The sequence below is a fragment of the Poromitra crassiceps genome, assembly GCF_964638095.1.
Source record: "Poromitra crassiceps genome assembly, chromosome: 18".
NCBI classification, from domain to species: domain Eukaryota; kingdom Metazoa; phylum Chordata; class Actinopteri; order Beryciformes; family Melamphaidae; genus Poromitra; species Poromitra crassiceps.
In genome coordinates, this window is record NC_139636.1 from 18,617,117 (window position 1) to 18,761,295 (window position 144,179).

Consider the following 144,179-nt stretch of genomic DNA (forward strand, 5'->3'; position numbering starts at 1 on the left):
CAGAGAAAAATGTAATTTTGTAAATGAAAAGGCATCTTCACAGGTCCTGAACTGAATCACATGTCTCTGATGGCGGATAGTGGCCGGTGTTGCACCAAACTATGCAGCCCATATGATTTGGTTTCCCTTTGTGGCCAAACATGCCTCTGGTCACAACTTTTACCGTACCACCGTAGCGAGGGAGAGATTAATCATGCACTCAGGAGGTGGGGGTCGCGCTTTCGTCTTGCCCGGGGGGCTTTTTGGTTCTCGATGTCTGGAGATCAGGGGCTCATGTCTGACAGCTGAAATTTACACGGTGTGAGGGCTCACAAACCGGATTACTAATCTACCTGAGAGGAGAAGTGTGTACGTTTGCGGTATCTGGTGAAAAAAAAATCCTTCCGTTTTAAGTGACTGTCACGAGTCCGTGTCGCTTGCTCCAAGCTGCCGGTACCAGTGCTTTGAGCAGCAGGCTGGGGCTGTTGTATGGAGGTTTTTCTGATGGGAGATTGTTCCTTTTCTCTGCTTCCTGGTTTTTCTGGACAATCACGGTCGCTTCTGTGTTGGTAGTGCACTAGCATTTCATAAGGTGAGTAAGAGAACCATCTACCACATGATGGTGAAAACAGGGACTGACATGATATCATGTCAATGGTGGGGAACCTACATTCCACTAGGTCCGTGTTCGGTCCGTCTGCGCTGCGGTACGGCATCGGAGCCGATACGTTTCCACTCTAATCATTGTGTCAACTCCCACCTACTCCGCTGCGTTGCGTGTCTACTCCGTCCCAGCTCCGACGATCCGGAGCTCTCCGAAAAAGATACGCAAGGCTTCTATTTTTCACGGATGACGGAGCAAAGCCGCAGCAAGTTGGGCGGAGCCAGGCATGAAATCAACAGGGCAGAGGTGTTTACAGCATTCAATATCAAGCCAGAGGACAAACATGTATGAGGAAAAGTTAATAATTGAAGTGGAAAACCACAAAATAATATATGACACGACGCATCCTTTTTACAAGGACAACACCAAGCAAGTCCACCCCTCCTCTGCTTCTCCAGTTGGGAACAATGATCTTCTGCCTGTTTGTTGTATTTATCCAACATACAAATTGTCTCGCGCGATTTTACCGTGAGAACCTGTCGGTCTCGTCACTCTAGCTGTCTGGCGGAGCGGCGCCGTGACGGGCTCTGCACGCAGCCGGTTAGTGTTGGCGGAGCACAGAGCACGGAGCAAAACCGGAGAACAGCCGCAACGCAACGCAAATGCAACCAGTGCAATCCCGGCGATTGTCTCATAAATGACGTAAAACACATCAATGGCGGGGAAAGAGTTAACCTACATCTCTCAGCAACTTCTCAACACTGCCCATTGATTCTAAGCAAAGGAAGCTGTTTGATCGAGGGAAAGTTTTCATGCTGTCCCTCTGTTGTTTGCTAACAAGTTCCTGCTGTACAATGTCTACAACAACCTAAGGAGATCCCGGCCGCATCAACTCTAACATGGTCAGTAACCTATCTTGATCAAACAACACTATTTATTTGGACATGGGTATTTTGTCCTATATTCCACCTGCTCACAAAAGGGACTAATTACAAATGAGAAAACCAAAACGACCACACAACTGTCAACACAGCATGGCAAGTGGTGTGGGTCAAGAATTCTACTGGTCCTACTACTACTAGCTGGTGATATATCTCAATCCCGGACCACCAGTGATTGAACAAACAGGCAGCTCCACCCCAGCACAGGTGCCCAATATTCGACCAGTGGAGAATCTGATCCCCCTGGGCAGGCAGGGTGCTACAAAGGTTACAGCATAACTGTGCTGGGTGTGTTTGGAAAAGAGCCACAGCACCTGTTGGCAATGAGGCAATTTCCTGGGCCAGGACACGACGGCGTTGCCTGATGGCAGACGCCAGAGAACACATTGCTCCCATGCAGCTGAGTGCAGCCAGACAGCGCGCCCCGTGCACCGGACAGCTAAGAGGCACCCCCCAGGTCATGCCAGCAGAGGACCAAGGATCCAGAACCACCTGAAAAAATCTTGATTTTAGCCAGAGGGTTGCAGGTGCTACAAGGATTACAAGATCAGTCACAGATTTATTTATTTATGAGGAAAGGATAATTATGGTGTATAATTTCAGGTTCGTCAGATCAGATTGTGACTTGGCAGTGAGAAACTGAGAAAAAAACACCTCCCTGATTGTAACAATCTCGCATTCCCTAAGTGTGATCTGACAAACCTGGAAAGTGAATTAAGAAGGAAGAGTACAGTGGGACAATGTTTTGAATGACAACGATTCCAGTGCATGTTTTGAAATGAAATGAAAAGCATTTAATTTTGGTCGCACCAAACTCATGCCAGAGTTTTGGTCAAATTTTGCAATGGCGCGCCTTGCAACTCCAGACAGAATAGCTGATGAATTGCTTCATTACGTCATTACGGCCACTAGGGGCCGAGTGGCCAGGTCGCCGATGCTGTCATACTACAGTTCTATGTGCCCACAGGAAAGAAAGTGGCCAGGTTGCCGAAGCAATGACATCACTGTCATCTATGACATCAATGATGACATCGTCACCAATGACATCACAAGGTCTTCTTCTTCTTCTTCTTCTGTGGTGTTTTATGGCGGTGACATCCTTTATGTTGCATTACCGCCTCCTTCTGGACCCATCCAGCCATTGTTTCCCTACTCGGTGCCAGTGTTGGGCAAGTTACTTTCAAAATGTAATATACTACATATTACTAGTTACTTACATTTCAAAGTAATACGTTACTTTACAATATTACTGTCTGTGTAGAGTAACTTGTTACTTATTACACTACTTTTGCATTACTTTCACCAAAATAACAGCAGTAGCAGAATGACATCGCCGCCCCGGAACCATCCCAAAAAATAATTTCAACCAAATCCTATTGGTAATAAGTTATATTGCTGAGTTACTGCTAAAAGTAATATATTATGTAATATGTTAATGAGTTATCCCCAATACTCCTCACCGCCTGGCCGTCTCCTCCAGGACCGTGTTGTCATTCGTTGGTCTATAAGCAGCACACATCACAAGGTCGCCAAAGATGTCAAACTGATAACATTACTGATGACATCACAGATGACATCACAATTGCTTGAGTGACGTCAGTGATGACCTCACTGATGACATCATAACTGATTACATCACAATTGCTCGAGTGAGACTGTTCTGTCCCCAGACGTAGACAGTGTGACATCATCAGTGATGTCATGATGTCATAGACATTGTGACATCATCAGCGATGTCATAAATCCTTCCCTGCTGAGGTTATAAATTGGACGATTCTTGTTCATAGCCCAGCCATCAAGCCTGAACCAAAAGAAGGGGAATCATGTTACATTGCACTGATGTTACATGTGTTCTTGTTTGGGAATCTTCAGCGAGTCGCAGAAAAACCAACAGCATTCTTACTGTTACAACAGAAGACACTGCACAGCCTCTGGTGGAAAAGAAAACAACAGCAAACATGCTGGTTTGTGTTAACGGGAGCACCTTGAGAGCCCAGAATCCCCACGTGGGAACCACCGTTGACTCTGAGGCAGAGTCCTACCGGGATGGGCGAACCGCTGAAGTTGACCGGGACATCAAGGGCAGGGCGTTTGCGTGGTGCCGTGACTTCCTCTCTGGGTCATGGAAGAACCTCCAAGAGGCTGATTTCCAGATCAGCATCGTCAGTGGTGGACTGAGTAATCTACTGTACATGTGTAGTCTGCCTGGCCATGTGCCCTCCATGGGGGAGGAACCTCGCGTGGTGCTGCTCCGAATCTATGGCGCCATCCTACAGGGAGTGGACTCTCTGGTGTTGGAGAGTGTGATGTTTGCGATCCTGGCAGAACGAACTCTAGGGCCAAGGCTGTACGGCATCTTTCCAGAGGGACGCTTGGAACAGTACCTTCCAAATACTTGTATGCGTACAGATCAATTTTCAGACCCATCCATCTCAGCTGAGATTGCCACCAAGATGGTGCGTTTCCATGAGATGGTGATGCCCTTTAACAAAGAGCCCAAGTGGCTGTTTGGGACCATTGACAGATACATGGATCAAGTGATGAAGCTTAAGTTTGTGCGGGAAGCCCATGTGAAAAAGTACAATAAGCTGATGAAGTATGACCTGCCTGCAGAGTTAGAGAGCCTCCGTGTGTTGCTCGCAGCTACTCCATCTCCAGTGGTGTTCTGTCACAATGACATCCAGGAAGGCAACATTCTGATACTGGAAGACCGGGACCACACCTTGACAGAGAGACTCATGCTCATAGACTTTGAATACAGTAGCTACAACTACAGGGGCTTTGATTTCGGGAACCACTTCTGTGAGTGGATGTATGATTACAGGTACAACCAGTGGCCCTTCTACAAGGCCACACCAGAGAACTACCCCACCAGAGACCAGCAGCTTCACTTTATCCATAGTTATTTGGTGGAAGAGAGAAGACACTCTGAGAATCCCATTCATGAGGACCAGACACAGATCGAGGAGGAGATTATCATTGAGGCCAACAGGTATGCATTAGCATCACACTTCTTCTGGGGGCTGTGGTCCATCATTCAAGCCAAGATATCAAAGATTGAGTTTGGATACATGGACTATGCCCAGTGCCGTTTCGATGCCTACTTCAAGCAAAAGAAATCTCTTCTAAATTCCACCTCTTAGGAGTGTACTGTACTGTCCATCCTCATCATTCTTCGAATACATGCTATGGTTCTTTGTTGGTTTCAGTTTGTGATAGTAACAGAAAGAAAGAAAAAAGACATAGCTGCTCTGGATACCAGACACCAGATCAACATTTTGCTCCTATTAGGGATAATTAGGACGAGACATTATCTAGGTCCACAAGGTACACCAGCAGTGTAACGGCCCGAACAACGCTCCCTTCGCCTAGAAGCATGACCTTGGGTGGGTCATTGTCGGTGACACACACCTGCCTGAGTGGAGCTCACACCCCAAAGCAAGTGAATGCATTTTGTCCTTGTGATAACCTTGTCAAAAACAAGGAGACTGTGGTCACTGCCTACACCATCTGTGTGAGCACTCATATACCTCAGACTGGCCAGAGCATGGCTCAGTCACCTTTATACCCAGATGTGCCCATCCAGAGTCGGGCTCGCCTCTCTCATCCACTCTGCCTCCATGTCTCTGTGGCTATGACGAACTGCTTGAAGTTTGTGCACGGGACGCCATTCCTCCAAGGACCTGCTTCGGACCAATGGTTGGGCAGCATTATAGCAATGTGGATCTTTCTGTTGGCTGGAAAAAGACACCTCAAATATGGAAGATGTACCACAACAATGTGCTGGAGGTCAGCATCATGACAACAGATGATAATGAATGCAACTGGATGATGTTATTCTGCAAGGCAAGGGGGACCCGTGATGCGCAGCACCTGGTGGCAGGGTAGTTGCCAATGGTAAACTGTTCTTCTGCACTCCCAAAGAGATCCACCCAGACAAGGAGCTGCTCTTTTATCACAGCAGAGACTACAGCAGGCTGGTGGGTGTTCCTCAGGTGCCTGAGGGCAATATCAAAATATAGTAGCATGATATGTGTGTTAAAGAGTGCTCCTCCTTTGCTGAGCTCAACTCTCATCTTAGCAGCTATAACCAAACTCCACTCAGCCACAGTCCCAGGAGGACCACACTTAGCAGCAGCAGCAAGAGCAACAACCACAGCATCACGGAAGTAACCAGGAAGAGAAACTGACCAATGGGACCTCTAGATCATCATCTTCGCCGGCGAATGATTTCCTTGACTTCATCAAACGTCTGTCTTCAATTGTCTGTATTAGAGATTAAATTTGCGTTGTGCCAGCCTTGTTCAAATCAGCCGTAATTAAACCACTACAATTTTTTTGTGTGATTCTGATTCTTTTTATATATACAGTATACAAGTATGTTTATTCAGTTTGCAGAGGGACAAACAGTTATAGTGTTGATTGGGATAACAGAGTATATGCCCTCTGCTCCCCACAACACAATCTCCACAACAATAATATAAAAACAAAACAGAAAGGGGAAAATGCAAAAAAAACGTATGCATGGTTCTTGCCCAAGACGACATGCATAAATCTGGCATGTCTATACAGGGGAGTCTTGTGGGTACTCATATAATCCATTTTCATTCCAAATTTGAGCACGCCACAGTCTCCGAAAGACAGTCTCGCCAGCGTTCCTGCCAGCAATCCCGCGGGTCTCAGGGGTAATAAAATAATAATAAAAAAAAAACATTTTGGACAGGTTTTTTTCTTGGGATCATCAAAATCTTTATTTTAGAAGCCCTATGGATGCCAAGATTAGAGAAAAAAACAAGGGGGGTGTGCGTGGACCCCTCATTCGTGCCCTACTAATAAGGATCCCGAGAAGAAAAAGGACAGAACTAGTCAGAGTAATGTGATCTCTGCATGTACATGAAGCAATTCCTGGCCTGTGAGAGGCAGCAATGTGCCGCAAGGCATCGAGTCTGCCAGAAAGCCATTAGAAGAAGATATCACAATGGCTCTGTGCGTGTGACAGACACTGATGATGTCATAGACATTGTGACATCATCATACATCACTGATGATGTCACAATGGCTCTGCGTAAGTGTTCTGATGTTGTAATTAGCAAAAATAATGACTGAACAGCTCTCGTGGAGGAAGAATGAACATGGAGACAGCTGGGAAAGTGATCAAGTGCAAGGCAGCTGTAGCCTGGGAGGCTGGGAAGCCTCTCTCCATTGAGGAAGTGGAGGTCGCCCCACCTAAGGCCAATGAAGTCCGCATCAAGATCTTTGCCATAGGACTGTGCCACACTGATGCCTACACTCTGAGCGGGAGTAACCCTGAGGGACTTTTCCCTGTCATCTTGGGTCATGAGGGTGCCGGGACGGTCGAGAGTGTCGGCAAGGGTGTCACTAAATTCAACCCAGGTGACACTGTCATTCCATTGTACGTGCCACAGTGCGGCGAATGCAAATTCTGCAAAAGTCCCAAGACCAACCTTTGCCAGAAAATCAGAGTAACCCAAGGCCAGGGCCTGCTCCCCGACAAGACCTCACGCTTCACCTGCAAGGGAAAGCAGTTGTTCCACTTCATGGGGACCAGCACATTTTCCCAGTACACCGTGGTGGCTGACATCTCTCTGGCCAAGGTGAACGAGAAAGCTCCGCTGGACAAAGTGTGTCTTTTTGGATGTTGCATTTCCACAGGTTACGGTGCTGCCATCAACACGGCCAAGGTCGAGCCTGGCTCTTCATGTGCTGTATTTAGCCTTGGTGCCGTTGGCCTGGCTGTAATTATGGGCTGCAAGGCTTCCGGGGCAACCAGGATCATCGCTGTGGACATCGACCGTGACAAGTTTGAGAGAGCCAAGGAATTTGGAGCCACTGAGTTTGTGAACCCCAAGGACCACAGCAAGCCCATCCAGGAGGTTCTGAAGCAGATGACTAATGGAGGGGTGGACTATTCCTTTGAGTGCATTGGTAATGTGGGAATCATGAGAGCTGCTCTGGAGGCGTGCCACAAAGGCTGGGGTGAGAGCATCATCATTGGTGTAGCTGGAGCGGGAAAAGAAATCTCTACAAGACCCTACCAGTTGGTCACGGGCCGCTTGTGGAGAGGCACTGTCTTTGGAGGTTGGAAGAGTGTGGAAAGTCTTCCTAAACTGGTGGAAGACTACATGAACAAGAAGATAAAAGTGGATGAATTTGTGACCCACACCTTGCCCTTTGAGAAGATCAATGAGGGATTTGACCTCATGCACGCTGGAAAGAGTATCCGCACAGTGCTGACGTTCACTGTCTAAAATACAATCGTCTATCACATCCAGCCTTTACACAATCTCCGTTCTTGGCTGTAGCGCTGAATTTTCTGCACTTACTGTGATTACTGATTACCCACCTCTCAGTATTACAAATGTTACCCGTTTTGAAATACCTAATACCTTAAGATTTCAAATGAAAGCTGAGAATCAGTGGCCCCAATCAGGTATGCACTTACAGTAGGTAAGTCGACCCGGGGAACATAGGACCCTTTTTCGGGAGCGGGGAACATAGGACACGGGGAACATAGAACCCTTTTTAGCAGGAGCGGGGAACATAGGCATGACCCCGATAGATAGATAGAAAGATAGAGATAAATAGATAGAGAGATAGATACATGTAGATGTAGAAGCCATTATGTGGATTTTCATTATATAGGAATTTGAGTTCAGCTTGAGAAATCCAACCATTTTCTTTTGCCTCCCGTAGAATCTCGTAGTTCTATTTTGAGAGACAGTTGGATTATATGTCAGAGGTTGGTAAAATTCAGTATTATTTAGTTGACGATAAGCCTCTTTAACATACAGTACATATTTTTTGGGAAACCCACCTAATTTGAGAGGGAAAGCAGTAAGTTTCTCTCAGCATCAAACTGTGTGTGATTTCAAGTAACAAGTGCAGTCCCGGATATGGCCCGCAATCGTCGCTCTCTGACGAGAGGGGACCACCTTTCTCTTCTGAAAGTGACGAGAAGGGCTCTGGGCATAACGTCGGACGCTTGACGAGTTGGGAGTGAGAATGTGTTGGTCCCGGAGAGTGAACACATATTCAGAGAAACTCGAATTTTCTTCAGCCATTGCTACAAAAACAAGCCAACAGTAATGTTATATGCTGCAACTTGCTTCTGGAGGCAAAATGCCGCCCACCCAAATACACAAACATTGAAAGGGGTCTATATAGCCTCACCTTTATGACATCATTGATGACATCACAACCGCTCTGTGTGTAACCGAGTTGAATCAGCGCGGATTCCTCGTGAGTCCCGAGTGGTAGCGAGTGGATTGGTTAAACTCACTCCCCAGGTATAAAGGCATGTTAACCAGCTCCGCCAAGGGAGCTAGCTCTCTTGGTGTTGCGGTTAACATGCTGGACTCCCAAGTCGAGGGTCGGCAGTTCGAATCCACCCCTGGACAAGCCCTTAACATGGGTTGCTGCAAGTACCACCTACACAATGCCGTTACATGTGCATAAGTGATTTGTGACAGACACTGATGATTTCATACACATTGTGATATCATCCGTCATAAACTGATTATGCATAGACATTGCAGCATCAGTGGCTAAACAGTGACATCACTGATGATGTTACAGTGGCTCTGTGCGTCATTTGTGACAGACAGTGATGATAATATCATAGACATTGTGACATCATCACTGATGTCACAATGTCTATATTATGCATAACTGCATCAGTGAATAAACAGCTTTTGTGGAGGAAGAATGAACATGGAGACAGCTGGGAAAGTGATCAAGTGCAAGGCAGCTGTAGCCTGGGAGGCTGGGAAGCCTCTCTCCATTGAGGAAGTGGAGGTCGCCCCACCTAAGGCCAATGAAGTCCGCATCAAGATCTTTGCCATAGGACTCTGCCACACTGATGCCTACACTCTGAGTGGCAGTGACCCTAAAGGACTTTTCCCTGTCATCTTGGGTCATGAGGGTGCCGGGACGGTTGAGTGTGTCGGCAAGGGTGTCACTAAATTCAACCCAGGTGACACTGTCATTCCATTGTACGTGCCACAGTGCGGCGAATGCAAATTCTGCAAAAGTCCCAAGACCAACCTTTGCCAGAAAATCAGAGTAACCCAAGGCCAGGGCCTGCTCCCTGACAAGACCTCACGCTTCACCTGCAAGGGAAAGCAGTTGTTCCACTTCATGGGGACCAGCACGTTTTCCCAGTACACCGTGGTGGCTGACATCTCTCTGGCCAAGGTGAACGAGAAAGCTCCGCTGGACAAAGTGTGTCTTTTTGGATGTGGCATTTCCACAGGTTACGGTGCTGCCATCAACACGGCCAAGGTCGAGCCTGGCTCTTCATGTGCTGTATTTGGACTTGGTGCCGTTGGCCTGGCTGTCATTATGGGCTGCCAGGCTTCCGGGGCAACCAGGATCATCGGTGTGGACATCGACCCTGACAAGTTTGAGAAAGCCAGGGACTTTGGAGCCACTGAGTGTGTGAACCCCAAGGACTACAGCAAGCCCATCCAGGATGTTCTGGTGGAGATGACGGACGGAGGGGTGGACTATTCATTTGAGTGCATTGGAAATGTGAGACTCATGAGAGCTGCTCTGGAGGCGTGCCACAAAGGCTGGGGTTTGAGCATCATCATCGGGGTAGCCGGGGCGGGACAGGAGATCTCCACCAGACCCTTCCAGCTGGTCACAGGCCGCATGTGGAGAGGCACCGCCTTTGGAGGTTGGAAGAGTGTGGAAAGTGTTCCTAAACTGGTGCAAGACTACATGGACAAGAAGATAAAGGTGGATGAGTTTGTGACCCACACCTTGCCCTTTGAGAGGATCAATGAAGGATTTGACCTCATGTATGTTGGAAAGAGTATCCGCACAGTGCTGACATTCTGAAATGTCTAAAAGTTTAAAACACAGTCATCCATCACATCTGGCTTTTACACAATCTCCGTTCATGGCTCTAGCACTTAATTATTTACCCACATCAGTATTAGAACATAATTCTTTATTCACAGCATAATGCTTATTTTAAATGGTCTCATTGGTCATTAAAGTATTAAAAATGGGGAGGCGGATCAGTGACTAAACAGCTCTCGTGGAGGAAGAAGGAAAATGGAGGCAGTTGGGAAAGTGATCAAGTGCAAGGCAGCTGTAGCCTGGGAAGCCTCTGTTACGAACACTGTGAGACCCAAGAACAGACATTGAAGACTGAGCCCAAAGCAAGACATTGAATACATGTTTAACCTTTGAGCCATGCAAGGCTCTGAACTAGAAAGGTGGAGGCTGGGCTGTTGGAGGCAAGTTTTGCAGCAGCAGCAATGTTTGTGGCAGCATTAGAGTAGCAAACATCAGTGTGGAAGGGATCCGTATTTACATTGACCGCACTGTTGTGAGAATGGATGTGATTGGTCAATGATTAAACGCTGATCCAATCAGCGGGCTGTCAGCTAATTACAGCTGGGGTGTAGCGTATGACTTCCGTGTCCTGTATGAACTAACACGATGCTTCATTTTACAAAGTGATTTGAAAATCAACGCAGACAAAACCCAATCAACTCAGAGTAAATGTTAAGAATAATATGTACGGCCTTGGAAGTCTTTTTAAAGAAAAAAATCTGGATGTTTGGAAGAAAAAAATCTGGATGTTTTTTAACAAATTATAGAGGAATATCTCATTTTAAATTAACATTAGGATTATACTGTTGTGATGTCATTATTCAGTATTTTCTCCTTTTCTCGCACACTTTCATGTCACCACCTTCTCTCCCTTTAGGTCGTTTTACACTACAACAAACAGCAACACAGGCAGAAACACTGAACTTATATTTTATTATCTTATTATTATAAACCAAACATAAAAAATAACATCTCCACCCTCTTTGCTTTGCTCATAGTCTTCAACTAAACCCTAAATATCGCAGTATAAAACATATACTGTAAAACACATTTGAATCATTCCAATACAAAACAGCAGAGGGTGCACCCCCACTTCCCGCAGCCCTGGCCTTCAAAGTAAATGACACCGACAAAAGACTCGTCCAATTGATAACCTCAGCAGGGATAGATTCTTCTTCTGTGGTGTTCTGTGGCAGTTGGCATCCTTTATGTTGCATTACCGCCTCCTTCTGGATTTATCCATCCACTGCCCTAACTCCCTGCAGGGATAGATTTATGGCATCACTGATGATGTCATAGGTTTTTTGTCATCACTTATGATGTCACAATTCTTCTTTTTTTTTTTACCTTTATTTAACCAGATAAGACATTTGAGATACAAGATCTCTTTTGCGAATGTGATCTGGCCAAGAAGGCAGCAATTACAAGCCAGGTTACAATCAACATAAATTACAGTAGGCTACATATAAAGGAAACATAAAAACAGGGCTATAGAGCTATGATATGATATGATGTCACAATATCTATGACATCATCAGTCCTGTCACACCAAAGAAGAAGAATAAATCACTTACGTACAGAGCAATTCAGTGCGGCATCATCATGGCGGACCCCAGAGAGAAGGGACTCCAGGATTATAGGAAGAAATTGCTCGAACATAAAGTAAATGACGGGCGGTTAAAAGAGCTGAGAGAGCAGCTCCGAGAACAATCTAAGCAGTACGAGAAATCTGAAAATGATCTCAAGGCTCTGCAAAGTGTTGGTCAGATTGTCGGTGAGGTGCTCAAACAGCTGAATGAGGAGAAATTAATTGTCAAGACCACCAACGGCCCTCGCTATGTGGTTGGATGCCGCAGACAACTGGACAAATTACAACTCAAGGCTGGCACCAGAGTGGCTTTAGACATGACTACCCTCACCATAATGAGGTACCTACCCAGAGAGGTCGACCCGCTGGTGTACAACATGTCCCATGAGGATCCTGGCAGCGTCTCGTACTCTGAGATCGGGGGCTTGTCTGACCAGATTCGCGAGCTGAGAGAGGTGATTGAGCTTCCTCTCACAAACCCTGAGCTGTTCCAGAGAGTGGGGATCATCCCTCCAAAAGGGTGCCTGCTCTACGGGGCTCCAGGCACTGGGAAGACTCTTCTTGCCAGAGCCGTGGCCAGCCAGCTGGATTGTAACTTCCTCAAGGTGGTGTCCAGCTCCATTGTGGACAAGTACATCGGTGAGAGTGCCAGGTTGATCCGAGAGATGTTCAACTATGCCAGGGACCATCAGCCGTGCATCATCTTCATGGATGAGATTGATGCCATTGGTGGACGTCGTTTCTCTGAGGGAACCTCCGCTGACAGAGAGATTCAGAGGACTTTAATGGAGTTGCTGAACCAGATGGACGGCTTCAACACCCTGCACAGAGTCAAGATGATCATGGCCACCAACAGGCCTGACACTCTGGACCCGGCCCTGGTGCGTCCTGGCAGACTGGACCGCAAAATCCATATTGAGCTGCCCAACGAACAGGCTCGTCTGGACATCCTGAAGATCCACTCCAGTCCCGTCACCAAGCAAGGAGAAATAGATTACGAAGCTATCGTGAAGCTGTCGGATGGTTTCAATGGAGCCGATTTAAGAAACGTGTGCACAGAAGCAGGTTTGTTTGCCATCCGTTCGGACCGTGAATACGTCACTCAAGAGGACTTCATGAAAGCGGTGCGCAAGGTGGCCGATTCAAAGAAGCTAGAATCCAAGCTGGACTACAAGCCTGTATAATGCCCTTCTGTGTCAAAGTCATTTTCTGTATGTGAAAGATTTCTATGCATTTGCTGTGTTGTATATCGAATAAAGAAACAAGTGTGAATTCGCAATAGCTACGACCGGATATGCGATTTCAGAGTGTGACATCCACTCCATTGTGATCTCACTCATTGCCAGTAAATCAACAGTTTGATAGTCACAAGCAGTGTTGGGGGTAACTCATTACAAAAGTAACATGTAATATATTACTTTTAGCAGTAACTCAGTAATATAACTTATTACCAATGGGATTTCAGTAATATTATACCAGTTACTTTGTCAAGTAACAAGTTACAAATTGAGTTACTTTATTTATTTATTATCAAAGCACATTTAAATAAAGATACAATCATTTCCTAATCAAATTGTGTATTTTTAAGCAAATAACCATTATAGATTACAGTAACAAAGGAAAAGGATAGCATTTAGAATTTCGGGCCATTTACACTGACTTCAAGACAGTTTAATTTATTTTTCGGGATGGTTGAGTGGCGGCGATGTCATTCTGATACTGCTGTTATTTTGGTTAAAGTAATGCAAAAGTAGTGTAATAAGTAACGAGTTACTCTACACAGAAAGTAATATTGTAAAGTAGCATTACTTTTAAATGAAAGTAACTAGTAATATGTAGTATATTACATTTTGAAAGTAACTTGCCCAACACTGGTCACAAGTTACACAAAAAAACAACCAACCTACTGGATACATATGGCACACCACTGACAGTACACTGTACAGTCTCAGTGTACTGTGCTGGACAGCTTAAGTAGTTGCAAGGGCAGGTGCCTTTAACAGGTGGTTTGATAGCCTGCTTTTATCTGGCTATATGATTGATTTATATACTAGTATGGTATACTAGCATGAGAAAAATTATGGGTACATTTTGTAATCTCATCCAGTGGAAGTGGCACCATACATCACATAAAGATATTAAAAAGCTTAGTAGCCTACAGAAATTGATTCAAACTGTTTTCCCCATTCCCTGTGTGTGTGTGTGTGTGTGTGTGTGTGTGTGTGTGTGTGTGTGTGTGTGTGTGTGTGTGTGTGTGTGTGTGTGTGTGTGTGTGTGTGTGTGTCTGTGTGCATGTACTGTATGTATGACGGGCAGACCTGCACCTGGCGGCTGGCTAATCTGCACGGCTGGTGGCAATCTACTCATCACTCCACTCCTGTTCATATACCCCGGTTCTCCAACTACTCATCGCCATTTTGTTACGTCTACTACATGGTAACTATATCTCCAATCAAGTTCCTTTGCCTTTTCGTGTTTTTTAGTGTTTCCAGTGTTTGGACCTTGACTGCAACTTTTCCTGTGTTCCGGTCCTGTGCCTCAGATACCTCGCCGCCAGCTGTGTGGTTCAAGTCCATCTTACCTGCCGCCAAGATCTCCATCACCTGCCTGCCTCTGCTCACTCCAGCCGCCCACCAAACTCCATGCATTAAATCCTGTTAAACTTTTACTCTGCCTTCTCATCTGCTTTCTGGTTCCAGAACTCTTAAACTGTGACATAGATTGAATTAATAGGGGTTTACTGCAATATTACACTCCTTTTATTGTTACTGTAGCCTGTACAAATTGATTTAATTACAGAATAGTAATTGAGAGAAATTATGTGACCTTGTCCTATTGTATACAGAGAGTTCCAGGACGAATCCAAGGATCCAGCGGGAGTATAGAACGAGAATCTATCTCCCAGTCGAGTGGGATGGGGAGGCACCACTGAGCATGTAGAAGAGCAATCCACACATTCACTGCAGTATCAAGAAAGACTGTTTCCCTGCTGTACGGACTGGTCAACGGATTTGTCACACAATTGAATCGACGTTATCAGCGTCTTATCACTCCATTCATATCGGCCAGTAGGGCCCTACTTACCTGCTAGTAGGCGCAGAAGGTCGTTATCAGCGATTCGTTATCAGCAATAGGTTTACATTTCACATGTAAATCACATTTTAATGCATTTTGTTGCTTAATTCTAACCCTAACCCTGACCATAACCCTAACGCTAAACCTAATCCTAAATTGTTTTATTTGCCTAAATATAAAGTTGTTTGATAACAGTCATTCCGACCTACTAGCAGGTTTATCAACCTACTAGTAGGTTTATCAGCGATAGAAATGGGGCTGATAAGAGCCTACTGTGTCTATGCGTGACAACCATCTGATCGGGTGGACTGGTGCAGTAGTACACACACACTTCATCGGATTAACTTCATTGGAACACTTGGAACGCCTCATCATTGAAAAATTCAACATGGAGGATCCCGTAGCTGTAGAGTTCTCGGACAACGTGCCAGCAATGTTGAGCTCCAGAAATCATACGGGTCGGTCCTTCTGGCTCCCGAACCAGAGGATCTGGGAGAGCTTTATAGAAGATACAATGTGAAGCAGGCACTGGAGTTCCTCACTGCCAAGGAGGATATCATAAGTGATATCACAGTAAGTGATGTCATCAGTGATGTCACTCAAGCAATTGTGATGTCATCAGTTATGGTGTCATCAGCGATGTCAATTGGGCAATTGTGATGTCATCGGTGATGATGCCATCAGTGTTGTCATCAGTGAGAGATAAATCACTGATGTCACATGGCTTTTTTGTACGTGAGTGATTTGTGACACTGAGAGGAACATAGACATTGTGACATCATCAGTGATGTCATAAATCACTTCCCTGCTGAGGTTATAAATTTGACAACTCTTGCTCAGCCCAACGAATAAAACCTGAACCGGAAGCAACAACATAGATCATCGACCAAGCCCAAGCCAACAATGTTTAGCTCCAGACATCAGACGGGTCTGCCCTTCCTGGCTCCAGAACCAGAGGATCTGGAAGACCTTTACACCAGATACAAGAAGCTGCAGCAGGAGCTGGAGTTCCTGGAGGTGCAGGAGGAGTACATCAAAGATGACCAGAAGAACCTGAAGAAGGAGTTCCTCCATGCCCAGGAGGAGGTGAAGAGGATACAGAGCATCCCACTTGTTATTGGTCAGTTCCTTGAGGCTGTAGATCAGAACACAGCCATTGTCAGCTCCACCACAGGGTCCAACTACTATGTGCGCATTCTGAGTACCATCGACAGAGAGCTGCTGAAGCCCAATGCCTCAGTGGCCTTGCACAAGCACAGCAATGCCCTGGTGGATGTCCTCCCTCCAGAGGCTGACAGCAGCATTATGATGCTGACGTCAGACCAAAAGCCAGATGTGATGTATGCAGACATTGGCGGTATGGACATTCAGAAGCAAGAGGTCAGAGAAGCAGTGGAGCTGCCTCTCACACACTTTGAGCTCTATAAACAGATTGGCATCGACCCACCCCGTGGTGTCCTCATGTACGGACCTCCAGGTTGTGGCAAGACCATGTTGGCCAAGGCCGTGGCACACCACACTACAGCGGCGTTCATACGTGTGGTCGGCTCTGAGTTTGTACAGAAGTACCTGGGTGAAGGCCCTCGTATGGTACGTGACGTCTTCAGGCTGGCAAAGGAAAATGCCCCGGCCATCATCTTCATTGACGAGATCGACGCAATCGCCACTAGACGTTTTGACGCACAGACTGGAGCTGACAGGGAGGTGCAGAGAATCTTGCTTGAGCTGCTCAACCAAATGGACGGCTTCGACCAGAACGTCAGCGTCAAGGTAATCATGGCCACCAACAGGGCGGACACGCTGGACCCGGCCCTGCTGCGTCCCGGCCGTCTGGACAGGAAGATTGAGTTTCCTCTGCCTGACCGCAGGCAGAAACGCCTCATCTTCTCCACTGTCACAAGTAAAATGAATCTCTCTGAGGAGGTCGACCTGGAGGACTATGTGTCCAGACCGGACAAGATCTCTGGTGCTGATATTAACTCCATCTGCCAGGAGGCTGGCATGCTGGCAGTGCGTGAGAACAGGTACATTGTCCTGGCCAAAGACTTTGAGAAAGCATACAAGACTGTCATCAAGAACGACGAGCAGGAGCACGAGTTCTACAAGTAGACAATAACTTCATCCAGACCTCCCCCTCATCCCTCCCCTCTCTGGGATGAAAGGGGTGCCTTTCACCGCAGAGATAGATGTTTGGACAAACGTTTGTTTTTGATTCATGTATGTGTCTGTATCTACAATTTATATTGTGTGAATCCCAAGACACTGGTGTGTATTAACCTCAGACTAAATTACTCGACTTGAAATACTGACCGCATCACGAGAGGTAATGCCAAATTGAGCCCTGTGATTGCAGCCTTGAGAGTCACACTACTGTGTGATGCAATGTTTTTCAGGCACTCTGGAGGTTCCTCAGTATATTTGACCCTGATTGTAGCTAGAGTGACAATGGAGCATTTAGTACTCACTTGATGATTTAAAAAAAAAAAGGCCTCATCACTGTGTTTCATCAGTGATTTATGACATCAGTGATATATGACATCACTATAGTAGTGATCTGGCCACCAGGCCGAGCTGGGGGGGAGGGAAGGAAGGAAACAGTGGATGGGTGAGGCGGAAGGCCGGTCGAGTAGCGAGGGAGGTCCGCGTGCTGGCATGAGGGCTGAGAGGTCCAGGAACACGGTGGTCGAATAGAAGAGCGAGGTGGCCAGAGATTGAGGAGGGGGCGGACCCCCGAGTCTGGAATTTGTGTAATATTCTGTGAGAGGCATCAATGTGCCACAAGGCATCCAGTCTGCCGGAAAGGCATTAGAAGAAGAAGGCCGAGCCATCTAGAACTGTATGACATACATCATCAGAGATTTATGACATCATTGGTGATATAAATATGAGATCACTATAGAGTAATGACCTGGCCATCAGGCCGAACGATCTACAACTGAATGACATCATCGGTGACCTGACTTTCAGTGGGTGACCTAGGTATAGTTCAGGCATTTTACCCCAAAGAGGGTAAAATGCTTGGGTAAAATTAGGGTAGTGAGAGGGTCAACTCATTGCAACAAAACCAAACTCAATCAATGTGTCCTCAATATTATGTTCTAAATGAGAGGGGGGGGGGGGGGGTGGATAAAAGTCCAATGTAAAGACGTATTTTCGCCTTATACATTTTATTATGGTAGGCTATATTTTGCAAATTCATATAATTAGAGTTTGCATCTATCTATTTTCCTGATGTGATCAATATTTTACCTCCCTTAAATGGCTCATCCAAACAAATATTTCATATTTCAATATTTGCATGTAATAGTTTACATTGCCATATTAAATACTTAACATTTAGCTAGTAGCACAGTGTTTCATTCGCCCCACAGGTGTATCCCTATAAGCTAAGCTAACACAGAAGCTAAGCTAGCATGCTACATGAAACAATCACTGAGCTGTATTCTACAGATGGGTCTAACAGATGAATTATGTTTGCAGCATTAAATAGAGGAGATGTATTTGCATTAGACTCTCTGCATGGACTTCCACTCGCGAGTTGCACATTTTGAAATCCCCGAAGGAGTGCTGCTGCAGTCACACTCAGCTGCACAGCCACAGTGCTGCTGCAGTCACACTCAGCTGCACAGCCACAGATCACTGTCATCACTCAAACTCATTTTACTCCGCCTGGGGCAAGTGACGCAATTGATTTTTTTTTGTAGCTCGGATCCAACTGCAATGTGTAACTAGGAAGACTGATATTTTCAGACGTGGACTATACAAAGAGGAAATCCAATAGGAATCTGATGTGTTGTGAAATTGACATATGTTTACTTGGCAGCAGCAAATCAGCAACAGTGTCAGGAGCTAACACAGCTGTAGCTTTCCCTCTGGCCTTTTTTCTCCTTCTTTCCCTCATCCTCAACAACTGACTGTGCAAAAACACTGGAATTGAGCAGCCACAGTCTCATTATGTGTGGTGTCTTGCGGATGGATTGAGTGACCGACCCTTCAGATGATCAAACCTGGGGAAATAAGCGGCTGACAGGTGGTAAGACGACCCAGAGGATGATGACAAAGGAGGCATCTGTATCTGCTGTGTACTGTAAACACGTGTGTGGCGGGCGGCCATGTTGCCAATGCGAGTCTACCTCTAACCGTCAAACTGGTATTTCATGCGGCCCTCCTTCAGGCCTTTTCTTTGTGAATATGATCACTTTCTGCTTGTGGTGGTAAATAAGGAGCGGTTGCCATGCCAGCACGGATCTACTGACACAGCATCCACAATATTTCATGTAAATGTGCGTAGCCTCCCCAAACACTGATCAATTAACGCACTACAGTATTTGTCTTCTCTAAAACATGCTTTCTCTGTCATTGTTTTGTCAGAAACTTGGTTATTAGAAGGTTCTGAAAAATATAATATAATGCTGTACATCTTTGCAGAAAAACTAGAATAGGGGGGTGGAGTATGCATTTTCATTCACAAGGAATTTCATTTGATTGAGAGACCTGATCTTGCTCAGGTACTGAAATCACTATTTGTGGGAATATAATCTTGTGGCTTTTTTTGGTGGGAAAAAAGTGATTATTGGGTGCACTGGCAATGATGCGCTTGCATCAACCCTGGATGCTATAGGTAAGGAGGATATAATCTGCTTTCTTTCTAGGTGATTCGGTAGTAGATATATTAAAAAATTAAATTCACAGATCATTCACAGGTAGCTGATTTTCTAAATACATTATACGCCAGCTTTCTACATCCTCATCTACAAACCAAGAGTGATGGTGACGGAGATGTCTGCTACACTAATTGACAATATTTTTTTACTAATTCTTTAGGTAAAGTGGGAAAAACTTTTCTGACCATCTTCCAATTTTTCAACTAACATTGTCTACAGTGAAGTGTCAGACAGGGTTTCCGTTGTCCCGTAATTGAAGGACATTGGCCTTTAAAATGAATCAAAATCCTGCAAATTAAAATCCCCCGAGTTATAATTGGCATACGTTAAGAATATTGACCTGTCACTTTATAGTTTGGTAACACTGTCAAACAGCTCCACACGAGGTGTGACAAACTAACATGCTAGTACTGCTTGTCTTTAGCTGCTTCTGATTGGTCAGCCTAGACTCTAGAGGTACATCACGCTTCTCTAAAATGCTATTGGCTAATGGGGCGACTGGGCGGGACTGAGTGTTGGGGTTTTGACAGTGTGGTGAGGTTTGTGTGTGTCAGTGTGTGCGCTGCTGTGCACTGATATAGCGCGTGTGTTTTCCTCTTAACGTAGTGGCTAGCTACCCAAAGCAAGCCAAGTCTACTATTTTCTAGTACTCTACAATTAGCCTGACTCATTTGTAATAGGCTAAGTGTGTTTGTACGGCTAAAGTTTTGCATTACTATCCTATCATCTGAGAACTGTAGCCTGATGCTAATGTAGAGGCTAGTGTTTTCCGCCTGCTTGTTAACGTAGAGCAGGGGTGCCCAATACGTCGATCGCGATCGCGAAGGTAGTGTGGTAGATCGCATGGCATTGAGGGGAAAAAAAAAAAAAAAAAAAATTATAATAAAATAAAATATAATGGAAGTACATGCAGTTGTTTATTTTAATTATGGATCATAATACAATGCAATTGTATTGTAAAGTGAGAAAAAATAAATCATGTATTGGGGGAAAAAGTGATGCATCGATTTAAGATGCATCGATAATCGTAATGGAATCGAACCGTAGCCCTCTGAATCGTAATCGAATCGAATCATGTGGCCAGTGAAGATTCACAGCCCTAATGTCAAGTGGTTGTGGGACAACGAGAAAGTGTTGTGAGGTTAGTTACTGCAGGCTGGAAACGATGTGTGTGCGTTTGCGATGTTGAAACTGGACTGGTAGATCTCGGGAGGCTGGCTACTTGAAAAGTAGATCTTGGGTCAAAAAGTTTGGGCACCCCTGACGTAGAGGATAGTGTTTTCTGCCTGCTTGCTAACTGGACGCTACAGTAGGCTACATAGATCTATTATATTATCGGGACGCTAGTGTTTTCCGCCTGGACGAGATTACCAGCTGGACCATCGCCACACCAGATAGCGCACCATGTGATCGGAAAAGCACGGTTGCACCTCTGGAAATGATAGGCTAATTGAGTCTTATTGGCTGTTCATACTTTCAAATAAAAAATTTAAATCTACATGCCTAATTATGTCATTCTGTATATAGCCTAAGCTTATATCAATTGTTTTTAAGCTAAATAAACACAGATTTAATATGTGTCCTGAATTTATCCCACTTGTCCTGTATTTGAAATCTTAAAGAACACGTTGTCCTGCAGCTGTTTTGTCTACCAGCAAGCCTGGTGTCAGAAAGGGGTCGTCAAAAATTAAGAAATGCAATATATTCAACAAAAGAAATACTGAACACCTTAAAATGTTGATTGATGATATTTCATGGGATGCTGTTTATAAGAAACCTGGCCCAGATTTTGCTTATCAAACTTTCTTGTCTTTATTCAACTCTGCTTTTAACACTTGTATTCCACTTGTGAAACCATGCAAGAGTTTTTCTGGAAACACCTATAAACAAACCATGGATTACTTCTGGTCTATCAATCTTCTTTTTCTTCTTTTTATCAAATCCAACAGCTTTGAAACCTGCAATTTACTAAAAAGTACTGTATAAGAATACCCATCTGCTTCGTATATCCAAAAGGACATAGGCTATAGGCTACTGACAAATGTAAAGAATCATCTTCCAATATTAAGGCAACATGGAAAACCATCAATCAACTGTATAATAAGGGGAAATCCTATACTACTCACCCTTCAGAATTTAAAAGTGACAGTAGGTATTACTTAACCTTGCTTGCAAGATGGATAACCTCGCGAGATCAAAAGAGATTCTCTCGATGAAACGTAATGTGAAGCTAAACCATCCATCTGGCAGTGTCAGGTTAAGTATTACTGACCCCATTGAAATCTCTTGCTTATCAATTTCTTTGTAAATGTTGGTGCTTCCTTAGCTGAAAAGATAAAAAGTACTGATGGAGGTCCCTTGGACTAGATTAATAAGCACTACCCTGTTCTAACTTAGTTTAGAAATTACGGATATAATTGGTAACCTACAAAAATCAGCAGCCAGGAACTCAAAGATGACACTAATGATCATACACATCCACCAATCCCGAATGATCAGCGTCTGAGGGAGAGAAGGGATGGGGCAGAGGAGGAGAACATTGTTGTGAGAAAAATACTGTAAACAAGAGGAGTTCATTTAGGGGTCAGACTAGGTGGGCAGGGCTTCCAGCTAATTCAAACCTGGGAGGGTATCAATGTTCCCAGGGCTCAATGTCCCCAGGGTTCAATGTTCCCAGGGCTCAATGTTCCCAGGGCTTAAGTTCCCAGGGTTCAATGTTCCCAGGGTTCAATACGAGTGTTTCCTCTATATGCATTCAGCAGCGGCGCACCCAGGCGCCCAGGAACAGCGCCGACTGTGAAGCAAATTGAAATGGTGGCCAAGCTTGGTATTGCAAGTCGCGAGACGCCCTAGGGCTCAGAAAGACTCAAAGTCAAAAACGACTCTTTTAGTTATCAAATATTTTTTATGGGCCCTTTTTTTCAGAAGCCACTAATAAGGCAGTCTTTTCTGGGGCTACATCTGGCCCATATGATCTGGCCTCGGGACGCGGATCACTTCCTTGCATAGTCGGACTGGCCATAGGGAGCACTGGGACCGGTGGGCTGGTGGGTCGCTTGACCAGGATTTTTTTTTTGAGACAGTGACCCCGTTTGTGTAGAAACATGATTTTATGAGAAAATATTGATTTTGGCTGTTTTGAGGTTTCATCAGATTTCATTCGCTTTTATTCTATGTAAAGATTATTGTGAAATTCGAATGATAAATGTAGTTTTGAAGCTCATAAAGGTAGGGTGACAAGCAGAACTAGCTTACTTCGTCAAACTTTGGGGCCGTCTTTCTCCGAGTTGCATGTTTTTATATATTCATGCGAGGAAAATATGTGCTGTGTCAAATCCTATCCTTAGCAGCCCCCCTCCCGCTCCCAACAATATTGTCAATCCTAGACCAGTCCGCGGTGCCAAAAAGGTTGGGAACCCCAGCCGTAGTCGATGACATATCATTGTCTCTGTGCCACGGCTATTTGTTTTTCTTTATGAGCTCTTGCGCCCCAATTCCAAAGGGGTTCCTGCAAATGGTAAATAAACTTGACACTCTCTCTCTCTCGTTGCCTGGGTGCTCCGAGCCCCCCTCAGGTTTGATGGGTTATCCAGGATGGCTTTTCAGAGCAGTGTTGTTATTTTACAGCTTTACGGCGTGTCGGCGACGCGGAGCACAGCGTTGGCTAGAGGAATGCAGCTCGTTAAACAGAGCGGGGCAGCGGGGCATTCCTGCAGCGTGAGGTAGAATAGGGCCGGGGAAACATGAGACCAAGCTTAAAAAGCTCTCCTCCAAATGAATTCTCACTACTTCTACCTCTCCTTCCTGGAAAACACAATCTGTAATGGTGACCTCACACACTATAGGTGTAAATAAAAATAAAAAAATCAAACCAATAAAACCGTCGCTGATTTTTGAACAGACCGCCACTAATATTTAGTGCTCTACTAACCAAATAAAAGTGAAATAACAAACTCAACACACTCATAAAATAAATTAAAACAAGATGACAGGAGAAGGGAGGAAGGGTCTAACCTGATGCTGCCAGATGGTTTGTGTTCACATAACCAACTGGGAACGAGGCGCTCCCGAAACCGTTTCAAAGGGAAGGCGCATTCAAAAAATACCTGGCAGGTGATTGGTTGAGCCATCTGTCTATCACGTCTATCATGGGCTAGCTCTCGCTGGCGTCACTCCAATTTGGAGTCCAAAGCCCGCCTGTAGCTGCCTCCATGGATGCTGATTGGTGTGAACCACTGGTGGTTCAGATTCAAACCAATAGATTGGAGCGTGGCAAGATGGATTTGTCATGTTGTCGTGAGCTCATGATCTCACGTGAATCCAGTTGCCTCACACGGTTAGGAAGGGTCAGAACAGAGGGGGAAACAACAGAATAGTCAAATAAAAAAATAAAAGATAAACTGAATTCCCACAATTCAGTTGATTTTTTTCACCTATATGTATTTCTATTTATTCACTTCTCATCTGCAGTCATCATATTTGTAGACTTGAGTATTTGTTTGGGGTCTTTAGATTTGGGTGGGGGGAGTACTTTTTAGCATAATTCAACATTTTTGGCAAGGTGTCATTCACACACTGAATGTGCCTCTACAGAAACACGAGCCTGGTAAACTATCCTGATCATATGTCCTCACATTCTGTTTGGTTCTGCAGATCAGTTTGGCCTCCAGCCCGCCCACAGTGATTTCCAGAAATTACGAAGTGCACGGGCCAATCAGGGACCTGCCTCGTAGTTGACAATGTAACCGGCCAATCAGGGACACCGCCGGCAAAACACCCAAAGCAATGAGCAGTGACATTAATGTTAGTAGAGTAAACACAGCCATAAGTGCAGTTATTGCAGAAATACTGTAGACTCAATAACAACAATTAAACAAGAACAAGAGTATGCCCCAGGGAAGTTTTCGCCGACCTTCCGAGCAGATTTGGATTGGATTTGGCGACGCTGATTGGCTGAAGGAGTTGTCTATCAAGGCAAGTACTGTACATTCAAGAATTCAAATTAATTTCAATGTAAATGGCAAATAAACTTGAACATTCTGCTATTGAAATAGCATGGTGGCCAGTAAGAGCGGTAGTGTGGTCGGGATGAATGAAGGCGTAAACCAGAAGCTTTCCTGGGGCAGATGTTAGAGAACAGTCTGTGGATGGGAAGCGTGGGGGGGTATGAGTCCTGGTTGCTGCACTAGCGCCTGTTCAGGGGGAGGGGAACTAGGGGGGGGGGGGTAGTGTGATCCTCCCATGTGCTACGTCCTGCCGGTGAAACTCCTCACTGTCAGGTGAAAAGAAGCAGCTGGTGACTGCACATGTAGTGGAGGAAGAGGGGGTGGAGCAATAACCAGGGCCGCAGGGGGAATTGGCCAAGTACAATAGAGCAGAGGTTCTCAAATGTTTTTCAGCCAAAGACCCTACAAGATAGAAAATATACCGGGGACCCCCTCATTCTGATTTGTGATTTTGGGCTAAGCTTAATTGTTTCCACGGTAACGTGCTTGACTTTTAATTTGATAGGCTTGTTATTATAATGTAATCCATGAACCATTTTAGTTTTAAAGCATAAACTATTTTCGTTGAACTATGAAGATTTTGCAAAAAAAATATATATATATTTTTTTTTTATTACATTACATTTACATTACGTCATTTAGCAGACGCTTTTGTTTTGTCCAAAGCGACTTACAATATCACAATTTGTCAACAGTCCAGAAAACCACTATGCAACACAATCAATGACAGCCAAGATATTTTGATAGACTAGCACCATGTAGGAAGTAGTTTGAGAAGGAATAAGTAACATGTAGCATTTTCTTTTTAATAAAAAATAAAAAAAAAAAATTACTTGAAAACTTTTCGCGGACCCCCTGGCAAAGTGCCACGGACCCCTGGGGGTCCGCGGACCCCCATTTGAGAACCACTGCAATAGAGAGCTGAACATTCACGTGACATTTTCTTGCCCCTGAAGAGAGTTCCACATTCATTTCTCCATAGACATTTCGAAAAATCCTTTTTCGAAACGAGTTTTAAGGCTAGAACCACGCTAACCCGTGACCTACTGAATCGTGAGTGACCATAAAACATTCCAGTTTTTTTTTTACGTCTATGGAGAAATGAATGCGGAACTCTCTTCCAGGGCAAGACATGTTCAGCTCTATTGGGGAGAAAATGGTGGGAGAATCCAGAAAAAAAACACTTGATCTAAAAAAGAAAGAAAGAAAAGATATACATAATATAATAAATATGTAATAATATTGAACATCATATCATCATATCGTGGTTTGCAGAAACGTGATTGGGCTGGTCAAAGATAATACAATACAATAAAGATCTGAACTGAATTGAGATGGATGATGAGTATGAAGTTGGGCAGACGATCCATGAACTTGTTCTGGGGTTTCAAAGATCTGGGGAATGAGATTAATTTCAGATTATGAGACTCTCTGGGACAGAGCATCTGTCTGATGGAGGGACCAATTCAAAAAAAATCACCATTCGTCCAGACATGACAACAAGCACACGGGCCTCTGCCTCTCTGTCTGTGCAGAGAGTGAAACCATATTGGACGCCGACTTGGGGCGAATAGGAAAAGTGAATGAAATTTTGAGCAGGCAATGTAATGGCAATCCTTGAACTTTTACGATGACCTCGGCAGGCTGGACATAATAACCCTAAATGACTTTACAGCCTGGCTCAATTAGTGGGATCTGCTTGGGTTACAGTCAGGAAGTCATAAGGAGCCATATTTGATTCACCAGAGCAGGCAAATGGAAAATTGCTGGAGTGATTTTTTTTATATAACCAGGCAGAGCGGCTGCATAAAATGTAGAGACCTGGTTCAGAAGTCTATCTCCATCTTAACATTGAGTCTGTTACTGAGGAGTAATAATGAATTAACTGAGGAGTGAAGAGATCTGTCAGGTGGGTTTGATAATTCCACGTGTTTCCAATGCAAATCAACTAGTTTCAAGAATTTAATCGAATCAAGAGTCACTCTTGATACTGTAGCACTGGTTTCAACATACTGACAGTGACGACGTTTCAATCAGGAGAGACTAGTGAATGAATAAAATAATATTTATTACAATAAAGTGAATGATGACATAAAGTTTACCTTTATTTATACAGGGGGAGTCTCACTGAGAGCAATGCTCTCTTTTTCAGGAGTGCCCTGTTCACATTCATACCTGGAAGGTGACCAGTACAACCACAGTCTGATCTGCTGGCCACTGATCAGCTCCACTTGAGCGGTTGGGGATAAGGGCCTTGCTCAAGGGCACCTCAGTGGTGGTAATGAGGGAGGGGCAAGCGCTGCCTTTTCACTTTCCCCACCCAGATTTATCCTGCCGGTCCCAGGGATTGAACCGACGACCTTCCGGTCACAAGCTCGCTTCTCTAATCATTGGGCCACCACTGCCCGTATGATGAGAATAAGCTATTGTTAATAGTCTTTGGCGCTTAGACACCACAGGGAGATATTGAGATAGAACTGCATTAGCCCAGAGCAGCATCCAGATATCCCCCTGTAGAGTTTAGATACTGGTGGTGGTGATGGTGATGCCTCTGCATCTGAGACTGAAGAATCTGATGACTGATGGTTCTGCGAAGACTGGGTGGAGAGGGGGAGGTGGAGGGTGCGAGACTGACAGCAGCAATGTTGAGAGGCTGAATGGGATAGAAAAGGGCACATTTAAGAAGACCACAGGCATGTGATTGGCTTACAATGGGGGGTGAAAAGCAATGTGATAGGCTTACAATGGAGGTGTGTGGGGTGAGAGGTGATGTGACGCTATGCTATTGGTTAAAAGACACCAGCAGCAAACATTCAATGAAGCCCGGAAGTGTGGAGAAATAAGAAGTGAACTGAGGAAGCGTAAAGTGTAGATTATAGTCTTCCTGTCTGAACTTCCGTTAGAACTTCATTTACATGCAATATATTCCCATATTAACCCGACTAAGACAATACTCTGAATAAGACGCTGCCATGTAAACACCATGTTCTGATTACCTTAACCCGAATAAGGTCATAGCAGTCGAATTAAGACGTGGAGTATTCTGATCTTTGTTGTATTATTGAAGTGGATTGTAGACATATAAACACCTTAATCACACTGTGACGTCCTATCCGAGATTTCACAGCATTTAGCATCACATACGGCACTCACACTGCTTGACGACGCACTAGCTTCCAGCAGCAAGTGTTGCACAACTTGTTTACAGAAGAAAAGATGGCTGCCACCGGTAAAAAAAGAAGTCCCAACATGTTGTCCCTAACACGGTAGAAACATGACAGAAAGGCTTTCAGGTTCAATTTAGGAGGGAAACCTTGGAGGCAGGACATCATGTGGGCATGTCTTCAGTCATTAATTGGACTCTGCTCTGTAGCATGTAAATGGGAATATGAACAGAATATAAAGGTACAGGACCGGACAAACCCGGTCTTTATTTGTCACAATGCACCAATGCATGCACATTATGCATTACGTGAAATTCCTCCGCATTTTTCCTACTCCAGGCCAGGAGCGTTGGGCAGCTACAGTGAAGCGCCCAGGGATATTCTATAAGGAAATCATATTCACCTTAATCGAAATATTGTCTTATTTAGAACAAGGTCAATAGTTGGATATTGCAGTCCGTGTAAACATCGTCATTGATACTAACAAAAAAAGTGTGGAAGAAGAACACTAGTGGAGGGAAGAAAAGACACGAAGATAAACAGTCTATAACAGTCTATATAAAGAAACACACATTTTGTTCAACCCCCAAAAAAATTTTACCCCCCCCCCCTATGTATTCTAGCTGATATATTCTAGCAGCAGTTTATTTGCAGGTTTTGTCCAAACTGGACGTGACCTGACGTCACTCAGGATCTGGTTTCTTCAGCCAGCTGGATCACAGGTTTGGTTTCATGTTAGTGTCAAACAGCCAGTCAGTCAGAGTTAACACAGAGCAAACATGCCCCCTACTGACCACTCACTGAACTCCATCCATATGAGCTGTCATCTGACTCAGAGCAGGAGTTTTGTTTTTGTTTGTTTTTTCATTTTCAAATCCAACACAATAACAGACAACATACAACAAAAAAATGACAGTAGAAAGTCCACAATGCAGCAATTAAAAGGACAATATAAAAAGAAGAAGAAGAAGAAGAAGAAGAAGAAGAAGAAGAAGAAGAAGAAGAAGAAGAAGAAGAAGAAGAAGAAGAAGAAGAAGAAGAAGAAGAAGAAGAAGAAGAAGAAGAAGAAGAAGAAGAAGAAGAAGAAGAAGAAGAAGAAGAAGAAGAAGAAGAAGAAGAAGAAAAGGGGGACAAAGAGACAGGGACATCAAACTTCAACATTGAACACATCCTCAATAGAGGAAAGTTATTACTTGTTACAGAGCTGGTGCAATGGAGGTTTTTCCATATAATCCATAAAGGGTTGCCATACCTTGTAAAATTATTTACTCTTATTCCTCTACCAGTAGGCTAAGTTATTTTCTCTAGGGGTATACAGCTATTAATATCAGAGAGCCACATTGCAATTGGGAGGGGGGTGTCAGATTTCCATTTTAAAGCAAAATAGATTTCTTAGCAATGGCCAGTAAAATTTCTGTCAGTGTTATAGCATGGCTATTTTTAAGATTGGAGTTAGTAAAATTCCCCAGTAAACAGATCTCTGGATCCAATGGAAAGACATACCAGTCCCCTGCCAAAACCCCTGCAACTTAGGGCACTGCCAAGTGGAGTGCAGGAATGTTCCCTCATCTAAGCCACATCTGAAACAAAGGGACGATATATTGGAGTTATACTGTATTTATGCAGTTTGTGTTGGAGCCATTCTATTTATTTGTATTTTTGGCTGTAATTGAGTGGCTGAGAGTTAGTCACCAGCCGATGACGTGTTATACGTGCGACAGCGGTGAGAGACATTAATTGAGCCAGGTGTGCGACACAGCAAACAGACGCCAGAGAGAAACAGTTTCCAACCGCACCGCACCGCGCATTACACGCTCTTTAAGTTGATTATCGATATTTATTTTGATACTTGAATCCATATTGAGCCCTTTTGAACCTACGTTACGTTATTTTGATTTGAACTTAACGAGGCCGCTGCGCTGTACACGTACACACACTATATAGCCTACATCAAACAAACATTCATCTCTTCATCTGCACGAGAGCGAGAGCTGCAACTCAAGGTAAGAAGACAGCAACTGTGCGCGACTGCGCGTTGGAAGTCTATGGCGTCTGACGGCTTAAAAATTGAAAGAAAGCCAGGACAATAGTTGGAAACTTCTCAAGTTGAAGACTTCGTTTGTCACCGTTGGATTGGAAGGATTGTGCATCGTGTTAATTGTTGTTGAATGTGAATGAGCGTTGGAACGCATTATTGGAGAGTAACGTTAATTTGAAGAGGAACGGGATATTTCCGTGCATTGAATGTTGCAAACCGGCTTGCCACTCGCTCAATAAGCACTCACGTTGAAACATGTATGCACGAAGCCTGCTTGAAAGCCCCGCCCGCGGGTGAAGTGAACGGCGTGGAGCTGTATTGATCAATGCAAGTGTGCGAAAATATTGCTTTGAAGTAATTATGTCCAAAGACCGCGAGGCTGGAAAAAAGGAAGCAAACATGTCTGAAGAAAGAGAAAAAAGAGAGATCAAAATGACGGAAAAGGGTATTGAAGCAAAACTTTCTCATCAAAAGAATGCAAGAAAGAGTACATTTAAACAGATGAAAATCAAAAGAAATAATATTGAGTCAATGATGGTGGATTACAATAACGTGGACACTGTTGAAACGGCCTATGAGAAGCTCTGTGACTTAAATAAGGAATTTTCAGAGCTGCAGTGTTCTATTTATAATTTGCTCCCAGAAGAGCAAAGGGATTCTGATCACAATGAATGGTATTTACCTAAAGTTGCAATGATCAAGGAATTTCAAGAAATTGTGAAAAAATGGTTAAAAAAAGCGGTTATGCACGCCAATGATGCCGAAGAACCAGATTTGTCACCTAATGCAGATACAACAGTACATGAAAGTTTGCATGCCACTTCTGTTGGTAAAATAAGTAAATGTGACTCAAAGAAAAGTGCCACGAGCATCAAAAGTAAAGCCTCTGTTCATTCAGCTCTCATACGGGCAGAAGCCAAAAAAGCAGCCCTTATTGCTAAAGCTGCCGTGATGCAACAAAAGCATGATCTTGAAAAAGAAGAAGCTATAATGATGGCTGAGTTTCAAGCTAAAAAGGATGCTCTAAACATGGAAAGTGAAATTGCTGCAGCAAATGCAGAAGTTAATGCTCTTGAAGAAGCTACTAAGGAAGATGATTATCTACAGTATATACAAAGAGGTGATGATCAAAGGCTTGATGATGATGATGATGATGATGATGATGATGATGAAGACGAAGACGAAGACAACAGAGTTTTGTATACTAGGACTGTCCCCAGCATTCACAAAGTACATGTGCAACGTCATCCTAAGAAAAGTCCTGTGCAAGATGACAACCATACGGACCTGTTAAAAATCATGGAACGACAAAATGAAATTACTCAAATGTTAATTAAAGAACAAAGACTCTCACTTCTTCCGACAAGAGAAATTCCAGTTTTTCATGGAAATCCAATGCATTATTTGTCCTTCGTGCGTACATTTGAGCACTGTATTGAAAGTAAAACCGATAATGAATGTGACAGGCTATTTTTCTTGGATCAGTTCACAAGTGGTCGAGCACAAGTGCTTGTCAGAAGTTGCATGCATATGCCACCTAAAACAGGATATAAGGAAGCTAAGAAATTATTACAAAAGGCATTTGGAAATGATGTTTTGATCGCTTCAGCTTATCAAGAGAAAGCCCTGAATTGGAATGTGCTCAAAGCAGAGGATAGAAAGGGACTTCAAGATTATTCACTATTTTTAAGGAGCTGTTGTACTGCTATGACTGATATTGACATGCTGCAAGACATGAACTGCCCAACACATATGAAGACTGTCATAACAAAACTGCCTTACAAACTCAAAGAAAGATGGCGCTCTATTGCTTATGACTATTGTGAACGCACAGCCAAAAGAGCCAAGTTTAAACAACTTGTGGACTTTGTGGAAAGACAGGCAAACATCGCTTGTGACCCAATGTTTGGAGACATAAATGATGCTGCACAAAGGAAAGACAGAAATGTAAATATTCAAACAAGTGATGGATTTCGACCTCTAAAATCTCAAAAAAGCAGCTTTGTGACAATCACGCAGGAAACGCGTTCAAGGAGTCCAAGCCATGGAAACACTGAAACATCAGAGGAAAAAGTTTGTTTGTACTGCAAAAAGGATCACAACACGGATGCTTGTGAGCAGTTGGATAAAAGGAAACACGAAGACAAAGTGCACTTCTTCAAGGCAAATGGCATTTGTTTTGGATGTGTGAAGAAAGGTCACCTGAGCAAAGATTGTAGAAGACGCTTAACCTGTACCATCTGCAAGTTAAAACATCCGACAATATTGCACATTGTGAAGAGGCAAACAGAAGATGACAAAATGGATAACGTCAACACTGAGAAATTGTCAGTGAGCAGTGCAATGGTTTCTTTGGAGAAGCCAACTGGGGCCGGTGACAACCAAACCCTTTCCATCGTTCCTGTTCAAATAAAACTGACAAACAGTGACACCTGTGTACAAACGTATGCTTTCCTGGATCCAGGGAGCACTGCAAGCTTTTGTACTGAAGCACTTAGGAAACAGTTGCATATAAAGGGAAGAAAAACAAAAATACTGCTGAGAACTTTAGGGCAAGATAAAGTCACCAATATTGACATCATATCCGGTCTTGAAATCTCAGGTATTAACAAAAATGATTTCATGAAACTTCCATCTTTGTACATCCAAGAGGAAATTCCAGTAACCAAAGAGCAAATTCCTACACAGGCAGCAATAAGTAAATGGGACTACCTGAAAGAGGTGAAATTGGCCCATACCGATGCAGATGTCGGCCTGCTGATAGGGAATGATGCACCGAATTTGATGGAGCCCTGGAAGATAATCAACAGCAAAGGAAATGGGCCTTATGCAGTTGAAACTAAACTTGGATGGGTTGTAAATGGAATGTTGCACAAAGACAGCCCTGAAGGAAGTGCATTGAACCACATTTTCAGTAACCGTATATCAGTAGTAAATTTAAATGATCTCTTAATTCAACAATATAACCATGACTTCCCTGAAAAGACCTCAAATGAAAAGTCAGAAATGTCAGTAGAAGACAAAAGGTTCATGGATGTAGTCTCAAGCTCAGCTAAAATAAAAGATGGACATTACCAGCTCAAGCTCCCTTTTAAACAGCATGATCCATTAATGCCCAACAATCGGCAGATGGCTGAACAGCGAGCGCTTTCTGTAAAAAGAAAGTTTGAGAAAGACGACACCTTTCAAAAGGAATATACTGCTTTTCTGGAGAATGTGATTGCTAAAGGACATGCAGAAGTTGTTCCACATGATGAACAAAGCCAAGAAGAAGGTAAAGTATGGTACTTACCTCACCATGGTGTTCGACACCCAAGAAAAGGCAAGCTTCGTGTTGTTTTTGACTGCTCTGCATCCTACCAAGGCACCTCACTAAATGAACAGTTAATGCAAGGCCCAAACCTCACAAGTACATTACTTGGTGTTCTATTGAGATTCAGAGAAGAACAAGTGGCTATGATGGCGGATGTAGAGGGCATGTATCATCAGGTCAAAGTGACACCATCTGACTCCAACTACCTGCGATTCTTATGGTGGCCAAATGGTGACATCACAAAAAGCCTTGTCGAATACAGAATGACAGTTCACCTTTTTGGAGCAACCTCTTCTGCTAGTTGTGCCAGCTACGCACTTAGAAGAACGGCTGAAGACAATGTTCAAAGTTACTCACCAGAAGCCATTGCAACGATCAAGGACAACTTTTACGTTGATGATTGTTTAAAGTCTGCATCCACTGCATCTGAAGCCAAGGCAATATGCAAGGAGTTGATGAACTTGTGTGAAAGAGGTGGTTTCAGGCTAACCAAATGGATCAGCAATGACAAGTCTGTATTGAACTCAATTCCTGAGGAAGAAAGAGCAGCCGAAGTCAAAACCATAGATTTGGATAAAGATCACATACCTGTTGAAAGAGCCTTAGGTGTGGCATGGAAAGTTGAAGAAGATTCATTCGGGTTTCAAGTGACATTAAAGAATCAAGCACCCACTAAGAGGGGAATTCTATCTGTCATTAGCTCTGTGTATGATCCGTTAGGATTTCTCGCCCCATTTGTTGTCACTGGTAAACACCTGCTGCAAGAGCTGTGCAAAATGAAAATTGGATGGGACGATAAGATTCCAGTTGCCTACCATCAGCTCTGGCTGAAATGGTTAGATGGTTTAAAACAAATGGAAAATATCAATGTCCCAAGATGCATCAAACCAAAACCCTTTGGAAAAATCAAAGAAGCCCAACTTCATCATTTTTGTGATGCTAGTGACAAAGGCTATGGAATGGTAACCTACATCTTGATGACGAATGTAAAAAATCTGAAACACGTCACATTCCTTATGGGAAAAGCACGCGTTGCACCTTTAAAACAAATAACGATTCCCAGAATGGAACTGACTGCTGCAGTGTTAGCAGTACGTATTGACAAGATGTTGAGAACTGAATTGAGGATTGATCTTCAGAAATCCATGTACTGGACTGACAGCACAGCAGTGCTAAAATACATAAGAAATGACTCAAAAAGATTCCAAACCTTCGTGGCAAATAGAGTTGGTTTCATCAGAGAAGCGTCAGATGATGCGCAATGGAGATATGTCAACACCAGAGTGAACCCTGCAGATCATGCATCTCGTGGCCTGACAGCAGATGCATTCACTAAATGCAATGACTGGCTTAATGGTCCTCAGTTCCTTTTAGCCACAGAGGAGCAGTGGCCTGAATCTCCTGAACGTCTTGAACCTCTTTGCTTTGATGACCCAGAAGTTAGAAAACCAAAGGTGACAGCTAACATCATCCAGACAGGCCCAGATGCTATTACAGCTCTATTACATCGCTATTCCAACTGGACCAAGTTAAGAAGAGCAGTAGCCTGGATGCTTGCCACCAAAGACCTGTTGCTAAAATTGAGCAGGAAGCGGAAGGATGTGTGTCAAAACATGCAAGCACAAGAGAACGACCTCACTAAGCAGAAATTGAGGATTGAATGTGAAATGAAAAAGTTCAAAGAATCTCTTGAACCAACAAAGTTGAGTATTGATGAGCTAAAGAAAGCTGAGACTGAAATAATCTGCTTATGTCAAGCTCAAGGCTTTGTTGATGAGATTGCCACCTTGAAGAAAGGCAACTCAAACGTAAAAAAGGACAGCTCAATCTTTAAGTTGGACCCAAAGATGGATCAAGGAGTGCTAAGAGTGGGCGGAAGACTTAGCAGAATGGCAATGCCCGAAGAAACAAAACATCCAGCCATTTTGCCCAAAAGGCACCACGTATCCAGATTGATTCTTGAACACATTCACATCCAAACTGGGCACGGTGGTAGGAACCACATGTTGTCAGTTCTGCGACAGAAATTTTGGATTCCATGTGCTAATTCCTTATCAAGGAAAGTCATTTCTGAGTGTGTAACATGTCGAAGAACCCATGCAAATGTCGGTGAGCAAAGGATGGCAGACCTGCCACAAGACAGAGTAACACCTGATCTACCCCCTTTTACTCAAGTAGGAGTTGACTACTTCGGCCCAATTGAGGTAAAGCGAGGACGAAGCACTGTGAAACGTTACGGTGTCATTTTCACCTGCCTTGCAAGCCGTGCCGTCCACCTTGAAGTAGCTCATTCATTAGACACTGATTCTTGCATCAATGCACTGAGACGTTTTATCTGTCGCCGTGGTCAAGTCGTTGGAATAAGATCTGACAATGGAACCAATTTTGTGTCTACAGACCGAGAATTGAAAGAAGCTCTAACAGCTTTGAATCAAGACAAGATAGAGCAAGCACTACAACAAAGAGGAGTGAAATGGACATTCAATCCTCCCGCAGCTGCGCACTTTGGAGGCGTATGGGAGAGGTTGATAAGATCATTGAAAAGAATTTTGCTAACCATCACAAGGCAACAAACTCTTGATGATGAAAGTCTTTCCACAGTGATGTGCGAAGTAGAAGCAATATTGAATAGTCGTCCGTTGACAACCATTTCTGAAGATGTCAATGATCTTGAACCCCTTACTCCAAACCACCTGCTTTTGCTGAAGTCGCAACCGATCCTTCCACCTGGACTTTTCAAGAAGGAAGACGTATATGCTCGACGTCGATGGCGACAAGTGCAGTACATTTCCGATCTATTCTGGTCAAGATGGATAAAGGAATATATCCCGCTTATGCAAGAACGACACAAGTGGAACAGAATTAGGAGAAACTTCAGCAAAGGAGACATTGTATTAGTGGCCGATGCAAACGCCCCCCGAGGTTCCTGGGTTATGGCCCGCATCGTAGACACTAAACCAGACCACAGAGGATTCGTGAGAAGTGTGAAACTTCAGACAAGAACAAGTCAACTTGAGCGGCCAGTCAGCAAGATCTGTTTGCTGCTTCCTGCACCTGTGGAAAACTGAAGAAAAGACTCACACTCACCCTCACATATTGACATGACATTACATGAAATTAAGAGAAAAAGATTGAAATTTTGTTTTTGAAAGAGCATTTAAATCATTTGGCTCCTGTTTTTTAGTTATTGTTATTTAGCACCGTGCTCATAACAATAGGGGCCGGTTATGTTGGAGCCATTCTATTTATTTGTATTTTTGGCTGTAATTGAGTGGCTGAGAGTTAGTCACCAGCCGATGACGTGTTATACGTGCGACAGCGGTGAGAGACATTAATTGAGCCAGGTGTGCGACACAGCAAACAGACGCCAGAGAGAAACAGTTTCCAACCGCACCGCACCGCGCATTACACGCTCTTTAAGTTGATTATCGATATTTATTTTGATACTTGAATCCATATTGAGCCCTTTTGAACCTACGTTACGTTATTTTGATTTGAACTTAACGAGGCCGCTGCGCTGTACACGTACACACACTATATAGCCTACATCAAACAAACATTCATCTCTTCATCTGCACGAGAGCGAGAGCTGCAACTCAAGGTAAGAAGACAGCAACTGTGCGCGACTGCGCGTTGGAAGTCTATGGCGTCTGACGGCTTAAAAATTGAAAGAAAGCCAGGACAGTTTGTATGGGGTGATATAGAGCTGATGCAGGAAGTTAAATTGTATTAATCTAAATCTAGAGTTTAACATAGTGGTAACACCATCCCTGCACAAGTCACTCCATAGTGATCCAGATATTCCGAGGTCTTTCTCCCATCTGAGTTTGGATCTGTCCAGATAAACAAACTTGACATAAGAGCTCCATACAGTCTTGAGGTGGTTTTAAATAATGGTCGGTCAGCATAGCACAATTGTTCCACAGGTGTCATGGAAGGTAAATTCCACTGGCCTTTGTGGTTGACTCTGATAAAGTTGCGTCAAGCCTCTGTTTAAACTGTTCAAAGCACATAAAGATTCCATCCTTATAGCAATGCTCTAGGTGACGAATGCCTTTCTAATGCTAGAAGCAGGAGGCTACTTCAATAAAACATTTCGTCATATTTTCCTCCTGTGATTAAACCAAAGGTTGCCTTTCAGTCGAACCCGAATAGGAAGGAACGCTGCCTTCTGCCCTCCTGCCCTCCTGCCCTCCTGCCCCAGAGACCCGGGCTACTGTGAACGTCAACCCCTAATGAAATCCCCCGCCCCCCGTCCAGGATCCACACTGCAAAAAAATATCCATCTCAATTTCAAAACACGTCTCATAATCCCCCCTCCCCCCCAGTTTTCTCCCCCATTGAGCTCAACAGTGACCGCCCACACACTCTTGAAGTTTAAATAGGGGCCTCTATTAAAACTTCAATAACTACTTCTAATGTGAGTGCTGTTGCCTACCTCTGTTCCTGTGATCTCCCTGCAACCTGCACCAATTAAGCTGTTTAAGACCAGAGTTGTGTGTGCTATTCCCTGCTGCAATTATTAAAAGGACCCCCATTAGCTGAGGCCTAGATGACAGCTAGTCTTCCTGGGGTCCAAGACAACAATATACATTACATGACAGACAAACAATGAAATAGAATAGGCCTACTACAAAAAAAGTATCACCTAAGAAATTTTCTTCATAGCCATTTCGAAAAAGAGTTTTAAGCCTCGAATCAAGCCAACCAGCCACCTACTGAATCGTGAGTGACCATAAAACATTTCACTTTTGGAGTAAAAACAAAACATTATAAGAAATTGAAAATGTATTTTTTCCCCTCTTTTCACTTTTTTGTTTTGGCTGTATAGGGTTATATGAGAGCGGGGGGACGTTGAGGGTAGGCCAATCACCAATACCCCAGAAAATCTCTGCCTTTTTCACAGCCCAATGTTGGCAGGTATGCACTCTTTCCAATAGGCGCATCAGCTTTTAAATCCGTTGGCCGTTTGTTGAGATCTCAACTTGCAGGTAAGCTAACGTTACGGAGGGGAGACTGTTTCCGACATAACTCACGTTGTTTTTCCGGGCGTATCTCCTTGGTGAATCACATAATGAGATGATGTGCGACTATACAGCAGGCGCTAGAACACTCAGAGCGTTTGAAATAGAACACCAACCGTTAAACAGGTAGAAAAACCACTGACTGTAGATTAAATGACTTGTACAGTAGATGGAGGTTTGGCAGTGCACAGGCACAGAACGTCCAGAGTGAACAGTGACATCATCACAGACTGGATGAGCTCAGTGGGCGGCTATGAGCCTTCAGGGCTTTAGTTAACGCGGCGTAACGAGGCAATCGGTCCCACGCTGCCTCGCTTCTCTCCGGCCTCATAACACTAATGACGAGGAAACACAGGGTCAAGGGTCAGCGCTGGGAACAGCGCTAAAACAACACATTTTCTCCTCCATTTAATTCTCACCCCTTCACTTCTGTCATCATGGTCATTGTTGGGGTAGGGAAATATTGAACTTTTGGATCCATGGTGCATCTTGTTACAAAAACATCTGGATTCAGCTGCAGGAGCTCAAAAATAGAACAAAAGTGATGGTCACTGTGTTACAAATCAACATCAAACCTTTCCTAACTGAGCTGAGATGCTCACTGTTACAAATCAACATCAAACCTTTCCTAACTGAACAAAATGATCATCACTGTTACAAATCAACATCAAACCTTTCCTAACTGAACAAAATGATCATCACTGTTACAAATCAACATCAAACCTTTCCTAACTGAGCTCACTGTGTTACAAATAAACATTAAACGTTTCCTGAGCTCGCTGTTACAAATCAACATCAAACCTTTCCTGAGCTCGCTGTTACAAATCAACATCAAACCTTTCCTGAGCTGACTGTGTTGACTGACGAGCAGTGTGCCTTTCCTCCAAATGTTGAACTTTTTTCCATGAGACGAGACGCCCAGAGTGCTCTGCCCAAAAACACTAGCCGCCAAGAGTGCTTAAACACCAGGTGCGGTCCTTGAAAGAGGAGCGCTCCTAGCACATCCTTACCATAGAGAATGAATTGCAGAAAGTCGCTGGCTTCTGAAATACACACAGCCCCATATATATATATATTTTTTTACCTTACTAATCTCACCTAATATCTATCATAGCCTATAGACAGACCTTTGAACCACGCTTTATTCAAATTGGCCAACTTATACCTCAAATGTATGTTTGTGACTGAGAGCACACTTGGTGGAACTTTGTGGGGGTGTATACTGTATTTGTATGTGAATGTATATTTGTATAAAATTATTTTGTCACCATTATTATTATTGTAACCCCCCCACCCTACTGTAATGTTGTTGTTGTTGGTGTTGTTGTTATTTTCATCGCTTTTTTATTCGGTTTTTCCCCGCTCTCTTTTATTTTTATTTTTTATATTTATTTGGTTACTTATTATTTTATTTTATTTGCTTTGCATTCTCTGTTATGTTTGGCTTTGTCTGTGTAGGATTTTTCAGTACTCTTTCCACCTCTGCTGTTGACAAAAAAAATCGTGTTTTAGAGAGGAGCATTTGTGATGTTAAATGTCGTGTTTTAGAGAGCAGCATGTTAAATGTTGTGTTTTAGAGAACAGCATGTTAAATGTTGTGTTTTAGAGAGCAGCATTGTTGTGTTTTAGAGAGCAGCATGTTAAATGTTGTGTTTTAGAGAGCAGCATTGTTGTGTTTTAGAGAGCAGCATGTATGTTGTGTTTTAGAGAGCAGCATGTTAAATGTTGTGTGTTAGAGAGCAGCATGTTAAATGTTGTGTTTTAGAGAGCAGCATGTTAAATGTTGTGTTTTAGAGAACAGCATGTTAAATGTTGTGTTTTAGAGAACAGCATGTTAAATGTTGTGTTTTAGAGAGCAGCATTGTTGTGTTTTAGAGAGCAGCATGTTAAATGTTGTGTTTTAGAGAGCAGCATTGTTGTGTTTTAGAGAGCAGCATGTATGTTGTGTTTTAGAGAGAGCAGCATGTTAAATGTTGTGTGTTAGAGAGCAGCATGTTAAATGTGTTTTAGAGAGCAGCATGTTAAATGTTGTGTTTTAGAGAGCAGCATGTTAAATGTTGTGTTTTAGAGAGCAGCATGTTAAATGTGTTTTAGAGAGCAGCATGTTAAATGTTGTGTTTTAGAGAGCAGCATGTTAAATGTGTTTTAGAGAGCAGCATGTTAAATGTTGTGTTTTAGAGAGCAGCATGTTAAATGTTGTGTTTTAGAGAGCAGCATGTTAAATGTGTTTTAGAGAGCAGCATGTTAAATGTGTTTTAGAGAGCAGCATGTTAAATGTTGTGTTTTAGAGAGCAGCATGTTAAATGTGTTTTAGAGAGCAGCATGTTAAATGTTGTGTTTTAGAGAGCAGCATGTTAAATGTTGTGTTTTAGAGAGCAGCATGTTAAATGTTGTGTTTTAGAGAGCAGCATGTCAAATGTTGTGTTTTAGAGAGCAGCATGTTAAATGTTGTGTTTTAGAGAGCAGCATGTTAAATGTTGTGTTTTAGAGAGCAGCATGTTAAATGGCGTGTTTTAGAGAGCAGCATGTGTGATGTGAGTAAAGTCACGGCATCCAAATATAAGCATGTCCTCACATTCCCAGGAGGCCCAGGATGACGTTAAATTTAGCCTCCGCCTAACATCTGTGCTCCTTGGAGGAAACTTTAGAGGCTCGGGACCCCTTGCCTGCTCCCGGGGAACCAGGTCGAGTTGTCCAAAGAAGGAGTGTTGAGGCGTTTGAAGGCCGAGGGAGGGGACAGAAGGACAGGGGCAATTAAGGGGGGAGTGAGTAGGGTGGCCATTTCCATAACACCAAAAAGGAGGACACTTTGCAACTCACGATACGACACTATCACTCACGATACGTTGCCCACGATAACGATGGTATCATGATACTGTGATATTGCAAGACAATTGATCTACGATACATCACAATATCTGTACAACTGAATTAGAAGAAATACCCATAAAAAGGCAAAACGCAGGAACTATGTATAATTCACCGGCACATTGTAGTGTCCATTTCACAAAATTGGACAACTATGAAACAATGTAGCCAAGTGCATACTTAGCTTAGTGCTTCTTTAACACACACACACACACACACACACACACACACACACACACACACACACACACACACACACACACACACACACAAAAGGCTTAAGCAATACAATCGCAACACAATCATAGAAGTGTGAGTGCAGAATATACAAATGTCAAAATATACAACACGCGCGCACACACACACACACACACACACATACACACACACACACACACACCCACACTCGCACTCACACTCACTAACTCACTCACTTGAATGGCTGACTGATTGACACATCTTTATGATTTTATGATATCCTTGTCTGTGTTTACTGTCTATTTTACTGCCTTTTACTATACTTTGCTTTGTACAGGTGCTTTTAATAACATCTAGGGACAGGCATTGCAAATTAGCCAAGACTACAATACAAATGCTGATACATGTCATCAGATGTTGACAAATTATGTTGTGTTGTGTATCTGTCCCTATATAAATAAATAAAATGAATATGGGGTAGGAGTCTGTCTGTGATACAACTCTGCACAGTTAATAGTAGACACCAGCTGATCCAATTTAAAGTTGTTCACTATTCTAAGGATAAGTTGCACAATATTTACCCTTCTGTCTCACCACTGTGTGACAGGTGTCAGCAGTAGCACTGGAAGTACTTTTAGGTAGGGGGTGCTGTAAGGAAGGGACACTCGGTGCTGCCCACAAGGGCCGCGCCGAGGAAAATTTGACGTTTTTTTAACTTTTAGCCATATTTAGAGGAATATTTAATTTTAAACTAACATTAGGATTATACTGTTATATGTCATTATTCAGTATCTTCTCCTTTTCTCACTCACTTTCATGTCACCACCTGCTCTCCCTTTAGTCGTTTTACACTACAACAGACAGCAACACAGGCATAAACACTGAACTTATTATTATTATTATGGAAAACCAGATTATGATGAAAATCAAACACTTTTGAAAAGAGAGCGTATGAAATAAGATTAGAGCTGGGAAGCACAAACTGTTTTTTAATGCATTTTGTTGCTGTTATAAAGACAGCCAAATCCAACAATTTCGAAAATCCCATCTCTTGCCACTAGGGGGTGCTGCAGCACCCTCAGCACCCACCTTCCAGCTCCCTTTGGTGTCAGAGGGCTCTGTCTCATGCCTTCTGGTTCTGCCCTTCACTGGCGGGATTCTGGGCCAAAATATTTGATTGGTACTCTGCAGCGGTTCCCAACCTTCTGACTCATGGCCCACTTCAGAATCTCAAAAATGTTTGCGGCCCACATCTGACCATAAACAGTGCGGAGGCTCTGTGCTGCTTGACGCAAAGAGAGGAGCGAAAATACACAGGCCGATTAGCCGCTTCGGGGACGCGCCTCTGGTGGACACAGGCGTTCACTAGACAGGCTGCGACCAGCTCCAGTGTCCGCCTCGCGGTCGTAATGAAACGTTTCCTGGTGGAATCTCAATCTGCCCGGCTGCCCGGCAGAGACTTTAGGCAGAAGAGAAAAAACTTGAATGGAGCGCATCAAAGGAGCTTTAGAAGTGAGTAGACCCAAAGCCGCCTGAAAAATAAGTAGGTAGACAGACAGCGTCTACCTGCATCTACCCTCCACTACACCACTAGGCCTTGGAACACAGGTTGGGAATGGCTGCTCTAAAGGCGTTTATAGACTCGTCCATCAGAGCCTCGCCCCGCCCTCCCCGTATGAGGGGAGGGGACGCTGTCGGCTGACGGGGGCTCCTCCAAAATGTAACTCAGCGGCGACGATACGTGCGTGACGTCAGCTGCACGAGAGTTGTGATTGGCCGTTGCCGGGACACCGGGACACGGAGTCAAATTATGACGACGATAAAGAGGTTAGTAGCAAATCCGAATCATTTTCCTTTGTGTGCCAACCTCTCCCTGCTGCGTCGATTCTAAATAGCTTCTGTGTGTGTCGGAGGTTTACTGCAACCAACGTGCTGCGTCCTAGCATGTAGGCTGGCTGGCGCCAGCAGATGGCGAGACGGCTCCAATTCGAGGCCTACAAAATAACCTAAGATGTCGAGGCGGAACTCGACATCTTCAGCTGCTCGGAGTCCTCTCTGAACTTCCCTACAGCTGTGCAACAGTTTCTGACACAGGGGACAACTGTTGCCAGAAAACTCATTCTGAGTTTTCAATTGTGGTTGATGGACATGATCTCTGTTATACGGTTGGAGAGACTCAGGTTCCTGAGGAAAAATTAAACTCTCTGGGACCCGTTTTTAGCCTACTTCGATGAGGTTAGGGGCGACGGTTACCCTGCTAGCCGGGCGCTCCTCGCTCATACTGAGCGTTAGCGCCCGGGGACCCCATTAGCATCTCCCATCAGACAGTCGCGCCGCTCTCGCGTCTAGGTCTTAAGACGAGTCCTTACCTGAGCCAGAAACTTGAAGTGAAAACGCTATCCGATACATAACATCCTCTTCTTCTAAATAACTGATGTTGCCGCTTCCAAATTGTTGCATAAAATCCACTTTTCTGTCATTGAAAAACCAAAAATCCTTCATCTGGAGTCAACCCGGACATGCGACGCACTGTTTACTCACTAATGCCCCCCACACTTCCGGAATGGTATTGCAACTTGCTTGGCACAAACGCAGAAATGTAGTTGCAATCTGCAAGGGCGACAGATGACTCGCCTGGCTGGTTCTCATGGACCCCTTGCATGGGATCGCATGCGCAGCATCTCTTACAAGCACTATTAGCACGTTATGCGGCTGCTAGCCCCATGTTGTAATATTGAATGTCGATGATGTATGTAGCCTATGCTTTTTCTTTCTTTTCTTTTCCTGTGTCTGACCCTGTTCGTTTGTTTTGTTTTGTTTGTGTGTTGTTTGTGTGTTTTCAAAAATTGAAAATAAAATATGGGGGGAAAATAAAATAAAATGTATTGGACGTGATGCGTTCGTAGCGTAAAATAATAACGTTAGTTTTCTAAAAAGCTGAGACAGAGCCCTCCCCTCTCCTCTCATTAAAAAATAAATAAGGGAAATGTTAACCGGTGTTGTGTCCAACTCTGTACAGAGAGAAGAAAGCTGCATACAAATCTGCCAAACTAGTACTCAAAGCTGCTTCTACATAGATCAGTCAGAGAGATTTCTTCTGGCTTTAAGTACCTATGTGAATTGTTTTTTTTGTGTGTGTGTGTGTGTGTGTGTGTGTGTGTGTGTGTGTGTGCTGACTCCAATGTATATGTATGTTTAAGTAAGGGGGGGTGTAACATGAAATATCGTGATATTTTGGTAGATACTGTACCGTACCATACTGTGACATTTCATAGCATTACATCCCTATTGCCAAATATAATTTTATTGACTGTATCCCCTACTAGACAGGACAGGACTAGGCAAGGCACACTTTGCACGCAGAACACAATTTTTGTGCAAAAATGATTCCTCTGCTAGAACTCCATCTTAGGGGAAACACTGTCATTCTTAATATGAATGTGAAGTGAAAATAAAAGACAAACCGACCCACAAAAAGTATACAAAAAAAGTTGACAAATGTTTTCTTCCACATTTGACTTTATTTTTTAATAATTCAGGTTGTGTGAATGTGTAAAGTTGAAGTTGTGAAGCGGTGCACCCCCCCCTCTCCTCATTGGAACAGCCAAACAAAGTGCAAAAAAAAGGTCCAGTGTGAAAAATCCAGAGTCCTGACATGATTTAATGCTCTTCAGCCATGTGTGACTTAACCAAAACCCTTCTGGTGCGACCAACAGTTAAGACAAGTGCTGTTCATAAACACAGAAAGATGAGATGGGCCTTGGCATTTAGGAAGTCTCGAACATCTTCTTTCTGTCTGCTTTGTCCTCAATGTTCTTACGCCAGTCATCCGACGTCTGAGGAGAGAGAAATATGGGTCTGTTAGTAAAGGTAGTAGGGAAGTGCGCAAACCTGCACCGCTTACTTCAACAACTAGGTGTTGATTACAACGAACGTCCTATTTCGTGACCAACACTTTCGCTTTCTCCATATTGCTGCTATGGGAAACGTCTCTGTCATAGTTATTGATCGGCTGGGAAAAGGCGGTTAATGTCATGACATATAACAATAAATCATACATTAAAAGGATTTGTAACATTAACTTTTCATTTTGCATTCAGTAAAAATTAGAAAATATAATAAAAAATATAAATATATTATGTTATCCCTCCTCCCCAATTATTAGTTCCTAGTTCCACATTGTCATCATGGAGGACAAACTGTGAACAGCCACATCTCTGTAAACGGCTGCAGCAATAGGAAAAATTATTCTCCATTGATACATTTGGTAGTTACAATCCTATCAAAAAACAAGTATAGAAAGGCACGTGAGATGGCCACAAGCAGCCGATTGTAGGAAGCGGTGGTACTGCTTGGCAGCCTCACTGCTTTCTGTCCGGCTCTGAAAGGGTTAATGTAAACTAGAAATATTGCTTCTCGTGCTTGCTCGCCTGCTCAACAGTTGAGCAATTGTGTGCCGCCGCAGAACCCTCTGGCTTATTATAGTAGTGATTATGTGAATGTTCCTCACCTCCTCCTCTTTCTTCTCCTTTTTAACTTGCTTCAGGTTGGACCTCAGGTCCATGGTGACCTTGTGTTTCCCACCCAGCAGAGCCTGCAGCATGGCGTCTGCGGACATACGGACCTTCTTCAGAGCGGGCTTCTTCACTCCGGCCAGATCCACCACTTTGATCTTCAGGTCCTCAATCTGTGAGAGGACAGAACGGCACCATCTGAGTGACTTCCTTTTTGTAATATTTTTTTCTTAAATGTATAATAAACTTTGGTTCTTAAAACTAAGCTTGCTGTAAAAAAATTACATCAAGATTCCTGAAGTACGTGGTGGCCCTTGGCCTTCAGGGATAGGTCTAGATGTCAAGATGAAGCTATGAAATTTATGTCAGCTTCAGCAATGAGAACTTTTGTTTTGTCTGTCTTGTTGTAAGGCGTTCTGAGTTGTCCACAAGTTAGGTTACTTGTGAGCATCAGATACTGTAGATGGGTAGAACTGCATGTCATCAGCAAATTGATGATAGCTAATGTTATAATTCTTAATATCGGCAAGAGAAACCATGTAAAAACAAAATAACATTGGCCCCAAAATTGAGCCTTGGGGAACACACTTGCTTTGTTAGGTATTAAGATTTGATGAAATATAATTTGTAAAAGTTTACACCTAAACAAAAGATTTAGAACATTAAGAAAGAAACAAAGAGAAAACAACACCACAGAAAGTGACGCCCCCGAAAAGAAAAAAAAGTAAAAATCTATTTGGTTATCAATCAATAAGTCCTGAGCATGTACATCATTGAAGACATCATTAAAGGAAGAGAAAGAAAAATACATAAAAAGAGGTACATATTATGTTTACTTACATACTCAAGTAAGAAAAATGTGGCTGTTTACCTCTTTGTCAGCCTTGCCCACTTTGGCCTCAGCGTCGTACCTCTCCTCATCGATCTTGTCGATGGCTGAACTGAGCTTCTTGCAGAATTCCTGTCCACACACACACACGCACGCACGCACGCACGCACACACACAAACACACACACACACACACACACACACACACACACACACACCATTCTCATGTTACATGTATGTACCGTTATGGATGCTCTAAAAACTGTGTAGCCTAATCCTCACAAACTGCTAGCCTGGGTAAACCCAGCCCCCACGTGACCTGCTCTCAGAGTTCTCAGTCACCTAGTGACTGAGAACCAGAGGTCTGAGAGCAGGTCACGTGGGGGCTGGGTTTACCCAGGCTAACAAACTGCAACTTGGGGCCAAAAACAGAAAACTGCAGTGTTCTAAAGTTAGTGATGATGTATAAATGTTAAAAGGCGGCATGATGGAAGTAGCTGTGGCCATTACGTCCACCAACCAAGTTGGCCAGGAGGCCATGTTTTCGCCCCTGTTTGTCTGTCTGTCCATATTTCAAAAAGTTATGGGCATATTGCACGAAACTTTGTAGAACAGTATGGACCAACTTATAGAACTGATTAACTTTCCACACCCACTGGCCAAAAGGGGGCATCTCAATGGGTGTGGTCAATCACAGAAAGGCATCTAACTTCCAAAACAATTCACGTAACAGCACAAACCTTTATAGAAAGGTTTGGTGGAGGAATGCACTCTGAGTGCCCTCTAGTTTCTATTGGGTGAACAGGGTTTAGTTTAGGAGTTTAACACTGCGGTGCAGAAAATGGCCTGGCTCTCACCATCAGGGCAGCATGGTCTCCGTTCGTGTCCGGGGCCGGACAGCTCTCGTTCATGTAGGCCTCCTTTGCTGCAACCAGGTCCTTCTTCTCCTGCTCCAGCCAACCCGCAGCGATCGCAAGGATCAGACTCTGAAGGGACAAACACAAGAGGTACTGTAGTACGTGCCTTACCAACAATACCACAGCAATTAATAGCACCCATTAAGACAATTAGTGGGCATGCATAAAAGCAGCATGACAGAAGAAAGAAATACAACTGAAAAGAAAGCAGGTAAAACCGCTGTTTTCATGATTTTCCTGTTTTCACTTCAGTTGAAGGATTACAGGCTCTTCGATAGAGCGCAACAGTGGCCAACAGTGACCAACAGTGAACTTTTGAACTCTGGTTCCAGGAAGTGAATTTCCCATGCATTTCTCCATTGACGTTTCAGAAAACCCATAGCGCCATATCTTATTCCCAAGTGCAAGAGCAAATCTTTGCTAGTTTCTAGCACTCATCAAAGGGTGTATTTCAGCAACCCAGTGTTAATTAAAAGGGGGAAAATCTTACGTCCAAGTGCCCTTGCACTTGGATGTAAAAAAAATATGACCCATAGAGTTTTTAAGCCTGGAACAAAGCCAACATGCTATGAGATGAATTATGACATTCAAACTTTTGATTCGGAGCAACAACAACAACAACAACAACAACAAAAAGGTAAACAGAAAAAGATTAAAAACTTTTATTTTTATTTATTTTTTCCTTTGTTGTTGTTGTTGTTTGCTCCAAATCAAATGGTCAATTCATCTCGTAGCTGTTTGGCTTGGTTCCAGGTTTAAGTCTTTATAAGGATTTTCTCAAATGTCAAAGGGATTCAGACTCTGCTCCAACAGTTTCGCAGTAGGAGTGTTATGGAACTTATCTCTGTAGAAGCTATCAGTTTCTGGCTCAAGGATAAGCCATTCACGTCCCCGTCCCCCCCCAAAAAAAATATGGAACCCATTTCTGCACTATATTGGGGAGGATGGGGCCCAGGCCCTTCGGAGTGGTCTCTACGGACTAGCATGGACTGACATATCCAGGTGCATTTCTCTCTAGGTCTTAACATGTAATAAGCCTTTATCCCTTTATTATCTCTGGATACCCCTGGTATACCGGTACTTAATTCTACACACTATTAACCTTCTGTCTAGGTGTTCTGTGTTTGTATCGGTTTTTATCTGTATCTGTTTTTTGTATCTGTTTTGCTTTTATGTTACTCTTGATGCGTGTGTGTGTGTGTGTGTGTGTGTGTGTGTGTGTGTGTGTGTGTGTGTGTGTGTGTGTGTGTGTGTGTGTGTGTGTGTGTGTGTGTGTGTGCGCGTGTGTGCGCGCCCGTGTGTGTGTATGTGTGTTTGTGTACTGTATGTATCTTTATTATGTGTGGAGATTGTGTCCTAGGAGGTAGGTAAGTGGGCATATTACTATGTTATCATAATCATCACTGTAACTGTTTGTCCCTCTGCAAACTGAAAACTAATCAATATACTTTAAAAAATCTTTTTTCAAAAAGCAATTGGACAAACTTTAAAACAAGCTATAAAAGGCTGACATTTTGGAGACAGAAATGTGTTTTAAGATGTTTAATTATATGGACTTTTCAAGCCTAGTCTAACTTCCAAAGCCCAGAGGACTGTGACACGTTTAGTGTGATAAGGAACTTAAACAGCATTAATGAAAGTCGAATAGGTTTCCTGCTGATAGTTCAGTGTGTTGCTTTACCTTCAGGTGATGCTTGCGGCTCGAAGTCATTTTTTTCCTGTTAGGAGAAAGGAATTGTATTTATTGTCAGATTCTCAGTAGAGAAGTTGTCTGCACATCCGCCCTGTTTCTAATATTGATGTGGAAAGGAGAAGCCCCTTAGCGTGAGACATTTTGAATTTATTCCCTCAATGGTCTAAATGAGGAATTTGATATAAACCCTGTGTGTGAGGTTTTGCAGCAAAGTGTTGTATGTCGCCATCTTGGGGTCCTTACGCAGCTCACATGAGATGGGGGTTTTCCAGAGCCGCAGCTCCGCCTGCTATTGGTCCGTGATCGGCAAGCTGCGCGATCACTGGACAGGCAACCTGTCAATCACCCTTTTTTTATATCGTCTATTTTACTCCAAATGGGCAAGTTATATAAGAAATGACCCCCCTACAGTTGTTCTGAAAAGGTGAGATTAGCTATATAGACCAAAACCGTGCTTCAGTCCAGGCTGTAAAGATGCTTAATCACTGTTACAAAGTGAGGCATTTTAACCAGGGGTTTGAATAGGAACTATGGGACTTCTGAGTCCTGCCTCAAGTGGCCATTCAAGGAACTACAGCTTTCAGGATTACTTCTGCGTTTTCATGGGAAAACCTTACAGCTTGCCCACTGGTTTTGAAACACTGGCCACTAGTGAATTGTCAATGTGCTATAGAGCTGAACAGTCACGTGACATCTCTTGCCCCTGAAGTAAGTTTCCCATTCATTTTCTCCATAGACATTTCAAAAAATCCTTATATTAACGAGTGTTAAGGCTGGAACCAAGTCAACCCGTGACCTACTGAACCATGTGACCATAAAACATTTCAGTTGGAGCAAAAACAATAACGACTTTTCGAAATGTCTATGGAGAAAATGAATGGGAAATTCACTTCCGTGGCGCGTGTATACATTTCCCAATGCAGTTTAGATTAAACCAGGCCCCCGAACTCATTTAATTGGTCGCCCCCGCCATATGCGCCGCTGTCCTCGCCACGCCTGACAAACTACCGTAAACAGCAGAGGCGACTCCGCTGCACCCCAAACGCCTCTCTTTACAGCCAGGCAGGCATAGATGATGTGATGTGATGTGCTCAGATGGACAATTTTGCAGTTTAGCAATACAAGTAAATTGACTGAATGTGTTTTGTGTTGCTGAAACTGATGGATCAATAGAGTTTTAGTGAAAATTCAGACATGAGAGGATCAGACTTACTCAGACATTTTGGCAGTTTTTGTGGTTCACAACCTGCAGGAAGACAAATAGAAACACATTGGGGAGCAAATACTTTATCGTTCACAGGCTGGTGCAATACATGGTTCGCATTGTACGTTCCTGAATCAAAAACATGTTGCACAATCTCGTTTCTAGATACGTGTATATAATCAACGTCATAGATTCTGCTATTGAAATAGCACAGTGGCCGGTAAGGGTGTTGTGGTCGGGGTGGATGGAGGGCATAAATACTTGTCTTTCACACCAGAGAGCTGTGTTTGAGTCCCGGCGTGTTCAAAGTCTACATTTAAACTGTAAGTCACATTTAACGTTTTTCTTATTCAACCCTAACCCAAACCATAATCCTAACCATAACCAAAGTTGTTTTATTTGCGTTCAATGTTGGAAAGGCCGGTGAGGTTTTCAAATTAACCGCCATTTTGTTTCAAATGTACGTTGATATTGTACTATCCCTGGTGAATGCCGATTGGGCTGCTCTTTTGACTTGACTCCACACAGCGGCTCTCTGGCTGAAGACAGCAGTCGCTGAGCTCAGCATGTTCTGCCACAGAGATGTATATGGGATGGGAATAGGCTGTGTGTGGATTCTTTGCAGTAACATGACGCCGGCCCACAGCTGAAGCTCCCAGACCTCCACTGAACTATACTGGGAGGCGAGGATCAGGTGACGAGCCTCCCAGTTTATGACCAGATCATGTGAAGAGTTCAATTCCAAAATGCTATGTATCAATTTTGGTCAAATATCATTACCTGAAGTCCATCAATGTATAGGCTATTTCTAAAATATAAGGGTTCCACTCTGGAAAAATGTTAACTTAGTTTTCCTTTCTTTGGCAATTTGTTCAACATTTGATTTAAATTCTGCACTATTAAACATTTGATTTTGTAACAAAAATCTTAATGTTTGATGACTACTTCTATACATGAGATCCCCACAGACCTGTATTAACTGTCTAAAAAAACTATCCATCCAACAAAATAACAATTTCACTCAATTTGTTTCAATCCAAATTCAAAATTACTAAATCCCCAAACATTTACACAGATAAGCCATAAATAAAGTATATTAGCACATCCTGACTGGATGTATCTACTGGCTGTACACTGTAATAATAGATGGGAACTTATCAGAATCAGTAACCTTTTCTGTAACACTTATTAATTAAGGGTTACTTAACAGCCTTGACCATAAACTGGCATCAACCTTAACCTCAGTGACTTCATGCCTCAACCCAAACACAATATCACAAACATCATTAGTAAATGATTACTAGACACATTAGTTAACAGTTAATTAACAAATTTACAGATTAATTCATGCTTATTAAGCATTAACTAAGCCTTAATTAATGTACCCTTATTGTAAACTGATCATCTTTTCTATAACATTTCCCATCCAAGGTAAGTGGAAACATCAGGACTTTGAGGGACTTAAATAATTCCAATATAAAAAAAGTTGTTTTGCATTAATGAAGTTCAGAACCCAGCGAAGAGATTATTCTCACTCAACTCTTACCGCGTTATGTGAAAACAGACATTACTGAACAAATGTAATCAGGAGAGTCAGAACATCAGTTATGTCTATTTGCCATCACCGCTCGACCTTGTGCGTCCACTAAGCTGAAGGTTTGACACTTTGCCTTCTTCTCTTGACAGGGTCGCAATCACTTTGTGCCTCCAAATGCAAACAGCCATCCGTAAAACACACCGAACAACAGACTGTCACATAAATTCAGGTCTGGCAGGAAAAGGTCAAAGGTCACAACAAACATCTACAGTGAAGTCAGGCTATCACACGGGTGTTTCTCTCTTCAGGTCAACTGTGCCAATCTGTTAAATTATGCTGTGCAGAAAGGAGTCTAGCTTGTAATGTCTCCGCAAATTGTATTTGTATCTGTGTCTATAGAACGCCATCAAAAATTAGATGCTACACCTCAAGGGGGTATCCTTTCAATCAATTCAAATATTCTCAGTCATAAAGATGCTGCTCTCTGAGATGCGGGTTAAAAGAGACCAGGAAATAAATAAAAATAAGGAAGATTTCTCACCTATGAGGAGGAAGAAGGGGACAAGACACACTGGGTGGAAGAAAAGGAGACAGTGCCGAGCCACAGACAGTGAAAAATGAAATAGGGTATATATGATGCCTCAGGGAATGCCCAGATCCTCTTTATGGAAGTGGATTCCCACTGGGCCAATGGGCCAGCGAGCTCCTGAAATACACCCAGCCCAGCCCCGCGCAGCTCCTTGAGCAACTCTTACAGCTGAGCTGAGGCTTCAGGCTCACATGTGGATAAAACTGGACATGTTGAAGACCGTCTCCTCACACTCTCCACATGAAGCTTCACTGAGGAAGATCCAGTCCACTCTCCAATTTTTTTTAACATACATTAGCAAGGTTGGTCCACAGCCCAAAAATGTTTTAGTTTCACAAAAACATCTTTAAAATTGTTAGAAGGTAATGTTTGTTTGGCCACATTTGTCATTTAATGTAACAACAGTTTGATATAGAAATAGCTCGCTGACAAGGGTGAAGTTTCTTTCGCCTTTCAACCAAGAGGACCGGGTTTGCCTCCCAATGTGTTCTGTTTTTAACCCTAACCTTAACCAAGTTGTTTTAGTTGCATAAACATAGCCAAAGTTGTTTTAGTTGCATAAACATAACCAACGTTGTTTTACTTGTACAGACATTTTATTTAGTGACTCATACATATGTGGTTCTTGGCATACAAGCCATACATCCAGTGTTTGAGGTCTGTTGAGATGCAGTGAATCAGAGAATGGGTTTGAGTTGGTCTGGTTCGGGGCTAGTAGGAGCTACCAGGTGGGCTACTACACGCATAGCCTATATCAAGTCAAGTTTATTTGTATAGCACATTTCATACACAGAGGCAATTCAAAGTGCTTCACATAAAATGGTTGACAGGAGAATAAAAGAGCATCAGAGCAGCAACATCGGAATGATAGCTACAGCTGCTGAAATAGCCGTACCTGGCTAAGAGGTTCTGTAGGGGGTCTCGGCCGGAGGTGTGGGACCCAGGCAAGGTGAGGGGCAGGGCGGGTAGGGGTTGGTTGGTGGTAGGGGGGCTGTCCTGGGTGTCTGGTGGCCGGGAGAGAGGCACCTGGGCAGGGTAGTGGTAGGGGGGCTGTCCTGGGTGTCTGGGGCCGGGAGAGAGGCTGGGTAGTGGTAGGGGGTGGCTGGCCTGCTGGGTCGTGCATTTAGACACCCGGTAAGATAGGCACAAAACACCGGCCCACATGTTCTGTGTCCCTGCAGTGGACCAAGCCTCGAAGAGGAAGGAATGCCCATGATGAACGAGGTAATGGCGGCTAGTAAGCAGATGCGTGGGGGCTGGGAGAGGTTAGCCGGTCCCCGACACGCTGCACACCGCCTCGCTCAGCTGGTTCTGCTTGTGGGCTATCGGCATAGCGGACTGTCGGCACTGCGGTCTGGTAACGCTAAAGTTCCGGTTGCAGGGAGCTGGATGTCGATAGTGGTAATTAACACATGAATTACGGTATTAATTAATAATAATACTAAAATATGTGTTGATGAGGAATTAATCCATGATGATATAGGCATAGCCTACTTAATTAATAGTAATTCATATATGACTCAGTGTGTTCATCAAACATACCTTTCATTAGTTGATGATGCGGTAAGCATCAATTAATGGCTTAATTCATCATGAGTTAACCATCATTACATGCACATGTGTGCACCAGTATTGTAAAGTGTTACCGAAGTTTGTTGGGGTGGGGGGACTACTAGATGTGTGGATAAAAGTAGCAAACAAATTAATTCTTACTTCAAAATATTTATTTCGAATGATTCCAAGAAACTGTACATTTTGAAGATGCGTTCCTGAGTCAGACTCTGAACTGTGAACATGAAGACTGAGGACATTTGCTTTGCTTGAGTTAAAAACGGACGTCTCTCACGGTGCAGCGGTATCACAAAAACAACCAAAAAACAAAACAAAACAAAAAAAGAAAGGAGAAACATGTAAAGCTTGTCCCCGTGTCGCCTAATGGAAACACATTCAGTCACTCAGACCTCGGGTGAAAACCTCGGGCGTCTCCCTGTTGTCCTTGCCAGCCGGGACCCAGGATGTTTTTTAGGCAGTCTCGAACATCTTCTTCCTGTCTGCTTTGTCCTCGATGTTCTTACGCCAGTCACCCGCCTCCGACGTCTGAGGAGAGAGAAACATGGGCCTGTTTAGGACGTAGAAACACAGAGCTCTTCAGAGGAACCTTTCGCTCACTGGAAGAGCAGCAAGCCGAGAACGGCTGTGCTTGCATTTTTTTTTAACCCAGTCATCTCGAGTTCACCAGTTAATTATATTGTTATCTCAAGAAAACTAGCTTTGTTATCTGGAGATGAGATAATCAACCCATTCAACAAAATATTGTATCCTCTTATTACTTATTATATTACCGTATATTCCGGACTATAAGCCGCACCGGTGTATAAGCCGCACCTGCAAAGTTGACTATTTTTTTCTTATATAAGCCACACCGGACTATAAGCCGCGGGTGTTTTAATGTTTTTTTTTTTTTTTTTTTTATTGTGTTTTAATGTTTAATTACCATATGTAAGGGTTCATGCACAGAGGGGATTGTCGGGAAAGAGATGGCTGTTTGAGGAAGCTCCCATTTATTAACATTTCAACAAAACAACATAACACAACACCACCTGTGTTGTTTTTTACAGTGCACACAGTGTCATACAGTGTCATACAGTGTGGTGAAAAGAGGGCAAGAGAGGAAATTAAAACAGAAGTGGATTTAGTTAGAAAGAGTGCTAAAAAAGAGAGATTTTTTTTTTTTTTTTGGAAAAAATCCATAGATAAGCCGCACCGTTATATAAGCCGCAGGGGCCAAAAAAGGCCAAAAAACGGGAAAAAAGGTGCGGCTTATAGTCCGGAATTTACGGTAATCAGAAATCAAGAGGTCTAACAGAGGCAGAAATTGCATTGTGTTTGGTTTTCTCAAGATAAGCTAAATTAACCTGTTATCTCGAGAAAATGATGTTTTCTCAAGATAATGAAATAATTAACTCACACTGGCATTTTCCGCTTCCATACTACAGGAGAACTTCTGGCAACTCTTTAAATTTTTAAGGACATTAATTTACGCGGTAATGACTGTAAACAGAGGAGACAGGACTAGAAAGAGGAAGTGGTTTGACGGTGGACAGTCATGGTGTGGAGGTTGGAGGTCGGGGGATGGATGGTTCAACTCCCAACTCATGACAAGTTTTCATTTATTATCCGTGAGCAAAACCAGAAGCTAGGAGTTTCAGCTGTTAAACTGAAGCGTTAGCTAACCTTTTCACATGACCAACAGGTGTAAATGTCCAGAACAATTCCTGCTGTTGGACCAGCATCCTTTACTGGAGGAGGGAATTGGGTAGTGGTTGAATAGTCTTTTTAGCTTAGGATGGTTCCTACAGTAACTGAGTGAAATGACCTGGAAGTACCTAAGTGGCAGCCGTGATAAGAGCTGTTTGAATTCTCTAAATAAGATACTGCCGTCCCACAATTCCTTGCGGCAGCAAAGCAACGTGCCATTCGGTTGTTCACGAAAACGAATCAACATAACATAAACTAATATAATCAACATAACTTGCTAATGCTTGTGCTTGCTAACCATGTTGCTAACACAGAAAAACGCAATTACAGTATTTCAGCAGCAGGATATGGATTGAAATCCATTGAAAATCACTGAAATCACGATGACGTGTCACGCTAGTCAGTTACTGTAGTGTTTCACTCACTCAGTGGCTTTTTGAGAAACCGTTAGGTGACGTGAAAGGGTAGCCTACTGTAGCAGCGTTCCTCACCTCCGGTTTTCCTTACTGTATGCCTTATTTACATATTTTTATACACTGTTGTGATTATGTACCTACTGTAACAGACTGACCTGTAATGGATCCCCCTAGCTTAATAATGTCACATGTGCATTCACATCTGTCATTGAGCTCATTACATTTTCCCTCAAAGTCAAAGAAATGTGGTTACAAATAGAAGATTGTTGTTGTTTTTTACAATTCGACCACAGCCCAGATCTGAACAATGTGTTTTGACTGTTGGCAGCGTTCCTCACCTCCTCCTCTTTTTTCTCCTTCTTCACTTGCTTCAGGTTGGACCTCAGGTCCATGGTGACCTTGTGTTTCCCACCCAGCAGAGCTGCAAGCATGGCGTCTGCAGACAAGCGGACCTTCTTCAGAGCGGGCTTCTTCACTCCAGCCAGCTCGACCACTTTCATTTTCAGATCCTCGATCTGGAGGCATTGAAATACCCAGCATGTTACAGGTCTCTTAAAAAGCCTAAAATCCAATAATCTGAATTTTAGGCCTCAAAGGAGAATTCAGTTTTTTTTACACCCTGGACCTTATTTCTAGCTTTAAATATGATTTTTAACTCTTCCTGACAAGTTCGGTTTGATATTATTTGCTGAAACAATTTTTTTTTTAACTGCAACCTGAAAACGAGGGAAACACGGCATGTGAAATGCCTGTATTTATGTACTGTCCTGTATATCAAGTCAAGTCAAGTCAAATTTTATTTATATAGCACCTTTCATACACAAAGGCAATTCAAGGTGCTTATAGATTATTTTCCGACACACGTCGGCTCATATGCTTATTATATTATAGAGGCAACGAGAATATGAGTGATCTACTCTATTTACCTCTGTGCCACTGGCAGCATGCTCTGTTTGCTGTCCATCACATAGATAGCAGCTCCCGCCGTATCCCCCACTGCTGCTTGTAATCCATATATGACGTTATTCAATACGGGTGGCATTCGAATTCAAATGAATCGTCTATATTCTCGAATACAGATAAATATCAGCAATGTTTATCATGCTAAGCTACTTAACAGCTAACTACAGTCAACCCTGCAAGTCACCCAGATGTGTCCCACTGTAAAACCAAACAGAAGAAGAAGAAGAAGAAGAAGAAGAAGAAGAAGAAGAAGAAGAAGAAGAAGAAGAAGAAGAAGAAGAACATCCGCTGGCGACAGATGCAATCAACCCCCTTTTTTTTTTTACTTGTTTTAAGAAAAATACTATTTTAAAACTCGACTAACTGGGTATTCGAGTACAGTAAATAACTTTTCTTAGTTATGCTGTAAAATAAAAGCAACATAACAATCTTATCACCAGAAGTCTTTTGACTCGTAGAGTCACAAACAATGCAAAGTTAGACAATAGTTGGCTTTGAAATGTAAGACTCCTTTATAATACATGAGTTCAGACATCCTTGTGTATTAAGAGTTGTGTGCGGCCATTTACACCTGGCACTAACATGCCAGGTGTAAATTGCCTCTGTGTGTCAGTGGGAGAGGAGCAGCTGTGTCCACCGTGCTGTGTGTTCTCAGATCTGACTCTACCTCTTTGTCACTCTTGTTGACTTTGGCCTCGGAGTCATATCTCGACTCATCGATCTTGTCGAGGGCCTGGGACAGCTTCTTGCAGACTTCCTGTCGATGCACAAACGCGCCATTCACATATCGCGCACACACACACACACACACACACACACACACACACACACACACACACACACACACACACACACACACACACACACACACACACACACACACACACACACACACACACTACATATTCACCTTCTATTTCCCACTGGGCTGCTAGTGCTTTTGTCATCACACTTCTTGAATTGATAGCATGTGTGAGATCACAGCTGCTTCATTTACGGTGTTCGCTGCTAACTAGATATGCCGCGTTCCAGTTGCCCTGGGAACTAGGTCAAAGTTTGAGAACGCACCTGAACTGGGATTCCCTACATCAAAACCTCACCAACCCCAACAGTAGTAAAAGCTGTAATATACTGTTTATTAGCACTTCTTATTTGTGGTTCATTAAATCCGTTGTACACACCATACTGTCAAACTTTGCTATGGTGTTTGTATGCACAAAATACCACAAAATGTGTTGTTATCAGCTGTTATTGCTAACAACAATGGCTAGCCTGGCTAGAGCTAATGCTGGCTGGTTTCCCGGCTGTTTTACTGGAACGCGGTCAACTCGGGTGTGACATCACTCAATTCAGATATTCCTAGTTGCCAGTGCAACTGGAATTAGACAACATGCTCCTTGTTCGCTCCTCTAAATGATTTAGAGGCTGATGCTGATACAGTACTTTAAGAAAACTGGTAACACTTTACAATACTATGGGTACAATTATTAAGCGTTAGGTAATACATTAATAAAGGGTTAGTTAATACATTAATAAAGGGTTAGGTAATGCCATTAACTAACCCTTAATTAACAGTTAACAAATATGTCTAGTAATCAATCATTGACTAATGGTGTTCTTGTTAACTAAGGCATTGTGGTTGAGTTTAGGCATGAAGTCACTGAGGTTAAGGTTAGAGCAAGCTTACACTCAAGGCTGGTAATTAACAATTAAGCAGGTTAGTTAATGCTTATTTAAGCATTAAGCAGTTAATGCTTATTTAAGTATTTAACTATGCATATTAAAAAATGGTCAGATTTAAAGATCCTGAAAATCTGAACAAAACGTCTGGGTGGAACCCAGGTTCCTGCTACTGGTCTCACAAGGAGGGCAGCCTGGTCTCCACTGGTGTCAGGAGCAGGACAGTTCTCCTCCATGTAGGCTTCCTTCGCTGCGACAATCTCCTTCTCTTCATTCGCAATCCAGCTGGCAGCGATCTGCAGCATCAAGCTCTGCACGACACAGGGACAAACAATGTCGTTGTAACATTGAACAATGTTGAACAATGTTGTAACGTTGAAAAATGTAACGTTGAACAATGTAACGTTGAACAATGTTATAACGTTAGCTGGCTAGCATTACAACATTGTTTTAAGGCTGATTTGTGCATGACAGTCCATTTCCATGTCACATTCCCCCTTTGATGGATAGATTGGAAATGTCCGGCAACAAACTCATCACGTTTGTTTACATAAAAACCATTGACGACTACTGATGACGTATCAGGGGCTTGAAGAGTTGTCCCAATTCAGGGGAAGATTTCAACCACTACCCCTTGTACTGTAACTTTGTTCCAAGGGGCAATTCGAAAAACGAGGGGCACTCGAAAACGAGGGGTAGGGGTAAAAATGAGAAATGGGATTGAGTTTATTACTGACAGACTGGACACTTGCTAATGAGTCGATGATTTTGTGCTTAAAATAAAGAGAAATAAGGAGAAATGAGGACACAGTAAATAAAGATAGCTCACCTTCAGATGAAGCCTGCGGCTGGAGGTCATTTTCTTTCCGCTGCCAGAGAGAGGTTAGAGGTTAGATTTGTTTAGACATGTGTTATAAAAACACAAATATGACATGACTGATGAATCACATATGGCTGCACACAATCACACAATAACAGAATGTATGACTATTTTGGCTATGGGTTTCATACACTTTGTGTATTGAAGCATCTAAGCGCAAAACTCTTATCAGATGGGGGACCCATGGGACAAAATCTTTTCAAATGGGGGTCCGTAGTCTAATTTGTGTCAGTTTAGGGGTCCTTGACATGAACAAATTTGAGAAGCACTGCTTTAGGCGGTCTGAGGCAGACAGTAACACATCTCTGATACCAACTGAAAGAAGAAAACATGTACTTACTCAGACATTTTGGCTGTTTGTGTGTTCCACCCTGTTCAAAGAGGGAGAAGACTCATCAGTAAAACATGTGAGCCAATCAGAAGCTCACACAAGGCACACGGGCAGAACCGGATCCGCCCTGCTGCTCTATTGATCGGTGACCCCTTGAGCCCCAGAAACATGATCCACTTTACTGTGCTAGGAACCTGTTGCAGGCATCACAAACCAGCTAATTTTGGCTGGGGCAGGTCAGATACACATTCTGCCTGGAATCTGCCCTAACCAACAACAGAGAGCCAGGCACGCAGGCAGAGGCTGTAGCCGTTAACACCCAGTCTGACATCCCGCAGGCACGCAGCGACAAGCTGTAGCACTCATCTGAATCCACTGACACCTTCAGGACCAGACAGCTCCCAGCCACCAAACACACACCACAACTTTCATCAATAACAAGAACACTTATTATAACCCATTAATATCCACAGTGGAATTTAATAATTTCCTTTACAGCACCTAAAGTACAAGGGACTACAGATGTGAATTAGCTTGCAGCTAAAATCTGGTACGGTGCATCAAGTGACATTTATGTTTGAACTGCACATTGCCCTTTCAAATAAATGAAATAAATACATAAGCTGAGCTAAGCACAAATCCATAGAAATGTATCAAATTGGTCAAAGTATGAGGTCAAAATGCAAAAAGGCAAAAGTCTAACTGGAGCTGAATAGAACCAACATCAGTATAATTTCCAAATTTCATTGCAAATAAATAATAGAATAACTCAATTTTAGTTAACAGAGGGTCAGACAGAACCTTAGAATTTAAGCTCACAAAACAATTTAGCTGTACTTCCAAAATGAGTGACTGCATGCTCACTTAAAAAATGTGTACACTGCTTTTTCCCCACTTTTCTTTTTACCACTCAGATCAGTGTCTTTCAATTTCCTTCAGTAGATTCAATAATCCCAGCAGAGATGATCTGAGCGCTCCCTCTCTCTCTCTACCTCCAAACCTCAGAGGTCAGGGGTCACAGCATACACACACAAGCACCGCAAAAAAAATCACATAAACTTCCACAAATTGCGAAGAGCCGCTGCAAAATCGAGCGTTTTGATCGCAACAACCACAAAAAAAAGCAAAATCCTGGAGGGAGTGATTCATGCTTATTAACCTATAATACCTATAAAACCTATTAATCAACATGGCTGCTGCTGCTGCAGAGACTCTCACCTACTGAACGTGAAGAGGAGGCAGGCCCGACTGACACAGGGGAGACACTGGCAAGTCAGAACAGAAAAGAAGAAACGGGGTATATAGGGTGTGAAGTGCCCGCTCAGCACAAACTCAGCCCCTCTTTATGGTAACAGAACCACTTCAAACCAATAGGTCAGCAGGCTCCAGAAATACCAACGTGCCTCTCCAATGCTCCTCGTAAATTTCCTGCGGGACGTCCAGGACACTGGCCACTCTCTCAGACCCCTCCTTCCCCCCAGCTCTCACTCTCCGCCCTCAAGGATGAAGAATGATTGTTGCACAACAGCTTTAAGTTTTACACCTTAAACTGCTGCTGTCTCAGCTCAGATAATTTTGACAGAATCTGACCTGTTAGTTTGACAGTATTGTAATGTGAAAAGAATGGTGTCACTCTATATTAAATACATGCATTAATTAATATCTTCTGGGGGTTAATGTGACTTTATATTCATCACCAAGTAGTATGAAAATACAGATGATTGCACTGTAAGAAAATGTTTTACTTTGCCAGCAATTTTTTGTAGAGGAGTTGCATCTTATGGAATCATTATGGAATGAATTTAATCCATTAGTAGTGCTGCTGTGGAGCCAAAGCTCAAGACAATGTCACCAAAACAACAAGACATGACAATGAGTTCAGAAATTCATTCAATTAGAATTAGAATTAGAATTCATTCATAATTCATTCAATTATAAGTATTATTTCCTAAACCATTTAGGCTGAAAGCAGACATAACGTGGGTGTTGCCAGGCTTTCAGCAACTTTTTACAATATTTTCTGAAAACTTCCAGGCAGGCACACAGAAATAGTTCCAGCACTTGAAATGTCCTGCTGCCAAAACTATCTTTTTACATTTTAGGCACAATTGCATGCAATAATTTCACTAAAAGGAAAGTGAACAGAAGTAAAAGAAAGCTACTCACATTTTGGAGAACTTAATGAGAACTTGCTACACCTTCCCGGCAATTGAAGTGTAGAAGATATCTGCAGGGCTGTGATTTGGTGAGAATACCTCTCAGGGAGCCATGTGAGACCGAGGTTCTCTGCTGACATCTTGTGGTTTACCGTCGGAAGAATTTGATATTTTCTTAAAACTGTGTTGCAGCTTCTCCCTGTGCCTCCACAACACACAGGCCAACTCGGAGACATCCATCTCAAACGTTCTGAACAATTGCAGTTCCACCCAAACACATCGTTCCTATCACTTCGATTTGAAGTTAAGTTGACTTATTGACGCTGCAAATTTGGATACATGTTGTGGGAGTTCTATAGAAGTCTATTGGACTACTCTTCACGTTTTGGGAGTTCTATAGAAGTCTACTGGACTACCCTGCATGTTATGGGAGTTCTATAGAAGTCTATTGGACTACCCTGCATGTTGTGGGAGTTCTATAGAAGTCTATTGGACTACCCTGCATGTTGTGGGAGTTCTATAGAAGTCTATTGGACTACCCTGCATGTTGTGTGGAGTTCTATAGAAGTCTATTGGACTACCCTGCACATTGAAAAATTTGGAAAAAGGGGTACCCAGTGTGTTAAAAAGTGAGGCACTTTTACCCCTAAACCGGGCGACATCCTCTGAGAAAGACCGCAGCATCGCAGCATTGCCTTATTCAAAGAGATTTAATGGCACAACAGCTTATTCCAATTCCATGAAAAAGGTCAAATGTAATTCGGAAGACAGAGGTGGCAGTCCAGAGAGAACGGAAACAGTGAGAATAATTTGAGAGTCTTTTAGTCTTTAGTCGTCTCGAACATCTTCTTCCTGCGACCGACAGTTAAGACAAGTGTTGTTCTTAAACACAGAAAGATGAGACAGGCCTTGGCGTTTAGGAAGTCTCGAACATCTTCTTCCTGTCAGCTTTGTCCTCGATGTTCTTACGCCAGTCATCTGACGTCTGAGGAGAGAGAAACACGGGTTTGTTTAGGACCTGGAAACCCAGAGCTCTTCAGAGGAACCTTTCGCTCACTGGAAGAGCAGCAAGCCGAGAACGGCTGTGCTTGCAATTATTATTTTTTAACACAGTCATCTCGAGATGATTTATTCATCTTGTAAAAACTGAAACTATCTAATGTACGCTCGCTCGCTCTTCTGCATCGTGTCCAGTTAGGAATCTGTGTTAGGCTGTAGAATAGTTCGATTGTTTGCCTTGCTCAAATCTGCTCTTGTCTACTCTGTTTTTCTTGCTTTCTGTCTTTCTACCTTCTCCCTCTCCTGCCATGCTTGTTTTGCATAAATTCGTCCGTTTCTGTTTATTGATCTAGCAAGACTATTTTCTGTGAAGGCCTTTGAGACTTGCCTGTGAATTAGGGCTATATAAATAAACTGGACTTCACTTGAATTCTACTGTCGACTTCATTACTTTCAGAGTGTCCACGAGCCCGGGCTGTCTGCTCATCATACGGACACGACCGTCAGCCAGACACCTGCAGTACTCATGTTCCTCACCTCCTCCTCCTTTTTCTCCTTCTTAACTTGCTTCAGGTTGGACCTCAGGTCCATGGTGACCTTGTGTTTCCCGCCCAGCAGAGCTGCAAGCATGGCGTCTGCGGACATGCGGACCTTCTTCAGAGCGGGCTTCTTCAGCGGCGCCAGTTCCATCTTTTTCAGCTTCAGGTCCTCAATCTGCAGAGAGAGAGAGAGAGAGAGCGAGAGAGAGAAAGAGGTAAATGAACATCACGAAACTCAGCATCTATGTTGAATATTAATAATTGATTGCATTTATATTACGCTTTTCTAGGCACCCAAAGCACTTCCCATATTGGGCGGGGGGGGGGGGGGTTATGTGTGGGTCGGGGGAACTCAACTCATCCACCACCGATGTGTAGCACCCATCTGGGTGATGCATGGCAGCCAGTTTGCAGAATGCTTTGTCAGAATGCTCACAACACACCAGTTATCACTTTGGAGAGTTGAGGACTGAAACAGCCAATTAGATATTGAGGGATGATTAGGTGGCCATGATGGAAGGAAGACATGCAGCTTTTTATGTTTGTTTGATTGTTTTGGTCCGAAATGTTCTATGGTCTCCCGTGATTCATCTAGTTGACTCACTTGGTTTGTCAAAGTAAAACTCTTTTTATAATTTGGTCAAAAAGCAAAAAGGTTTTGTAGTTTCACAATGACAATGGGAAATGACAATGAAAAATGAATAGGTCCCATGCATAGAGGGCGTGACTTTGGCGCTCTATACAATCTGTAATCTAGAATTAAAAAAATACTCTACCTCCTTGTCAGTCTTGGCCACCTTTGCCTCGGAGTCGTACCTCTCGTCATCGATCTTATCGATGGCCTGGGACAGCTTCTTGCAAAGGCTCTGTTGAGAGAGAGAGAGAAAAAACAATTTTCTCACATGAACCCACTCAGATTTTCACATGAAGAATTCATCTAGAAACCAAAACCATTAACCTTGCGAGGCAGCTGGATTTGTACGAGATCACGAGATCACAATCACACGACAAATAAATCTTGCCACGCTCCATTTGTTTGAATCTGAACCACCAATGGTTTGCACCAATCATCGCCCAGAGGCAGCTACGGGCGAGCTTTGGTGTGACGCCAGAGCGAGCCCATGATAGACGTGATATACTGTAGACAGATGGTTCATCCAATCACCTGCCAGTTATTTTTAGAAAGTGCCCACCCTTTGAAACGGTTTCCCGAGCCACTTGTTCCCTGATGGTTATGTGAAAACAAATCATTTGGCAGCAGCATCCGGTTAGTAAACCATGGCAGAAATGATAATCTGGACTTTGTTGCCCAAAATTGTCATCACAATTATTAGTTGCATCTGGTCACTTTATTTGGATAGTCCAATGCTGATATTCAACTTCTATCACATCACTAAAAGGTCTACTGAGTTTCAAGCGACATTAATAATTACGGTATGTGAAAAGTAGTTATAGATATTCAGTCTCTGGATTAGGGTTACTTTTAAGGCTGGGTTTCATGTTAGAAATAGCATCAGGTCAGAGTTGGGTTTAGAACTAACAAATAAAAGATTTAAAAAAAAACGTTTTTATTTTTCATTTTTGGTCCAAGTGAAATGTGGCCTCTTCATATTCTAAATATAGCTGAATCAAGATACTAGGTGGTCTAGAACCTGAGCTCCCGGTAAAATAACTGGTGGCCGCCTATCCCAAAAATCGTCTTTAAGGCATGCCCTAAAGACGATGCTTTAATCGCCAAAGGCACAATTCATTCACATAATCACTATCACTGACTTGATTCATTCACATATTCACTATCAATGACTTTTCATTCACATATTCACATGTTCATTCACTATCAATTACTTTTAATTCATTCACATAATCACTATCAATGACTTTTGAGTTTTTAATGAACGTTTTCTCAGGTTTTACCAACAGTGCTGCCTGGTCTCCGCTCAGTTCGGGTGCGGGACAGTTCTCTGCCATGTAAGCGTCCTTGGCGGCGGCAATTTCAGCGGCTTCGTCCTCCTGCCAGGCGGCGCCGATCGAGAGTATCAAACTCTGCACAACAAAGACAGCAATAATCAATAATCACTTTTATTTATCTTGAACAAAATTATGTTATTTTATCACAGAACAATGAACAAGAGACAAACAACAATAAGTGTTCACTGGTACGCAATGTTAAGACCCGCTAACAGCTACAAGCCAATCTATTTCTCAGCCTGGTCCCCAGAATATAATGTTGGCCTACGTGGAAAATCACATTTCTGAGCCAAAAATATGTTTCAGATCACATTCATATACAGTAGATAGCAACATTATAGAGCCAGCTGTTAAAATAATGCAGTGGTCGGGGTGGTGGAGGGTGTAAACATTTGCCTTTCACACCGGAGAGCTGTGTTCAAATCCCACGATAACCCTAAGTTTAGCCCAGTTGTTTTACTTGCCTAAACATAACCAAACTTGTTCAAGTTGTTTTATTTACGTTTAACATTGGAAAGGCAGCGAGGTTTTCAAATTAACCACTGTACAATTGACAGTGCGATGTACGTATCTGCAGAAACATAGGCTACAATAGTGACATTTCATTCTGGTGATTGGCTCGCTATTTCTGGTTGCTGCTGACATGATGTTGATAGAAGTCTTTACCTTCAGATGATGCCTGCGGCTCGATGTCATCCTTTTTTTCCTTTAATAAAAAGAAAAATCATATTCGATTTGAGGATTTCTTGGAAATGTTCTCACCGTGAAATGTAATTCACATACACTTATTTAATTTTATTTTATTTTATTGTCATTCTATTTGAATTCTGTCTGACTAGTTCCTGTGTTTATTTGTATGTTGAGCTTTTCTCTTTGCTATTTTTGTTGGAATGCACAGCACTTTGGTCAACTGTGTTGTTTTAAATGTGCTTTATAAATAAAGTGGATGGGATTGGATTGGATAGTATTCACAGGAAACAAAATTTAAATTGTAACCGTTTCAAATGTTAAACATTGTCATCTCTTTATGATTGTGTGTTAAATGTTGTGATAACTGTTTTCTGCTGTAAGAGTGTTTTTATGAACACACTAACTGTGCTTTGCTTCTTCGTATAAATGGTTAAAAAAATGGAAAGTGAAACAACCTATATTGATCATTCTATAACTGGAGTCAAACAGAATAAACATGTACTTACTCAGACATCTTGGCTGCTTTTTAGCTTCAGACCCAAACTGAAAATTGAACAGAAGACAACCTTTTAATTTAGGCATTTAAATTCAGAACTTGAATCCAGCTCTTATCTACAGTTTGTATGATGTCTTGTTAAAATGGGTCTGAAAACAGCCTGTTTTCAGACCCATTCTAACAATACGACAAACAGAAATCCATACACTCCTCTGGATAGTTGAGAGAAGAGACTGCAGTGTCTCATTTGATTCATTATGTTTTCAAATGACAATGCGGTGTGTAAGAATGACTGTAAGGTTTCACTCACACTGCTGCACAGTGTGGGCAGTCAATACCAAATCAATTCAATACTAAATACTAAAACTAAAATAACAACAACATCTTCCATGGGACAATATCTTATGAACTGGGGATCTGTCTGTTAATTAGTGATGTTTGAGGGTCTGTGACATGAAAACAACTGACAACTTTTAAATCACCTCTAGAGCTGCAACGATTAGTCGATTAGTCAATCGACAGAAAATTAATGATCGAGTAATCAATCATTATATATATATATATATATATATATATATATTTTTTTTTTTTTTCTTCTTAAATGTGAATATCTTATGGTGTCTTTAGTCTTCTATGACAGTAAACTGATTCTTTTGGGGTTGTGGACTGTTGGTCAGGACAAGAGAAGACATTTGAGGATGTCATCTTGGGCTTTGCAGAAAAAGTGATTGACATTTTTCACCATTTCGTGACATTTTATAGACCAAATGACTAATCGATTAGTCGAGAAAATAATCAACAGCTTAATCGATAATGAAAATAATCGTTACTTAGCAGCTCTAATCACCTCTCTACTACCGGTAATACTATTATTATTATTATTTACCCTCCAACTGGGACATCTGCTTTTTGACTGAAACCAGAATCCAGGTCTATTGATAACCAAACACCTGGGCCTATCAGGACAGGGCTAATTCTGTCTCAGATCAAAGGTCGTCAAAGACATTAAGTTCGTGGGTGGCAACATGCAAAACACATCCATTCCTTGACAGTCTCAGGCAGGGGCGGACTGGGATCATAATTCAGGCCGGGCATTAGATACCAAGCAGGCCAGGCCGATACGGGCCGACGCGCGTGCCGGCGTCCGAAGGGCGGCAGTGAAAAATTTGGGCCGTTTGAAGCCCAATTTGGGCCATTTGAAGCCAGATTTGGGCCGTTTGAAGCCCAATTTGGGTCATTTAAAGCCAGATTTGGGCCATTTGAAGCCCAATTTGGGCCGTTTGAAGCCAGATTTGGGCCGTTTGAAGCCCAATTTGGGCCGTTTGAAGCCCAATTTGGGCCGAGTCCAATTTTACAATGAGATGCACCCACTTTAACCCTGAATAAAGTAATAAAACCACTAGTAAACCAGTAGGCGGCACCTGGCCTGCTGTTCAGTGAGTGGCCTGACTGCGGGCACCAAAAAAATAAATAATAATCAGGCCAGGCCAGGCCAGGCCACCGGGCATTTGCCCGACGTGCCCGATTATGCAGTCCGCGCCTGGTCTCAGGGGAGAGAGGGAGGGCCAGGCATGACAAGGAAAGATCAAAAATCAAATACAGCTCTGAATATTATAAAACTCAGAGTCAAAAAATAAAGACACATTTTAAAATTTGAAACAGCGTGCAAACAGATAGTCCATATTAACCAACACACCCATTTCAATATTCGAGTACTCAAAGAAAAAGCAAAGAGAAAATATGGTCCAAAATTAACACCCGAGCAAAACTTTGGTAGGGGTCCATGTCCAACTGGAACCACACGAGCGGAACCCCTGAACAGTTTTGTCTTAGCAAGACGTATAGAACATTCACGGCAACTAGACAGACAACATTGTATTCAACATAATACTGTAGGACATTTCTGTTATGGAAATGTAATTTAGTTGTTGTTGAAATGTTCTCCTTTTGGATTTGTGCATTTATATTATGTTTTCTCATGTGGCAATCCTGGCTGTTGTTGCCTACTGTCTTGTAAGCCCATATGAGCTGGGCACCTCAAATAAACACACCAATCAATGCGGTATATAGAAAATGTAATCCTCAATTGGTCTGATGAGATGTTTCACCAATAAACAGCATGACCTTTCCTTTCCACACAGAAGGCAGACAGTAGAAGCAGAGAGTTTCTCACCTATAGGAGATGATGGTGAAGGCAGCAGAGACGCTGTAGGAAGCCTCGGACCGGCCGCAGGGCCTGGTATATATGGGCTTGGACCAGGTTGGCAGGTTCCTCTTTATGGTCGTGAGGAACTCTTACACCAATTAGCCGGTGAGCTCCTGAAATATCTCCATCCTGCCCGAGCCCGCGTCGTAAATCGAACGTCTGACGGCTGCTGCGGGGCCGGGGTCACAGAGCCAGCTGAACAGAGACACAGAAACAGCACAGTCTCACAGCAAATTGTATAATCACTCACTCCAGGCTTTTGCAGTTTTTCTCTGTTTGTGTGTGTGTGTGTGTGTGATTGTTGCGATCAAAAATGTTTGATTTTGCAGGGGCTTTTCTCAAAAATGGAAATGCAGTTTGTGAAGTTGTGTGTGTGTGTGTGTGTGTGTGTGTGTGTGTGTGTGTGTGTGTGTGTGTGTGTGTGTGTGTGTGTGTGTGTGTGTGTGTGTGTGTGTGAGTGTGAGTGCGTGTGCGTGTGCGTGTGTGTGTGTGTTTTGCAGTAAAATTGTGGGAACTGGCAAAAATGTAAAGTTTAGGAACCCCTTTTGCTGTTTTTGGGAGAAATCGCAGGGATTTTGAATCCCCTCGCCTATAAAACGGCCTAGCTGTGGCCGGCACAAAAATTAAACCGAGAATAGAGATGACCCACATTGCCAAATGTATATATAGATTCTATTCTATTCTACATGAAACATTCCGTCAAAACAGTTTCACACAGTCTTCAACTCATTGCAAAAACAGGAAATTGCAAAATAATAGTAATAGAAATAATTCTCACCTTCTGCAACTGGAGTCCAGTTGTCAAGATTAACGTCCGTTTGGAAATCATAAAGTTCATATCAGTGGAGGAACATGGTTGATGCCTTGTAAAAAGAAATTCATCATAGGACTGGCGTAGTGGAGAAATAGGTAGGTTATTTGGATTTATTTCACAGAGCCTGCTTGGTCAGGAATATTATAATACAGGGTTCCCACACCTTCTCATAGTTTGAGACACAGATCAAGGTTAATAATTACTGTTACAACAATGAGGATGTTATAATGAGAACCAGGATAACTAGGTTAAGGAACGAAGGTTAAGGTTAAGGAAGGAAGGTTAAGATTAGGGATGTTCGATATTGGCTTTTTTACCGATATCCGATATCCGATAATGTCCAACTCTTAATTTCCGATACCGATATCAACCGATATCAACCGATACCGATATAAGCGGGCTTTTTTTCCACCAAAATTTCACATAACAAATTACATAATGTAGCTTAATGTAGCTGAAGAGTTTAATATATAATATGCATGTTGTGTTAAAGTTGTAAGTGTTAGAGAAGCGAGCTTGTGACCAGAAGGTCGTCGGTTCAATCCCCGGGACCGGCAGGATAAATCTGGGTGGGGAAAGTGAAAAGGCAGCGCTTGCCCCTCCCTCATTACCACCACTGAGGTGCCCTTGAGCAAGGCCCTTAACCCCAACCGCTCCAGTGGAGCTGCACAGTGGCCAACAGATCAGACTGTGGTTGTACTGGTCAGCTTCCAGGTATGAATGTGTGTGTGAATGTGAACAGGGCACTCCTGGAAAAGAGAGCATTGCTCTCAGTGAGACTCCCCCTGTATTAAAAAAAAAAAAAAAAAAAAACGGCATGAAAACCGATACCGATATTTTCCGATATCAATTTTTTATGCTAATATCGGCCGATAATATGGGTAGGCCGATAATATCGGACATCCCTAGTTAAGATCAAAACCAAAAATTAATGCATGGCAGCCATACGAATTGACCAACCACGGACTTCCGTATTTGCGTGATGTAACTCGTGGGCAATACATTTGAATTGAATTTGAATGATGCACCAATGCACGCAGAGAGCCGGACTTCCACCATGATCCTATTGGAGCCAGGGGATTTCCTGGAAGCGTGCTGACGTAAGACTTTGGGTCTGACCACGTGAGACTGCATGTTAAGTAAAAAAATATATATATCAAAAGAACTACAAATTATATTCTTGCACAAAATATATAAATGCAAACACTTTCAATGACCCATGTTATAGTCTGTTTTCAAAACTTTCAAGGCATTGATTTTTCCCCTTCAAATTCACAAACTTTCAAGGATTTCAAGGACCAGTGGGAACCCTGTGTAATAAAGTCCATTCACTGCTAATCTGACTGAGATTAAATGAATGATATTGATAACACTGGCAGTGAGGGCTACTGATCTGGGATGAGAGAGGAGGATCTGGAAGTGAAGTCCTCTGCTGCCACCCTGGGGTCACTAACTCAGATCAGGAGCCAAATGCACAAAACCTTCTTAACAATAAATAAACCAACAAACCAACAAACCAACAAACAAACCAACAAACAAATAAATAAATAAATAAATAAATAAATAAATAAATAAATAAATAAATAAAACAGAATACCCCCTACAGTGAAAAGGTAAGCCTCTATTTAAACACATTTTAGCAAGTAGGTTATAGTTCAAAGTCTTCATGTTCCCTACACTTAACATTAAAATATTGTAATGCTTTATTTGGTGTAAGGCGAAGTAGGCCTCTGTCACATGTCTGTTTAAAATAAGATAGCTAATTTTACAGTTACCAACAGCAACCAATGTTTAAATCTTTACTCTAGTTGAGGTTTTCCCCCAATTGTTTTGAAGATGGAAGCATTTTGGGTTGCATCCTAGTCCACTTCTAGTACCAGTAGTCCTGTATGGAAGCCGTGAAGGGACATTTCTGTTCCTTTTTTTTCGATTTTCTTTTTATTATTATACATAAGAATTGAAGTACTGTATATACATATTTGTTCTTTGAAGTAATTGTTCCTTTACTGGTTCAGGGACCTAACTGTACAAAGGTATGTTTGCTGGTTTTATTTTGTTTAGTTTCTTTTCATTGTTCTTACAGTTGTCATTACTTCTATTTACTACAGTATTGTTTCATTGCCGCTGTATTGTCTAGTTTGATTTGCTGCTTTTTTTAGTAAGGTGCTACATAAATAAATTTATTTTTCAAGTTATACTAATAGGTGGATTCTTCTACGTTGTTTTCTGAGTTTCAAGTATTTGAGTTGGTTTTAAAGAGCTGCTTGAGTGAAATGTACGTATATAGAAATAACGTTTGCCTTGTCACAGTCTTCAAGCTAAAACCAGGCGGTTTATGTTCCTGAAACGTTAACATTCAGGAGATGAAAGGTTTTCACCTGACAGCGATATGTAAGATAACAGTGTCCTCTAGGGGCCACTTCCACTTCCCAGTCCCTGCTATACAAATGTACAACGAAAGACCAAGGTCAAACTTATTTAAGATTTAATGAAACAAAATGCATTTCAATTCAATGAAAAGTGTAAAATCTTTTTGCAGCAATAGGACGAATCAGCGTGACATCACAACAACAAAAAAGCACTTCCAGGTGCCACTGCAGCAGAAACTAGTATGAAATGAAGCTGAAAAGCTGTGCCAAACAAACGTTAATAACTGAAAATGTATATTTTGACATTGTGAGTGAGAGCAGAAGTAGCTAAAGGGTCTCATCTATAATATATGTCTGTAGTGTTAAAGTTGTGTGAACTGTTGCCATTTTAAAATGTGTGAATTTAGTCAAAAGTACACTCAAGCCTGGCTCCAGAGGGTCCCATGATAAAGGTTGAAAAAAGTATCAAACTTAAACTGTGATTTCTCAAACAGTACAAAAGATAAATTAAAGCTGAATTAAGATGTTAGAGTCCTAAAGGTGTTGACTCGTTTAAAGTTTAAATCGAGTGTCTAGCTTAAAGTATGAAGGAGCAGTTAGAGTTCAAAGAGGGCATGGTTTCACCATGAACTGCTGTTTAAAATGAAGGGCAGTTGCATCCGGAAGTATAGCCAATCCGTTTGTTTACAAGCATGCTGATTTGTCCTATTCCATAAAAAGTGCTAAGAGCCCGGAGCAAGTTCAAGAGTTCAAATGTTTAGGCAGTCTCAAACATCTTCTTCCTGTCTGCCTTGTCCTCAATGTTCTGGCGCCAGTCGCCGGCCGCCTCTGCAGGCTGAGACACAAACAACATGTCAGCTGTCTGTCTGTCTGTCTGTCTCAGTCACCAGAACAAAACATTGGCAGGGATACACAACACGGCACCTGTTTGTCCCCCCCTGCGGACCACTCACCTCGTCTTTCTTCTCCTTTTTCGCTGGCTTCAGACTGGCCCTCAGGTCCATGTTGACTGTGTGCTTGTTACCCAGCAGAGCTTTGAGCATGGCGTCAGCGGACATACGCACTCTCTTCAGTGCAGGCTTCTTCACGCCACCCAGGTCCACCACTTTGATCTTCAGGTCCATAATCTGAGAAGAATGAAGCCTGCGTGTCAGCAATGCTGCAGCAGCTTGGAAGAGAATGGCATTTCTCAACCCTTACTGTAACTCCAATGGTGTACATCACCGCTCTGTCATGCACAGTGTTGGGCAAGTTACTTTCAAAATGTAATATACTACATATTACTAGTTACTTTCATTTGCAAGTAATAAGTAACTTGTTACTTATTACACTACTTTTGCATTACTTTTACCAAAACAACAGCAGCAGCAGAATGACATCGCTGCCCCGGAACCATCCCAAAAAAGTTCAACCGCCTTCAAGTCGCAGTGTAAACAATCCAAAATTCTAAATGTTATTCTTTTCCTTTGTTATTGTCATCTATAGTGGTTATTTGCATAAAAACACACAGTTTGATTAGGAAATTATTATATCTTTTTTAAATATGTGCTTTGATTTAATAAAATCACAAAGTAACTGGTATAATATTACTGAAATCCTGTAAGTAATAAGTTATATTACTGACTTACTGCTAAAAGTAATATATTACATGTAATATGTTACTTTTAACGAGTTACCCCCAACACTGGTCATGCACCTTGTGCATTGGATGTAGTGCACCCGGTACCCTTGTGCGTATAATTGAATGCACACGGACGCCGCGTTAAACAAGCCAGCGCACCTCGGCTGTATTATTATGGAACGCACACGGACGCACCTGGTCGGCCCAAAGCTATGGACTAGGGACTGTGGGGGAGTGAAGGGTCTCCAGTGGGTCTCGCCTCTGGGGGTCTTCCTAAGACCTGAAAGGGGTAGGAGGGGTAGGAAGACCCCCTCTGGAGACCCTATCGCTAAGCCTTCCCCTGGAGACCCTTATTGTGCATTCCTTTATAACTGGGGACTGGTAATCTTACGACTTCAAAGGTCATGAGCTGGGCGGTGACGTCATCAGAGCTGGTATTTCCCATTCCAAACTCGTAGGAGCCTCAGCAGCACCAACCTCAAAAATCCAAGATGGCTGCGCCGCGCAACAACAGTAGTAGTAATCGTAGTAATATTGTTTAGCACTTCTGTTTTGTTTGTGTCTCATTAAATCAGCTGTACACACAGCACTGCCTAACTTCTATCTGTGTGGACATGAGGCTGCAAAATGCCGCGAAATGCCATGTTGTCAATTGTTATTGCTAACAATGGCTAGCCTGGCTAGCGACTGGATCTGACCAATGAACAGTGAACTTCCCAGCTCAAGTTTTCTGCAAATGGAACGCTAACAAAACGGATGTGATGTCATCATAGCCTCCACATCCCAGTTATTTTGCGATAAAGGAACGCATGATAAGACCCCCCCCTTTCGCGGTCCTCCCCTGTGTTTAACCCTGAGACCCTTCCCCATTGCCTAAACCTATGCTATGTTAGCTACTGTATGTTAGCTAGGCCCGCTGCCTGCTGGCTGTAACCATGTTTGTCAGGCTCAAAACACCACTGAGTGACCAAAACATTAAGCTCGTTAACCAACTCCAATGGAGGATCCGCTTTCAAATCCGTTGGCCGGTTGTTGTAGTATGTCTTTTTTGTCATATATCAATATGTCATACGAAACAAAAACAAAAAATGACAGTAAACGGACAAAAAAGACTTACTACACTGAAAAAAGAAAGAAAAGCTGACAAAAAAATTACATACAAACTGACAGAAATGACACAAACTGACAAAAAACACTGCTTTGGTCTGGTTTGTTTACGGTAGGCTATTATACTGTCAAAATGGGAAGGAACAAGGATGCACTGTACCTCTTTATCAGCTTTGCCCACTTTGGCCTCGCTGTCGTACCGTTCCTCATCAATTCTGTCAAGGAGGGCGGAAAGCTTTTTGCAGATTTCCTGTAGAACAGCCAAATATGTTCACTGATGACTCACGATCCATCACTAATGTATTTAAACACCCCCTAAAGTCATGTTTCAAGATGTGCATAAAATGAACTATGAATAATAATTTGTGTCTGATGGTTTTCCCCCACAAAAAGGTTAAATTGTCTTGTTAAAATCCTTAAAATGTCTTCCCCTCCTTCTCCCTCATTTAAAAATCCAAAGCAAGCAATCAGTTATCTAAAACATAACTAGCCAATCACAGCATACAACACGGGCTTTCAACACATTCTCACTCATGACAAAGTGATGACAAGGGTTCCTGACCGATCTGCAGTCTATGACGAGTTGGGAGTGAGAATGTGTTGGAGCTTTAACTGTTGTTAAACTGCTGGACAGGGATTGGCTGCAAGATTTGTGATGTCAGGAATCTTGCTTTTTTTAAACCGCCTTTTCAGTGAGCTCCACTTTCTACTTTCAGAAGATGATTGTGGAAAAAGCCTTCTAGTGTAAAAATCTTCACAGACATCATTCTGCACAGTGACGTTGAGACATCCAACTGAAGGAACATGAAGAAAAACGGATTTTTGACTTTAGGGGGTCTTTAACAACCATCAGCTGTCAGAGTGAGTGGGGGGGGGGGGGTCTCACCAGCAGGTCGGCCTGGCCTCCGCTGCTGCTGGGTTTGGGGCAGTTCTCGGCCATGTAGGCGTCTTTGGCCACAACAAGCTCCTTCTTCTCATTTTCAATCCAGCCGGCCGCGATGGACAGTATCAAACTCTACAGGGAGAGGGGAGGCAGAGGAAACATGTCACACGTTTGTTTTATTCCTCACTCGCTCTGTTTTTATGTCCCTTGTTTTTATATTGTGTTTTATATTTTGTAATTGTTATTTTAATTTTTGTTAACTCTGTACATCCGTGTTGAGAAGGGTGCTATATAAATTAAGTTTTACTTACTTATACTTACAAAAACGAATATTATTATTTATTTATTTTTGTGTGTTTTTGGTTCAACATTTTTGCATGTTTTCCTGAGTAATAATTATAGGTGTATATTTAGTCAGTACCTCCAGAATTTCGCATTTGTTTGTGATTGTTGCCATCAAAAATGCTTGATTTTGCAGTGAGAACATAACCTGTCAATGTCTTTGTAGGAGTCTCTTGCGCTTCAGCCCCTCCACAAATAAAAGGGAGGTCGGTGCTCTCAGAACAGGACAGTATTAACAACAGCAATGAATGGGTAAACCCAAAGAAGATCCTAGAGCACTCGATTCACTGGAAATTATTTAATAAGGTGCAGACTAACGTTTCAACGCACACAGCATCTTCATCAGAGTCAAACAGTAGTGGCAAACATACAAGTGGTTTAAAAAGCCTCCCCAGTACACACTGCACCTTATTAAATAATGTCCAGTGAATCGAGTGCTCCAGGATCTTCTTTGGGTTTACCCATTCATTGCTGCTGTCAATGTCTTTGTTATGACAACTTGACATTAACCAATACAGTGTAATTACACTTAGGCTAATGACATCTTAATGAAAAGTTCAAAATTGCACCACTGTAGTTGAGGTCAAGGAAAATATTAATAACACAGTTATTAAGTCATGTGTGTATGTGTGTGTGTGTGTGTGTGTGTGTGTGTGTGTGTGTGTGTGTGTGTGTGTGTGTGTGGCCATGGGGGAAAACAGGAGGATTTCCCCCACGCTGATCTATTGACCACGCATCTATGACGTCGACACCGCCTGAATGTGTTGCACTTAATGACATCATAATGCCTGCTATGTCATGTTTATGACAGGTTATGTTGTCTTCTCTTGGCTCAAGTAAAGTGTTCCCAAATAAATGATTAACTTTTGGTGAAAATGTGGAACTGAAATATGTTGACAGTGACAGTGTTGGAGGAGGGAGGAGGTGAAAATCCAACATGTGGAACTGTGAGGGAGGAGCTAGACTGAGGGACAGATATTCTTGTAAATGTTTTCCATGAAGCACTCTGCATGTCCAGTTTCCTCCAGCAGAGGTCAGCTCAGAGCTGCCTCAGACTCATGCCACCTGCTGTCCATTATGCATCATCGCACCCCCTCACTCTGTGTTATACTGTGCTCTATAAATACAGTTTATTATTATGCAGAACTGATGCTGTGGGGAGTGCACTAGGGACAGGGGGGACATGTCACCCCACACCCCCCCCCCCCTCCCCACACACACACACACACACACACGCACGCACACACACACCCACACACACACACATTAGGGGGGAGAGTACCCCCAGACTCCCAGTTTTATTATGTCCCCCCACTTCTCAAAGCAGTTACGCCCTTGGGAGTGCAAACAAAAAGCCAAACACCAAACGAGGACTGGTGAAACATGTGAGGACGTACCTTCAGATGATGCCTGCGGCTCGATGTCATCTTTTTGCTTGAGGGAAGAGGAGGAGCAGACATATCATTAGCATCTCCGCATCTCACAACCACAAATGAACTACATGATGAGCCTACAGGAGACTGTTACTTTAAAGACCCCCTAAAGTCAAAAATGTATTTTTGTTCTTGTTCCTTCAGTTGGATGTTTGAGCACATGCCTGTGCACATTTTCACATCCGTCTACTGAAAGTGGAAAGTTTCTCTGAGCTCATTGAAAATAAAAAATGTAGGGGGCGGTCCTACGAGCACGATTGGAAGTTGGGAAGCCAATCCTTGTCCAATATTCAACTTACAAAAGTGTGATGTGGAAACTTGAAGCCTCCAGTGCACATATACTGAGTAAGGACTTTACAGTGAAGTAGGTGACATCTTGTGTCTAGCAGGAAAACTTCGGAGATAAATATCTTTGCATATATAGACTACAGTACATAGACTATGCTTTTATAATGATGGGGAGAGTAAGTCATTTTAAGGATTTTAACAAGATAATATCACTTTTTTTGTGGGAAAAACCATATCAGACTATTAGTCAAAGTGAATATTTCACATACATCTTAAAACATGACTTTTAGACGGTCTTTAGATCTAAAACCGTGTCAGTGAAGAAGCAGCAGTGACACTTACTCAGACATCTTGGCGATTGGTTTGCTTCACAACCTGTTTGGAGAGAGGAGAGACAGGCCGTGAGTGAGAGGAGAGACAGGCCGTGAGTGAGAAAGGAGAGACAGGTCATGAATGAGAGGAGAGACAGGCAGTAAGTGAGAGAGGAGAGACAGGCCGTGAGTGAGAGAGGAGAGACAGGCCGTGAGTGAGAGAGGAGAGACAGGTCATGAATGAGAGGAGAGACAGGCAGTAAGTGAGAGAGGATATACAGGCCATGAGTGAGAGAGGAGAGACAGGCCGTGAGTGAGAGAGGAGAGACAGGCCGTGAGTGAGAGAGGAGAGACAGGCCGTGAGTGAGAGAAGAGAGACAGGACGTGAGTGAGAGAGGCGAGACAGGACGTGAGTGAGAGAGGAGAGACAGGACATGAGTGAGAGATGAGAGACAGGCAGTGAGACGTAGTAGTAGCCTTTATTCACTAATAGTCTGAAGAACACTGCTGTGTCACATCTCTGCTCTCAGGCAGCAGCCACATGCAGGGGGCGGGGGCGATCGAGATTGGCTAGGAAAAATCAATCGTTGACCCTACCGTGAGTGAGAGAGAGAGACAGGCCATGAGTGAGAGAGGAGAGACAGGCCGTGAGTGAGAGAGGAGAGACAGGCCGTGAGTGAGAGAGGAGAGACAGGCCGTGAGTGAGAGAGCAGAGACAGGCCGTGAGTGAGAGGATTGACAGGCCGTGAATGAGAGAGGCGAGACAGGCCGTGAGTGAAAGAGAGACAGGATGTGAGAGGAGAGACAGGCCGTGAGTGAGAGAGGAGAGACAGGATGTGAGTGAAAGAGGAGAGACAGGACGTGAGTGAGAGATGAGAGACAGGATGTGAGTGAGAGGAGAGACAGGCCGTGAGTGAGAGAGGCGAGACAGGCCGTGAGTGAGAGAGGCGAGACAGTCCATGAGTGAGAGAGGAGAGACAGGCCGTGAGTGAGAGAGGCGAGACAGGACGGGAGTGAGATGAGAGACAGGCCGTGAGTGAGAGAGGCGAGACAAGACGTGAGTGAGAGAGGAGAGACAGGCCGTGAGTGAGAGAGGCAAGACAGGACGTGAGTGAGAGGAGAGACAGGCCGTGAGTGAGAAAGGCGAGACAAGACGTGAGTGAGAGAGGAGAGACAGGCCGTGTGTGAGAGAGTGAGAGAGGCGAGACAGGACGTGAGTGAGAGGAGAGACAGGCTGTGAGTGAGAGAGAGACAGGCCGTGAGTGAGAGAGGCGAGACAAGACGTGAGTGAGAGAGGCGAGACAGGCCGTGTGTGAGAGAGGCGAGACAGGACGTGAGTGAGAGGAGAGACATGCCGTGAGTGAGAGAGAGACAGGCCGTGAGTGAGAGAGGAGAGACAGGCCGTGAGTGAGAGATGAGAGACAGGATGTGAGTGAGAGGAGAGACAGGCCGTGAGTGAGAGAGGCGAGACAGGCCGTGAGTGAGAGAGGCGAGACAGTCCATGAGTGAGAGAGGAGAGACAGGCCGTGAGTGAGAGAGGCGAGACAGGACGTGAGTGAGAGAGGAGAGACAGGCCGTGAGTGAGAGAGGCGAGACAGGACGTGAGTGAGAGGAGAGACAGGCCGTGAGTGAGAGAGGCGAGACAGGCCGTGAGTGAGAGAGGAGACAGGCCATGAGTGAGAGAGGCGAAACAGGACGTGAGTGAGAGGAGAGACAGGTCGTGAGTGAGAGAGGCGAGACAAGACGTGAGTGAGAGAGGAGAGACAGGCTGTGAGTGAGAGAGAGACAGGCCGTGAGTGAGAGAGGCGAGACAAGACGTGAGTGAGAGAGGAGAGACAGGCCGTGTGTGAGAGAGGCGAGACAGGACGTGAGTGAGAGGAGAGACAGGCCGTGAGTGAGAGACAGGCCGTGAGTGAGAGAGGAGAGACAGGACGTGAGTGAGAGAGGCTAGACAGGCTGTGAGTGAGAGAGGAGAGACAGGCCGTGAGTGAGAGATGAGAGACAGGATGTGAGTGAGAGGAGAGACAGGCCGTGAGTGAGAGAGGCGAGACAGGCCGTGAGTGAGAGAGGCGAGACAGTCCATGAGTGAGAGAGGAGAGACAGGCCGTGAGTGAGAGAGGCGAGACAGGACGGGAGTGAGATGAGAGACAGGCCGTGGGTGAGAGAGGCGAGACAAGACGTGAGTGAGAGAGGAGAGACAGGCCGTGAGTGAGAGAGGCGAGACAGGACGTGAGTGAGAGGAGACAGGCCGTGAGTGAGAAAGGCGAGACAGGCCGTGAGTGAGAGAGGAGAGACAGGACGTGTGTGAGAGAGGCGAGACAGGACGTGAGTGAGAGGAGAGACAGGCTGTGAGTGAGAGAGAGACAGGCCGTGAGTGAGAGAGGCGAGACAAGACGTGAGTGAGAGAGGAGAGACAGGCCGTGTGTGAGAGAGGCGAGACAGGACGTGAGTGAGAGGAGAGACAGGCCGTGAGTGAGAGACAGGCCGTGAGTGAGAGAGGAGAGACAGGACGTGAGTGAGAGAGGCTAGACAGGCTGTGAGTGAGAGAGGAGAGACAGGCCGTGAGTGAGAGAGGAGAGACAGGCCGTGAGTGAGAGAGGAGAGACAGGCCGTGAGTGAGAGAGGAGAGACAGGACGTGAGTGAGAGAGGCTAGACAGGCTGTGAGTGAGAGAGGAGAGACAGGCCGTGAGTGAGAGAGGAGAGACAGGACGTGAGTGAGAGACAGGCCGTGAGTGAGAGAGGAGAGACAGGACGTGAGTGAGAGAGGCTAGACAGGCTGTGAGTGAGAGAGGAGAGACAGGCCGTGAGTGAGAGAGGAGAGACAGGCCGTGAGTGAGAGAGGAGAGACAGGCCGTGAGTGAGAGAGGAGAGACAGGACGTGAGTGAGAGGAGAGACAGGACGTGAGTGAGAGGAGAGACAGGCCGTGAGTGAGAGAGGCGAGACAGGACGTGAGTGAGAGGAGAGACAGGCCGTGAGGACACATCTGGTGCTGCTCTCTGAGCCATTAGCTATCAGAGCCATGGAGGCAGGCCAGGGAAATGTGATCTATCAAACAGTTGATGAGGCCAAAGTGCTGACGGAGCTAAGTTTGGAGGATGGGCTCAGATGTCGGCTGACGCCTGTGATAAGTATCTTTACAGGTGCTCAAACAAACAAGCTCCCGAGGCGCAGACGCCACATTTTGCTCCAAGAGGAATTCAAATCTTAACTCTTGGGTTCAGGTTTCAAAGCGCTGGCAGTCACAAGCTTCAATGCTACACAGATCAACTCTTTATGCTCTGAAAACAATGTCGTCTAGTCCACTTGTTCTGATCATCAAGCTCTTGAACAACCCAAAACCAAAGCTGCAGAGACGCCAAGCACAAAGTTAGGGTATTTGATTATGAAACAAAACCCATTAATCTCCACAGGGGGATTTGATCATTTCCTTTACAGTACTTAAGGACTAGCAAAGCATAGTACTGAGCAAAGCAAGTTTTTCAAATCGGTCAAAGTATGAGGCCACAGCAACTTTTTTCTTAAATCAAAATCAACTTTGTCTACCAATTAATGCATGATAAATGTGTGAAATCAAACATTTTGATTTTGTCATGTCTTGACAGTTTCCACAGCAAATCTTATGTTTGCATCTCTAACAGAAAACAAATCTGTGGGACTTTTCCATAACATCCTAAATAGCATTAATGGATAAAAAAAAAATCTAAATAAATTACTCAAACTCAGTATTTCAATTTCGAAACTTTCCAAAAGAGTCTTATACTTAAAAAAAATGACTTCAATGATAATTAGATTGACCAGAGTACCCACATTTGCACAAATATAAATCTTCAGCAAAAGCAAATCAAATTAAAAGCCGAATCTTCCAACCTTAAATATCCCAAACTCAAACACAAATTTCTACAACCCAGGAATTAGTCTCCTCAAGCACATTTCTCTCTCTTTGCTTCCTAACAAGTCCGCAGGTCGTGACTTTCATCACTTCAACACTTTACCAAATGTTCCCCCAAAAGCACAGATACAGTTTAACATGTCTAACTTCCCACAAGACCATATTGTTTTACCGGTTTCACCCACAGAGCACGCAGAGAGCACACAGAGAGCACAGAGGGAAGAAGTCTCACCTATGAACAGAAAGATGAATGTACAGAGCCGCGGAGAGAGAGACACAGGGACACACTGGCAATGACACAGGGAGGGGGAATCACACTGGGTATATATGGGGGTCAAATTTGGATGTGGGGCTCTTTATGGAAATGAAGGAACCTCAGACCAATGGGCCAGCCCAGCAAGCGCCTGAAATATCACCGTCCCCTGCCAGCGAATAAACTGACCATCTTCGAGGAGGAGCCTTTATATGACACATGCCACTTGGATGTTGTCCATCCATCCAACTGGCACTGTGTCATATAAAGTGATGACAATTCACATTCAGTATAAAACCCTCGGGCAATGGAATACTCCACCAGATGTAGGCTCACTTGGGACAAAGTATGGGGACAGCAGATTCACACCTGTCTCTTTGAATCTGGATTTCTGATTCAAGACACATAGATGTATAGGAAGCCAAAGAACGGGCGCTTTTTGCTAACCTTGCGAGACAGCTGGATTCGCGTGAGATCATGAGATCACGATCATATGACAAATCCAGCTTAACACGCTGAACCGGAACCACCAGTGGTTCACACCAATCAGTGGTCTGAGGCAGCTACGGGCGGGCTTTAGTGTGACGCCAGCAAGAAGCGAGCTCGTATCACCTGCCAGGTATTTTTTTGCCCTTTGAAACAGTTTCCTGAGCGACTCGTTCCCAGATGGTTATGTGAAAACAACAACAACAACAACAATAATGATAATAATAATAATAATAATAATAATAATAATGATAATAATAATAATAATAGAAAGAAAAAAAGAGAAAAGAATAATAAATGTAGCTTATATAGCGCTTTTCAAGATCTCAAAGACGCTTTACACAACATACTAAACATTGGGTTAAACATGTTAGTGAACAAATAGCGGACAAAGATGGCACTACACAGTAAACACTATGGGGGCTGCTGCGTTGGTTCAACACACAGCAGACAGACATGACACAGACACACAAGGAAGGATGGTGGGAGGGGGGGGGGGCTGGTGGGCGTAAGAGAAGGTGGTAGAGAAGAGATGGGTCTTGAGGTGGGAGTCTGTGAGGGACTCTGAATTTCTGATGTCCTGTGGAAGGGAGTTCCAGGGGCTGCAAGCGACCCGAGAGAATGCTCTGTCCCCAAAACTGCGGAGGTTGGACTTGGGGGTGGAGAGAAGGTCAGCTGAGGTGGAGCTGAGGGACCGGGAGGGTTGGTGGGGAGAGAGGAGGTCTGTGAGGTAAGGGGGCAAAGTTTAAGGGCTTTGTAAGTGATGACCAGGATTTTGAACTTGATCCGGTGAGAAATGGGAAGCCAGTGGAGTTCTTTGAGGACAGGGATGATGTGGTGCCAGGATTTGGCAGTGTCAGGTTAGTTTTTATGCAGGGTGATGTAGTATGCCAGGAAAAGTGTCTGCAGTCAAGAGCCCAACATTTTGAGTTATGATAAGCAATGGACAGGTTAACTGCAAATAAACAGTACAGTACTTTCTGTCAACAGTTGATATCTGTCTTTATCTTACTTTCCCACTGTTAAAGGACCTGGGTCACTTTCAATACATCTGGGTGTCTATTGGACTTGTAATCACATCCATATCTTAATCTTATCTGACACATATTGACCAAACGCTGAAAACACATGTCTTGTGATCAATTAAACACATAGCTTTACTGAGTGCAAAGGCAAGACGCAGCAGTTTCTCTCAGCCGGCCCTCCACTTATAGAAGGTTGCTAAAACCAATCTAGTTTTCCCAGAGGGAATTAGCCGAGGGAAATGCATCTCCTGAAGCAGCTGCAGCTGCACCGAGCTGGTTATCAAGACTTTACTGTAAGTTCTTCTATGTTTACACAGGGTCCGTTACACAGCTGAAATGTCTGCTGTTTGAGCTCCGCCGCGAAATGCAAGGAAGCGAAACATCGTACGACACAGCTGTTGCACCAAATAGCACTGCACTAAAAATAAAATACATTACTTTAATTAACGCATTTCAGAATCAGAATCTGCTTTATTGGTCTAGTATGTAGGCTACACATACAAGGAATCTGACTCCGGTTTGCGTTGCTCTCAATGTACCGGTACTAGCACACAAAAATAAAAAGGTAGGCAAAAGCTAAAACAAACAAGGACACGGAACATTTACAATAACTGCTAACATCTACTAATGTTTGCATCATTTGACCAACATAGACATTTTCCTAACATCTTCCCATGCAAGCAAAGTCCCAGTAACCAGCATCCTGTAGTCGTCTTGTAACATTTATCAAAAGAATCACATTGGATCATTTTCAAGCAGCCAGAGGCAGTTTTACCCCACTGTCCCAACAGGAAAAGCAAACATCCCGGAGAAAACGGCTCATGCAGGATTTCACTAATTCCATAGCAAAGACAACTGCGAACCTGAAAGGTCGACGACACACGGAGTCCTGCGAGCGAGCGATGGAGAAAATAGCCTCAGAAGACAGAAACTACTGATGAAACTTTGATATAGCTTTTCACCATTGCTCCAAATAAAGTGTTTAACAGGCTTGCATTTCTATAAATATCATCTAATCACTGCTGGCCTGGTTAGGGTTTCATCTTGGATTGCCGATCTAAGCCGTGGATCTGAGAAGCTTCTCACTCTTTCTTTAGCTTTGGTTGCCAGAGGCCTCTCATATTAACACTTGGGCTATAAAAAAAATGTGGGCATGATTTCAGGTGGGCCTATCAAGACACATTTTCCATCGGCTAGCGTTACCCGCCTCTAGGTCACTGGAGATGGTAGTGGTCGGGCGGCGTAAAACACCTTTCATGCCGGGGACCCGTGTTTGTATCCAAAGTCTACATTTCAAGCAGAAGTCACATTTGGCGTTTTTGTTATTTAAGCCTAACCCAAAACGCACGCCTAGCCTTAACCAAGTTGTTTTACTTTAGTTCGATTCCCACCTGGGATGCTGTTGGCGCTGAGGGTGTGTCCCCATTCCCACGTCCTCAGGGCCTTTCTGTGTGGAGTTTGCATGTTCTCCCCGTGCTCCCCTGGGGTTTCCTCCAGATAGGAACCCCCCCTAAAAAACAACAACATGCAAAAAAACTTTTTTTCGCTTACCTAAACACAACCAACGTTGTTTTCGTTGCAGCCGCGTGCATAGGTCTGGGCAGTTGACTTTGGTGTAGGCCTACACATTGCACGTATTTTCAAAATGGACACCTGTGTTAGCCTATTTGTACGCCATGGGGTAAAACCAGGTTGCCAGTTTTGCATTATGGTGATACAAAGAGGATCAAGCACACACAAGTGGATGAAAATCACGTCAAAATATTCCAATAATTGATATCCATTCCATCTTCACCAAAGGTACGAGCCTACAGATCAGGCTGAACAGATTGAATGCTAACAGGAGTATGGCGATGACAGCTCTGTCTGAGGTGCAGACATCAGTGACGACTCATGCTGGGTCTAATGTACACAGGAATGCTGGAAGGTTTCTGGTGTCTCCCTCAGCAACAGTGTTATGCTATCGAGGAATATCAGATTCAGATTCATCATCATACTGTAAAGTGATGGGCAGAGGAGGCCGACAGCCAAGTCGAGCCTCAAGAATGTTCTGCACTGCAGTTTTGAACTCAAGTTTAGAATTTTTTGAATTCAGAAATGCAAGGGGAGTGTGTTGCCTTTCCTCACTATGTACAGGCGATAATAAGTGAATGCTCCCTGTACCAGGCCGCTATGCAATCTTCAAATCTAGATTGGCGGGCCTCCGGCACGGGGGCCTCATCCTGCTACCAGTATCGGTAACCCTATAATGACCTCTGGACCCCCTCAATGACCCCTGGAACCCCTGCAAGGACCCCCGGAACCCCTCAAGGACGTCTGGAATCCCTGCAATGCCATCTGGACCCCTCAAGAGCCTCTGGACTACCCCAAGGGCCCTGGAACCACTCAAGGATCCCTGGAACCCCTATTAGAATCTGAGTGTTTCCAATGTCTACAATTCAACCGTAACATTTTTGTTATTTTAGTGTAACCCAAACCATAACCTTAACCTTAAGTTAAGTTGTTTTAGTTGCTTAAACACAACCGTAGCAACGTTTTGAAATTAACCAACATTTTCAAATAAACAGTGACGTTTTCAAATGAACGTTGGAAGTGCAATGCTCCTGTGGGTCGTTTTACAAACTACTGGTATGTGGTCGTCTGGGTTGGAGGACTCACCCTACAGCAATCAGCTGGTTCACATGTGAGTGGGTCTGTGGAAAAAAAGACAGTATTCGATGATTGTAGAATACATCAATTTACAATCCAAAAATAATTAAACGGTGCAATAACTCACCTGTAGGTGTCCTGAGAAATTGACTTTGTTGAACGCTGTCTGTTTGTAATGATGAACCACACTTTTCAAAATCAGCCCAATCTTTTCACTCTGACACACAGTACCGGTCCCGTTTCCAAGAAGGTTGTAAATATTTAAAGGATTACTGTGACTTTTAGGGAGGTTGACCCTTTGATCTCCCTTATTATGTGATTGGCATCAAAATCTTCTATGTGTAGCATAGGCGATTAGCATTATCCAAAATAAGAAGGTAAACCAAAGTTAGTATTTCTGTGGCTTCACAGAATCACAATCTTCACCTTTATGAATTAGCAGCATGAAAAACTTGCCTGGCAGGTTACATGCATCAATATGACCTAACCATCAGCCTTATCTGCTAAAGGGAGCTGTCTAGCAGAGACACAACATAGATTATTTCAATTATCTCAACACATATTAAATAATGTAAATAATGATCCAAACTGTATCTTATCAACACATAGACACTGAACCCCTGGATTTACACCATAAAATCTGATACACACTTCCTCTACACTGTAAAAATCGCCATATTAACAAGTCATTTAGCCTTATTTAGTCCTAAAATCGTAATTGTGTTAAAACAACAAATCCACAGCGTATGGCAGTAAGTTATTCACATTGGACAGGAGTATGAAGAGAGATGAACATGAAGCATTCATATTTAATGTTAGAGCACCAAGAAGAGCAAAATACATCTCGTTTCCTTTTGGACAACTGAGAAAAGATGACATGGTATTGTGCAGCAGGATGTACTGTGACGCTACACAGCTAAAGCGTGGATGACTGATCTCCACGCCTGCTTATTCTCCACGCCTGCCTATTGACTTCAGTACAAACATCCAGGGACTTTTGACACAGTACATCACAGTAATACTAGCTGAAGCAGAACACATAGGTTCAACTGAAGACTTTTGATCCAAAGTGCATATCCAAAGTGTGAAAAAATACAAAATGATTGAAAGTAGAAAATTAAAATTAAAACATGACACAATCCTTTTACAGACACAGGAAAATGTGTTTCATCTATTGCCAGCATGCTGTATCTCTGACCCTTTGATAGCGACATTTGTTACTTAGGAATTGATGCTTATTGTGCTGTTATTTATTTTAAAGGAAAACCCCCTTTGATCATCCTTCTGTGATGTCATCAGTCTGTGATGTTCACTTCATTCCATTTAGTGATGGCGTCATTTCTTTTTTGTGTGTGAAATCCTTGTCTACCTCTACTGCAGTTCATAATGCAAGTTCAATCACGAAGACATACCCCCCTCCCCACCTGTCTAGTTTCATTCATGTTTTCTCTTTACCCAGAAAACCAATCAGTTAGCCATCACTTTCCCTCTCTTTTCAGAGCCAATCATCAAAGTGACTGTCAGTATATAAACACGTAACCTGTTATGCTATTGTGCTACTCATATTATGCTGTAGTGTGCGCTGTTGTCACTCCAGTTGCTGTGCTTATCTTCACCCCCCCCCCCCCCCCCCCCGTGGATGCCCCGGAGTGTGGCGGTGATGCCCCTTCTAAAATTAACTACCCACATGGTCAGTTTGGCATGCCCTGTCTTTAACTGGCCATTGTCCTCATTTAAAACTACATATGACTCAGCAAACAAACTTGTTTCACAGTGTCTCCATCATCACGATGAACATCAACAGTAGCGTGAGATTTCTCCCCCAAATATATGTGTATCATTGACGTAAGCATTAAGCAGCTAATTATTAATAAACTGAGGGGGAGAGAGAGAAGCCATTGCTAACTGTTAAGCTATCGCTAACTGCTGAGCCAAGTAACTACAGATCTGAATAGCGCGTAAACAACTATGGGATTAGTGAGAAGGTCACTAAAAGGAGAGAGCTAAGAGTGCTTGAGCAGAACTAGTGTACATTTAAATGTACAGCAGGTAATTAGCTGCTGTAATGAAGAATGTTAGGCCTATAGCTAAATTAACCAGGTTGAGAGCAGCAAAAAACGCTATCACTAGCAGTAGCCTGCATGAGGCATTTAGGGAACATAGTTGTAGCATATACTGATAGGTGTTTATAAATGTGACATCTCTAATGTGTAGCTACAGAAAATAACCTGGGTTACACTTATACATGTTATCATGTACTGGACATGTAACTAACTTTGCAGTCTGAGCCATCTTACATGTGCTGTATCACACTGCAGAAATTAATTTCTATATTAGGATATTTATTTTGAGGAAAAATGAGTGAAAAAGGATTTTGATCACCGTTGAGTTTGGCCTTGGTGCCCTATATTTTGGCCACAATGTCCAAATAAATGTGCATCAAAGGCTCCAGAGGGATTTCCCAGGGAGGTCGGGGTTTCCTAATTCCTAAATCCATCCACCGATGTACTCCTTGGATTTCCTACATTTCCCAGAATGCCACTCTTTTTCCACTCTAGAATACTCAAACCAATATCTGGAGGTCATGTCACGTCGTCTATGATTGGCCAATTATCCACAAAGAAGAAAAATACACCAAACTACCGTACTAAATGGACAGATGGATGAAATGTACAGCACTAACAGCTGATTTGAACAGAGTTACAGTTTTCGTGGGAGTTTTCCTTTAAGTCAGCTAAATGGCTAAAACATTATGAAAGATATTAGAGGTTGATGTTGCAATAATGATTTTTGTCCAAACTGGATATATAGCATTTTGGAATAGAACTCTTCAATTAGAAACACATCAGAGTAGAATCCTGTCCTGTCAATCACGCTAAGCCCAACACTCAATGAAGCAATCAGATTTAACTATCGAACATCTTCTTCCTATCAGACTTGTCTTCAATGTTCTTACGCCAGTCTCCCACGTCACGCAGCTGCTTGTCCTGCAAACACAAAGAATGTTTCATTTAGATTAGTTGCTGTAAATTATAAAATTATTAACACAAAGATGTTTAAGTCTCAGGTCAGCTCCCAAGTCTAAATGTAAATTACCAAGTCAAGACTTTAGAAACCTTTTCAAGTCATCAAAGTCAAGTCCCAAGTTGCCAGAGCCCAATTCAAGGCAAGTCTCAAGTCTTCTCTTCCTGCATCATGTCAAGTCTCCAACCATGTGATATATTTAATACATTGTCCGTGTGGACTGGCATATGTAGGCAAAACGTCCAGACAACTTAAGCAGAGGATCAGTGAACATAAAAGTTATATCCGTAGAAATGATCGAGATTATCCTGTTGCAGTTAATTTTAATGACTCTAACCATAACATCTCCACATTTCGTTTTATTGGTATAGAGAAAGTTTACCTGCCCAAAAGAGGTGGTAACCTTGATCTTCTGTGAAGCCTACTGGATACACACACTACAAACTCTCACCCCTAGGGGTCTCAATGATGAGTTATTGCTTAATGTAATGCTATAGTTCCCTATCTGCTGCTGCTTTTCTTATTTCCTTCCTTTCTAAATAAATAAATAAATACATAAACAGTTATAATAATGATCATCCGCTTATAGTGATCAATTTGATGCGTCCCAAAGTGATCACAATTAGACGAGTCCACTGTATCTTGGCTGGTAAAAAATATTATTGTCAGGTTTATGAGCACTTGACAGACAAGCCTAGAGGTTCAGAGTCGGCACCATCTCACCACCACCAACCACCTCCACCAACATGACAAACAGGAATGCAGCTGAGAGAAACAAGACAGGAAGTGGAGTCTTGAGGAGTGAATGCTAGATGGATCAGGAGGGAACTCACCTCTTCTTTAACCTCCTTCTTCACTTGCTTTAGGTTGGACCTCAGGTCCATGTTGACTGTGTGCTTGGAGCCCAGCAGAGCTTTAAGCATGGCATCAGCGGACATGCGCACTTTCTTCAGCTTCGGTCTCTTGAACTTGCCCCTCAGATCAACAATCTTGATGTTGAGGTCTTTGACCTTTTGGTGAATTTGTGGCAGAAAGAACAATAACATAATCAGAAGTCATGAAAGACCAGTGAGGTCTTGTCTAGCCTTGTGAATTTCTCTTCTCAAACAGGGGGGGGGGGGCATTTCCCACCGACTACAGAGGCTGCTGGTTCACCTCATGATTTATCAGCCACTTCTAGTCTTATACAATACCAGCCAACTAGATTTTTCTACTACATCTGGACCACCAATTGATGCTGGTTACCTTGAAAGAGGCGCTGATAATCCTCAAGAAATGCATGACCTTCATGACTGATGCGGGAGATATTATATTTTTTTCACCCAATAACAATGATAAATTCTCAGCAAAAAGGTATAAAATACAACCAGTAAAGGGTTAACTAATGTAGGTGGGACTAGTGTCCTCTAGTAAGAGAGTGGCGTCAGCGGAGGACCAAAATGCAAGAATCATTAGCCAATGAACAGCCAGGAATGGGTCTCGCGCTACTTTTGCATGCTAAAATAAAGCAGATAATGTACAATTTGATTCATTTCAAGGGATGAAAAACCCTTTCAAAGTACAACACTGTCTATTTTGATGCAACTCGACAGTGCTGCTTTTTTTACTGAAGAGTTCCACTTTCTACTTCCTGGAAAAAAACTGGTCCATTGGAGTGAATGGAGATGTCAGAACTCTTCTATTATACGGCTCTGGGTGGGACCAACCCGGATGAGAAGGTGAAATAGCAGAGTCCTTGATTGGCTCTGAGAGACTGTTTACGAATGAGCTGCAATCTGATTGGACTAAACCCCAGTAGGCTTGTCTGAGCTATTAAAGAGAATATCTATTAGAAAACATTTCCCTTCACTTTCCATCGTAAACGTAAACACACCTAAGGTTATCTTTACAACTCGTCTCTGACAGAGCCTGCAGAGCCGTAGTAAGCACCCCCCTCCCCCCACATGGCATAACGTAGAAAATTATTGTTTCAACAAATCTACGTATGTTCAACAACAACCAAAGTCATGTCCACCTTCAGTCATTAGAAGGCCATCTCAAAAGCTTTCTTAGTGCGTTTCATTCGAACGTAAGCTGCTCACCAGCGCATGAAGCATTTTGAAGGGTTTTTTTCTTCCTGGATTTACTTCCGCGATGTATGGCCCACGGTCATGTGCGCATGTCTGCCATGATGTCTGCTTATGTATTCCCGTCAACATGAACAGAGTTATAGTGGTCAGAGCTCCAGAAAACGGCTCTTGGTGGCTTCTGAAGAAGAATGTACCATAATTTAAAGCTTGATCATTAAAAGGGCCGTTTTTGACTTTGAGTGACACGCAGATTTTTTTTTTTACAGCTTCTTCTTTCCCCATGTAAGTGGACGGGAAAAACTCTTTCTGGGTGACTTGCAATGCCGAGCTTTGCCACCAAGTTCAATTTGCTTCAGGGCTGAGACCTGACGCCTGGGGGCTGGCTAAATCCACAGATTAACGATTACAACGATGCCCAGTGTCTACTCGCGGTTTTGATATTCGACTAGTCGACTATTCTGTGAAACCCTGTAGTACCAATACAGATGAAACAGAGTAGCTTTTCTATTCTAGACTAGATTAACCTGAGAATGTTCCCAGCATGCAGCACGTGGCTGTATCTCACCTCATCCAGCACCAGCTGCAGTTTGAACTCGATGGAGTAGCGCTCCTCCTCCCCCTCGTGAACCTGCTCATGCAGCTTTTTGCAAAGTTCCTGAAAAGAAAACAGCAGTTTTGTTGATTGATGCAGTCTGGATGAGAAATCAAATTGGATGCATGATACTTGATACTGAGAGTTTTACAGCTGCTTCGTTCTCCATGTATGTGGATAGGAAAAATCATTTTTGGACCGCAGGGCATCACATGACTTGCAATACCGAGCGTGGCCACCATGTTCGATTTGCTGAGACCCGATGTCTGGGGACTAGGTCCGTTCCATACACACTGTACACTCCGTTTTCCTCCAGCTGATCATGTTCTCTCACCATGAGTGCGTCCTTGGAATGCGGCACATCCAGAGGAGGAACTTTATCCGCCAGATATTTTTCTCTCTCCCCACCCTTTACACCCGCCTCAGAATCCAGTAAGTCCTTTGCAACAGCCAGCATACAACTCTGCAAAACACAAAGCATCATGTTAGTTATTAGGCAATGAAAGACATTTTCTGTAAGCTTTCCCTGTAATACTGTGCGCATATGTTGCGCAAAATGCACGGTGCCGTACGCCACTACAAATAAGTTCATAATGGAGAACCCTTGTGTAAACTCATAGTATTTTTAGTTTTAGTTCAATGAAGCAATATTTTTCTTCAAAGAAAAATACTTGTTTGTTTGTTTGTTTGTTTGTTTTATCAATGGGACATAGTATGTTTAATTAAGGGGGGATTAATACCATGAAATACTGTATACCGTGATAATTTGGGAGATACCTACCGTACTGTGAAATTTCATAGTAAAAAATGAAATATTGTATTTAGTGGACATACACCACAACTACATGTTTGGGCCAAGTCACACAGTCACGTGATCAGCGGGAGATTTTGGGAGACAGGGGAGAGACAATTGCCATGTTCTGGCTTCCGGCATTCAGTCTATCTCGCGACTTGAGAGGGACTTGTAATGGTCCATCTGATGCCCAGTACATTTCCACCAGCTACACAGGTTCAACCTTGATCTTTCATTTAAGAGACAATACAACCTTGGTCTGGTCAGAAGAAAAAATACATATTATCTATCTTTAGGAATGCTCTCCAGATGGAGAGCAGAGTCCACAAAAGACACAACTTATAAGAGAGCCATAGATCATTATGGATCACAGACTGAGCTTTCGACCAGGGGAGGGGGCACTGTTGAACGCTGTGATGGCTGGGAGCTCTAACCCGAAAAAAATAATATCACCAGCACAGAATTCAGATAAAAAGAGGCATTTATTAGCAGCATCGAGCTTTCAAACCCCTCCGTTGAGAAGCAATGAACCTTTCTGCTCTAGTAGGTGGCTTTGAAATGTTTCGGTGACACTTACAGTACGTGCGTATCGCTGATTTAGACAATTTAGGATCCAGAATCGCAGGGAAGTCTATGTACGGATATGGGATTCTTGCAGGGGAGACGATCACGTCATACCCGGAAAAGAGTGACAAATGGGGCTAGTGTGCATGGCACCTAACACAGTAGCAACATGACAGAAATGCTTTCAGGTTCAAATAAATTCAGGAGGGAAACTCAGACGCAGGATGTAGGGACGTCATGTAAAACGGGAATATGAATGGGATATTCTATAAGCAACTCATGTAAACAACTAATTGAAATATTGTCTCATTTAGAATAAGGTCAATATTCGGGTTATAGCAGTCCATGTACAGTAAACATAGTCAGAACAGAAATGTGAAGATATACAGTATTTGTTCCTTACTTTCAGGGCATGCTTGCGGCTCGAAGACATTCTTTTTCTGCAGACACAAAGAGATAATTTAGATTAAAAGATGCCACATGCAGTAAAGTGGTCAACTGTGAAGTAAACTGTGTACTTACTCAGTGGCCATCTTGGCTGCTGGAGCCCCACGCTTCCTTCCTGGTGAGGGGACAGAAACAGAAAACAAGACATAATAATTAATATATTGCAATAGAAAAATGTGACAATATGTATCGCGGGGCAGAAAAAAAAGATGAAGCTCTGTGTTTTTCTGCTGTAATTATCACAAATGAGACGCTTGGCCATCACAGTTTGAGCAGCTTACATCCTGCTCAAGGCCTAAAATTAATTTTCCAAACTGGGGGGGGGGGGGGATTCCTGTTCTTCAGATAGCGGGATTTATAGACTTGGGGGAAGATTTCTTTCAGCTGATATGATATCAGTTCTATCAGAGCCTTTATTCTTTGTATTAAGTGATACTTTACTTTTTTTTCTTCCAGATTTTTTTATACAATTTTTATCCCCCATTAGTGCTAATTTTAATTTATTTATCCTGTGGAGAGCCGAAACTGGCTCCATGCTTCCTCCATGACATGGTAACCAGCTGCTTCTTTTCACCTGACAGGGGAAGCTTCACCGGTAGGACATACATAGTACGTGGGAGGATCACTCTATTCCAACGAGTTCCCCTCCCTCCGAACAGGCGCCCCTAACGACCAGAGGAGGCACCACATCAGTGACCAGGATATTGCATGTTTTGGTGTGGGGTTCCTATATGAAGGAAACCCCCAGGGGGCACGGGGAGAACATGCAAACTCCACACAGAAAGGCTCTTTTGACGACCCCACCTGGGCGGTGGGCACTCGAGGACATGCGGACGGGCACACACTCCTTCAGTGCTCACAGCGTCCCAGGTGGGAATCGAACCCAGGACCTTCTAGCTGTGAGGCGACAGCGCTTACCACTGCGCCACTGTGCCCCCTAGTGATACACTTTACTAAAACAATCATTTTTATCATATTATATTGATTGATTGAAGTGTTTATTTCGAATATGAAAGCAAAATAATAAATAAAAGCCATTTCAGAAACAAAGAAAAATAGAATATATACATATTCGAAAAGGAGTGGGAAGAAGTAAAACTTATTAACTCCCACCCCTTCTCCATAAATAATAATTTATTATGTGTTCACAATATTGATGTCAGATTTGGTTAGGTCAGAGCTATGGAATATTAAATCATCCATCCTTGCTCACTCCATCTGCCTTTCTTACGGTCATGTTACTGGCAACTAAACCTGGGGGCAGTCCGAATTTTGCATTGGGGACAGTTCTATTAAATAGAACTGTCCCCAATGCAAAATTGCCCATTAAGTGAATGGACAGGCATGGAAAGTTCGATTATAAACCATTGTCTGTGTCGTTTCACTTTTTTATTGAGAAATGCTTCCACCAGATTAAAGAAAAGACTATCTGATTTTGACTGTTTTGATGTAATGTGCACGTTTCTTTTCCTTATTATTGATCTCCAAACAGATCATGGCTCTGCCCAGCAGCTCAACTCAAGTCCCTGTTTGGTTCAAAATAGAGCTAACTAGATTAGCTAACAACACTTCCAAATCCAAGTCAAGTCCCAAGTCTTCGGTCACAACTCCACGTCAAGTCTCAAGTCTCTTAGAACACTGCATAGCTAAAACTAATGGATTCAAAGCATGTCGTACTGTATTATCCTCGCTCCTTTATCTATTAGGATACAGGATCATCATTGATTGGATGAAATTAGGAGACATTTCCTTAACAATAAAAAAAAATAAAAAAAAATAAAAGCTTGTTCACAAGTCCCAAACCTCAAGTCCAAGTCAAGTCTCAAGTCTTTGAGGACGAGTCTCAAGTCAAGTCTCAAGTCACTGTGTGTGTGACTTAAGTGCGACTCAAGTTCAAGTCCAAGTCCCCATCTCTTCCATGAACTGGATTCTGTGACAAAAACACAAATTGGACACAAGAATTTCAGCTAAAGGTCCAGACACACTAAACCAACCAACGAAGGCCGACTGTTGCGTCGCCTCACGTTGTCTGTGTCGGGTCCAAAAAGTTGCACCTGAACACACGACAAAGACTACAGCCGACAGTCAACTAGCATGTGTACATTCTGCCGCCTGCGTGAGACCTATGACTGCAGATATACAAGATCAAGATCAAGATGTTTAGTGTCACTCCGGTTGCACAAGTACACTCGTGGGAAATTCTTAGGCCGGGAGGCTCCACAGGACATAAAATATAAGCAAACCGTAACACCCGATAAATATGAAACATAGCATAAAAGAAACAGAAACACACAAGAGCAATACTAATATAAATTTGGAAAAAAGACGAACACTAGCAATGAGTGCAAGGTGCTGCAATGAAATGTATGCATCAGTCATTGCGCTTAGTCAATATTAAAATCAGTCAGTCATATGGCACTCCAAACTTGTACGAGGTGTGTGTGTGTGTGTGTGTGTGTGTGTGTGTGTGTGTGTGTGTGTGTGTGTGCGCGTGCGATCGCGTACGTATTGCGTGTGTGTGTGTGTGTGTGTGAGAGAGAGAGAGAGAGAGAGAGAAAGATATTTGTTGAGGAGTCTTATGGCATGTTGAAAGACAGTTCTCTCCCAACTGAGAGAACCCCCCCCCCCCCTCCAATGGTTCTGTCTCTGGCTGCAGCACCAGACAGGCCAGTAAACTCCAGTCTATGCTGCCAACTGAGAATGAGAACTGAGCACTATAGGAACTCCACCATTCCCTACCTGAGAAGACTTCTTAATGAAAAGATGTAACTGATCTCTTTTTAATAATGTGTTTGTGTATGTGTTTTTAACATTTATACTGTAAGGACATGCAATTCATCTAGTGTTAACTCGATGCAATATGTCCCTGATTAAACTTCAAACCTGCCTAATATTTTTCACATCACTCTCGCTCACCAGAGGGCTTTGTAATATAGCTACTTCTAATGGAGAATATGTCTGATCAAAAGTTGCAAATGGCACTGGCGTTGTCAGCCCTGCCTGGTCTTTTCCTTGTGGAAGCATAAAGGGGGGAGGCAGAGGCAAAAAATAAGGAGAAACCACGTAAATGGGTCATATCAAACAGCGACAGGCTCCCGAAGGCCACGTCGTGAAAATATTTTTATATTGCAATGATCAGATGAGATGGAGCTGAAAAATGAGAACGTTTTGTGTATGCCCTCTTCTCGTCTCTGCCCCACAACCTGAACGCTATGATGGCAACTAATAGGCAATGTACACCAGATACGTTACGGCAGCGTTGCGGGTCCGGCAAAACTGCCAGATTGACTCTCGCCCATGTTAATAGACAGGCGATACATGCGGCACAGAAAAATTACGCACCCGTTCTATTTTTGTCGGATCCTGCATCCATCAGACAGATTACAGAGTGTGGGTCTGTTCGCAGCCGTACCGGGGCCGTACCGCATCTGTTCCGGAGGCGGTGTACATTAGCCCTTAGGCTCCTATGGCTCTTTCTTACTGCAATGCTCTCTGGTGTTTGATTTACAACCACAGTCGTATCCAACCCACCGTATCGGCTGTGTGCGGGGAAAAGCATTAGAATGGGCTGGTCATTGGAAAGGGGATTGAGTGTGACTCTTACCAGTTTTTCACAGAGGAAATGAGACAAGTTTTTGATCACCCAGTACGTGGGTGGGATGCATCTAAACGGCTCATCAATCTTTGCATACTTGAGTGAAAGTATGCTTTATGCAAATGCATAAAGCATACTTTCATACGCTTGCGGCTGAGTGCGGCCGGAACGGGCGAGCTTTAATGGAAGCATTCCAAAAAGGTCTGAATGAAAATATCAAGGACGAGTTAGTGTCCTTGACCTGAGAACCCGAGAAATTGCAGTGTTGAATTTCGTGCAATTCGACCAATAAGATCACGGTTTTCACGTATCTTCAGGACTGTCCGTCCGATCAACTTCGAACTGGGGAACGGGCACTGCACTAGTAACTATAAAGCAAGGAATCTCTGTTTGTCTGTCTGTCCTTTGCATATCTTGAGAACCGTTCCTCCGATCAACTTCACACTTGGCCGGTGTGTTGCTGGGAACTCGAGGAAGTGCAGTGTCGGATTTGGTGCAATTTGGACTCACAATATCGTTCGATATTAATAAACTTTAAATAAACAGCTCTGTCCTTCTGCAGCGGCTGTTTGCTGCATACACCGTCACATCACAGCGGGCGGGGCTTCAGCGCTCTTGACTGGCGCAGTGATGAACGTGCACACATGAGGAGCATACACACCAGCCAATAGGAGCGCAGACACTATATAGTACAGATGCTACTGTATCCATATGGCCAGTAAATGCTGTGACGATAGTGTGCGGGTGAGAGAGTGAGTGTGTGTGTGTGTGTGTGTGTGTGTGTGTGTGTGTGTGTGTGTGTGTGTGTGTGTGTGTGTGTGTAATTGCATTGTTCATTGTTAATATGTAGATTAAGCTAAGCTTGTTATGGGGTCTGGTTAGATCGATGCCATCGGCTATCCTAGTTTGGCTATACTAGTTTGGTTGCCGACCCGGATGTAGCGAGCTGTCATTGTTGAAAGCTGTGATGCACCCGCTTGCAATGCAACACACGTCTTAAACCAGCTGCATCATAGACAAACAAAGCTAACCTTTTCTTCCCAAATGTTTCTTGTACACACTTGAAAGCATGTTACAGTAAATACAGAAAAGCTGCAAATAGGAAGTTTGACGGTTTTCAGATATATTAAACTGTCTCAACAAACATAAAAACGGACGTCACAAAAGACACCCTCCCACCCATCGACCGCCCACAAGTCCCTAACCTTAGCTACTAAATCGGAATCCCCCCCTCCCCTCTCTCTCTGGAAAGACACAACATGTTAAGCCTCAGCTGCCAGCAAAGGCCACTTTTACACACTAATACACTGGGGACCCAGGGAGCAGGGTGAACTGTGCTGTGTTAGTGGTATGTTAATCCTGAATCCTGCATTACTCACTTTTCATGACGGAGCTCCATACAGTATTTATATTTACTATATATTTATATATATTATATTTCACAACATTTCATGAAAGCAGACTGGCATCAAACCCCCTATCCCCGCAGACAGTGTTAGTGCCTTGCCAGAGGCACTTCAACAGGACGAATAAGACACACATTGACCATTGTGGGAATCTAACCCGTGTGCTTTCCATTACAGGACGGTCTCTCTAAGCCCCAGCAACAGTGGGCACAGTCTGTCTCACTGTATCAAACTGCCAGATATCTATAACACACTTGTAATGTGTTGGAGTTGGAGCGCGTCGCTGCAGCGGATTATAGCGCTATTCCTGGAGCCACAGCTGTTCCTCATCCTTCCCAGCGTCTTCATTATGGAGAGAAAAAAGCGCACAGGCTCGTCTTGAGAGAAAAGACGGCTGACAAACGCTGCAGGCATCTTAAACACATAGCTGAGCCACAACAAATGGCCGTCATCTGTAAAACCAGCAGGCAAGGCTGACAATGTATTTTGAGACACTGGAGCTCAACTTGACGAGTTGTTTCTCTAGAGAGGGAATATTATCGGCGGTCTAAATTTGGGCTCTGATTTTGTATCTTAAGAGTCGGTGTTGTCAGCTCGTCTCTGAAAGGTTCGCAGTAACCGGACACTGGCGTGCCCGGGACATCCCACAGATGAACAAGATGTTAGAGCATAAATGCAAAAATACACTGCTGCGCTGACCCCAGATGCACGTAAGCCGAAGACAAATAAACATCAAAGTATAAAGCAGAAAGGTATATTGATGAAAGCTATACCCTGCTTTCGAACAAAACCTATTAAGGGATTCAACATGTTCGGAACCAACCAAAAAGCAGAAAAACAAAAGGTGCCTACCAAACAAGAAGACCTTTTGATAGCTGTTCATGCATTACGGTGGTGAAACTTCCTGGGACATTTCCTATAGCCTAAAACAGTGGTTCTTAACGTGGGGTCTGTGTTGATCAGTTTGTCCGTTATCTCTCTAGCTACTGTATAATACAGACAGTCATGTAATTATGGACAAAATCATATCTGACAATAAGACTATTCGCAGATTTGGGTTTGAGAGAAGAACATCTCATCAAATGGTGGTCTGTGGACTGTGGCTGTAATGTGGACTAAACATGGGGTCCAATATGAAAAAAACGTTGACAATCATTAGCCTAAAAGATGAATGTAAAAATAAAAAATAAAGTTGTGGTAGCTTTAGTGAACACTGGCGAACTTCCAGAGGCTTAAAGTAAAGAGTGAAGTCAGAGAGAAACTCAGGTCAGATTAGACAAAGTGTTCATGTGAAGCCGCGGGCGGCGCTGACAGGAGGATAAACACTGACGTATTGCTTTCAGATTCTGGGTTTGTAGCGGTGTTGGCTTACTGCGAGCACCATCACCAGTCCATCAATCACCCTTTACTGCCTCCCAGCCTGGCAGGCCGCTTTCAACCGGCAAAAACTACAAAACTGCTCCTGTAACCTGGAAAAACCTCCGAAAACCCCTCAGGACACACACGGGGAAACGAGGAAACAGACAGCGATGTCATGTGTAACAGAAGATAAGAAGAACCGTTTCCACATCTTGATGTGTATTTTGAATTTCATGTTGTGTAATACTAAAGTAATAGGGCTATTCATATACTCTAACAGTAATACTAACTGTAATAGTAAAATAATAGGGCTATTCATATACTCTAACAGTAATACTAACTGTAATACTAAAATAATAGGGCTATTCATATACTCTAACAGTAATACTAACTGTAATACTAAAGTAATAGGGCTAGTCATATACTCTAACAGTAATACTAACTGTAATAGTAAAATAATAGGGCTATTCATATACTCTAACAGTAATACTAACTGTAATACTAAAATAATAGGGCTATTCATATACTCTAACAGTAATACTAAAATAATAGGGCTATTCATATACTCTAACAGTAATACTAACTGTAATACTAAAAGAATAGGGCTATTCATATACTCTAACAGTAATAGTAAAATAATAGGGCTATTCATATACTCTAACAGTAATACTAACTGTAATAGTAAAATAATAGGGCTATTCATATACTCTAACAGTAATACTAACTGTAATAGTAAAATAATAGGGCTATTCATATACTCTAACAGTAATACTAACTGTAATAGTAAAGTAATAGGGATATTCATATACTCTAACAGTAATACTAACTGTAATAGTAAAATAATAGGGCTATTCATATACTCTAACAGCAGCTGACTCCAATACAACAACTCGGCGGCTTCCTGAAAAACGGCAAACCCCAACAGACGTCTTCTGACACTGGAAACTGATCAGACTTCAAAAGCCGCCAGTCAACGCCCAGCAGCCAATCACCTGCTTGATCTCATGGCTACATGAACACACAGATGTCTCACACTGCAAAGATCGCCGTCTTAGTAGTCGATTACTGAGTCCTAAAATCTTAATTTTAATCTTAGGAACTATTAATATTGCAGTATATTATTGAGTCCTAAAATCTTAACTGTAGGACATAAATTAAGAAGTCTGCCAATGGGATTACATAATGGGGTTACATCATTTCTCTTGTTTCCCATGCAAATCAAGTTGTTCAAGATATTGACACTCATATCTAGAAAATCCCCCAAATAAGATTTGAAGGCCAAATATGAGACATTTAATGTCGTTAAGATGGACGTTTTTCGCAGTGCAAATATTCTATCAAAAGCTCTGATAGCCAAACACGTACAGCATTACTTCAACTTTAAATGTACCCCTCCCCCATCTATAAGCCCTCTTCTATAATCTTTCACTGACAGAGGAGGTAATCTAATTTCCACAAAGCAAACAGTCGACTAACAATGTCCTCATGCAGGGAGCCGACACAGCAAGCGGCAAAACATTACATAACAACTCCAGTTTTAGGCTAGACTTCATACACAGAACCAAAACGGACTGGTTCCCTACCTGCCTGAGGAGAGTAGTGAGCTTGTTAAAGTCAAGAGAGCTGGAGCAAGCTGCAGGCACCCACAGTGTTCACAAGGTATATATTGCATTCTGCAATGGCTCTAAATCCTTCACTTTCTCTTTATGGAAGTGGATTACTGGTCAAACCAATGAGCTGGCAAGGTCATGAAATACAGTACAGTGCCATCTCCCCCTTCCTCAGCGCGCCCCATTATAAATAACCCGCCCTTCAAGACTGTCATCCTTTATCTCGTGCCATCAGCCTTGAGATAATATGGACAATAGAGACACGCAAACAGCCACAGGCTTTTAGGAGCCCCAGTTAGTGGATTAGAGAGTGAAATCATTTACACTTTTGATATTTTGTGGTAAAACACTTAAAGGAGAATTCAAATTCTTTACAACCTGGACCCTATTTCCAGCTTTAATTATGACTTTTAACTCACCCTGATAAGTTCGGTTTGATATACATCACTGAAACGATAATATGCTTTGAGCTGCGACCTGGAAACGAGGAATATGGGGCATGTGTAATAATGCGTCTATTTACTGTACGTCCTGTAAATAGCTTATTTTCTGACAAACAGTGGCTCATATCCTTATTATATCATAGAGACAATGAGAAAATGAACGATCTATTTACCTTGGTGCAACGTGCAGTGGTGATGCTATGCTACAGATCGACTGCTCTGAGCGCTCAAATCGCCCTGCAAGTCCCTGCAGGGCGACTTGAGCGCTGTATCATAGCATTGTAAACACCGCTGATAATATCTGATTTCAAGATTATGGACGATGCATTTGAATTCGATGGCCGCCCCTATTTATTTGAGCTGGAATAACATCATTATGGATTACTAACTGAGGAGCGGGGGAAACAGGAGCTGCCATCTCTAATGTGACAGACAGCAAACACAGCACGCTGAGCACGTTGCACCAAGGTAAATAGATCGTACATTTTCCCATTGTCTCTATGATATAAGGATATGAGCCGCTGTGTGTCAGAAAATAAGCTATTACCAGGACGTAAATAGACGCATTACACATGCCCCGTATTCCTCGCTTCCAGCTCGCAGCTCAAAGCATATTATCGTTTCAGTGATGTATATCAAACCGAACTTATCAGGGTGAGTTAAAAATCATAATTAAAGCTGGAAATAAGGTCCAGGTTGTGAAAAAACAGAATTCTCCTTTAAAGAAACACTCTGGATTTTCAACCAGCTTTGTATCACTACAACATCACTAGTATATCAGAAAACTGTAAACAGTTTTGCAGTCATTCATTTAGTTTGACACTTATTGACAGTTGATTTGAGTTAAGTTGTGGACCAGTGATGTAATTCATGCACAACTTAACTCAAATCAACTCAATTGCTGTCAAACTAAATGAATGCCTGCAAAACTGTTTACAGTTTTCTGGTATAATACTGATGTAATGATACAATGCTGGATGAAAATGAGCAGTTTTCTCCTTGAACCCACCGCACCCTGAGTTTCCCCTTAGTTTGCCTTAAATAGCGTCAATGTTAGAAAAAGTTTTGGTAACTCTTTCGATTGGGGAACACACTAACTATTAACTATATGTTTTTTTCGGTCGGGGCACCTGTTCGGGGCAGGAGGGAACTGGTGGGAACAGTGTGCTACGTCCTGCCGGTGAAGCTCCCCGCTGTCAGGTGAAAAGAAGCGGCTGGCAACTGTGCATGTGTCGGAGGAAGCATGGTGCTAGTCTATGGCTCTCCCCAGATCGGCAGAGGGGGTGGAGCAGTGACCGGGGGGCAGCAGGGGGAAATTGGCCAAGTACAATTGGGGAGAAAATGGGGGGGAAATCAGAAAGAAACCACCTCAAAAGGTTGCTGTTAAAAGAGCCTATAGGGAAAAGCCGTAGTTACAGGCGTATACTTGCAGATTACAATAGTGCAAAGTAAGGTAATAAGTCGTGACTTATTCACTAACTAGTTATAAGTCGATAGATACCCAGGGATGTGTGTGCCACATATAACTCCACCCAGACTTACTCTTAAACAGCTTAAATTAGGGAAAATGGGAAAATCGGCTTCGTCAGTCCCTGCCTGCAAAGCTCAATGCCCAGGTGCAGTTTCAGATTGATTGACCAACCTGTTGGGACTGTGTGAAGTTGTGTTGGACTTTTATTGTGTGTTGGACTTTTATTCTGAAGGGCTATGTGAAGTTTTTATTCTGAAGGGCTGTGTGAAGTGTTGGCTGCATCATTACATCAAATTAAACAAATCTAGATGCATCATTGTATACACATTTCCCTTTCCTAATCCTGCCTGATATGTTTATGTTTATTAAATATATAACATAACATAATATAATATAATGTAATATAAGAGCACATAATCAAATAAGCTCAGAGGAAAGCATACAGACATAATAATGCACACAGACATAATAAAACAATGGCATAAGCCCTACTCCATAAGCACACAAGCACAGACAAATAGCAAAACAATGGCATAACCACTATTCCAGATTATGACAGCATGTTTGATTGTCCAGTAGCCACTGTTTATAGATTTGGAGAAAGAGATGAGATGTTGCTTAGTTGTGTGGGTGTAGTGTTCCAGGTCTGTGCTGCTCTAGGAAAATGCTTGGTATCTGTGGAAACCTTGGCCTCTTTACAAGAATTTAAAATAAAGCTCTGCGGGTTTGAACAAAGCTCGGCCGCACAACACGTGATGACAGACCCCCGGTGGGAGGGGGGGGAGGGAGGGTGGACTGTGGAAGCATTCACTGTATATAAATATGGATGCCATGACATTGCCCAAAAACAAATGCCAAAACATCTTGATCGCCCCCTGGTGGCTGGCTGAAGTATTAGGCCATAAATTCCACCCCTGTTAGCGGATATATGTATAAAAGAAACTGGATAGGGTATAGAAAATGGCTGCCCATTCATTCAAACATAAGCTGCTCACAGTTTTCTTCCTGGTTTGACTTCCGTGATGTGCAGGCCAAAGCTCAGTCCATAGCTACAGTATAGAGAGAGAGGGAGCTCCAGAAAACACCTATTGGTGGTTTCTGAAGAGAAATGGATTCATAATTTAAAACTTATTAATCAAAAGAGCTGCTTCTTTCCCCATGTAAGCGGATGGGAAAAACTGTTTCTGGGTTGCAGGGCGTCATGTGACTTTCAATACCGTGCTTGGCCACCATGTTCAATTTGCCAACGTGGGGGGAGGGGGCTGGACAGGACATGTGACAAACTAAACAAATCAAAGTACATCTCAAATCATTTCCCCCCCAAAAATGGTTTCTGTCATTTTAGGTTGTTCTTATCACACTGATTCAAATGTTAATTTTTCAAATAGTTATTTGATGATATTAAAAGGGCTGATTGACAGCTGTGACAGCCATTCTCAAACCTCTGTCAGACGGTGGCCAGGTTGAGGGGGCTCAGCATGACTGTACTGCGCAGACTCAAGTTGCAAATGACAGCAAACAAGCAAGATGATCCAGTGATGTCATTCATGCACATCACTGGTCCACAACTTATCTCAAATGAACTCTCAATAACTGTCAAACTAAATGAATGTCTGCAAAACTGTTAACAGTTTTCAGATATGTGTGAGATCATGTGCAAAATAAATCTGCATTGTTTTTTGGTGAAGTTCTCCTTTAAGTACTAACACTGTATTGTATTATGTATATACAGTCTGCCACAATAATGCACAGGTTAATAACCTGGAATGCCTCATAATATATAGTGATAGCCATATTTGTCATTTTGGTCAGAATTCTTCTGGCTTTGTCATTGCTGAGACTCTGATATTAAAGTATAGAAAGTGGGAAAGTAAATGCATTTTCATATATATTGGAAGAACAGGTAGAAATGTTCCCATGCTAAAGTGTGAAACGTGTTTGGATGGATACATAACCATACATGAGTTATGTACAGTATAACTTGTCATCACCATTTCTTAACACGCCATAATTTATAAACACGACTCTTGATACATTATTTTTAGACGATTCAACATTGCGACTGAGTGTATTCCTGTTTGAACTGAGGTGTGAAGTATATACCCCGCTCTAAATTAATCCAACAGTGTTTGAACTCCATGAGTAGAGAAATATCAGCACATAAACAACAGTCTCAGGTATCAAACCTCAAACCTTCAAATTAGAGTTCGACTGATATTGGTTTTCAAGTCCAGAACTGATGCCGATATTTTTTGATTGATATTTTGAGGTGATATTCAACAACTTTAAAGTTAACCATGGTCATGCCCCCTCCCCCAAAAAATCACCCAAAATGGAAGTGTAATAACGATCATTAAATGTACAGTTGTTGCTCATTTCAATTGACCAGATTACCGCAATAATACTGCAGCGTTAATGTCACTGCCGCGGCAGCGGTGAAGGGGGCTTTTGACATTTAAACAACAAAATGTAAATAACAAAAGCCCCCAATTTTACACGTGGTGACCCAGCAGTAAAGCAGCCAAATGAAATGAGTAAAAACTGTAGTCATGCATACTGAAAATGTTGCAATAGACTCAGTTCAGAACTTCAATGAAAAACAAGGCAGATTTATTTTGCACATAATTTCACACATCCGAAAACTGTCAAAAGTTGTAATTTGTGTAATTTGTGCATGAATGACATCACTGGTCACAACTTAACTTAAATCAACAGAACAGAACAGAGGAAGTCAATACTCACCCTTCATCATGATGGATTAATCCATGAAGCTCATCGTTTGATGATGACAGATGCTACAAGACACAAAACACTAAAATCAACAAAAACAACATACATAGAGTATATAGTATAACAACAATAAATGATACAAAGAGACTTTCCTTACCTCATTTTAGTGGAGCAGAAACAAGTACTGTACGGCTGTAACATTAACAGATTTTCACTACACGATTATGGTGGCCAAAATAATTCACAATGAGATATAGAAACAAGACTAGGCAAAACCTAGTACATGCCAGGCAGCATGTGTGTTACTGATGACATCACTGATGAAGTAATTTGTCCTCAGGGTTGTGAGTCAGTCAGTCTGTCAGCTTCAGACAGAGCCAGATTTAGGCTGGTAACCAGCTTGCCTGGCAAAAAAAAATACTAATAAGCGGCAGACAGGGCAGCGATTCTGTAGCCTGGGTAAACCCATCCCCCACGTGACCTGCTCTCAGACCTGTTCTCAGTCACGATAGTGACTGGGAACTGAGAGAGCAGGTCACGTGGTGGCTGGGTTTACCTAGGCTAGCGATTCTGCGGCGCAGCTTCCCACATAGGGCGATGTTCGTTGGCGTTTGCATGCTCATAATAGGGCCTATTATGAGCATGCAAACGCCACTGACTGATGATGTCATGCCCTTCTTCTTCTGCGGTGTTTTATGGCAGTTGGCTATTATGTTGCATTCCCGCTTCCTTCTGGATTTATCCATCCACTGTTTCCCTACATTCGATGTCATGCCCCACAATCGTAGAGATGACATACCCACTGATGATGTCATAGACATTGTGACATTATTATTAGAATGTCATCAGTGATGTCACTTGAGCATCATCATCAGTGATTTATGACAGACACTGATCCGTCAGAAAATGGACAGAATTATATATTTTTTTATAAAAACTATAAATAGTTTCATGTACGTTGTGTTGTTTTTTAGATGACCTGGTGAATGAAGCGCAGCATGCGGGCACTCTGTAGTCAGGACGTGGGCTCAGAGCTGGAACATAGCTGTTCCATAGCTGTTAGCTACGTTTGCTAACTAAGTTCGCAGGCTCAAAATGCCACGATAACTTTTAACCGGTTCGAGTCACGGTCTTTCCATAAAGCCATACCAGCTTTGATATATGTTGTTATTAATATTAGAACAATATTGTGCCTATAAAATAAAGTTTTTACAGAGTTGCGGGCAACTGTCATGGCGGTGACTTCTGCTCCTCCATTTCCACTCTGAGAAAAGAACGTCCAATCAATCCATACATCCAGGAAAAGTTCATCCGCATTGAACTTTCTGTCCATCAAAACGTATGCAAATTTGCTGGAGACGTACGCATTATCAGTGCTCCACAGACAGACGGACAGGTGTCTTTGAAAATGAATGGAAGTGAAGACAAAAATGAACGCAGACGGACAGACACCGGATCAGTGTGTGTTCGTCCTTGGCCCATGCCCAACTTCTTACAAAGTTTCCTGGTGTCATGTGTTTGGAAGTTAGGCGGCTTTTAGTGATTGAACACGCCCATTGCCATGCCCCCTTTTGTTCAGTGGGCATGGAAAGTTAATCATTTCTAAGTCGGCCCATGAACCAACCTTTCTGACAGGTTTTGTGCAAATCCATAACGTTTTGAGATATCCTGATAATAAACAGAATGCCAGACAAACGGGTGAAAACATAACCTCCCGCCAAAGGCCCGGCCAATTCCGTAGCGGAGGTAAGAATAAATGAGTAAATCTGAGGTTGTAAGCATGACAAATAAGCTCCCTAAGCAGGTGTTAACTTGTTTATTATGTCAGTTTCTATAGCTTATAAATAGACTCAAAACAATGTATTTTTGCGAATTATTTAGAGGAAGGAAGATCCACTAATTGGCAAACAATCCAAACCAGTCCATGACAGAGAAGATGCAGAGAAAGCTAGCAGTTTGTAGCAGGAGATGCAGTGTTGGAGAAGCGGACACTGCTTTAAGCCTCAGTCTCAAACATCTTCTTCCTCCCGTCCATGCCGGCTTTGTCTTCGATGTTCTTGCGCCAGTCGCCAACGTCACGCAGTTCCTTATCCTGAAACACAGACCAGAGCCGGGTCAGGACCATTTTTTTTCTCTCTCTCTCTCAATGAAATTGTGCCTCAAGTTGGTGAGTTTGGGTTAAGAAGACCTGAGTCAAATAGCAATTACATGTATCACACAACGTAATCTGCTTAGAATCTGAGATGGGCAGGTCTAAGAACTTTACACAAACAGGAAAGTGCATATATTAAAGGAGAATTTGAATAATTGGAATTGAGTAAATTTAGATTTTTGTTTTGCACACCACACTGAAAACAGCACGGTAGCATTGGGACTGCTCGCTGACTGGTCCAGAATAACAATCACCCCCGCATTTATAGGGCGCCCAAACTGGTGGGATGCGCCAATTGAATTAGACAGATGTAGACGATCAAATTGTAATGATTCCCATAATCACATTAGTTCAGAAATATCAATTATCATTTGCCGCTGCTGATAGACTGCACCTTTCTCTGACAAGTGGTGCTATTTCCATTATTTATTCAATTGTATTGCTATTCTATAGTCAACCCCCCCCCCCCCACTGTTTGCCTTATTTGACTTATTTACTTTTTGCCTTATTTGCCTTGTTTACATACATAATATTACTGTTGTGACTATGTACCTACTGTACTTGCACTATAATGGAGTTCCCTAGCATAAGACAAAAATAAATACACAATAAATATCTTGAATCTTGAATCCATAGTTAAATGGATGTATCTTATTGTGCAATTGCTGCCGCCACAGTAGCAGCTATAGTTTGTCTGGCAAAGGAGAGCATCGCCAAACTTAGCATCCCTGGCTGTATCTGAATGAGCTATTCAGTATGAAAGACAAGACAGACAAAGACAGGGAGAGCTTAGGTAACACGTAACATGTTAGATGCGTGAAATGTATTGGCGTACATGAGTAAAATATCAAACATTTTTAAAGTAACGCAAATTAGAGCTTAGATCTGGCCCCAAAAAAAACAACACAAGCCCGGGCACGTTCTGCCTGACACCGGCTCACCCCATTGGCTGCATTTATGGGCCTGAGCCTGGTTTAAACTCTACATTTTCTTAGTAAGTTGGATGTTTATTCTAAGCTATATCTGTTTGGCATGTTCAGTCTGGCATGTTCAGTCTCGTGAATAATACAGTGATTGATAAGGTTCTAAGGTTACAATGTACATGTAACATTCTGATTACCAGACCAAATATTTCCCCAATTCTAAAAAGAAAAAGAAAGGGCATTTTATTTGACCCGGGGCCCAGGTCCGAGGAATAGAGGGGAAATTGCAGCCCCACCCAGCCCCAACCCACGCGCCGGGTCGGGTTCGGGCAGAGAATCTAACCTCTAACCAACTTAAATGTACTTTTACTTGAGTACTTTTAAATAGGCTACTTTTTTACTCTTACTTCAGTAATTTCATGGACTAGTACTTTCACTTGTACTTGAGATAATTTTCACTAAAGTAACAACACTTGAGTAGGATTTGTTATAACAATTGCCACGATTTTGTACCCCATCTAGCCACAACCCAAGTAACCCTGCCCCCGCGGTTGCCACACGACGCATGTGGGCCTGGACAGGATCTGCCCTTATTTGTTTTGTGTTCCCCTTGATGTTGTGTGTGTTTTTTATTATATGTCCTTTCGTTACATTTAAAACATTGAACATTGTAAAATTTAAAACTCTCTAAATGAGTAAAACAATAATAACAGTTTTGCAGAACAGCAGCTCACCTCCTCTTTGACCTCCTTTTTCACTTGCTTCAGGTTGGCTCTCAGGTCCATGTTGACTGTGTGCTTGGAGCCCAGCAGAGCTTTGAGCATGGCGTCAGCGGACATACGCACTTTCCTCAGGACGGGCTTCCTGAACTTCCCCTTCAGGTCCTGAACTTTGATGTTCAGGTCATTGATCTGGACAGTGGAGACATGATGCAGGGTGAAAAGAAAACTCGGAACCCACTGTGTATCGGTTTGACGATGCTTACTCTGGGGGGTGACGGCCAATATTTGGGGGTTTCTGGGTGGACATTGGGGGCTCTTTGACTGGCCACTGTGCCAGTCATTGTTTACAGTCCCATTAGCAAATTGAGACGGAGTTGGAGTTGAGAGACGACGTCTCATATGCAGATATCTGTTTGTAAGCCAAAATGTCGTCGGGACCTAAAACACCTACAAAAAGTTGTGATGTTTGTGTATTGTGTGGAGAAACGTTCATGCTCAAGTTGCTAATCAGACTGTAAACAATAACAAACAACGGTGCATGGAAGAGGAAGTCTTGGCCTGGATGTCCACTGGCTACACCGGGAAACCCTGAAATGTTGGCCGTCGTATAATCATCGTCAGACCGATAAACGATGAGTTCCCAGCCACAGAGAACCGGTAGGAAAGATGAGACATTCTTGCTCCAAAGTGAGGTTAAATGATACAAGTTTTGAACACAACCTCCCAGACTGGATGGGATGCTGCATCTCTAGTGTTCTTATGAGCTTATTGAATTATACTGTATACACTTCCCCAATATATACTTGATGAATAGGGACATTATACATATTTTTAAATGCGATTTTCACTTATGCCACTCAATATGGTCTTTTATATTTTATACTTGTGTAGAGTACTTGTGGATTCTGTATTGTTTGTCTTCTCTGCCATGATATATGTGTATGATGATTATTCCTAGTCCCTATATTTGTACCTTTCCAGGTGGAGTATCATGAAATGTCACCATTTTAAAGTATGGTACTGTATGAAAGTATGTCTTTATACTGATGACCCTCTACTACTCTATGTTGATTATGCATTGGTATTTTTAGCTGCGAGCAGCAGCTCTATAAAATCAGTACAGTTTTCGCCCTAGGAGGCTGACATTTGGCATGGAGGTCAAGTGTGTGTTTTATTTCATTTTTATTTAACCTTTATTTAACCAGGACAGTCACATTAGGATTGAAAAAGAGAGACCTGGCTAAGACATATAAAGGTGTATAAAGGTGTGTGTTTGTGTTCATGCCAATTGGCTGGAGGGGGCCAATTTTGAAATGCAGGGTGGCAGAGGCAGAGTTGATTGGGCTGCCCCTGGTACCTGGCATTCGAATTTCGTATAATGTGGTCGCAGCTATTGCGAAATTGTGCTTGTTTCACTACATTACTGAGGACAGCAGGAGTTTCTCGTCTAGAGGTAATTGTTGCTGGAGTTTTGAGGCTGATGAAAGGTTGACAAACTTTTCCGGAAATGGTTGAATTAATGGAGGTTCTCAAGTGAAAACCTTCCATCACCACTAAGTACTGTACTTTTTTTTTTATATGTTCACTTTTCTCAGTTTTTCTGTTCATGGTGATTGCTATCCTTTGTTATTTATTTATTTATTTTGGAAATTGACCAGCACTTTGGTCAACGGTAGACAGTGACTTGACTTTATTTGCACAGCACTTTTACAGCTTGGAGTAAAGTGCTCTTCATGGGAATGCTAGTACGGTAAGTGGAGACATAATGGGATTCAGACATCCTCAGGTTTAAATGAGAGCGTTATCTACCTCTTTGTTGCATTTGGTCACTTTCAGGTCCAGGTCATATCTCTCCTCATCGATCACATCAACCTTGCGATGGATTTCTCTACACAGCTCCTAAAGGAAAACATGAAGAACATAATGTTACTTACTGGCTGTCCGAGTTAAGCGTACAATATGTAATTTTGCATGCGAGCCGACTTGCACGGGTCATGTGCTATTAACATTTGAAATAAAAATTAGAATAAACCAGAAGAAAGAAAGAAAGAAAGAAAGAAATGTTTCTCAAACACACACACACACACACACACACACACACACAGACACACACACACACACACACACACACACGGAGGAGGGAGCCGTTTGTCCCCAACAGAGTTTTGATGTTTGGTCTTGTAATTCTTCAGAAAAAGAAAGGAAATCATATCATTTTTAGCATGTACTACTACGGTACTATAAATGCAGTTGAATCAATGATTTCCTCTCAAAATACTTAACTTAAGTACAATTTATGACTTTTTTTAATACAAAATATGTATGTGCCCCTTGATATAATGGCCCTCATTACCGACATCGCAGACAATTTGCAGGATAATAAAGTTTTGTCAAAGTTTTTTTTTTGTGATCATGTGACACTGTAGTGACACTGGCGTTCATGGCTGCCAAGGAGAAAGAGACATTTTGATCACCAGAAATGTAGGAAATTTTCCCATTTATACCTCAGAGTAAGAGAATATTTTTTATTCCATGTCATTACCAAATAAACTGTAATATGAATTTTACTGTAATTTCTTCATATACAGTATGTATGTAAATTGAGTACATTGTTAGCTGCTCTGAAGGGGATGCTTGCAAGTTCAACCAGTAGCTAGCAGTTAGCTGAAAATGAAGAAAATGTCATTACCATCACCGTCATTACGATCATTAAATTTGGAAATTTGGCAAGCAAATTCCATTAAAAAAAAAAAATTGTGTGGCTGCAGTGTGTGACTCGCCTGCAGCTCCTGCATGGACCTGGGCATGGAGAGGGGAGGGCAGGTCTCCGCCATGTACCTCCTCCTCTCCTCCTCACGCTCCCTCACCTCCTCCTCCAGGAAGCCTTTGGCAATGGAGAGCATCAAGCTCTGCAAGAGGACAGCAGACAAGACCAGGTCATGATGCACAGTGCAACTCACCATCACTACTTTCATCACACTGGAAAACCATGCTGAATTGAGTTTTGTTTGAGAGCACTGTGTAACGTTGTTGACCTCGGTGATTATTATTATTATTGTAACATGTTACCAATATATTTTTTTCTATTTTGTTGTAGTTTTCTTTTACACCCTATTTTGTTGCTGCTTATATACAGTAATCTATACCATGAACTAGCTGAAGCTTTCTTTGCTTTTCTTCCTCAGAGCTTTGCTGCACACACACTGTAAAAAAATCTAACAGAAAAAAAAAACTATATACACTTTTAATTTGACAACATAAACATTCTAAATTGACCCTAGCTTACTTCCTGTTGCAATGTTTGCTAATACAATAGCTGACAGGAAATAAGCTAGGGTTCAAACTGTTCCCATAGCAACCCAATTCCGTGAAAACTGGCTATAAGGATCCTTTACCTTCAGTTGATGCTTGCGACTCGATGACATCTTTTTCCTAAAAGGTTTGAGAAGATATGTTGTTATGAGGAAAATTCAATGATTCATGAAAATGATTGCATTTTGTTATTGTCTTGATATGTTAAGATTTGAAATACAGTAACACTACAGTATATGACTTATTTGAGGCCTCACTGAAGTGGCATGATAAATTCAACTCGTTTACCAAGCAAGGCACACAAAATATTATGCAAGTGTTGCTGTAACATTGTAACACAAACTGGGGCCTGTGCTACAAAGCAAGATTAGTGGTTTAGCTAGGTAACTTCAGGTTTAAACCTGGTTTGGCCGTACTACAAAGCAAGTTAACTTCTTACCGACATATATTTCCATAGCAACTTATGCTTCACACTTAACCTGGTCCGTAGCAGGTTAAGCTGCAAGGATAAGATTAGACCTTAAATACACCGCCCACGAACCAATCGAATCAGCAGTTTGGAAAAATGGCCAACCCCTTTCTGGATGAGTTTCCCATCTAGGAAGGAGCACGAATTGTAATGTTGAATGAGTAATGTTAATCAATGTTAATGTTAATCAAGGACTAAAGCCTTGCACTTGTTGGCTATTTTAATTAAGCCCTACTTACCACTTTGGAATATGTTTTTATATATTCATTTTTGTGCTCTCAAGTAGCCTAGATACTTTGTTTGATCCCGCTGATCGATTGCAGCTGAATAGTGAGTGGAGAAATATCACTAAACCGGCATAAAAAGGTTACATAAACGTCTCCAAAGCGCACGGTGCCGTGTGCGCAACGGAGCTGAGACTGACGTTGGGTTGGAATTGAAATGGTCATAGCCTACATGCTGGAATAGCCTACTACATCTAAGCAATTTAATATGGGATCACCTGCACACAGGCGATCCCATATTAAGATGATTCATATCTAGGCTACTCCTGCATTTTGCAGCTGCAACTCTGTTGCTTTTGGCCTGTATGATGTGATTGAACTTCATATTTCCAGCATCATTATATGAAATATGGAGATATGCGACTCTGCTGACAATATATGTGACCACAAAATAGGTTATTTTTTATAAATGAAATCTATGCCCGCACGTACCGTGTCATTCAGAAGCCTCTTTTAATTTTATTATCATTCTTTTTTTTATTGATAGCCTATAGGAATTATTCAATCAGTGCGACTAAACACATCATGACATTATTATTCGTTGAGCCTAATGGTCTACTCTATACATACGGATTTTGGACTGAGACATTAGGCTACACATTGCTTCCACTCGCAGTTTATTGAGAGGGTGAATTCAGCTGCTGTAGGATACGTGGAGGCAGAAACCGCTCTTCAAATAAATGACTGATGTGAATAAAAGTGGTAACTTTAGACAGTCATTCGGGAACAGACTAAAAATATCCAATGCGGATTTTGATTCTGACATGTAGTAGATGGCTTTGATGAATGAGGAAATAGGCGTGTGTGGCGCTGTAAAAGCTACGGTTCTGAGCTGAGCGGTCCATATTGCATTGTGATTGGCTAGTTGTTAAAAACCATGCCTCTTTTGCGGGCACGAGCTCATGTGCACGGGCGTTTTCATGTGCACGCGCAGTCAACTTGATTAGAAAAACCTGGTTCGAGTTAACGAGTGGCAATCGACGTTCGTAGTACAAGTTAACTACAATCGAGCTGATCTGGTTTAGACAAACCAGATCAAGGGACAGATCCTGGATCTTCTTACCCAACATTCGTAGTACAGGCCCCTGGTGGGTTCTGTTTAAAATATATGACCTAGCATTTCAGCTCCAAATCCAAAAATATTTAATAGTCCTTAATTAAAATGTTTGACATTTCTACATTTGCAATATTCAGCTCTTGTGTTACAGTTTCCTTCAAGATGGCAACCACATATAGTTATTACTGTAGATAGATAAGCGAGGTGCAGTGTTTAGTAAAGGTTACTCACTCCGACATCTTGCCGTTTGTTTGGTTTCACACCCTGCAGACAAAAATATAATTTTTCACATTAAAACAATGACTACATTTACATGGACCGACCCAATTAAGGCAGCACTTATAAGACACTGCCATGTAAACAGCATGTAAACACCTTAATCACACTATATCTATGACATCTGCCGTTTTCATTTTGCAACACATACGGCAGTCAAGTGTTGTGCAACTTTACAGAAGAAAAGATGGCTGCCACTGGTAAAAAGAAGTCCCAACATTTTGGGGTAAAAACATGACAGGGTTTCAAGTTAAATTCAGGAGGGAAACTCCGGCATAAGGACGTCATGTGGGCATATCTTCAGTCAGTATTTGCTCTCTGCTCTGTAGCATGTAAAGGGGAATATGAATGGAATATTCTATAAGCAACTCATGCAAACAGCTTAATCTAAAGATTGTCTTATTTTGAATAAGGTCAATAGTCGGATTATTGCAGTCCATGTAAACGTAGTCACTGAGAGGCTGAGGCACACAGACAGATGGACAGATACATAAATAATCCTCACATTTTCAAAAGCGAGTATGTGGCAGGAAGGTATGTAACAGGAACTCGGAAAAATAATTAGCTCTGATGGGCCAGCTGACAGCATCAGAGGGAGCAGAGGTCAAGCTCGGGTCATGTTGGGGGGAATCAGCCTGAAGATTTTCATTCTGACGTTTCAGAATTAATAACTCCACTTAGAGGAAACTTGACACCAACTTAGGAGCTGGAGCAATCTGCCCCGACGAAAAGCACCGGCTAAATTAGGACAAGGATCTGGCCTCCAGTTGTCCCCCCTGGGCATCTCTGCCATGGAAGGCCTGTACTGGAAGATTATGAAAAAAACACCTGACACTGCCTGTGTTTCCTCCAAAACAACCAACATGACAGACGTTCTCCCCTTCTCTGGACCAGCTCAGGACCAGACGTATTCGACTGGGACAGAGAGTCTCTAAGACAGTGATGCTCAACCCTTTTCATATCAAGGACCCTAATTTAGTCCACATAAGGGTCAGTGCCCGGTTGCATAAACTACCTTAAGTTTCAAACTTAAGTTTGTCCCTTAGACAACATATTTCCCTAATCTGAGGAATTCACTTAGGAACATTGCATAAAGCATCTTAGGTTTTCTCCTTGCCTCAGTGTTTAGACTGAGGCTTTTATTGTATTTACAGTCAGAATACGGCACAGAGCACTTCAGTTACCATGGTTACGGCTTCACTCTGCTCCCTTCACTCGCAGTGTCCTTCAACATTAACGTTACTTGGCAGCATTTTGTTATAGCTAGCTTCTTCAAAATGGACAACAACAATGAGAATACAAAAAAGTAATAGAAAGCCAAACTGGACCGAACATGAAAATGTTATTCTCCTTGAAGAATATGCCAAGCATAAGCAAATTATACAAAGTAAATTTAAGCCAGGCGTAACAAATATGCACAAACATAGGATGTGGCAAGAAATGATGGACAAAAAATCAATACAAGATATCTCACTGTCAAAAGAACCGTGGAAGAAGTCATATGAAAATATTTCTGTGACAAACATCGACAGGAGTCAACAAAAACTAGTGAGTTTCAATAAAACAATATAGTGTTATCTAACGTAATCAGAATCACTTTTATTGTAGAGACACAAAAAAAGCATTTGTTAAAGTGGTCCACATGTGGGTGTAGGCAGCTGCCAATACAGAAATACCTGATTAAAACAAAATGTAATCGAGATAGAGTAGAGTATCATCAACATGAAGATATGCTTTTATACTTTCATACTTGAAAATGGAGCAGAAAGTGAAATCCCTAGGACCCTAGTTCAGTCTACATTTAAGCCAGACGCCCTTTGATGAGATTTTGTCTCTCGGACCCAAATCAATCTTAGATCATTTTTTATTGTTAGATATGATTTTGTACAGAGTCCCATGTCTGTCTGTATTGTAGGTAGAGAGATAACAGTTAAACTATTATAAAAACAGTCATTCTTCTGCATTCTGTAAATCTGTTCACTTCTTGTAAGTTGAAATAATGCTGAAGTTGAACAATTCATCAGTTTGCTGGGGACCCCGTGGAACCACCTCAAGGACCCCTGGTGGTCCCTGGACCCCACATTGAGAACCACTGGGCTAAGACATACAGCTTTGTTTGACTGGAGATGAAGTTGTCCTGCATCATACTGTACTTGCAATGATACATTTGTCATATAGTGGGGAGGGGGGCGCTATGAATGGAATACAATGCATTTGATTTTAAACCCTTTCTGCACACCAAATTTGACTTACCGGACAACAGCCTTTTTAACTGGGTTGAAGGCTTTCCATGAATATCATTGATTTTAGTCAGGCTTTACAATGGTAGTCCACTGTCGATATTCAACTTCCTATCAAGTGACTTCAAAGTCTACTGAGTTTCAAGTGATTTCCATAATTGTGTGTTTATAGATTATTGAGTATCTAGGCTAGGGTTAATAATCATAGGGTTAGTCTATAGTCAAGTTTAGGGTTACATCGAAGCACCAAAAAGGCAAGTGATATTTTGTTAAACATGAACATTTGTCAACTGATAGTTGAATTTCAACATTGGACTGTCTAAACAAAGTGTAACGATATTATTCTTTTTTACTATTTTCTATGTGATGATTGTATCAGTCAATCAAATATCAAGCAAAACCAACAATTTTGTAAGCTGCTGGCTCAGACTTGCGGCTCTCTGAGGCATCAATTCACTCAAATCATCATCTGTGGTGATGCCAAGATCAACACTGAGGCTATCGCTTTTAGCTCCATCACACACGAGGGTCCCTTTACACACACCTCATCACACACACACACACACACACACACACACACACACACACACACACACACACACACACCTCATCACACACACACCCCTCATCACGTGGCACTTCACAAATATTGGGATGAGTCACTGCTTGCCTTCACCGCCCCGTCCAAAAACAACATTTACCCTTTACAGCCTGGATTCAGCATCAGCATCACTTTCTAAAGAGCTGGATCCTCATTCATTACTTTAGCATTTTCACGCCACAAACAGTTTAACATCACAGAACAACACCCGTCGCCGTGTTTTCAGTCTCCAGCATCTACAGTACAAAGCTTCACATGACAAGAGATGAGTCACATCTGAAACAACCAAATCCTCGCCTGCAGTTAAGAACCGCTGGACAACAAAGCAAACCGCCAACACTGAAATAGCAATGCTTATCTCAATCACAGTTGGGAGGAACAACAGCAGCAGCATGGAAGGATGGGATAAGTCTCACCTATCAGCCGAGGACGGAAGGAGAAGGGAGCCACAGATTTTGGGAAGCGGCTAGGTGTATATATGGCATTCCCCCTACGGCAAAGGAAAACCCATTTTTCTCTTTATGGAAGTAGATTTACCCACAGACCAATAGGCGGACTGAAATACTATATCCGACCCCCCCCCCCTCCTCCCCATCTCTGCCCACTGCCCAGTATAAATAACCCCTCCATCCAGATTGTACTTCTTCCATTATTCCAGCCAACCCCTCCATTCTCCAAAGCAGTGTTAGTTTTAGTCTACGAGAACTATGACGAAAAATGTTCATCAACTACCTATTTTCACTGATGACAGACATTATTAACTAAACAAAAACAAAGTTGTGATGACAAAAACTATGAGGAAATCGATTGACATTTTCATCAACAAATAAAAACTAGACTAAAATGTTAGGGAGGGACGAATTTGGAAGAGAAGGGGGGGGCAAACACAAACAAAGAGTACTTGCCTTAATAGGGCTGTAAAGGATTCTGGAGGATGTGGTCAAGAGAGTCTCGGCTCCCAGACGTTCGGTGAGAAGTGAGTCTAGTCAAGAGAAGGCTTTTGGGGTGTCATTCATTCATTCATTCAGTCAGGAATGGATCATGGTGATGATGTCATCAGTGATGTCAGCAGGCTTCAAAGATGTAGTTTCCTCAAATGGGCTTGAGTTGCATGAGGTCGCCTCGTTGCTACGTGACACACGTGGTCCTGGGCCGGAGATGCCTTTGCTTTAATCTCGTCTAGCCCTGTCATTTCTCGCTGGTGTTGTAATTCCAGTTTTAAGCCATTGACTGTAACACAGATGGCGCTGTAAAGCATTTTCTCCATAGACACAAAGATTTCTAAAAATCATTATATAAAGAGTTTTAAGCCTGGAACCAAGCCAGCCAGCCACCTGCTGAATCGCGAGTGACCATGAAACATTTCACTTGGAGCAAAAACAAAAAATAAAAACGGGGGGGGGGGCATCAAAAATATTTCCCCCCGCTTTTTATTTTTGTTTTTGCTCCAAGTGAAATGGTAAATGGACTGCATTTATATAGCGCTTTTATCCAAAGCGCTTTACAATGTGCCTACATCGGGAGTAATTTGGCGTTCAGTGTCTTGCCCAAGGACACTTCGACATGCGGACTGGAGGAGCCGGGGATCGAGCCACCGACCTTCTGATTAGTGGACGACACGCACCTCCTGAGCCACAGCCGCAGAAATGTTTTATGTTTAACATCTCACCAGGTCTGACTCTATAAAGATTATTACCTCTCAGCAGACCTAACCCTATAAACATATTATTACATCTAAGATCTGACTCTATAAAGACATGATTACATCTCATCAGATCTGACTATATAAAGACATGATTACGTCTCATCAGATCTGACTCAATGACGAGATTATTATATCTCAGATCTGACTCTATAAAGAGATTATTACATCTCAGATCTGACTCTATAAAGAGATTATTACATCTCAGATCTGACTCTATAAAGAGATTATTACATCTCAGCAGATCTGACTCTATAAAGAGATTATTACATCTCAGATCTGACTCTATAAAGAGATTATTACATCTCAGCAGATCTGACTCTATAAAGAGATTATTACATCTCAGATCTGACTCAATGAAGAGATTATTACATCTCAGATCTGACTCAATGAAGAGATTATTACATCTCAGATCTGACTCAATGAAGAGATTATTACATCTCAGATCTGACTCTATGAAGAGATTAGTACATCTCAGATCTGACTCTATGAAGAGATTATTACATCTCAGATCTGACTCAATAAAGAGATTATTACATCTCAGATCTGACTCTATAAAGAGATTACTACATCTTAGATCTGACTCTATAAAGAGATTATTACATCTTAGATCTGACTCTATAAAGAGATTATTACATCTTAGATCTGACTCAATGAAGAGATTATTACATCTCAGATCTGACTCAATGAAGAGATTATTACATCTCAGATCTGACTCAATGAAGAGATTATTACATCTCAGATCTGACTCAATGAAGAGATTATTACATCTCAGATCTGACTCAATGAAGAGATTATTACATCTCAGCAGATCTGACTCTATAAAGACATGATTACATCTCAGATCTGACTCAATGAAGAGATTATTACATCTCAGCAGATCTGACTCTATAAAGAGATTATTACATCTCAGCAGATCTGACTCTATAAAGAGATTATTACATCTCAGCAGATCTGACTCTATAAAGAGATTATTACATCTCAGATCTGACTCAATGAAGAGATTATTACATCTCAGATCTGACTCTATAAAGAGATTATTACATCTCAGATCTGACTCTATAAAGAGATTATTACATCTCAGATCTGACTCTATAAAGAGATTATTACATCTCAGATCTGACTCTATAAAGAGATTATTACATCTCAGATCTGACTCTATAAAGAGATTATTACATCTCAGATCTGACTCTATAAAGAGATTATTACATCTCAGATCTGACTCAATGAAGAGATTATTACATCTCAGATCATCTGACTCAATGAAGAGATTATTACATCTCAGATCTGACTCAATGAAGAGATTATTACATCTCAGATCTGACTCTATGAAGAGATTAGTACATCTCAGATCTGACTCTATGAAGAGATTATTACATCTCAGATCTGACTCAATAAAGAGATTATTACATCTCAGATCTGACTCTATAAAGAGATTACTACATCTTAGATCTGACTCTATAAAGAGATTATTACATCTTAGATCTGACTCTATAAAGAGATTATTACATCTTAGATCTGACTCAATGAAGAGATTATTACATCTCAGATCTGACTCAATGAAGAGATTATTACATCTCAGATCTGACTCAATGAAGAGATTATTACATCTCAGATCTGACTCAATGAAGAGATTAGTACATCTCAGTAGAGAAAACACCTGTTTCATCTCAGAGCGGAGTGCCGTGAGGCGGGCAGAGATCAGGAAACCGGCCGAGGAACATGGTGATGAAAGCTGAGGGGGCGACAGGTGGGACAGAGGAGGCCAGCACTCACTCAAGACGCGCTAAATGGATTCTATTAAGAAGCTGTTATCCCCTCAACCACAAATAGAGTATGCACGCACATCCCAACCAAAGACGACATGTCCCGAGCCGAACATGTGAAACTCATGTAATAAACAAATAAACAGCTCACACACTGCAGGGCTCCAATATCCACTTATTTATTGGTTACTTTAGAGCACCACTGCTCTCAACCAAGCTGCCACAATAAAACATCTGCAAAGTGGACGTTTGACCAAATTTGAAGAAATTCCATCAAGGCATTCCTGAGATACCGCGTTAACGAGCATGAAAATGGCGGTTGTGAGTTCACAGTGACCTTGAGCTAAATTTGAAGCAATTCCATCAAGACGTTCCTGAGATCTAGCGTTAACAAGAATCGGACGGACGGACAACCCGCAAACATAATGCCTCCAGCCACGGCTATCGCCTGGTGGAGGCATAAAAAGTAGTCTTGCGGGGGCAGGGCATTGCGTTGCTTCTGAGATGCTTTTGGTGTGAACCAAGCGTTATTTTCAGTATTTATTAGGCTTTTGCTTGATTGATAAATGCTTTCACATCTAGGATGATGTACGGAGGGGGTGTACAATAGAGCAGTGGTTCCCAAATGGTGTGCCACCACTTGTGTGCCGTGAGGCAAGTCCAGGGGTGCCGTGGGATTTTGTGACAACCAGGGGTTAAACTGCGTGCCTGGGGCCATCAACTAAAAGGGGACTCAGACAGCTATTTATTATTAAACATATAAAATGATGTCACTATTCTGATTAAACCACAAAATTGCATGCAAAAGGCCCAAAACAAGCGCATTTAAAACTATTTCAAAGGGGAAAAAGTCCAAAAGTAAAGCAATAACTTTTTTTTTAACTTTCGTTAGTTTTACCCATTAGAAACAAAAACAAACAAACAATAAAACACACAAAACAAACAAAAAACATGAAAACAGAGAAAGAGAATGATACAAGTAAAAAGATGCATTCAATGAAGATCATGTCAGCTAGCAGCCTATTGTCAGTTGGCCAGACAGCACAGATGGCAGATGGATGGAAAGGTAGGGAGGAAAATAGGTCAGAAATTGACAGGTGTAATAACAGAATGTAAATTGCTCTGATATTCTGCTTAAACAATTAATTGGTTACTGTACTGTGGCAATAAAAGTGATTCTCATTCTCCCTGTACGATTGTTGAACATGTGACGCCTCTAGATCTGAGGGACTGACACAGAAACCTGACGTTTACCAAAGATGTTTTACATCCTGAAACATTTTCTGATATCAAACGTTTGGCCAGTTATTCACAGGAATAAGAAACATCCACCACCAAGCACCAACATTTATCCTGTAACGAAGCTCCAGCGGTACGGAGGCTTTCCGGTCTTAAATACATTGGCTCCGGTCTCAAGGATGTGTTGAGAGATGACCAAAATAGACGGGTTACATGTAACCTAATGAAGTGACAAGTGACCGTGATGAAAGGCTCACAACAGAACTGAACTTTTCTGTAGCAAATGGCAATGGATTCTATGGAAGTCGAAGACAGCCGTGCTTGCAATTATTTTTGTTAATGCCATTATCTTTAGAAAACAAGTTATTTATTTTGTTATCTTGAGATAACACTTGTTTCACAATCTAACCAGGCAGGTCAGATTGTGTGTGTGTGTGTGTGTGTGTGTGTGTGTGTGTGTGTGTGTGTGTGTGTGTCTGTGTGTGTGCGTGTGTGTCACGACAGTACTACCTTGCAAATTGGAAAATGAAACCTGGGAAATTAAGTAAGAGCGGTGCAGTGGGACAATGTTTTGAATGATGATGCATGTTGCAATGAGTTTATGAATATGGTGGGTGCAATTGTGGGCAAGTTCATCAAAACACACAAGTGCTCAAACAAACAATCTCTACCGTGGGTAAATGTGGCAATCCGAAAACCTATGAAACAAAGAGACCTCTCACTTAGAACTGCTTTAAAAAGTAATTTAAACACCGACATGGCCGTGTATAAGGGACTAAGCAATCGGGTTACTAAAGAATTAAGAAACGCAAAAGCAGACTATTACATCTCAGCAATTACAGATGCGAGAGGGAACTGCTCCTCAATCTGGAAGCAAATCAATAATCTGATTAAGCCACACAAAAGAGAGATAAGTGAATTAAAAGTCGATAATAAATTGATCTCAGAAAGTGACAAGTTGTTCTGTTTGGTGGCAACCAATCAGTCATAGTACGGGTGCAACCTTTCTGAGCCCACTGGTTTTACAGCAGTGCTGCAGCGGAGTGGCTGAGTGAAATGAGTAACAGCTGTACCCTATTTGTTCTGTTCTCTCTTCCTTCTCCGTTCTCTCTGTAAACAGCAGGAAAGGTTCCTGGGTCACCCACCCACTTTATCCAACCAGAAGGCAGAACTCCACAAAGAGGCGTGTGTTAAATCCACAAATGGGAGGGGGACTGCTCACTGATGTTTGGAAAATGAAACCTAAGAATCCGGTCAAACTGGGCAAATCGCTGACAGCACCTTTAAGCAATATTACATGAGAGGGTGTGTTTTACCACCATTATTGGCACGACAGTGATGTGGCTACGTCCATGTCTATGGATTATATGTCTGTACAACTGGATAAAAAGTCAACCTGTGCTTTCCAAAGACCTGAGAAGAAAAATCTGATTGAACTGGTGCTTATTTAGCGTATTATAGAATTTCTAATAGTCATCAACAGGACAGACATTCACTATATCTTTTTTAATATTTTGACAGTACAAATGATATTTGAACCAAACACATGACACGAGAAATACATTGCTTCACATATTTGAACGTCATATTCATTGAGAACATTCTGGGCATTGAGAAATCACCTGAGAGAACAAGTTATAAAACAAGTTGATATGACTGAATTGGAGACTTCAATAGCAAAACAAGTCATCTACAATAAGAGGAATGCAGAGCCTGGCAAAAACATGTAAGTATCTGTCCAGAGAGAGAATGGCCTTAGTTTTACAGCGTGCAGGTGCACAAAATCACCAGTCGGTACCACTCACTACATTTGCATTTAGTAATACACTGGTATTGTACACTAACTGATCACTAGCAAAAAATATTACAGCAATAAGTACTTAGACAAATGTCATTTTCATAGATGTTTCCCAAAAATAAAACATTGATAGCATCAATATCCAACATTTTACTGCATACCACAAGTTTTAAGTCAATGCCCATCAACTGCATACAAGGTGTGCAAAAGTCACCGTACAGTCACGAGACGACTCCAGACGAAGGCACCCAACATTTATCTTCCACTCACCACAGCACTCACATCACATCACAACTGAGTTACACTGACAGCTATTGGTTGCTGAATTCTCCTGTGTAATTCAATGGACAGAGCGCAGATAAGAATGCTGTGATGTCTTACATGGGCCACTTGTGTTGATCTGTCATGTTGACGAACACACTGGGAAGTGGAGACTGGGGACGCAAGCATATGACATCATAAGGGGGGCGGGGGACTCGAAAAGAAGATTCGTCCGACTCGGGGATTAATAAGTCAACTTTGAACAGGTTCCAAAACAGAACCGGGGCAATGGAACCCAATCATACTACTTTCTTTTCATCAGTGCAAAATACATTTTTTGTCCACTGGTCAAATGGCTAGTGAACTTTCACATTTTACCAGCACCTCAATATATTACCATTGCCTTTTTGACTGGTGGTGAGTAAAGCAAATCTACCAGATGCTTGCATATTGTACTTTCATCCAGCAGGTTGGCTAGTAACGGAGTCTAGAACTCAGCAGACACTTTCCCTTGTTTCAGCAGCTAACATGGGCTTTAGAAAAAGAAACCAGCCTGGCATGTTGCTGGGGGTATCATCAAACTCACAGCCACAGCACAAACTTACTGCATTGAGCTGGTGGTGGTGAGGTTATTTCACACCATGTAGGTGATTCATTATTTCAACCATACTTAAAAAATAAAATAAAGATAACGAGCAACACTGTGCATTTGGAACCCTTTGAGTAGTGCAAAACATATCTTGCAGTGTTGACACTGCAGCCCAGTTCACCAGACTGCCTGGTAAAAGTGAAGCAATTTTGATATTTTGCTCACATGGGGCACAGATCGGATAATGTATAAAACAACTTGGTTAAGGTTTGGTTACGGTTAAATAAGAAAAATGGTTAAAAAATTATTTTAAATGTGGCTTACGATGGGAATCGAACTCCGGTCTCCGGCATGCAAGGCAAGCGTTTAATGGGTGCGGGTTGTTTCAAGTGTAAACCCAGGTATCGGATATGGGTCACTTTTAAAAGTAGATGTAAACAGGCGGTCACAAAAATCGGATATACTGTAAGCAAAACATCTCAACCGGGCATCAAGACCTGCAGTATAAATGTGGCCTAATACTGATACACACATCCAGCTCTAATGCATCAACATCACACAGCCAGTCTGAGCAGCATAGAGTTAACCAGAGGACTACAGGATGTCCTCACAGAGGACCAATCTGGGTTAAAAAAATCTGTTAAAAAAAGTGTTTTTCTCTAACCTCTGGGGGCAGCCTTGTTTCAATGCTGTGTAACAGGAACTCGAGGGGCTCCACCGGCAGCGGAAGAAAATCCCTTTCCACTCCCTGCAAACTCTGCCATTGGCTCCAATCTCTGACCACTTTAATTTAATTTAATTTAATTTAATTTAATTGCCGTCACCATCTTGATTTTTCGTCAGCAAAGTGGGAGGGAATGGGTTGAGTCCTTCCACGCCTCACGTGAGGTGGGAGTTTCCCAGAGCCGCAGCTCCGCCTGCTATTGGTCCGTGATTGGCAAGCAGCGCTATCACTGGACAGTCAATCACCCCCTTTTCTATCATCTATTTTACTCTAAACGGGCGAGTTATATAAAAATGTACCCCCTACAGCTGCTATGAAAAGGTTAAATTAGCTATATAGACCAAAACCGTGTTTTGCCCCTCACTGGAAAGATGCTTAATTAATGCTGTTACAAAGTTGAGCATTTTAACATGGGGGCAATGCCTACTGCCCCCGATGCCTAGTGGCCATTCGAGGAACTACAGCTTTTCAATTCACTTCCGGATCATCAGAGGGAAGGGGGCTTGACTACTGGTCAATCATCTTCCATGATCATGGAAAACATTAGGGCTGGCTTTAAAAAAATGTTTTTCTGATTCAAATCGATCTTCATTTGAATGATCCGAATTGATTCATAAATCCCAATCTCAATATCTTTCAATATGCCTTTTCCTGTACTATATAGTTTTGACTGCTGTAGCATCTTGGTCATGTTAATCAGAAATAAAATCGAAACCTTGTGAATCTGAATCAAATTGATTCAGGAAATCAGTGGTGATACCCAGCGCAAGAAAACAAGAGACAAAAAGTTACACAGAACAGAACGCGGGTCAGGTTTAAAATGGGTATCTTGTGACAGCAGTGGGCGTAGTCGAAAGTGTGAAGTCATGCTCTGTCCTCCAGTCTTCAGCTTATCAGCAGCACAGTTCACACCGATATTGAACAGGGTAGGAAACTTAACAAGTAAAGTAGCAGCCACTTCACGAGCAAAACTTTTTTTTTTTTTTTTTTGGAAGAGAAAGAAACCCCCAAATGACGGTCAGTTACTTTCTCTGATTTACAAGCGGCAGCCAAAGTTCTCCAGGCAGCATCTGGTTGTTGGCTTGATAATAATTACCCACCCTGTACTAGAATGACATCGATAATCTCCTGAGATCTCCCATTAAAAAAAAATCCCGATACAAAACATCACCACACCAGCATGGCACAGAACTAAAGCATGACTTAGCCTTAGGGCTTTTCCATGAGCACTTTTGGCCATGCCGAGTCAAACAATGCTGCGCTGATTTGCGTTTCCATTAACAGTTTGAACACAACAAGCCATGGCCGAGATGGACCTTCTCCAGAGCATGAGTGTCTGAGCTGCGTTGTTAATGAAAACATTTCCTGCTGCTGCTGTTTCATATTAAAAGCTTTCCGACAAACTAACGGAAGGCTTTTAGTTTATTGTGAAGAACCTATAGGAAATGAAATGTTTATCCACTGTTTTACAGCCATAACTTTACAGCCATTAGTCACAGCAATACAGCCTGCGCTACACTGTAGCGGGCAGGCTGTATTGGCTGTATTGTCTGTATTGACTACATTGGGCTACCCCCTTGAATGTGTAATGGAAATACAAATCTCAGCCACGCTGAGTCAAGCCAAGCCAGCACGTGTATGGAAAAGAACTATACAGCCAAGACGATTACATTTTCATAGCAAGAAGCTGTGTACAATACAATTAATCTATTGCGTCTCCTGTTCTGGCGGTCACATTTACAGGTTAGAAGAGGAGAATACATCCATTTCTCAAAGAACTTTTACAACCACCGAACTCAAGTGGAAACGACATCCAGTTGACCAGTCTACAGAGGAAAGCCCAGCTGCCCTTCGTTGTCCGTAGGTGTGGGCAGGTAGAAAAATAAAGACTGTCACGAGCAGCAGCCGAGGATGCTGGGCCAATCGTCTGACGACGAATATAACTCTGGGACAGACGGCCGATATTTCGCGGTTTCCGCTGTGTAGAGCGGACGCCCCGCCCCTTCCGTCATTGTTTATAGTCCGATGACGTCTCATATGCAGCTATTTATTATTGTTGTTAGCCAAAATGTCATCTGGACCTATAATCGATCAGCTCCAACTCCATTCTCGCATCAATTGGACTGTAACCAATAACCGCGGCGCACACACAAGGGGAAGTCAACGCGGACATCCACTATACAGCGGAAACCCTGAACTATCAGCCGTCTGTCCCAGAGTCATATTAGTCGTCAGACTGATAGACTCTGGCTGCCAAGATTGATGTTGGGCTAAGGCAGTCAGGTCCATGCCAGTTTGCGTGAGATGGCCTGCTTGAAGCACTCGGGGTCCACGTTGCTCCCGGGCCGCAGCGCTCGCTCCAGGCTCACCAGCACGTTCTGGTGGCTCTCCTGGATGTTCAGCGGGTACCTGGCCCTCAGCAGCTCATAGGCAGCAAGCAGCCTCATGTTCTGCCTCACCATCAGGTACTGGATGATGCAGGTGGGGGCCAGGGAGAAGCCGTCGCGGCAGTGCACCAGCACGCGCTTCCTCTTGCCGGCGGAGGCGTCGATGCACTCGTTGATATCCTCGAAGCAGCGCTGCTTGAGGGCGGGCCCGTCGCCCAGCGCATCCGGCACGTCGCCGATGTCCACCTTTAGGCGGGAAATAGCAAATTAGAGTCCGCACACTAGATGCTGCGCCCACCGTTTGTTTAGCCTGGTAAACCAGCCGGTCACGTGAACTCACATTCTGTTCCATTCTGCCTTTCCGCCTGGCCTGCAGCCCTGGGAGGATGTTTCCAGTAGGGCTGCTGCTATCGATTATTTTAATAATTGAGTATTCTACTGATTAATTCAACGATTAATCGTGTATTACTACTAAGAACTACTTTTGTGTTATTAAAGCGCAATAGCAATTATATAAGGGAAAATAAGACATCTCTCTTAAAATGAACAACTACATTGGTTTCCTTTTTAGAAAAATCATTAATTTTATTTCTTAAATACAACAGCATACAATAATCAAGTGGCATGGTTTGTTAGGCTGTGGGACCCCAAGAAAGTGACACGTCTCCCCCAGATACGCCTCTGTAGCCACGCTCGTCCAAATGTCAATAGTGAGTGCCATACTGTCAGTCTTCTTAAGCTTGTTCTTCAACTTGCCTTTGATGTCTTCATACTTTTTCTCAGTCATGTTCATGAAGTAAGTTTTTGATGGAAGCGTAAACCTGGGATTGAAACTGGAAATCATCTTCTGGAAGCCTTCATCCTCCACCATGGACAGTGGGAGCATGTCTGTGACAGTCATGTTCAGAATTCTGTATGTGAACGCAGCTGCTTCCTCAGTTGAACATGATGGAGCCGTCCACATGAAGCTGTCCATACAATGCTGTGATTTACTGAAAAAGAAATTAAATTATTATTATTGATACTTATTACTAGGCCTCAATCATACTGTATTAGTTCATATGGTTCATATACAACTGGATAATGTATACAACCTAGATCTGACCTGCTGACTATTCTCACTGCAATCAACCTAAAATGAATATACCTACTGTATTGGATGGGGCATTTTAGACTCCAATTGCTATTACACCACCACCTATTATTTTGCTTTCTGGGCTATTTCTCAATGTGTGTGTGTGTGTGTGTGTGTGTGTGTGTGTGTGTGTGTGTGTGTGTGTGTGTGTGTGCATGAGAGAGAACGGATTATACTGTGCACTTTACTGGTCGTTTGTGCACTTTAATTGCTACCTTGTCACTTTATCGGTCACAGCGTGTCTGTGCACTTTACTGATCGCTGTGCACTTTAATGCTACCTTGCGCACATTATCGGTCACTGTGTGTCGTAACCAAGGTTCCTGACGTTCACTTAGCCTCTTATTCTGTGACTGATCAACTACATGTATGTAACATGTAAACATGTCACCTGTATTGTTCTTCTTGTCTGTGTCTTTATCTGTATGCCTTTATCTGCTGCAACTCAATTTGCCCTTTGGGACACTAATAAACTTGAACTTGTGAACTTGAACTTATACCGGGTCATGTAACGTTATTGGAAATAACCATTGTAACCATGCTGAGCCTGCTAATGGCGCAACACTAACGCTAGCCGCTAGTGCTAACGTCAGGTGAGGTTGCGCTTTGTATCTCTCCTCACAAAAAGCCACATCAAAAAAACGCTGAATGCAAATAGCCGTCATATTGATCAACTAGCCATCATTACAACTAGCTTTAATCTCAATTAGCAATCATATTGATTTATGTTGACGTTACCTTGTCTCAGCTCCGCTCTGTTTACTGGATGTCTTCTGGTGCTGCAGCATTGACGACGGGCAAAACAATAATGGCTGCCTCCGTGGCTCTCCGGATGGAGCAGTAACGTCAACGTTCGTTGGGTTTAAACAGCCATATGTGCAGTTATTGCAGAAATAGACTCAATAACAACAATTAAACAAGAACAAGAGTATGCAACAGCAGAGGTTCTCGGCGGAAAAGATGTTTACGTTCTTCTGGGTGGATTTGGATTTGAATGGATCCGCTGAAAGGACTGACTACTTCTACCCACTGAAGTTACTGTGCACAGCGCGGAGTCCAGAAGGATCCATAGATCTAAACAGAATCTGAGTTCACGGTAGGGCTGTCAAAATTGTCCCAAATTATATTCGAATATTCCTTCTAAACAATATATTAGTTTGAATATTCTAATACTTTTTTCTTTTTTGTGTGTGTCCATACAATGGCAAACCAATACTACTAACTACTTGGTATATTTATTTCAACATAAGAATTTCTTTTTTTATTTCAACACAAATGTAGTACTAGTACAGTAGTAGCCTACACTTTTGTAATATTTTTAAATAACCAGGCAAATGATGTATGTTTTTTTTATGTTGCCCTCTTGGCCTGTTTTTTTACCTGGTTAAATGTAAAATGTAAAAATAAATAAATAATCATAATAATCATAAAATTTAAAACACATGTTTCATATTCAAATATTCTTTATATATTCGAATATAGAATATTCTTTGACAGCCCTAGTTCACGAATCCGGATGGTTTTAAGCAGGCTACCGTTGTTGGTATACGGCAAAAAGTGTGACGTTTCGGGCAAAGCACTTCCTCAACATGAAACAGAGTGCAGAGACACACCATCCAATACCTTTTCCCAGGGGTCACCTGACAAGGGTCACCTGACAAATCATGTGATACACCATAGTCAAAGGATGCATAATGGTACTGTAAGTTAGAATAGGAAAATACACTCGATACACAGTCAGGTTATTTACAAATAGAGTGCACTACATTTTTTTCTACACAATAGTCAAACAAGTAAAAGACCTGCAGTGCCAAGAAAAAACATGATCAAAACAACGGATATCACAAGACTAGAGAATCAGGTGTTAACTGTCATGATGAAATGCAATATCAAAAAGAAAAAGTTAGAAAGATGTACAAGCTGACTCAGGCTCACTGAAATGTCATCCACAGTGCACACAAAGTACATTTCAGTGAGCATCAGTCAGCTTGTATACAGGAGCGTGACCTCATTGACCTTGCATTCATTTTTGCCCAACTTTCCAGAGCTACTATGAGGAACAGCATGGATTGTGCTGAAAAAGAACTCTACCAATCAACATCATCATTGTGAAGTAGCAAATAGGGCTAGGCTTTAATGAAAAAATACCCCAGCAATGGACAAAAGGTACCTTGAGGCGGGACCAGCTGTGGCGTGCTCTGCGGGAGCAGGTGCAGGGGATGAGGCTGAGACTGGGGCCTGGCTCGCCCGCGCGCCCGCTCATGTCGATGATGCTGTCGATGTCGTTGCGGCACAGCGTGCGCCCACTGTACGCCGCGTTTAGGTTGCCCACGTAGATGTAGTCCGTCACCTACAGACACACACAGTTATTCAACAAGGCTGGAGGTTGTTTTACTTAAAGTCAATTTGCCAAAGTAACTTTGGCAAAATGCAAGACCATATCAGGTACAGTAATAGACCAGTCCCTCCAGCATTTCGTTTTTTTGTGTGTGTGTGATCAAAATTCTTTCTCAAAAATTGGAATGCAATTTGCTAAGTTTTTTGTGTGTGGTAAAATTTTGGGAACTGGCAAAAAGAATTGCATGTTGAGGAACCTGTTTTGAAGTTTTTGCGGAGAAATCACGGGATTATTGACAAATTGCAAGCCCCTGCAAATATTGTGGAGATTGGTTGAATTTGTATTGCAACAAAATCACAATTTCCTTGAGGGACTGAGCGAGCAATGCAAGAATGGAATTCACTCCCAAATCATATTGCACAACATAATACTTTGTTTTTAAATAAAGCTTAAAGATCATTACTTAAAGCATCTACCGGAACTTTCATTTTGTGTTGATTTTAGTGGACCCTGTGGACAAAACACAGTCTACTCCAGCTGTGAGCAGTGGGTCGGCCGAGCCGCGGCAAGCCCGCCATTGTTTTCTCTGAGTCAGTGTGCCTCCCCCGCCATTTTAATACTGCACAAGGTTAACGTTATTACTTCATTCGCCAGCTGGAACAAAAATTACAACCAGTTTCACACAGATGTGAACACAGGCATTTAGAAAAACTATATAGAAATTGCTGATCTCCTCGCTAATGGTCAGTGTTACATCAGTATTACGTTTTGACTGTTTCATAACCAGTTAAAAGTTCCTCGCAGCTGCTTTAAAAAGGAATTTTGGCAATGAATAAGTATTCCTTGGTGGTGGGAATAGCGCGACCCTCACACGTGCTACGTCCTGCCGGTGAAGCTCTCCGCTGTCGGGTGAAAAGAAGTGGCTGACAACTGCACATGTATCGGAGGAAGCATGTGTGTGTGTCTACTGTCTACAGCTCTCCACAGATCAGCAGAGGTTAGGACAGCGACCGGGGAATTGGCCAATTACAATCGGGGAGAAAATGGGGGGAAAATCAGAAAAAAAAATCTTTGATGTGTAAAGTCCAAAACACATCAGCAGTGTATGTCCCAATTTCCCCCCGGGGATCATTAAAGTCTTTCTGATTCTGATTCTGAAAAAAGCTGCCCCCATTATTTTCTATGTACAACGAGCCCACACCGAGATCGAGAGCTGAGCCAGAAGGCAAAGCTCTCCATCTACCAGTCGATCTTCATTCCTACCCTCGCCTCATCTATGGTCATGAAGGATGATCGCAGATGCAAGTGGCTGAGATGGGTTTTCTCTCGCCTTGGCCACACTGCAGCGACGTTTGTCACGTGTAGATTCTGGCTGTCATCCCGGAGGTCCCGGGCAGAAGATCCGCGCTGTACAGGAAGCCTCAAAAAAAGGTACGGCTGTCCCAGAGTCTATTTACGTGCCGAAATAAACTCTGGGTTCTCAGATTGATACACAAGCTAATGGGGATCTTGATAAAGAAACAAACAAACCTTGGAGATGACGGGTTCGGAGTACTGGAAGTGTTCGGGGGCAGTGGGGGTTTTGGGCTCGGGGGTGTCGGGGCCCCTGCTGCCCGCCCCGGCCGGACCCGTGGCAGCCCGCCGGCTGTAGTTGCGCAGCTTCTTGGAGCCGGAGCGAGAGGGTGGGTTGGAGTCAGACTCGGAGCTGCTGTTCCAGGTCGGAGAGAAGAGGGAGAAGCGGCTGGACGACTGTCTCCTGCTGAGGAGGGTTGGCAAAAGTATCGATAAGTATCAATACTAAAAATTTTACAATACTCATTTGCAACAGTATGGATACCAGCACTGCTTTCTCTTAATGAAAAATCAAACATACTACAGTTTTTTTCCCTCCCCATCATTGATGGGTATCTGTTGCTTCAACAAGCTCAAAGTAGGCTGATGACTAGAGCAGGGCTACTGTGATGTGTATGTTTTTAATTTGTTTTATCGGGCCTAGATGATGGGGAAGCATGTCTGTCCAGCCATCCGTCTTCGTTGATTTTTATGCCTCGATGCGTTGACGCCACCCCCCCCCCCCCCCACCATGGTATCGAGTATCGTTTTTTTCCTGAGTATCGTATCAAAGTAGAAATTCCTGTATCGTGACATTCCTACCTAGTGAGGAGGTCCACGGGGCTGGACAGGCCCGAGGAGGACGAGGAGGCGCAGAACAGAGACGCCCGCTCCAGAGAGCCTGTGCTGCTGGCTGCTCCCCCACTGTGGGCCTGCTCCATCTGCAACACACACACACTGACATCAGGTGACCGTGTTCTCCAACACAACTTAGGGCTGACCTCTCTCACCTGTGTAACAAGAATCTCCCCCAAATGTCTGCCCAACCATGACGCAGTCTGTTTTCTATGTATTGTATTTGTTTGTTGTTAGTTTGTTTTGTATAAGTCTGTTTTGTGTGTCTTTGACTATGCAGATAATTACAACAGTTATGAGAAAATGCCAACTCTGCCTTGGCGCCATGTTAAATTGCATAGCAATGTGCACTAGTCCAGAACAAAGGACCATCTTCCTGTATTTACTTTCTTGCTCCCGCCTCAGACACATCTGACCCATGAGCGGAGTGAACGTTCTCAGCTGGTTCATAGTGATGCATTTTGGTTTGCTTGGATTTTTCTCTGTGTGAAAAGAAACCGATCCAAGAGGAAAACGTTGACAAACTCATCAACTGATTTGGACCAGAGCACACAAACTCTAGGTGTGAACAGCACCATGAGCAGGACAGCTGCTGTGGACCTACCTGGGCTTTCAGGTTGTTCTTCCATTCCTGTGTCTCCAGAGCCCTGAAGCGCCCGGCGCTGTCAGAAGACACAGACAGGCAAAGGGGCCGGTGGGCCCGGGGGGGCAGCTGGGGCGTGAGGGCCATGGGGATGGGACGGCCGTCCGCATGCTCGCTCCTACTCATCATCAGGTTAGGACAGGAGCCTGGGGCACAGAGGAACAGGTTAGGACAGGAGCCTGGGGCACAGAGGAACAGGTTAGGACAGGAGCCTGGGGCACAGAGGAACAGATTAGGACAGGACAGAAATTATTGTTTCTCGCGATTCACCACCATTCATATTTTTTCAGATGCTGGTTTGTATAGGGCCTGACTGGAAGAGGAGGGACTTTGGATCTCTATGAATCAATACAGGTGATAACAGTTGAAACCTCAATTATATACAGTATTTGGTATTTGCCTGTTCTCAAACTTTGTCCCTGCTGGCCACCATACCTTCTGACTGTGAGTCAGTCATATCAAAGCTTCAAACTGCTCTCTTGCAAAATGAAATCTGTCGCATTTGATGATGAATTCCAAAATATATGCATTGTATTGTACTTAGAGTGGTTGTCAATCTGAGGGTTGCAGGAATTATTTTTTTTTACGCCTTTTTTTAACCTACCAGCACATTCTGAGTGAGTGATGGACTGAATCTGCAGTGTGTTGTGGCCTTTGGAAACGTTGTGGAGATTCCTCGCAATACCTGAGAAAGAAGTCGTGGAAGAATGAGACAAATCTAGATTTTAGTTTCTCCTGAGGTTATTATTTTCAGTTTGTAACACATGCAACTGTAAATAAAAGGCCCTTTTCACAGCAGCCATTTTGATGTCTCAAAGCAGGCCAGGGAAAACAGGTGTAACCAATTGACATTATAGTTCCACTCTATTTGGGTATTCCAGTGCCAGGCCCCTCATTAATGTTGTTTGTTACACCTGTGTTTTTTATGCCTTAACACACATAGCTGCTGCAAAAGGACCTACAATAAGACTGTATACTCAGAATCAGAATAATCTTTATTGCCAAGTACACATACTTTTGTTTGGCATTTTGGTGCATAACAACAAACGTCGTGAATATTAGTCAAATGCAATTACTGCAAATCAAGAAAGTTCAATATAAAATCAGATTTACAATCGGAGAACAATAATAAAATATGAGAATATGAGTAAAATATGAACCATGGCGTGAACAAATTGCTCACGGTATGTACGTTAGCTATACTATGTGTAATGTGAAAGACATGAACGTTAGTCCATACAAATGTGGTTAAAAATGTAACGCATGGAGTCAGATCGTGAGAGACAATAAACAGCTGTAATAGTAAGAGATTACCGATCCTGCCATTCTGCTTGCAGAAGACTTTTTTCTCCAGCAGCTTGTGTGCGTTATTCACGTCTTTGCTCCACTTGTCCGCCGGTTCCATGTTCCGCCTCCTGCACACACAGGCAGCTCATCATCCCTCACAAGCCGAGCAACACACAACTCCCCCGGCCACACATCTCAGCTCGCCCCGCAGCGTGGACTAGAGGAGGCAGAAGCAGCCAGCTTGGCTCGCTCAGCTCCTAGCAGCAGCCATAGGTAACTGTGCAAGATCCATGTTGTGCTACTGGAGGCTTGGCTTAACGACGTAGCGTTATAAGACCAGAACAAGCTGCACCATACAAGCCACACAATAGTATATTACATTATCAAGCTATTGCGCGTTAGGTGGCCACCTGAGTCTCTTGAGTTGAAGTCCAGTTAGCCCGGCTAGCTACCAGCTGTTAGCTGCTGTAGCATCCTCCTATGTGGCTAGGGGATGGTAACTAGCAGCCATAAGCGCTGTTTAACAACAGCTACAACATCTTCAGTTTGTCAACAGGCAAACAACACAGACTCCCTGCCTGACGAGCATCGATAATCTAATAGCGTTAACACATTATTATATAACCTAAAACTCAGCCAGGTGCGGCTAACGTTAGCTAGCTTGGTCAGAACCGCACGTCCCTCAGTGAGATACATCTAATTGCAGCGCCGCAGAGCCAGCTGGCTACGCCTCTTGACACGGTCTGGCTACGCCTCTTGACACGGTCTGGCTACGCCTCTTGACACGGCCTGGTATACACATCACCCTTCAAAATAAAATACTCGTTATTTTTCTCTTGATTTAAAGAATTACAAGAACAATTATGCTTTCTATCTTCCACACTGAGCGTAGTTAGGCTTGTTTTCAACTCACCCAACACATTTTGTTTTTCATACTGTATATTTTATGGATTTGGAAAATGTTTCTAAATCATTTTTAAAGGTTGTAGACAGAGTAGAGTTTTGCTATACAGTATTTACATTTCTGTATAAAATATTTGGTCAAAATAATTACATTCTTCATTAAAAATTTAAAAATTTTACCTTCAATGAATATTCAAAATTTGACAGTTTCAAGTATAAATGGTGGTAGTGCATCAATGCTATATTTAATCCATAAATAAAAATAAATAATATAAAAATAAATAAATAAATACATACATAAATACAAAATAAATGAATAAATAAAAATAAATAAATAATAGGCTACAAAAAATAAAAAATAAAAATACATAGCTAAAAAAAAAATCAATAAAGTCTCTGCCTTTATACACTGTTCTCAAACTTTTTCATGTCAAGGTCCCCTAAACTAAAACAAATTAGACCACATGGACCCTCATTCGATCATATTTGATCAGGGTCCCCCATCTGATATTAGATGTTTTATTAGGAGATAGTGTGTGGCACCCATGGCCAACATTCTGTCATTGTCAACACAAAAACAGCCCTATATTGCAGCAGACAGACAGACAGACAGACAGACAGACAGACAGACAGACGGGGATCACAGACAAAGCTGTCTGTAGCAGGGCTGAGCAAGTGGACCTGGCTGAAATATCAGTTCTGGAATGAAGGTGAGTAACGTTATTTCGGTATGTTTTATGTTTGTCATTTTTATGTTGTCCTCTCCATGTGGCCATGCTTGCAAACTTATATCAGCTATAACAGATGTGTATGTTACATTAATGTGCTTTCAACAGGTAGACAGACAGTCAATATCCTACTTTCTGTCTGTCTGCTCGACTGTCTCACTGTCTGCCTGTCTACCTGACTGACTGTTGTCAGACTGACTGCCTGTCTACCTGTCTGTCTGTCTGCCTGACTGTCTCACTGTCTGCCTGTCTACCTGACTGTCAGTGTCTGAACTGACTGTGTGTTTCACTGTCTGTCTACCTGACTGACTGATGTCTGTCTGTCACTGACTGACTGACTGTCTGTCTGTCAGACTGTCTACCTGACTGACTGACTGACCGACCGTCTGTCTGTCTAATTGTCTGCCTGACTGTCTCACTGTCTGCCTGTCTATCAGACTGACTGCCTGTCTACCTGACTGTCTGTCTACCTGACTGACCGTCTGTCTGTCTGTCTCACTGTCTGCCTGACTCTCTCACTGTCTGCCTGTCTACCTGACTGACTGTCTCACTGTCTGCCTGACTGTCTGCCTGTCCCACTGTCTGTCAGTGTCTGAACTGACTGTGTGTTTCACTGTCTGCCTGTCTACCTGACTGACTGATGTCTGTCTGCCACTGACTGACTGACTGACTGACTGACTGACTGTCACACTGGATGTTATGTAATTTAGTGTATAGCTTTGTTGCTTTGAATTTGACATTAGGCCAGGCATGACAATCAAGGCCTCTTTTAGGGCTGTGACGTCTGTTCCGCCTGTGTCGTTGGTGTAGAGGGCGTACAACAGGTGTAGAGGGCGTCCGGGAGGCAGGGCCGAAGGGTGGAGCAACCCTGGACGATGGCCCGGACACCAACGACACAGGCGGAACCTTTCAGGAGGCCGGCCCGGACACTGGTGACGAAGACCATGACAGTGGCTGGGCGGTGCAGAAAGCTGGCGACTAAGGATGGGCAAAAACAAAAGGGGTCAGACGTCACAGCCCTAAAAGAGGCCTTGATTGTCATGCCTGGCCTAATGTCAAATTCAAAGCAACAAAGCTATACACTAAATTACATAACATCCAGTGTGACAGTCAGTCAGTCAGTCAGTCAGTGGCAGACAGACATCAGTCAGTCAGGTAGACAGGCAGACAGTGAAACACACAGTCAGTTCAGACACTGACAGACAGTGGGACAGGCAGACAGTCAGGCAGACAGTGAGACAGTCAGTCAGGTAGACAGGCAGACAGTGAGAGAGTCAGGCAGACAGTGAGACAGACAGACGGTCAGTCAGGTAGACAGACAGTCAGGTAGACAGGCAGTCAGTCTGATAGACAGGCAGACAGTGAGACAGTCAGTCAGGTAGACAGGCAGACAGTGAGAGAGTCAGGCAGACAGTGAGACAGACAGACGGTCAGTCAGGTAGACAGACAGTCAGGTAGACAGGCAGTCAGTCTGATAGACAGGCAGACAGTGAGACAGTCAGGCAGACAATTAGACAGACAGACGGTCGGTCAGTCAGTCAGTCAGGTAGACAGTCTGACAGACAGTCAGTCAGTCAGTGACAGACAGACATCAGTCAGTCAGGTAGACAGACAGTGAAACACACAGGCAGTTCAGACACTGACAGTCAGGTAGACAGGCAGACAGTGAGACAGTCAGTCAGGCAGACAGACAGACAGGTAGACAGGCAGTCAGTCTGACAACAGTCAGTCAGGTAGACAGGCAGACAGTGAGACAGTCGAGCAGACAGACAGAAAGTCGGAAAGTAGGATATTGACTGTCTGTCTACCTGTTGAAAGCACATTAATGTAACATACACATATGTTATAGCTGATATAAGTTTGCAAGCATGGCCACATGGAGAGGACAACATAAAAATGACAAACATAAAACATACCGAAATAACGTTACTCACCTTCATTCCAGAACTGATATTTCAGCCAGGTCCACTTGCTCAGCCCTGCTACAGACAGCTTTGTCTGTGATCCCCGTCTGTCTGTGTCTGTCTGTCTGTCTGTCTGTCTGTCTGCTGCAATATAGGGCTGTTTTTGTGTTGACAATGACAGAATGTTGGCCATGGGTGCCACACACTATCTCCTAATAAAACATCTAATATCAGATGGGGGACCCTGATCAAATATGATCGAATGAGGGTCCATGTGGTCTAATTTGTTTTAGTTTAGGGGACCTTGACATGAAAAAGTTTGAGAACAGTGTATAAAGGCAGAGACCTTATTGATTTTTTTTTTAGCTATGTATTTTTTTATTTTTTTTTGTAGCCTATTATTTATTTATTTTTATTTATTCATTTATTTTGTATTTATGTATGTATTTATTTATTTATTTTTATATTATTTATTTTTATTTATGGATTAAATATAGCATTGATGCACTACCACCATTTATACTTGAAACTGTCAAATTTTGAATATTCATTGAAGGTAAAAATTTTTAATTTTTAATGAACAATGTAATTATTTTGACCAAATATTTTATACAGAAATGTAAATACTGTATAGCAAAACTCTACTCTGTCTACAACCTTTAAAAATGATTTAGAAACATTTTCCAAATCCATAAAATATACAGTATGAAAAACAAAATGTGTTGGGTGAGTTGAAAACGAGCCTAACTACGCTCAGTGTGGAAGATAGAAAGCATAATTGTTCTTGTAATTCTTTAAATCAAGAGAAAAATAACGAGTATTTTATTTTGAAGGGTGATGTGTATACCAGGCCATGTCAAGAGGCGTAGCCAGACCGTGTCAAGAGGCGTAGCCAGCTGGCTCTGCGGCGCTGCAATTAGATGATGTTGCCCTCAGTCTGCGCGAGCGCGACCCCCAGCTGACTGACTGGAATGTGTTTTTAGGAGACGCTTGATTTCTTTCAGGGCGTTTGCCAGACGGGGGGAGTTAAGTCCGTTTCCCTGTGCATTCAACTCAAAGCGCCTTCCAATTGGTAGAATTATTTAAAGAACAATTTTATGATTCATTATTATTATTAGTAGTAGTAGTAGTAAGCATTGTGCACAACCAGATTCTTACTGTGCAAATTTACAGCAGTTCTCTGGCTCCACCAGCCTACCAGTGAGCATAATCATCACGCAAGTGGGCAATTATCTGTTTGTTTCAATTTTGGTCCACTATGACATCATCAGTGATTTCATCAGTGACATCATTATTGACCAAAATCATCTTATGACATCACTGATGATGTCATAGGCACTGATGATGTTATAGGCATTGTGACATCATCAGTGACAGTGATGTCATCAGGGGATTGTGTGCTGCACATGCCAATAGAGCAGGTGAGGCCACACAGCAGCCGAGCTGTGGGCGAGCCTAGGGTTTCGGCCCCGAATAATAATAATAATAAATATAGCCGCAAGCGGCGATGCGGGGTCCAAGCTTCCGGTGACTTGGGGGGTATATGTCAGATAGTGCACATTTATTCAGACTTGGTATGTGCACAAGTAAACAAAGTTTGGTTGAGATCCGGTGACCTGACGGTTTCCAAGCAGTACTAGTAGTAGTAGTAGTAGCAGTAGTAGTAATAGTAGTAGTAGTAGTGTTGGTAGTAGTGGGAGTGGTAGCAATAGTAGCAGCAGAAGTACTAAGAATAGTAGTAGTAGTAGTAGCAGCAGCGGCAGTAGTAGTGGTGGTTGGCTGTTATAGCGCCACCATCTCGTGGATTGGTGTAATTTTTTCCTCTGAGTAGTGGGTGATGTCTTGAAACTATGTAGAAAGGTGGGTGTTGTGGGGCGTATGGTTTCTGAGATCCACACACTTTTAGGGCAGGAAAAGAACAAAAGCAAATACACACAAGTTTAGACATTTATCATTTCAAAACGGTTTCACGTATCCAAAATCCTTTAATAACTTTAGGTCGGGGTAGTCCATAGATAACCCAGAAAACGTTTCGTGTGATTTGGCCAAACAGTCTAGGAGGAGCTCGCAAAAGTAGGTTTTTGATAAAATTCAAAATGGCGGAAAATCTACCACACAGAAATGGGCGGGCCTAGTGGGTTAGATACATGATGCTCCAGGGAAACCAGTAGATGTGGAATTTTGATTCTACAGCTCGCAGTTCAGAAGTTATGGACCGACCAACGTGAAATTGGCTGTTATAGCGCCACCATCTGGTGGATTGGTGTAATTTTTTTACTCTGAGTAGTGGGTGATGTCGTGAACCTGTGTGGAAAGTTTGGGTGATGGGGGGTGTATGGTTTCTGAGATCCACACACTTTTAGGGCAGGAAAAGAACAAAAGCAAATACACACAACTTTAGACATTTATTATTTCAAAACGGTTTCACGTATCCAAAATCCTTTAATAACTTTAGGTCGGGGTAGTCCATAGATAACCCAGAAAAAGTTTTGTGTGATTTGGCCAAACAGTCTAGGAGGAGCTTGCAAAAGTAGGTTTTTGATAAAATTCAAAATGGCGGAAAATCTAGGCACACGCAAATGGGCGTGGTCTATATTCTATATTGATCCAAGGAATCCAGGATAAGTGAAATTTTGAGTATAGGACACACGGTTCAGAAGATATGGACCATAAGGCGAAATGGTCTGTTATAGCGCCACCATCTGGTGGATTGGTGTTTTTTTTTTTCTCCGAGTAGGGGGTGACCTCTTGAACCTATGTGGAAAGTTTAGGTGATGTGGAGGGTATGGTTTCTGAGATCCACACACTTTTAGGGCAGAAAAAGAAGAAAAACAAATAGACAATATAACCGCAAGCGGCGATGCGGGGTCCAAGCTTCCGGTGACTTGGGGGGTGTATGTCAGATAATATAGACACTGAATTGCACATTTAGTCAGAGTTGGTATGTGCACAAGTGCACAAAGTTTGGTTGAGATTTGGTGACCTGACCGGGTTCAAGCAGTAGTAGCAGTAGTAATAGTAGTGTTAGTGTATATGTGTGTAAGTGTGTATATGTCTGTGTGTATATATGTGTGTGTATATGTGTGAGTATATGTGTGTGTGTGTGTGTGTGTGTGTGTATGTGTATGTGTGTGTGTGTGTGTGTGTGTGTGTGTGTGTGGCGCGTGTGTGTGTGTGTGTATAGGTGTATATGTGTGTGCATGTGTGTGTGTGTGTGTGTGTGTGTGTGTGTGTGTGTGTGTGTGCACGATGTTATGTAGAGGAAGGATGACATCATGGATGACATCATAGATGACATCATAGATGACATCATCAGTGATGTCACAAGACTGTCATCGGTGATGACATAGTGTCAAAGTTTAAACATTTATCATTTCAAGACGGTTTCACGTATCCAAATTCTTTGTAAGTCTTTAGATCAGGGAAGTCCAGAGATGACACAGAAAAAGTTTGGGCTCATTCGGGCAAATGGCCTAGGACGAGTTTGTTTATCAAAAGTTTAAACATTTATCATTTCAAGACGGTTTCACGTATCCAAATTATTTGTAAGTTTTTTAATCAGGGAAGTCCAGAGATGACACACAAAAAGTTTGGGCTCATTCGGGCAAATGGCCTAGGACGAGTTCGTTTTTTTTTTTTTTGAGAAAGTCCAAGATGGCGGAAAATCTAGCAGACTTAAATGGGCGTGGTCTATATGAATAGATGCGTATTGATCCAGGGAATACAGCAGATGTGGAATTTTGATTCTACGCCTCACGGTTCAGCAGTTATGGGTAAATACGCAAA

General features: G+C 42.7%; 6 protein-coding genes and 5 pseudogenes across 12 annotated transcripts; 5 read left to right on the forward strand and 6 right to left on the reverse strand.

The window, feature by feature from the left end:
- Nucleotides 1-3,482: 3,482 nt before the first annotated feature.
- On the forward strand, nt 3,483-4,667 carry LOC310792984 (choline kinase alpha pseudogene; annotated as a pseudogene). The gene has a single exon. The product of its transcript is annotated as a choline kinase alpha pseudogene (transcript).
- Nucleotides 4,668-6,656: 1,989 nt separating this feature from the next.
- Nucleotides 6,657-7,793, forward strand: LOC310792985 (alcohol dehydrogenase class-3 pseudogene; annotated as a pseudogene). Its single transcript has one exon. The product of its transcript is annotated as an alcohol dehydrogenase class-3 pseudogene (transcript).
- A 1,462-nt stretch (nt 7,794-9,255) lies between these two features.
- On the forward strand, nt 9,256-10,386 carry LOC310793183 (alcohol dehydrogenase class-3 pseudogene; annotated as a pseudogene). The gene has a single exon. The product of its transcript is annotated as an alcohol dehydrogenase class-3 pseudogene (transcript).
- Nucleotides 10,387-11,991: 1,605 nt separating this feature from the next.
- On the forward strand, nt 11,992-13,161 carry LOC310793182 (26S proteasome regulatory subunit 10B pseudogene; annotated as a pseudogene). Its single transcript has one exon. The product of its transcript is annotated as a 26S proteasome regulatory subunit 10B pseudogene (transcript).
- Nucleotides 13,162-15,955: 2,794 nt separating this feature from the next.
- Nucleotides 15,956-17,161, forward strand: LOC310792986 (26S proteasome regulatory subunit 6B pseudogene; annotated as a pseudogene). Its single transcript has one exon. The product of its transcript is annotated as a 26S proteasome regulatory subunit 6B pseudogene (transcript).
- Nucleotides 17,162-45,094: 27,933 nt separating this feature from the next.
- Nucleotides 45,095-49,298, reverse strand: LOC310793188 (troponin I, fast skeletal muscle-like; the record flags this gene model as incomplete). The annotated part of the gene is made up of 5 exons (XM_083654945.1): nt 45,095-45,163; nt 45,838-46,014; nt 46,713-46,802; nt 47,528-47,656; nt 49,269-49,298. The coding sequence occupies 5 exons, from the start codon at nt 49,296-49,298 to the stop codon at nt 45,095-45,097; spliced, it is 495 nt and encodes a 164-aa protein (XP_083511071.1).
- Nucleotides 49,299-54,518: 5,220 nt separating this feature from the next.
- On the reverse strand, nt 54,519-60,155 carry LOC310792988 (troponin I, fast skeletal muscle-like; the record flags this gene model as incomplete). The annotated part of the gene is made up of 6 exons (XM_083654740.1): nt 54,519-54,707; nt 56,623-56,799; nt 57,915-58,004; nt 59,110-59,238; nt 59,757-59,796; nt 60,148-60,155. The coding sequence occupies 6 exons, from the start codon at nt 60,153-60,155 to the stop codon at nt 54,633-54,635; spliced, it is 519 nt and encodes a 172-aa protein (XP_083510866.1). The 3' UTR covers nt 54,519-54,632.
- Nucleotides 60,156-63,210: 3,055 nt separating this feature from the next.
- LOC310792989 (uncharacterized protein) lies at nt 63,211-102,140 on the reverse strand (the record flags this gene model as incomplete). Its single annotated transcript, XM_083654741.1, has 14 exons — nt 102,097-102,140; nt 94,229-94,268; nt 94,110-94,146; nt 92,684-92,812; nt 92,323-92,412; nt 90,522-90,698; nt 89,584-89,651; nt 69,357-69,387; nt 69,160-69,260; nt 66,467-66,506; nt 65,747-65,875; nt 64,609-64,698; nt 63,818-64,007; nt 63,211-63,272 (listed from the first exon to the last, which is right to left on the reverse strand). The coding sequence occupies exons 2-14, from the start codon at nt 94,237-94,239 to the stop codon at nt 63,211-63,213; spliced, it is 1,155 nt and encodes a 384-aa protein (XP_083510867.1). The 5' UTR covers nt 94,240-94,268; nt 102,097-102,140.
- LOC310793187 (troponin I, fast skeletal muscle-like) lies at nt 72,481-82,544 on the reverse strand. Its single transcript, XM_083654944.1, has 7 exons — nt 82,484-82,544; nt 78,392-78,424; nt 77,726-77,762; nt 75,990-76,118; nt 75,264-75,353; nt 73,329-73,502; nt 72,481-73,210 (listed from the first exon to the last, which is right to left on the reverse strand). The coding sequence occupies exons 2-7, from the start codon at nt 78,397-78,399 to the stop codon at nt 73,133-73,135; spliced, it is 516 nt and encodes a 171-aa protein (XP_083511070.1). The 5' UTR covers nt 78,400-78,424; nt 82,484-82,544; the 3' UTR covers nt 72,481-73,132.
- A 6,435-nt stretch (nt 102,141-108,575) lies between the features above and the next one.
- Nucleotides 108,576-119,284, reverse strand: LOC310793186 (troponin I, fast skeletal muscle-like). The gene is made up of 7 exons (XM_083654943.1): nt 119,220-119,284; nt 115,918-115,950; nt 113,960-113,996; nt 113,345-113,473; nt 112,374-112,463; nt 110,577-110,753; nt 108,576-108,859 (listed from the first exon to the last, which is right to left on the reverse strand). Exons 2-7 carry the CDS (start codon nt 115,923-115,925, stop codon nt 108,764-108,766), a joined length of 537 nt encoding a protein of 178 aa, XP_083511069.1. The 5' UTR covers nt 115,926-115,950; nt 119,220-119,284; the 3' UTR covers nt 108,576-108,763.
- A 9,450-nt stretch (nt 119,285-128,734) lies between these two features.
- LOC310793180 (uncharacterized protein) lies at nt 128,735-137,443 on the reverse strand. Of its 2 annotated transcripts, none has more exons than XM_083654940.1 (7): nt 136,886-137,443; nt 136,176-136,256; nt 135,533-135,717; nt 134,896-135,014; nt 134,272-134,497; nt 132,574-132,753; nt 128,735-129,515 (listed from the first exon to the last, which is right to left on the reverse strand). In XM_083654940.1, the coding sequence occupies exons 1-7, from the start codon at nt 136,974-136,976 to the stop codon at nt 129,162-129,164; spliced, it is 1,236 nt and encodes a 411-aa protein (XP_083511066.1). In that variant the 5' UTR covers nt 136,977-137,443; the 3' UTR covers nt 128,735-129,161. The 2 variants fall into 2 exon arrangements, with proteins under 2 accessions (XP_083511066.1, XP_083511065.1); XM_083654939.1 differs by having other exon boundaries at nt 134,272-134,500.
- Nucleotides 137,444-144,179: the final 6,736 nt, after the last annotated feature.

What these genes read in the sequence shown, in the direction of transcription:
- LOC310793187 (XM_083654944.1), bottom strand. An exon ending in TGGGCAAAGCTGATAAAGAG is followed by an intron (nt 73,503 to 75,263) that starts GTACAGTGCATC and finishes CATTCTTCTCAG; the next exon opens with ATTATGGACCTGAAGATCAA. An exon ending in AAAAGGAGAAGAAAGACGAG is followed by an intron (nt 73,211 to 73,328) that starts GTGAGTGGTCCG and finishes TTTGTGTCTCAG; the next exon opens with CCTGCAGAGGCGGCCGGCGA.
- LOC310793186 (XM_083654943.1), bottom strand. An exon ending in GTCGCAAGCATCAACTGAAG is followed by an intron (nt 113,474 to 113,959) that starts GTAAAGGATCCT and finishes GTCCTCTTGCAG; the next exon opens with AGCTTGATGCTCTCCATTGC. An exon ending in GGTCCATGCAGGAGCTGCAG is followed by an intron (nt 112,464 to 113,344) that starts GCGAGTCACACA and finishes GTTTTCCTTTAG; the next exon opens with GAGCTGTGTAGAGAAATCCA.
- LOC310793180 (XM_083654939.1), bottom strand. Translation starts at nt 136,976, where the DNA reads ATGGAACCGGCGGACAAGTGGAGCAAAGACGTGAATAACGCACACAAG. An exon ending in CCGAACCCGTCATCTCCAAG is followed by an intron (nt 132,754 to 134,271) that starts GTTTGTTTGTTT and finishes GTGTGTCTGTAG; the next exon opens with GTGACGGACTACATCTACGT. An exon ending in ACAGCTGGTCCCGCCTCAAG is followed by an intron (nt 129,516 to 132,573) that starts GTACCTTTTGTC and finishes TCCCGCCTAAAG; the next exon opens with GTGGACATCGGCGACGTGCC.